Source organism: Pseudorasbora parva, chromosome 25 (genome assembly GCF_024679245.1).
Source record: "Pseudorasbora parva isolate DD20220531a chromosome 25, ASM2467924v1, whole genome shotgun sequence".
In the NCBI taxonomy this organism is placed as follows: domain Eukaryota; kingdom Metazoa; phylum Chordata; class Actinopteri; order Cypriniformes; family Gobionidae; genus Pseudorasbora; species Pseudorasbora parva.
In genome coordinates, this window is record NC_090196.1 from 28,188,778 (window position 1) to 28,332,956 (window position 144,179).

Genomic DNA, 144,179 nt, shown 5'->3' on the forward strand with positions numbered 1-144,179 from the left:
GCACTGCAGAGGGGAGGGTTTGGGGGTTTGAACCCTTGCCCTTTTTGAAAATTAATCAAAAGTGCCCCTCTCAACATTCATCATTACTATATTGTGGCCAATAAAACAGAATTTGAATTATAATTAATATAACAACGTGTACAAAACAGTAACAAATGGCGGAAAAGCCGTTTATCTTGTCTCTGTCAGTCTGAAATATCGTTGTCAATGGGTAGCGTGTGTTTTGCTCGACCGCAGCGTGTGGTGGGAGCGGTGGCACTGGTTGTAACTTGAAAATTAATGCTTTATGTATGGTTCTGTCGATGGATACACGTGCTGGCTCCATCAGAGACAGGCTACACTACAACAGCGATAATAAAAGAAAAACGTGGGCAAAACGGTCTTTGGGCAAAACGGTTCTATCTTTGTAAACTGTGTTCAATGCATGCGAGTGCTGCCGTATGACCAGTCATTTCGCCGTCATCACCCAGTATATTCGCCAGAAGACGCGAATGAGAACTCTGTAGTGTGAGAACGAAGCTGTCTCTCTGCGCTGGTACAAAAGCGTGCGCATGTCTCACAGCGCGCAAATATTGAGTTCTTCAAGTCTTGTGCTTCAACGGACAAACTCACACAAAAAGTATGTCAACATGTCGATCTTGATGAGAATCCAAGCAGACAGTCTGATGCCTTAACTGTATACAGTCGAGAAAGACGAGCATATCCCTGTATTAGGTCTTAAAGGGGCAGTAGCCTTTACTGCTGTCTGTCAAACAAAAGATAAGGACATCACTCACAACTCTTGATTGAATAGCTTTTGTAATTTTAAAAAGGATTGATCTTTGACTGAAAAAAGGTTGGGAAACACTGATTTAGTGAATGGCTGTGGCTCGACGGCAGGAAAAACAATCCAAACAATCACGATTTTTAAACCTTTTTCATCATTATTGTTAATCAAAGCTATTATTCTAAATGTAGGCTGTCAAGAAGGAGGAAAGAGGGGCAGTGTCTCTTCAAAAAAACAGAGACAATACATAATATTACAAAAATAAAATAACGTCTGAAAAAAATGCTCTGCCATTTTCTGTGATGTTTGTTTACTGTAATATTTACCAGTAAAGAGTAGGTTATAGCTGCTTAATTAATTGAATTCATAAAAATAAAAAAACTTTTTAATATTCAAATACACTAGTCTATATCACCATATGCGTTGGTTTAGCAACAAGTGCAAGCCACTTCAGAGACACAGATAGTAGCGTATTCTGAGTTAACACAATCGAGCGTAAAAATACGAATACATATACATATCATATACAATACATATCACTGGAAAATACTAAAACGGGAAAAGAGCTAAAATACGTGAGAAACCCGGAAAAAAGGGAGGGTTGACAGCTATGAGTCAATGACAGCTAGCGGTGGCTGGAACCTTTTCTTAATGAATGCACCTGAAATTTATGCAATAAACATGTTTTTGACAAATATTTCAATTTGTTTGTGGTCTATATAGCCTGCAATTAGCCTACACGCCCGAAGGCACGGCTTGAAGACCCAGTCAGTTTAAATTCATACCTACGTAATCACCATCACCAAAAATGTACTTTTTTTTACATTAAAATTTGAAGAAAAAAAAAAATTGACCTACCTACCGACCCTTTTTTTTAAAATTTGTACTGTTACTGCAAACCATAATATTTTTAAGGATGGCCTAATATATAATTATTTTGGTCTTTTAAGTTTAAAAGGGATAATGGACTTTATGTGGAGGGACAGAAATCCCTCAGGTTTCATAAAGAATATTATTTGTGATTGGAAGTTTTAAAAACATAAAAATTATATGATATAATAATGAAATGATATGAGTTGAGGAAGGCCATTCCATGCTGAGTTACTTTATCTACAGTATTTGTGCATTTCTTGATCATTTCCTTACCATTGTTTAAAGGGGTGATTCAGTGTTTTTTTTTTCTAGGCTTGGTTGTGTTTATGGGGCGCAATATAACGTCTTAATACTTCTTTTTCTTTTTTTACGCTGTATTTTTCTTCTATTTTCCCTTTATTCCACACCGCTGTCTCCACTGTCCTTTGAACGGCTCGTTTGCTTCCTGCTTCTCTGAAGCCCATCCCTCCGAATAACGCAGTGGTCTTAGATTGGTTAGATGGCCAAATGTAGTTTCCTGTATTTTTATTGGCTGAAGTGCCAAGCACAGGTTGTCCTGAAACGCCACGCCCCTTACCATTACAGGCGGAAGTCACATCTGCGGAGACTAGCGAGGGTTTATGATGTCACCAACCCGGAAGAAGCTCGTTGTAGTCCAAACCGGCCGTTTTTGTAGGCAATAAACTGCCAAAAAAGACAATATCTCTGTTTGCATTGAACTCTCAGCGCTGTAACTTTGCAGATACTGTTTATGCTCGAGCAGCAACATTACACACTAACTAAAGTTAAAAAGTGAAATTGCATGCAACCACTCCTTTAAAAGACCAGTTGAGGATTTGTCATTCTTGGCTTGGCCCATTTTTTTTTATGCTAAGGAGTGAATGTTTTCTCTTATTTAAATAAACTAATAATAACGCATAAGTTACAATATTTATTATAATACAAATAAATACGCAAGTAATCATTTTGATAATGCTGTCTGGAAGCTGATTTGTAAGTATTTTATAAAAGTTATATGCCAATATTATAAAAAATTATATAATGCAAAGTGATTAATTAATATGACATTGCTGTCTGGTAGTGTAATTAAACAGTTTTTTAATAGGAACGTTGTGTTTTATATTTGTGTGATATCTCCAGCTGATGTTGTCAGAGTGGTTGGTGGACATCCCTGCAGATCTGAGCTCTGATTGGCTGATGGTGGTTTGTCCAGTTGGGAAGCGTTCCCTCGTTGTTGCCTCCAAGGTTTGGACCAATCTTTTTTTCATCCAGAAAGCATGTACATCATGTGATCAGAAATGCACAGCTGTTCCAACGTTTGGGTTTAGTGAGACTTTGTTTTTAAAGAAATTAACAGACTACTTTTATTCAGCAGGGATGAAATAAATTGATGTTCCAAAACACAGTTTTTACAATAATATTAAGCAACACAAAATTGATAATAATCATAAATGTTTCTCGCAAATCATATTATTATGATTCATCATGTGACACTGAAGACTGGAGGAATGATGCTGAAAATACAGATTTGATCACAGAAATAAATTACAGTTTAAAATATATTCAAATATAAAACAGTTCTAATAATTTGTAATATTATTTCACAATATTGCTGTTTTTACTGTATTTTTGATCAAATAAATGCAGCCTTGGTGAGCAGACTCTTGAATCCTCTTGAATAAAAGTGTATTGATGCAGCCTTTTCTGTTTAATATTCATGATTATTGTTTTATCCTTAGGGATCTACCTCATCTTTCACCAAAAGCGGCTACTGTGTCAATCGTTTCCCTTCTCTTATCCCTGGCGGCAACAGACACAACTCTGCCCTGGGAAAGGGTCTGTATCTCTGCACCTGTCCTACAGATTTATCACACTAGAGTGTGCTAGAGGACTGCATTTCTGAACCAACCCAGAAAATGAAACTGATAAATATGTTTTATATAGATTACACCATCCTGGACTGCATCTATAGCGATGTGGACAGAACATACTACATCCTGGACGTCATGTGCTGGAGGGGACATCCTGTATATGACTGCTCAGTGAGTGGTGACTTAATCTAATGACATTTGCATAAACCTTAGGGTCTTAAGTCGTATTCGAACGGTAATTGTTTCTCATGTGGACGTCTGTAAAAATAAATGTGCATGCCACCTCAGTGATAAAACTGTTGCATTCGAATGGTGATTTATTTGAGTTTTGTGATCCTGCGCTCTTGGGAACACTGCTCACGTGATCAGGTGAATGACTGACTGCTGTAAAAATGTCATATGCTTGGAGTAATATGATTAAAATCATATTTAATTTAATAATAGGAAATTATTCATTATTTAATTATTTAAATCTCCCGTTTAAAAATAGGAAGATGTCATTTTAATAATGTGGAAATAAGCGTAAATAAGTTAATAAAATGCTGCAAATTTAACCTATATAACGTCAATTACTGCCGTAATAATGGCTTATTTCAAATGTTTGTGTTTTTCTTTTGAGTGGTGATGAAAGATTATTCTTGTAAATACTTTCCAGCATTTTAGTAAGAAAAGTGTGAGCTATAGATCTTTCAAATGCATCCAAATGACAGTGAAGCACAACGATACGGTGATCTGCAGGGGTCAAAAAGGATATAAACAGTTAATTTTGAAGCAATCTCTTCTTGAAAACTCAGAGATGTGGATTAAATTAAATCCCGACACGACCTTGGTGTTTGTCTAAAAACAGTCGATAATTCGGTCTGGGATTATTATTTTTTGCGCGGGTGGTGGGAGAAAAACACTGACATTCTGGATTCAGACGGCAATAAAATCCCAGACTCGCTCCCGTTAATGATGAACGTTGACCTTATGACCCTGTGAGAAACAATTACCATCTGGATAGGGCTATATTCTACACTTTCAGAGCATTTTATATAATTAATTTCAGAAAAGTGCACTTATGTTTCTTGCATTAAAACTGCATTAAATGTAGTTTTAGATTTTGATATGCTACCATTAAAAAGTTTGGGGTCGGTATTAGGAAATTAATACTTTTATTCAGAAAGGTTGTATAAATTGAACAAAAGTGACTAATGTTACAAAACTGTTCTATTTCATATTAATGCGTTCTTTTAAACATTCTACTCATCGAATCCTGAAAAAAAAAAGATGTTTCTTGTTTCCACACAAATTTTAAGCAGCGCAATCGTTTTCAACATTGATAATACGTCATATTAGAATGATTTCTGAAGGATCATGAAACACTTAAATTTTGTATGCACACTAACATTTATTTTAATAGTTATTTTTAAGTTAAGTATTACTTTTTTGATGCAATAAATGCAGCTTGTTGTCTTGTTTCAAAAATATCTTTCAGTGCCCTAACTTTTAAACGGTAGTGTATATAAATGATGAAAATCGCACACAATTCCTATCTTACAACTGTAAGCACAAGCTGTTATATCTTTACAGACAGAGTTCCGGTTCTACTGGCTGCAGTCTAAAGTGGAAGAGGCTGAAGATCTTTCTGAAATTTCCAAGATTAATCCTGTGAGTGAACCTATAACTGCATCTGTAAGCAAGAATTAACTTTTATTTGAAGTACTTTATTCATTCATGGTCTGTTCTCTCTCTGCAGTTCCGATTCGTGAGTCTGAACAACATCAGCTGTTCAACAGAGTCCATCCAAAAAGCTCTTGCACATGAGTACAACTTTACAGTAAGAACATCCATAATTTACAGTGTAAATTCACTGATTTTCAACCCGTTTTGTATTTTACAGTGTTGGTAATATATGTAAATAAATAATGTTTACTCTTTCTCTTTAATACCTGGAAATTCAAATTTATTTGACTGCAAAAATGTTTTTGACAGCTCCAGATCTTCCAAAAAAAAGAAACTACAGATTATACTGCTGCATTTTTGTACAGACAGTAGGATCTTAAGAGGGTTATTAACAGAACAGTTGTTGTAAGGGTAGGTTTATCGCTGAACTGTAACGCAATGTCATTTTCGTCATCACGAGGGTTTGCTGATATTCGCACCCATTGTCCGTGTGTAGGTAATTTTTTGGGGCGCTTACTACAGCATGCGCAAGTGAGACAGAAGAGATAAGAGATTCGTTCGGATGCGGAAATTGAAGTATACCCTTTACCTGTATGTGATAGAGTTTTGCTCTGGGTGGAACTGGCCGTTTTCCCCCTCTTTTTGGCCTATAACACAGTGTCTGTGGTCATTCAGTTGGAAGTGTTGACTACAAACACTTTTGTAGGTTTTTCCGTTGTGCTGTTCTCTGCATATTTTATTTATTTGCAGTGTTTAGCCGTTACCTACAACGTGCTCGAACCTTCACTAACCGAAAGAAACTCACTCCTGTTAAATGTTTACTCTTTGAATTCTTGATCCTGGGAACAATACAAGTCGACACCATTATAACAGACAATTTGTTACAAGGCATTTCCTACTTAAAGGGATAGTTCACCCCAAAATGAAAATGTGATGTTTATCTGCTTACCCCCAGGGCATCCCAGAAGTAGGTGTGTTTGTTTCTTCAGGAGAACACAAATGAAGATTTTTAACTCCAACCATTGCTCGTAAAATGCATGTCAATGAGGTGCATATCTATGAGAGTAAAAAACACAGACATACAAATCCATATTAAACCCTGTGGCTCGTGGCGACACACTGATGCGCCATTACTTCCGCTGAGGAAAGTCAAAATACCGGCACGATTGTAGATATTTTACATAGATGCCTCATTCAATCGAGCCGCGCAGGCACGAATGAGGAATCTATAAATATATATATGATAGCGCCAGGATTTTGACCTTATTCAGCGAATATTAGATTAGATTTGTCTGATATGAGGTAAAAAATTACATAAATACTGTTGGGTTTCTCGTAGAAACCGGTTGTTTTGTGTCTTAAGATATTAATGTGTCACAACGAGCCACAGGGTTTAATATGGATTCGGATGTGTTTTTCACTCTCATAGAAATGCACCCCATTGACATGCATTTATACGAGCAACGGCTGAAGTAAAAAAATCTTCATTTGTGTTCTACTGAAGAAACAAACACACCTACATACTGGATGCCCTGGGGGTAAGCAGATAAACATCACATTTTCATTTTTGGGTGAGCTAACCCTTAAACATGCCAAATAGGATCGAGTTTTACTTGATTATCTGTGTTGTTTTATTTCAATACGCAATGAACTCAAAATGTGTTCCATTTATTCTAGGTGGACGGGCTTCTTTTCTACCACAAGGAGACGCACTACACCCCTGGCAGCACACCGCTGGTTGGCTGGCTCAGGCCCTATATGGTGGCAGATATCTTGGGCATTGAGGTGCCACAATGTCCCCTCACCAGCAAGCCTGATTATGCCAGTCATCAGCTTCAGCAGATCCTGGAGCACAAGAAAACTTCCACAGAAGTTCGGCCAGCCGACCAAAACGGCCGATATGAACTGGAACACCTCTCCACGCCAGAGACACAGCTGGAGAAGAAAGAGAGCATGGAGGTCTGAGAGCCACGAAAAGACTGCAAAACTGTTTTTGAGAGCACTTGAGGTCAGGCCTGCCCATGACCGTAGAGAAGAACAGTGATGTGAATGAGGTTTTAACTGTTATATTTAAAATTGCAGTTCAGTTCTAAGTAACCCAAATGGGCCTATTTCTGTAACCATAATCTCTAGTATTAAACTCCTCTGCTTTTTTTGCAGATGTTATTTTAGGACACATATGTAGTAAACATCACACACTGTTCATTTCACCTGCTCTGTTTAGCTATGCATCTTTATTGGATTTTATATATAGCTTTTTTTAATTCAATCTTTTCTGTAGAAGATCAGCTCATTGATTCACCTGGTGAAGAAGCCTATGAATTATATTTTTAAATTTGTGTTGACTTCAATAAAGTTTTATTGTCTGTTTTGTTTAACCCTTTGTCTAAAATTAATTAATGAATCTATTCATTTTCAATTGTCCAAGAGTGTTTTAAGTTTTGCTTCCGTGTTAATAAGGTTTATTTATAGCAAGGATACATAACATTTATAAAAAGTGACAGTAAAGACAAAGATTTCTATATTAAAAGCTGTTCTTTTGAACTTTTTATTAATACAAAAAATCCTGAAAAAACAACAAATATGCAGCAGCAAATGTATTCAGTATTGATGATTATGATAAATGTTTCCTGAGCATAAAATCATATAATGATTTCTGAAGGACCATGCAACACTGAAGAGTGGAGTAATGATGCTGAAAATTCAGCTTTGATTTTGAGGAATAAATTACATTTTAAAATATTTGCAAATAGAAAACCTTTTAAATAGTACACTGATGTAGTACAGAAGAGGATTAGGGCCAAGCAAAAAAAAAAAAAAAGCATCTCAAGATTAAAGTCATTATAATGCGAGATTAAACTCGTTAAATTTCGAGAGAAAAAAAGTCGAGATACAATCTCGAGAATAAACTCATTAAATATTGAGAATAAAGTCGTTATATTTCGAGAAAAAAAGTCGAAATAAAATCTTGAGAATAACGCATTCGATCAGTGTTCATTGCATAGCATACTGATAGAGGACATGGCAGAGTTGGATCTAGTCAAGCTATATTTCAGACTTTCTTTCAGTAACAAAGAAATGCTATCAACTTTAGCTAATTATGACAAAATTATATTAATGTCCTCTATCAGTATGCTATGCAATGAACACTGATTGAATGCGTTATTCTCAAGATTTTATTTAGACTTTTTTTCTCGAAATATAACAAGATTTTTCTCGAAACACAACGATTTTATTCTCGATAATTAATGAGTTTATTCTCAAGTTTTTATTTCGCCTTTTTTTCTCGAAACACGATTTTATTCTCGATAATTAATGAGTTTATTCTCAAGATTTTATTTCGACTTTTTTTCTCAAAATATAACGAGTTTTTCTCGAAACACAACGATTTTATTCTCGATAATTAATGAGATTATTCTCAAGTTTTTATTTCAACTTTTTTTTCTCAAAATATAACGAGTTTTTTCTTGAAACACAACGACTTTATTCTCAATGTTTAATGAGTTTATTCTCAAGATTTTATTTTGACTTTTTTCTCGAAACAGAACGACTTTATTCTTGATATTTAATGAGTTTATTCTCGAGATTGTATCTCGACTTTTTTTCTCGAAATTTAACGAGTTTAATCTCGCATTATAATGACTTTAATCTCGAGATGCTTTTTTTTTTTTTTTTTGCTTGGCCCTAATCCTCTTCCGTAGATGTGGCATTACATTATAACTTCTTATTACCAATATTGTGTTGGTCCCCCTTTTTCTGCTAAAAAACATTCATGACCCGTGGAGCCATAGACTCCATGTGCTGTGGTATCTGTGGGAAGGATATGTAAAGTCCTCAGGTCTCCAGAACAGCCTGGAACATGAAGTGTGTCCATGCGAGCAACTTGTACCTGATGATTCGCTCCATTTCCGCCTGACAATTAACATATTTGGACAGATGCAAATGTTGGGGGCGTGCATATAAATGATCCCCAATGCTTGCGTCACGGTTGGCGTTATGTTGAGAAGCACTTTTTTTTCCCTGGAGTTTTGGATTCACAAGATTTACATTAGAAGTAGGAGACAATGATGTTTGAGACTCACAGTATGTGATGTCCATGTACTGAACTCATATTATTTCACCATGGAAAGGTTAATTCAGTTTTTCATTCTAGGGCATTCGACACGTATCAACGCGTCATCCTCAATAAACCCGTCTCTTGCATGATACCTCAACCTTTCGAGTATTCTGATCTAATATGATTTCTGAACTGTAAGGTTGCCAGAATAATAATCATACACTGTTTGTTAATTGGACAGAGGAGAACTGAGTCTGGTTTCTCCCAAGGTTTTGGAGTTTTGGTCCCTTGCCACTGTCACCTTTGGCTTGGCTTGCTCAGTTGGGGACACTAAAAAACGAAATATCCAAATAAAAACAGCTTTGTGAGGACAATAAAAAAAATCTTGATGGTGAATAACAATAGGGAAGAAAAGACGATCACATCTTCCATTTCATGCCTTAAACACATACCTCGGGTCTTTAGTGACCCAGAACATCATTTACTACTCTCCTCATTCATTTTTTTTTTTTTTAAGTTTGAAATCAGCCTTCTTAGTCTTATAAATCTATTAATTGATGATGGCATAAAACACCCGCTCAAAATGAACCCTTCCAAGCTCCAAAAGATAACCAAATGATTTATTTTATTATTGTGTACCCTAATATCAGGAGTATTATATTTCCAGGCATGTAGAGAGCAATCTGTGTTAGATGATCTTAAGGGTTAAATGTTGTTTTTGTGTATATAAAAGGGTTTTTAACTACTAAACAATATCTTATTTTTTTCTAACGCTATCACTGTAGTTTAACTCTTCCAATGAAATGCTGGCATCATCAAAATATCTTGGTTGAATGTCAAACACCTCTGCAAGCGGTTATGGTGAAGGTGCATTCGTGGCTCTTAAACCACTAGCTCACTTCCCACAGAACAACCAGAGCGTAATCGGAGAGTTGTGTTATTAGTCAGTAGCTGCTTTCCAGGAACTCACAGCACCTGTCAGCCTAAATCACACTTCCTGGATCAGTCATGACTGAGAAAAAAACCTGTCAAGCAATAAAATACATCTGCATTCTACTCTAGACCTTCTCATAACATGGACTTCACCCCCATGATGTGTGCCAAACATACTGTCTATTTTTTTTAGATGTATTTCTTCATTGAAGCTTTTCCTGGTTTGCCTTATTGTGTGTGCACCTTAGTTTGGGGCTATAATATGAGACTATGAGTGTGATTTTCCTCTCTGAAAGTGAAAGCACATTTTTTTCCAGCATGAAGTCGTCATGCTGTCCCGTCAATCGTTCTAGCCCATGGAAACCCGCCCACAGGAAGCTCTTTGTTGTTTTATCGGCTCAGTTTCTTGGAAGTCGTTCTTGCGTCAGCATTAAACTGAGATTTTCGTCCCCGTGTGCCTTTTAAGTAACCCACATTGACATCTGTATAATGGAAACATACGTATACCAAATTTGTATCTATTTATAATCTGTTTAGCTGTACATCTAGTTAGTTCGTTATAAAAAAAAAACATTGGGAACATATGTCCTCATTTACATAACTAAGTAAATGTGCATGTTTCTGTGAATGACGTCCGATTCGCGAACGAATCATTCTTATAATTTGGGAAACTGATTCACAAATCACTCGGCTCATTTGGAAAACGCAACAATTGATTCGACTCAATACAGCTAAAACTACACCATGTTGATAATTGTATTAAATTATTTATTTCACTACAAAAATAACACGTAATATACAGCACATGAACCCCTGGGAAAACATGAGAATCAATCCGTTTTTGAACAAGCGCACTGGAAAGAGCCGTCCAGACGAACCGATTCGCTACAATGAATCGGACATTCCAAGATTTTTATGAATGGAGAGGAGGAGCGTCGTTCAGCCCGCAGTTCTCCATTATGGCCAGCAGGGGAGTGTCATCTTTTATCTTTCACTGCTGCTGCTTTTCAGGAGCGAATGATCTTCATTCGCCTTTTCACATTTAGCGTCTTAATGCGCCCGGATGCCGCGGAGCTGATCGTTTAATATCCGTATCTCCAACGGCCTTCAACGAGTTTCGACGGAGCACCGTAATGAATTTCTCCCTTCGTCACAAAGGCGGGCGGAACGAGGCTCCGCTGGAACACATTTAGTGTGTATGTGCAAATATATATAGCCTATATATGTGGATCCAGCCGGACTCGGACCGGATCATGAGCCGGTTGTGTCGCGTGCCGAGCTGAAGTGGTGGGCCGCGCGCGCTGTCTCTCGAGCTGAAAACGGCGCGAGTCTCGCGCTGCTGCTGTTGTTAGCCAGAGCAGTGCTAACGGGCCTAAAAAAGCCCAATCTGATCCCCACGGTCCGATCTAAACAGCTGTGCAAGCTTTAATAAGATCCTCCAGCGGAGAGGGAAGGATGGCCAGCCGTCTGAGCGCCGAGGAGGAGCAGGTACGAAATACCATCACAATCCAGTTAACGCCGATTCTCTGTTCCAGCGGTTCTGTTGCTAAGCAACCCGGAGACACTGTCCATTGGGGGGTTTCAAACTGGGGTCCGGGGGCCGCGAGGGAGTTCAAGGGGTACGTGGAAAAGTCTAAAGATAAGCAGTGTAAAAACAATTAAACCTAAATAAATAGTAATAAAATAACGTTTTTAGATCAAATACATTGAATAAATAAACACATCGATTTTTAAAAATTAAATAAACAATACATGGGAAATATAGCTACCTTAAGTTTTAGGAGGGACACCTCGCACTAGGATGGTCATATTTGGGGGCAAGGCATGTAAAAGATTAAAAGTAACCTGGACTAAAACACTCTTATGGTTTACCATAATCACAGTTCAGAGTACCATAACGTTATTATAGTAATTATAATTGTCAATGGGATTCAGTTCTGGGTACAATCTTTATCAAGCAGGTCAAATTAACCCTAAAGGGATTAACTACAGTTCACAAAAAAACAAAAACAACTTTCATATTTCTTACATTAAAAGAAAATAAACATGAGAACTGAGAACATAATTGTTTTTAAAAACTTTTTTTTCACAGATTATTAACTATTAAACAAAACAGAAACATTTTAAATAGAAAAATTGTGGAAAAGCTTTTTCTGTGTGCTTTTCTGAAACTAGTTGAACATGGATTGAGTTTGCTTCCCATCTGAAGTAACATACATATATAATGTATAAAATAAATTCCATACTGCATAAATGTCAATACCCTCAGAGGGTGTACATCAAAATACATCAATTAAGTTTTTACTTAGGCTCTGTGGATCTGCCGTTAACCATTAAATAATTGTCACTTTGCAGGTATGTTAGTTACCCTAAATGGGAACACATTTTGCAATCAAAAAGCATGTTAATTGAAATCATGAAACATCAAATTTAACAACAATTTATTACAATTTGAACAAAAATGATGTTTAGGGCCCTATAAAATGTTCTCTCAAATTCTGTTTTAAGTTTTCTGGATTCATTTGAATGGTTTAATAACATTTTTATGTATAATTTGAATTCATAAAACCAACAATTTTTCTAATTTGTTTAGTGATTTTTTTTTTTTAACCAAAATTTGGTTGTTTATTTTCTGGTAAGCAAATTAAGACATAAAACATACATTGTATTCATCTTTTAATTAAATGAAATATGATTTGAAAAACCAAGACTTTTATTTTGTTGGGCTGCCGAAAACCTGTGAGTTTCTGGGCCCTATTTTAACGATCTGAGTGCATGGTCTGACACAAAAAAGTGTCCAAATCCACTTTTGCTAGTGTAATAACAGAAAAACACTAGCATGTACAAATGTAGGCATTTTTATCTTTACACAATAATAATGTTTTACAGTGTAATCCTTTTATTTGTCAAATTTGACATGACATGCTGCTGCGCATCCCTGTGTGTGTAATAAGCAGAATGTACATGTGTTATGTACACTCCTAGAGGTGCACACTACTTACACGCCCTTTAAATAACACAAAAGATACTGCTCTATTAACTTTAGACCAGGGGCCTGTACCATGCAGCCAGTTTAGCTGGCTAGCCAGATATGTTAAAGCTTAGTTTGTGCCAATCCTGGGTTTGTGTTGAAAGGCATATGATTGGCTGCTCACTGCTGATGTCACACTTTCACGTGCATGCGCTTCACAAACTCGGGATGCTGATGATCAACATCATGGGACCAAGAAAGCCTGAATTGATTGGTTTGGTTTTGTCAACTCTAAACAAACTCAACTCAAACTAATCCTATTACCCTGAGTTTGTTAAACTACCATCATGGTACAGGCCCCAGGTTTCAGTTGGTCAATGGCGCAGTCTGCCCACGATTCTGTCTGCATTTTCTGCATTGTGTAAATCATCGGGCCCTACATAATGAAATGACCCTTCACAATAAAAATGCTTTACAATAAACTGCTACATAGGGCAATTTATATCTTCCTAATTAAATACCTTATTTACCTGTTGAGTAATGAAGACGCCATCATCTGTGGTGCTTTTAAAGGTCCCGTTCTTCGCGATTCCATCTTTCAAACTTTAGTTAGTGTGTAATGTTGTGTTTGGAGCATAAATAATACCTGTAAAATTATAATGCTCAAAGTTCAATGCCAAGCGAGATATTTTTTTTAACAGAAGTTCCCTTTCAAAGCCTACAGCGAACGGCCGGTTTGGACTACAGCAGGAAGTGCAGGGATGTAATGACGTCACTAGAACCGTTTGTTGACTAACCCTCCGCCCACAAGAACACGCAAAATAGGGGCGTGGTCTTGTTGGTCTCTCACGTGGAGAAGAGCGCGCATTCAGCGCTTGCATCTCCCCGTTATGGTAAGAGGCGGGACCTTTCCGGGCAAAGTGCGCTAAGCTGCTGTCCAATCACAACACGGGAAGCGCTGGCCCAATCAGAACTCGTTACGTGTTTCTGAAGGAGGGACTTCATAGAACAAGGAAATCATCAGGCCGTTTTTAGGACAGAGGAAACAGCGCAGTACAGATAAGTAAATTGTGTGAAAAATACTGTGTTTTTTTACACGCGAAACATGAACTCATGTTATATTGCACACTGTAAACACAATCAAAGCTTCGAAAACACGCGAAGAACGGGACCTTTAAAACATTTCAAATTAGGGGTGTAACGATACACTCATGTCACGATTCGATATATCACGATACTCACTATACGATATGTATCCCGATATTTTAAGCCAACACAAAGAAGAGTTTTTTTTCTTTTTTTACCTTTATTATTATTAAAATAATATTATTATTTGTGTAATATTATTATTACTATTATTAATACCCACAGATATTCACCCATTGCACCATTATACATTATATTCAACATTATATAGCCGTTTAATATAATAATGTCACTGAAATTCCCAAAACTTTGATTTTTTTCCCTTACGCATTACTCAGGTAGCATCTCTCCTGGTGCTCACAGTATCCTGCCTCTCTCGCTATTAATGCACTATACGTATGGCTGTGCAATATATCGAAATTATCGAAATATCGCAAAAGTACACATCGCAATATCTTAATGATTTTAATAGGTTACTTCAACATTGTAAAAAAGTGTACGTTTTAGGTCAAGGCATATAGCAGAGAATAGACTGGACATGACTGTTACTTATGGGAGACTTGTTTGATGTTAAAGCAGCACTAGGTAACTTTTCATAATATATTTTCAAGACTCTTGTGATGATACATCGACTTACAATAGGTTGAATGACACGTCTGCCATAGCTTGACGTGGTCTGTATCGTTTTTAATCGTACTTTTAAACTTCGGGTTTCGGGTGGTAACCCGAGAACAAAAAGAACTACAAAATGACTATGAAGTTATTTGGCCCGCCCTGCACCACTGTATATATTTTTACAACCCGCCCCGCACCCACGGCCATTAAATAGACATACGGGGTCCGCGGGTTATGAGACGACCCGCGCATCACTAGTTCAGGGCTATCAGGGTTGTCATGTCAACAAATGCACACGCGATGGCATCCCCTGATGTAGGATGACAGAGCTTACGACAGTAGTTGAGGACATTATTTTTTCCCAACTGTAGGGGGACCCCGAGAGCAAAAGTTGCCAAGTGCTGCTTTAAAAAGTTATTAAACGCAATAATTTGCCAAAAACAATAACTTGCGGTCTTGCGCAGGCTGACACACACACACACGCCGAAACGTAAACGACACTGTTGGTCACTTTTAGAACTTGTAGATTTCTTTGCCCAGAAAGAATGTGAAACACAAATGGTTTCAGACTCAGTTTTTAAATAATTTTTAAAATATAATTTAAATAGATTTCACACACTAATTGCAATATCGTATCGAATATCGCATTATTTATCAATATATTGCTATCGCATTTTTCTTCAATATCGCACAGCCCTACATATAAGAATAAGCCATCTAAAATGCTTTGAATAATCATACTTCTAAAACTAATAGCTAAGCTCTAATCACAAGAAAGCTCGTCAACATGACCGCTCTCAAACTGTAAATGTTTAGCTCGTCCAAGAATTTTGATTCCGCCTTTACTCACTCTCGTGTTGTTTCCACACGTCACGCAATCATCTGAACGTCCATGTTACTACAGTATAGGCCTGCACGATATTGGAAAAAAATTACATTGGGATATTTTTTTCCCCAACGATATATATTGCAATATTGAGAGCCATCAATCCAGGCTAAAGTCAATAATTACCATTCCGTGATATTAATAATTTCACTAATAAGCAAGCCTCATTACAAGTGACAAAAAGAAATGTTGGAAAATATGTGTAAACATGAAACTAAACCTCCAGTAGGTGGCAGCAGGTGACCGTCTTAACAAGTGAGTCACTGAGTCGTTCATTCAAACGATTCATTCGAACACTGAATCGTTCACACTTGTTGCTATGAGTGAGACGTGTTACGGTTCTGCTGTGAACGATTTTCACTGCTGAAATAGAACAACAACACTAAATATTGCATCTAAAAATGTAAGTGACTAAGTGAATGTTAATTAGTTGTTTATGGAGCTGTCATATCAGTGTCATTTTCAGTCGTGATGGTCTTCAGGAAAACGCTCTAGTGTTGTGATTTCTCCTCGAGAGGCTGCACGAGCGTCAACAGCGCGACCTTATTATCTATATTTTTTTGTTTTAATCAGGCTCTTGTCCGTCAGTCAAGTAAAATTCTCTTTCACTTGTCCCTTCAAAACACCCACATGTCCCGGACAAGCGTTAATGTCTAGCCCTGCTTTGTATTCATCGTAAAGAGATTTGTTTGTTGTGCCGTTTTAAGTGATCAGACAAATTGGTTGTGTTTTCTTGTTTTGTGGCCACAAGACACTCTATGCAAAGTACCTCTTTTTGTTCAACATCCTCCTTTATGTAGCCAAAATAGTCCCAAAAAGATCATTTCTGGTACGAACCTCCCCCCCCCCCCTATTCGGATCCTCATTTGTTGCGCATTTTAGCCGGGAATGTTTGGCGGTGAGCAGCGGCACAGCGAACCAATCACTGTGCAGGCATGAGGAACGTGCATGTCACTCCAGCAACACACTCGTGTTTACTGTGTGCTTCCTTAATACACCATGGGCTACTACCATAGACCGTAAAAAAAATACTACTACCCTTCACATCGCATGTTCCGGCGATGTGACTATCGCACACGCGCACATCGCGATGTCGATGTTAAAACAGAATATCGTTCAGCCCTACTACAGTATGCACGTTGTTGTAAATCTGTTCATGTCTCTTCAGAAGACTTGCATTAGACACTCGATTAGTTATTTTCATGATGCCTTTGACATTTGTTTTGGTCTTATAAGTTTGACAGAAATAATTAACTTTAAATGGAGGGACAGAAATCCCTCAGGTTTCATTGGGAATATCTTCATTTGTGTTTGGAAGTTAAATAAAAAAATGACATGATGGTGAGTTTGTGATGACATGGTGAATTATACCTTATAAATAGGCCTACTAGAGCAAGTTGAGCCTTGGATAAAACAACTCTGTATCGCGAATCATATCGTTTAACAATATATATCGTTACACCCCTATTTCTAATCCCTCAGTTCTCGCCATCTCCGAAAAGCCAAGCCAATGTTGATTCTTGTTTTATTACGAGCTCGGTCGCATTCTCTTCTTTTCGCTGTTTGTTTAAAACTGGTGATTCTCCAGAGGTTTGGAGATTTAGCGCGGTCTATTCTCCATAGTTGTGGCAACTAACCTCTGCTACTCCCACAGCATACACTTTTTAAAGTACAGCAACTTTTTTCTATTTACAGATATAATGAGATGCACAGATGAGTGACGTATATACTCAGTTTCCCGCAGTAACAGGTCTGAAAATATGAACACTTATGTATGTTAGGCTTGCCATAGTGAATCGGGGATGACAAAACATTTTGGAAGAAGGATTTATAATGTATTGGCTTATTATTTTAAAAGTTACCATTACTAATTTTAATAACTTATTTATATTCACATGCATTATATGGGGACCGGTGCTTTCAAGCTTCAAAAAGGATGCAATATAAAAATGCTATCATATAATAAGAACGGATCATTGAGTGAGTTAAACTGATTTGTGAAGTTTCGTTCATGAATCAAACATCTTCTCTTATGATGGAAGCTACACTGACTTCTAACATATAAAATCAGGCCATTTTTACAAATATTTTCCAAGGCTTTAAGGTTAACTAAACGTGCTTTCTTGGGAATATTATTTAAATTCATAATCATAGGTTTATGATTTGCCCTCAATATCACTTATATTCCTTTCACTAACAAAGGCTTTAATGATGTTATCCTTCCAGGAAGTGACATAATTTTAATAAAACAACGGCAGCAAAAACCTCAGTATATATTATTAGCCAGGAATTTGATGAATACTGTGATGCTTAGTAGCATTACATGCTTTTCTAGCATTAATAATACTGAAAATTGATTAACGTCAGATTTTCAAGAGATAAAAGCTGAGAGCTAATGCTCAACCCCTCATTGGAAATTGCTAAGTTTAGCTCTTTATTTCCATTTATCTTGTATTTACTTTTTCTTAGCTCTTTATTTGCATTTTTAATAAGTCAGATATTTAGTGTTACATCTTTTTTCCTTCTTTTTTTGGTTAAAATATATTAAAAAAAATACTTGAATCGAAATATTGAAAAGATATTCTTCAAAAATGCACTTTTTGTGTTTCATAAAGTCAAGCGTTTGGGCCAGTGGGGTTGAGTAATTGATGGCAGTATTTCTTTTTTTTTAAATGAAATATTAAATCTGAACATGAAACTCTCAAAAACGCCTTTAATCTGAAAGCTTTGGGCAATTCAATCCATGGAATATGTAATCACATGCATGCACACGTTTCTAATGTGTGTGTGCATATTAAGCAGTTTGATGAGAGAAGTTTTGTACTAGACTAAAACAGGAAATGACCATTACCGGTATATAAATTAGCTTGTTATTTATAGGTCACTTTCAGCAGCAACGAGAGTAGTTTTAAGTCACAGAGGAGGCACAAAATGTTTTGCAAATCTTTGAATAGTTTTGTTTGTATTAAAATGCCACATAAAGCCTCAGTAACCTGTTTGAATAAATGGGGAAAGTGTGTCGGTTGATTTCTTTAACAAGGCCCCTCTGTCTCATGCATCCTGCTGTGGAATCTCATTTAAATAAGCCCCCGGTTGTCCGTCCGTCTGTCCATCCATCCGTCCATTCATTAATCCGTCCGCCGGTCAGCAGTCAGTGTCTTATTGGCCGTCTCTGCCTGTGCAAATGCAAAGGAATCACGGCTGAGTGAGTGAATGACACTCTGGGGTCTCGTTTCGGGGGGAGCGCTGGGACGTGGGCTTATCAGGGCTGCTGGACGAATGTGAGAGAATAATTAGATGTCAGACTGGCTGTGTCCGGCGCTCCTCGGCCCTGGGGGACATGAGCTGCTAAAAGCATTTCCACGAGAGAAATGCTGGGAGAAGCAGAGAGAAAGAAGAGAGTTCATGACGTGTTTTTCTTCCTGTTCAGAGCTGATTGATGCCAAGATGAGTGAGTGATGATGATGCTGACGTGTTGGGCCTGAAAATAACCCTTAGAGAATCTGTAAAAAGTTTCACTTAAAAATCTATACATTTTTCTAATAAGACATTTAAAAAGTATAAAATATGTAATGTCAATGATAATTATTATCCTAATATAAAATAGTATTTATTAAATTAAATCATTTTGTAGGATTTTTTTATTTAATTAAAAAATATTTTATATCGCTGAGACTATATTTTTTTAGATTGTTAAAGATTGTAATATATATATATATATATATATATATATATATATATATATATATATAATATAATTTTATTTTTTTAAATAAAATTACAAAAAGTTATTTATTTATTTTTATTTTTTAATCCAGGGCAATGCTAGAGAATTTTTATTTATTTATATATTATATATATATTATAATTATAAAAAATATTTTAAGAAATGTATACATTAAAAAAATATTATTTATTTAATGTTTTATTTTTTTTAATTTTTTTTAAATATTAGATTTATTTGTAAAGTTCTTTGATTTATTTAAAGAAATATTTTAATTAAAATCTGAAAATGTCATAAGATATAAAAAACCTTTAATATATAATTATTATTATTAGTAGTAGTTTATAGGACAATACTAGATTATACTAGATAAAAAATTTATTAATGTACTATGTATTTTTCAATTTCTTAATTCTTTCTTTTTTTTCTAATGCTGCCGATTAAACCATAAAAATATGTTTTGTAATATATACAGGTGCATGTTATAATAATAATAATAATAATAAAACAATAATACATTATATATATATATATATATATATATATATATATATATATATATATATATATATATATATATATATATACATTTAAATATATACTTTTATATTCCAAAATGAATGTCAAAATATGCAGAAATTCTCCTATTCAAAAGTTTACACACCACTATCAAGCATCAGTGACTTTTTGCAGCCACTTGTGATGGTTGGATGAGTCCCCAGTCCGCACCGTTTAATGTGTGTGTGATTGTTCAGGATTCATTTATGGACCACAAGCTAAAACTTTCTGGAGATTAAACTGTGGCCTGTGAGACTGGACAGTTCGTCTCGGGGTGAATTCTGCAAAATTCAGGGCTGTCCGCCTGGATATGCTGCTTATCTGTCCTTTTAAGGAGACAATGTTGTGCAAGTGGGTGGACTGGAACCTCTGGAGAGAGACAGAGCTTACTTTTTTGTGGCATTTCAGGTCAAATGAACGGGTAAGCTGTATTTGCACAGATTTCTGAAGAATAGTTTCAGATATTTATAGCTGATGGCAATCCAATCAGTCGTGTTATGTTGAGCTGGACGTATGTAGTGCACTAGTACCAGCCAAAAGTTGAATTCTTCTTTCTTGTCCGTTATGCAACCGTTAAAACTTTTCAACCAATTGGAGTGAAGACACTACAGCCCATGTGATGTGTCTCCTGTGAGATACTATAGTCAAGTAGATATAATCTCCCAGAATGCACTGAGAACCTGAAGTTGCTGTAATGCATAGTTTTTCTTTTGCAGTGAGTCTCTGCAGTTGAGCTTGATTTAATCTCTGTGTTTGATATCAGATGACCAAACTTAAACCTGGTGGTTCTCTCATCTGGATCATCTGTGCTTTCCAGTTCCAAACATCGTTTTATTTTCTCTCTATTTATGGTCTTGTTTGTATGGGAGTGCTTATAGTTGTCAGGAAATTATTGAGAACATAGTGTTTTGGCTGTAAATCTCAAACGTGATCTTACTCAAAGGTCCCTGACGTGCACGTCTCTGCATCGCAGGCTATGTGCCCACATTCGTTTGGTGGGGCATTGTGGGAAATAGCTTTCCAAAAAATGTACCATAGTAATAACTTAAACTTAATAAGGTCTAAAATGAGACATTCTCTTTCTTTCTCAGGCCACTAAGCAGTTTTTGGAAGAGATCAACAAATGGACGTCCCAACATGGTGTGTCACCGCTGTCCTGGGACGTAGCTGTGAAGTTTCTAATGGCCCGCAAGTTTGATGTCCTCCGAGCAATCGAGCTTTTCCACAGCTACAGGGTGAGTGAATGCTTATACTGATCACAATAATATACATTTCAGTTATGACAACTCTCTGATTAGCATTTTATTAAAGATGACGATGTTAATGTACTTGGTCTTGGCGGACTCCATCTGTTACGCTGCTGCTGCTGAGCAAGTATGGAGTAACTACTGCTGTTAAATGCACATACTAACTACTGTGAGCCTGTAAGATCGGCTGCTGCAGAAATAGTAGGGGTGTGAACTTACACTGGTCTCATGGTTCGGTTCGATTACAATTATCATGCCATCGATTCGGTTTAGTTCGATTTCACGATGCATTGACGCATTGCATTGACAAAACTAAAGTAAAGTAAAATTGTACTCATCCCACCTATGCTAAAAGGTAAACGTATGAAAGCGTGTTATAGGCTGTATGTCATGTTATAGCCAGATATGACGGCGTTACTGAAGCAAGCATCGCCAGAGACGAGTTATCTCTTCGTTAAGCCAACGCACAGACTACCGCAAATTATACCTAAAGTAAAGTCGGTGGTGCTCAACATATAATCATCTTCATTAAAAGTAAAGAAACTGAACGATCTTACCAGTGCTGTGTCCGCTCTCGGTGAAGAGGTACTTCAGCGCTGAGAAGATGAATCTGTATTTAAACTGGGTCATTAATGTAGTAGAAATGTAAAATTATTTTTGAATTCTGTGCTTTCTAGACTGAGAAAAGACAGAAAATAGGGCTGGGCGATAAAACGATAACGATAATTATCACGATATAATTTTCCTCGATAAAACGATAACAACAGTTCGATAAATTCTTGGTATAATGCTTACGCGCTTTGCTTAATGCTGCGCATGCGTATTGCAGACCGGCTTCTGGGCGCAGCACGCGCTGCTGTTTACAGTCAGTGGCTGACAGGCTTGGAGGATCGGAGTGAAGTGGAGCGATAAAAATGAGCAATAGTGAAGAAAACTCAGAGCCCACGACCAACTTCAGTGGTTTGGAGATATTTTGGCGATCCGATCCGACATAAAACAGCGACGTACGTGGACTGCATGCTTATCATAGGTTCACGTTCACCACACGGAATTGAATTATTAAATGATCGTGCTTCTTCGAAGTTCTTCCATATAACATTGAGTCCAACACAGCGGTAAATCTACATTAACTTCATTCACACACAGGCTTATTACCTTGTTAGTTGTGGTGGGTGACTTAAAACAAGCTAACGCTAACTATGCCAAACTATAATCACTTTCTCTTTGGTGATGTATTAATGACTCCGCATCGCCTGTATCAAAAGAGAAATAATTTCATCCGATGTTTAAAATGAATAAAATAGACTAGACAGCCCTTACTGGAGATCCAGAAATACTGAACTTTGCTCTCTCCCTCCTCTCGCGACCAGCCCACTGTCGGTGAGGTGTGTGTGTGTGTGTGTGTGTGGTGAGATGCGCACGCGTGTGTGTGTGTGTGTGTGTGTGTCGGTGAGATGCGCACGCGTGTGTGTCGGAGAGAGAGAGAGAGAGATGCACAGTGGACCAATTTTTTTTTTGCCCGTTTGCGTTTTTAGTGTTTTACTTACACAATAATTAATTATATTATTGATATACAGTGTAGAGTAAAAAAAATGCTGACCACAATTAAGATTTTAATAAATAAATCTACCTCAGTTTTAATAAATTGTTCACCTGTTTGGGAAGTGTTTGTCATGTTTTGACAATAAAGGATAGTTTAAAACCACAGTTAGCTGTCTGTTTTCTACATATTTCACTCAGGAGCAAAAATATGCCTTTAAACTTTAAAGAAATAAAGATTTTACATTTATCGTGATATTTATCGATATGGACTGATATGGAAAATTATATCGTGATAATTTTTTTGGGCCATATCGCCCAGCCCTAACAGAAAATGTATTTTTGTCTCATGGGGTTGAAAGACAACAATTCCCAGAATGCTTCGCTGCCCTACGAGGCCACTCCCAAAGCCACCACTACTAAATCACTGATCACTTTCCCACCGCTTTTATCTTTATAAAATCAGTTCAGTTAGAGAACAGACACTACAATTAAAAACTGAACGTGTGTGTTCAATATAATGAGCGAGTCGCTGCGCGAGTGTCACAGCACAAACGCTGCAGGAGTCAGATTACATTCATCGTGATGAATGAGCTGAATGAGCTCTCGTGATGAGAGCTGAGGTAAACGTGACCGCCCTCGCGGCAGTCGTTCACAGCGGGTGTTCAGTCTGGCGCGTTTTCAGTTCATGCCTTTGGAAGCTTAAATTTCATAGGAATTAATTTGAAAAGTTGAAACACTTATATTGCTCCGCCGCTCCGTTTACATGAATGCCTGCAGCTGCGAGCTGAGCTGTGAGTGTGATCTCCATCCCCCATGCGCGGGTTGAAAACTTACGGAAATAGCTCCCTCTGCTGGCTGTAGTCTTTAGCCTCTGGACAAAAATTCCTCCAATGACGCAAATATGGTCAATTTGGAGGATTTTTTTCCAGAAATAAAATACATAAATCCCTTCTGATACAAATTTCTACTGATACAAAGCCATATGCTAATCGCTGAAGTAACCCTTTAATATTGCGGCCTTTGATTCTGAAATTAGCGGATGATCAATAAATTGCAGCTCATATCTGTTGTTTTCAGTGACGTGAACTCCATTAAATCTGCATATAGTGCGGGAACTGAAGATCGGATATATATCTGTTTTGCAGAGACACATTTATGTGCCCAAGTGTAAATAAAATCGTTTTGATAAATCAGACAGCTTTGATTTACACACAGCGTGTGTATTTTCCAGTAGTTACAATGTTGTTCATTAAAGCTGAAATGTGCCAAGGTTTCAGCTTTTTAAAGTAGTTAGAGCATTTTTAATTACTCTCACTCGTGTCTCGCCACCCTCTGCCATTGTATGCTACCGCAACAACTCGCGTATACGTCAGTAACGTTAGAACCAGTTATAGTCTATTACTGAACCGATACCGAATCATCTCCATCTGCATCGCGATGCATCGAAGAAACAATTAACAGCAATTAATTTCGACACCCCTAGTAAATAGACTTACTGAAATCCTGTAGCAGATCTGGGCAGGTGGAGCTGGGGAGGTGGAGGGTTTCAGAGGAACTCTGATAGCATTGCACAACTAGCTTACAGCAAACACTAAATCAGACTATTTAAATGTTGAGCAAGCAATCTCAATGGGGATCAGCAGAGACCAATCAGCTTGTGCCATGCGGTAATGATGCAATTGCTTGCAGATTACAAGTAAAGGACCGATAAGCCTGAACCCTCTCGAGCTTTATGACTGAACTTCCCCAGCAAACACAGAATTTTTTATTATTTGTGAGAAAACACATCCAGGCCAAAAACGAAATGTTCTGTGTTTCCGTGTTTTCACTGTCAGACACTAGGGGGCGCTATTACGCATCTTCTGAATGAGTACAGAATCTCCTGATCAAAACCATAGACCGTAAAAAAATATGGACGACTCGACATCATCCGTTTCCGCTTGCCATATTTGAAGCTTTCAGGCGGCCTTGCACGGCGCGGACATCTTGGGACGAGTCTGCGCAGTAGCGATTTCGGGACCGGAGTTGCGCAGTAGAGCGCAGGAAGTAGAGCAGGAAGTACAGTCGCGATATCAAAAGCCCGCCCACACTCTCGCAGATGCAGAACAATTAATTATGTTGGTGTGAAATAAACAGTTATGGAAATGTAGAAATTAAAGCTAAAGCTCTAATCTGCTCCCAAAAATTTCGAAAAAAGTCCGTTAGTGCCTCAGTGACAACTTCACTCAGAGAAGCCGTCAGTCTCAGCTGTCAATCATGACGTCACACCCCCCGTTTTTATAGCATCAAATAACTAACTCAAACTAAACTTATTTTTAAAATGAACACCTGAAATGAAATCATCGTGATGATAACTGCCTTCAGTGACATAAACTAACTTTGGGGAAACATTTTTGAAGTGTAATTTTATTATATTTAGTTTGCCTCGCGTCCATTAGAAAACACAGAGGGGCGGCTATACTGGGACCGGTCACCGGGGGGCGATCGAGGCGCGAAAGCTTCAGTAAATGAGAGGGAGACTGCAGGCTTGATCAAAACACACGCAAGTAAGACGCAGTGAAACGAGCGATCGTATATGTAATCATATGCATATGTAAAATAACGTGATTATCATCATCATTAAACATCATATGAATCAAAACTGCCTAATGTTAGTGAATGAAATGTGGAGCCAGGACGAGCTACAGGACTGTGAAGCATTATGGGTGTTGATGGACTCGATCTCCTCCATCTGTGTTTGATCATCGCTCTGAATCTGATCTGAATACAGTCTTTCACAAAAACAGGATTTTTCTCAGCTTTTTGTTCAAAATGTTGCTTTTTTATGAAACTTACCCATATTCAAGTGTTGATTAAAAAAAATGTGTGGTTTTTTTTTAAAGAAGAGGGTCAGCTCTTTCTTTTGATATATTGCATGCTCAGATATTCATAAAACAAAATTTTATATGGTGAAAATGTTCAAAAACCCTGCTGGCGGCTGGCAACTTATTTTTAAACGCTGGCAGGGGAAGAGTTAAAGTTATGTAAATTCATTAGTCAATTGTGGGAAGTCTGGGAACCCAAAATTAAAAATAAAATAATCAAAGTGCAGATGAACAACACATGACCAACAGCACAACCTTATTACCGTCAGTATATATTAGCCAATATATTATTATCCATTATCAATGGCCACTTACACTATAATAATGCTGAATCATTTTCACGTTTTTGTGATTCTCTTTTTTTTTTTGACCTTTTAATCAGGCTACGTGTCTGGTTGTGTAAGTAAACTTCTCTTGCCCCTTAAAAAATCCTCTTGTCCCCCGTTAATGTCAAGCCCTGTATTGCATGTTCAGATATTCATACAACAAAATATTCTGGGGGTCATATAAAGTTTTGTGAAAATGATCAAAAAGACACTGGCAGGGAAAGAGTTAATAACAGGTAATGTATATTCAGTTAAGCATTATCACAAAATAAACGTGCAAGTTAAAAATGTCTGTTTTTCTCTCACAGGAGACACGGCTGAGGGAGGGCATCGTCAAGCTGCAGCCGCACGAGGAGCCGCTGCGCTCGGAGCTGCTGAGCGGGAAGTTCACCGTGCTGGTAAGTTCACGTCACATGAGGGCCGTTTCCTCAAAAGGGCTGTTTATGCTCTTTAAATCTGGGAAATGAGGTTACTGGTTCACAAATGAAAAAATACAATGCCAGGTTTCGTTTCCACTCCAATGATTACAGAGTCACTGATGTGGTTTCACTTCACTTTCAGCCGGGTTATTATAACCAGGTCAGCATCGAATCAGTGGAAATATGCTAAATTCATTCAGTAAGCACATTTTGCCTAGTGCTGCTCTGCTATTGGTCAGAAGAATCTGCGTTCCGACACCTGATTGGACGCTGCAGATCCCTTTGGTTCATCCGATACCTTCATTGATTGGTTCTCTCGTCTCCTCTCCTCACATCCGGCCATCTGTATTTATAACCCGAAGAGATGCACACAAGTCCCGCAGATCTCATGAGTCATCGGATTATTGAAAATGTTATTGACATAAATATTTAATAAATGGTAACACTGTGTGCTGGCACATACGGAAATGGGTTGGCTGAAAGCAATCCAGATTTAGTGTCTTACTGAATGGCAGAGATGAATATAATATGTATTTGCTGTTCGGCGTGAGTCCTTGTTCACAGCTCAGTGAGACGCACTCTGCTCTGCCCCCATGTGTACACATTTAAAACTACTCCTCACTTAAACTGAAGGATGTGTGTTTTCTGTTGTAAAAGCCCCTATGGACAGGTGTTGAAAATTAACACATATAACACTTTAAACAATGCATCTGGTTTGTCCAATGTCATTTCTATGTCCATATGAAATAAATAAATAATAATAATAATGTTTGGAAGAGCATACTACTCGCAGCTAGGTTTCTCAAAAGCATCGTGAGCTTTAATGTCAATGGTTCTGCAACAGGTGCCGTGCATTTGTTTCGTTCAGTGGGACAATAGGGGCTGTCTTGGCCCTTTTATATATTTTTATTATATTATTTATTGATTTATTTTCACATTTTAGTATAATTTTATCATATTATATTTTTATTTTTCATTCAGAAAAAGTTGGACAAACTTAAATCAACCATATTGATTTGAAAGCATACTACCCATTTTTATTTTATTACATCTATTATTTTTATTAATATTGTATTGTTTTTATATTTTAAGTCAGAATTTGCAGGAAGAAGTTGCAGAAGTTGGATTTAAAATGTACAACTACCATATTGAAAGGATTCTATCATTATTTTTATAGACCCTTTTACTGTTTGTACACAATGATGACGTAGCAACGTATGCGCGCGCATTTTGGCAACAAACTATGGCGAGAATCGGCGGCATCTCAAGCTACGCGAGCGGATTAAGCCACACAGACAGAGAAAATTATTTTAAAAAGTTGATTTAATCAAATGGTATTCGGCTACCAGATCCGTGTACTATAGTGGAGTGGATAGAAGACGTTAGCAGATGGCCAGATATAACTTAAGCCCCTTTCACACTGCACGTTGGACCCGCAATATTCCCGGAACATTGCCGGGTCGCCTTCTGTGTGAAAGCAACCACTTCCCGGGATTGATTACCGAATTCGACCCGGGTCGAGGACCTAGTAATATTGCGGTATTCGACCCGGGACGAGCGCTGTGTGAACAAAAGCCGAAACTAATGCCGCAACGTGTACGTAGTTATCGTGCGACTCCAAGAGCTTGTTTTTTCAATAATACAGCCCTGCAGTGCCAGAAGAGCTAGTCTGTGTTTTAAACGCAGAGAGTGTTCGTATACAAAATAAACTAAAATTAAACAAGCAGAAATGTGTGCAAACTGGACACAAGTCGAGACCACGGAGCTCCTTACTATCCGCGCTGAAGCTGAGATCGCTCGCCGTTATACGTCACATCCGGATGTCACGTGTCAACTCGACCCGGGACCGTTACGGGTTGTGTGTGAAAAGTGCACATATTACGGTATTTCGCTGGCAGTGTGAATGGACCAAATCTAGCGACCCGGGAACAAATGCCGGGTCGCATTATCCGTGTATTTGCTGGAATCGCAGTGTGAAAGGGGCTTTAGTGGTCGGATATATACGTATTTAGTTGAGAAACCGAGCGTGTACACCCGAGAAAAATTACGAGCATATCACTGGATGCTTATGAATACGTTGTCTGTGGGCATGTACAGAACGTCAAATACCATGACATAAACTCAGAGTTTTGTGTGTTAAAATCAGAAATTCTCCTAGCCAAAGACAAGGACACAAGTCAACGATGTATGAGGCTTGGGTTATAATCAACCAACGAGAGAATGCAGCAACTACGGACCTGTGCACACATAAAAAGGAAGCCAGCAGCATGGTTATGTAGGGAATGTCTGAGAGTTGATGTTTGAATGATTACATTTAGGACTGGGAAATCTATTTTATTGTGTTGAATCTGTTCAGTATTACCCAGACCTACCTTTATTGTTTGTTTTCCTTCACGCACTTCTGTTTAAAGTTGAATTTTGTAATGCTATAGTACTACAACTATGTTGCTTTGATACATTTCTCAAATGGTTATTTTGCAATTAAACTATTAATAAAATCATTACAAATGAAATTGATAAGTTCTCTGAATTGTTTGTTTGTTTGTTGGTTGGGTGGGTGGGTACATTATACACACCAGTGACAGCCAATGTTGGGAGGTTTATTATAAAGCATTACGTTTCAAGTACAGTAAATGTTTTACAAATGTAATCTTTTTAAAACTAATACATTAAGTAATGTGTTACTCATTTGGAAACCGTTTTGATAAACTTTCAGAGTTGCTAACACGTTAGAACCACTAGGGAACATCACCACTTCCGTTGGCAAAATGCGCGCGCAACTCTTTGATCACGTGGGCTGTAAAGGGGTCTATTGTACATTTTTATTATTATTTAATCATTATTGGATTTATTTTAATTCAGAATGTTGGAAAGTTGGACTGAACATTTAAAAGTACAATATTTATTTAAAAGTGCATACAACGTTATTTATTTGTTTATTCTATAATTCATTATATTAAGTATTTATATATTATTCATATATAATGTTTTTATTATTATTATTTATTCTATCATTATCATTTTTTCTCTTTAATTCAGAATTTTCACAAAGTTTGATTAACAAATATAAATACCATATTTATTTGAAAGAATAATACCATTTTTATTTAATTTTTTATTTTCCATTTAATAACTATTTTTATCATTATTGTTTTTGCTATATTTCAAGGCAGAATTTGCACAAAGTTGGATTAAAAATGTAAAACTACCATATTGAAAGCATACTATCATTATTGTACTTTTCTTTTTTTTAATAATTACTATATTTATTTTAATTCAGAATTTTGGAAAGTTGGACTGAACATTTAAAAGCACAGTATTTATTTAAAAGAGCATACACAACTTTGTTATATATACATTGCGTGTGTGTGAATATATATATATATATAATATTTATTATTATATCAATATTATATTTTATTTTAATTAATAATTTGCACAAATTTGGATTTAAACATTTAAATCTGTAGCATTTATTATTGATGAATTTTAAATGAATAATTTCAAATGCAATTAAGTGAGGTTGTGCAACAACAGTTTTGTTCATTTTTCATGGCATATTGAAACCTGTTTCATCATTTTTGTACACCACAGAGTAAATTGTATGTTGAAGTTGAGTCGACTCTAAACATGTGAACAGTGAAACCGTTCCTTTTTTAAATTGAGATGTTTTTCTTCTGGGATCAGGGTGTCCGGGACCCAACTGGAGCATCCATCGCCCTGTACACGGCTAAACTGCACCATCCCAGCAAAACAGGAAACCATGTGGTTCTTCAGGCGCTGTTCTACCTACTGGACCGAGCTGTGGAGAGGTAGAGAAAACTATTACTATTAGAAAACTTTTCAGATGATCTAAACTGGCATTTATAACGCTACTAATGATTTCTATTTTAAATAAATACTGTTCTTTTATTGATCAAAAACATTTTATTGATCAAAGAATCATGAAAAATGTGAAATGGTTTCCACAAAAATTTGAAGTGGCACAACTTTTCAAGATTGGTTATAATAATCATAAATGTTTGTTGAGCAAATCCTCATATTGTAATGATTTCTGAAGGATCATGTGACACTGAGGACTGGAGTAATGATGCTGAAAAAACGCAGGAAGAAATTACACTTTAAAGTATATTAAAATAGAAAACCGTTTTAAATGTTAATAATATTTCACAATATTGCTTGTGAAATGTAGTGGTGGTAGTTAGATATACACTTTATTCATCTTTGAGTTGGAATGGAACCACAGATTTCAACATCAGAAAATGTATTGTTATTGTCATGAGTTATAATTCTCTCTTTCTTACCTGTAGTTTTGAGACTCAGAGAAATGGACTGGTCTTCATTTATGACATGGCTGGATCCAACTACACTAACTTTGAACTCGACCTGAGCAAGAAGATCCTCAATTTGCTCAAGGTGTGTTTCTGTGTTTTGTCTGTCTGTGTGCATTTCCTGTTTCTGATGGCTGCCGTCCATTCATGTTCAAAGCTATGAGTCCAGTCATTGGAGTGTGTGTTTTTGGGGGTTTAGATTGTTCTTCTGCTCTTGTTTTCAGGGTGCGTTCCCAGCACGGCTGAAGAAAGTGCTCATCGTTGGAGCTCCTGTGTGGTTCAGGGTCCCGTATAACTTATTGAGTCTGTTACTGAAGGAGAAGCTCAGAGAACGAGTTAGTACACACACACACACACACACACACACACACACACACACACACACTGGTGCGCTATCTTTCTGGGGATTCGCCATAGACGTAATGGTTTTTATACTGTTCAAACTGTATATTCTATTCCCTTACACTAACCCTACCCTAAACCAACCCATCACACCAAACTTTCTTCATTTTTACATTTTTAAAAGAACACATTCTGTGTGATTTTATAAGCTCTTGTGCCCCCAGTTGAAGTCCCCACCAGGCTAGACACACACACACACACACACACACACACACAGACAGACAGACAGAGACACACACACACACAGACAGACAGAGACACACACACACACACACATTTACTAACCATTTATCTTACTGTGTTGGTTTATATCCCTGTTACTCCTGTGAAAGCTTGTTTCCACCAAGTATAGAAATAAAGATAATTGTGACTTTTAATCTCACAATTCAGAATTTTTTTCTCCTTGCAATTGCAAGTTTATATCTCATAATCTTGAGAAAAAAAGGTAAAATTAGCGGGATATAAACTCGCGATTGTGAGGACGAAAAGTCCGGACATTATAAGTTGCAATTCTGAGTTTATTTCTCACAATTCTGAGGGGAAAAAAGTCTGAATTTTGATCTGAGAAATTGTCACAATTCTGGAAATAAAGTCCAAATTGCAAGAATTTTTGATTAAAAAGTTATCTCATAATTCTAAGGGGCTTATATACTATTAATAATATTAAATAATAATTGTTTAATATTACTATAATAATGTGTTGATATTATAAATAATCTAAAAATAATTTTAGTGTTTCAGTATAATGGGTTTAGTTCTGCCATGCTATACAAAATATTGAGATTCAACTATAGCTGGTTTAAATCAAAACCAGCAGAGGTTGGCCTGTCACGTTATCTTGGTCATACTGGTTAACCTGGTAAACCACCCTGGCTAAGCTGATGGGGACTCATTAACTTAATGAGCTTAAACAGTTTTTCCACTGGTTGGCTTGCCCCACTTTTCTTGTCTTTTCTTGTGGTAGTGTAATTCTGTGGGCTCCTTGAGTAACTCTTTGTATGTTTTTCACCTGTTCTCAGGTTCAGATGGTGAAGATGGCCGACCTGCGACAGCATCTGCCCAGAGACTGTTTACCTGAGCACCTGGGCGGCTGTTTGCCTCTGGACGTGCACAGCTGGAACCTGCAGCTGCTGTCCGAGCAGAACGGCCGTGTGGACCCTGTAGATGAGCTGGTGGGGATTCCACTGGAAAACACGTCCATACACACACCTGGACCTGAGGCCATGAGTCTGGCCGAGCTCATGGCGCACCTGAACCGGGCCCAGCGTTGCGGGATCTACCTGGAGTACGAGGAGCTTCGCAGAGAGCAGCCGCCCGGGACCTTCACCTGTGCGCTGTAAGTGTGGATGGGGATTTAATCAAGTAAAACATTTCAAGCTGAATAGGTCTGAGTTTTGAAAGGAGTGTATTTGTCTAGCCTGGTTAAAACCAGACCATTCTCGGTAGTAACCGAGTTATGGTCTGGCAAAGCTTTATAGACAAATAATTTCCAAAGGGGCGTCACCATCAGACGATGACGTAGCAGAGCGACGGAGAATCAGCCGAGACAGCAATTCTCTGTTTGTGATTTCAAGGGAGATGTTGCAATGGCTTCTGACGACTTATGCCATTGTTGTAAAATAAATATGATAATAGCTGATAGCTGGTGTCCACCGCCACTCCATCAACATTGTTGCAAAATTTATAAAACCTAACAGCCTCTTAGACTGACTGCAACATCTTGGATTGACGATCGAACAGAAAACATGATCTCTGATCGCATTCCCCCCGTTGTAAGGCATTTGTATTGCGATTAGAACGCGATTTGCAATATTTTGAAAATAAAATCATATTGAGGAGTCTTTGGAAATTGTGTGTCTTACTAACTTTATTCAAATTCAGTCATTTTCAGATGTGTTAGAACATTTTCAGACTTGAGCAGTCACGCTAGTTCTTTATTTACAATTATTTACTACCAGATCTAGTGTGGGTAAATAAGCACAGAAAGGCCAGATCCAGAGCTGTGTGTGTTAACACGTGATCACACTCCCCATCCTCCTCATCACAGTAGCCGGTGTAATCCACATCTGGTAGCCAAGTGTTGTTCTTTGCTCGGGTTTTAACAAAACGGAAAAGTTGAAATGGCTTAAAACAGACGCGATAGCTGATTTGAACGAGTGATGTTTCACAGCGGATTCCTGCGTCACCGTCACTGCACCGTCGTCACTGCGTAAAGCTCACCCCAACGTGTCTGATTGGTGCCGTGATTTCGACAGAACGGATTAGAAATGGGTTTGAATGAGCTCTGTGCCAGACTACTTGAAGAGCATATCTAAATTTGCCGGAAGATGTCTGGGTTTTTCCAGGCTAGTATTTGTCCATTTGTGTTTTTTTAATGCTCTTACAACTGTTTTAATTATCCTTGCTATTCTTATTTCTCATGCATGTCATCACTATTTTAATTCATTTTTTATGTAAAGCACTTTGAATTGCCATTGTGTATAAAATGTGCTATATAAATAAACTTGTCTTGCCAATCAACCAATCAGATTTTTATATTTTCAGTTTTCACATTTATATATTTCATTTGCAATGTTATATGCTCTTGTCGTTGTTACTAGTTTTTGTTCTTTTTAAATATTACTAATTAAGTTTAGTTTATTTTTCTGTAATCTTTTTGTCCGGTTAGTAATTTTTAGTAAATTAAGACATTTTTCCATTATTTCCTAAGGCAACATTTCTAATCTTTTAGTTTTTCATCTAACATTTCTATTTTATCGCTGCTTTACTTCAGTTAACAAAAAATGTGTTTAATAGTTTTAGTTACCGATAGCAATCCCATGATTTTATTCACCGGGATGGGATTGGATTGTCAAGCCATATGATTATGTCAGCAGAAAAGAAAGTTATATTATTTCATAACATTTTCAGAATAACATGCACTGATTAATTATGCACAATAAGATTTTAAAAAAATGATGATTTCACATCTTTGTTGAACTTCTGCAGGGCTCCTCACAACCAGGAGCGGAATCGCTATGGCGACGTGCTGTGTCTCGATCAGACTCGTGTGCGACTCAAAACGAGGAGAAATGAGGTCTGTGCCGTCTGATGTCATAAGACCGATCCGCACTAATGTTCAAAAGCGTTTATGTTTCAGAGAGATTCTCTTCTGCTCACCAGGGCTGCATTTATTTAATCAAAATTACAATAAAAACAAATAATATTGTGAAAGATTATTAAAATTTGAAATAGCTATTTTCTATTTGAGAATAGTGTAATATGTAATTTATTCCTGTGATCAAATCTGTATTTTCAGCATCATTACGCCAGTCTTCAGTGTCACATGATCCTTCAGAAATCATTATCATATGATAATTTGCTGCTCAAGAAACATTTATGACTATCAGTCTTGAAAACAGTTTATATTTTTGTGGAAACCATGAGACTTTTTTTCAATCTTCTTTGATGAATGGAAAGTTTAAGAGCAGAAAGTTTAATTTTGTAACATATGTCGTTGCTGCCACATTTGATCAATTTAATCTCTCTTCGCTGAATTATTATTATTTATTATTTTATATAAAGTTAGTGACCCTATTTTGAATGGTGGTATAACATTGATCTTTTAGTTTTTCCCCCCACAGAGATCAGACTACATAAATGCCAGCTTCATGGATGGATACAAACAGAAAAATGCGTATATTGGGACACAGGGTAAAAAGAATCACACAATTTATAAACTTAAATAGATTTAGTGTTTCGATTTTTAACCCGCGCTGGCATTGATGCATCTGTTGTTTCTGAATAGGTCCACTGGAGAAAACTTATGGAGATTTCTGGAGAATGGTTTGGGAACAAAGTGTGCTTGTCATCGTCATGACAACAAGGTAAGACTTCACCCATAGGCTTTGTCCGAAATCACACACTCTCTTGAGTAGGTACTTATTTTGAATAAGTACTTGCTTTGTAACCACTAAGAAAAGAAGTTTCTATACCTGGGGTCTCCAACCTTTTTTCATTTGAGAGCTACTTTAAAAAAAATGAAAGTCGCAGAGAGCTACTCATGTTATACAATACTTAAAACTCGTAAATAACGCATCATAATTCTCATATTAACAACTATCCAAACTGTTTTACACTTGAAAGAGTGTAGTAGTAGTTCCAGTAGTCGGTACCAATACCATAAAAATTTTGCCAACACCAAAATGTTTTTTTATTTTTATTTTATTTACCCATATAAAAAAATTCCAATTAAATTCAATAAGTTTATTATTTATGATGATAATAATTATAAGTAAACAACACATAAACATTTAAAGGCTGTTTGCTGTTTAAAAGTAAATATTGTTTATAAATAAAAGATCAAGGGAAAAATAACCATCTAGGCATTATCTTTATTATTAGTAGTAGTAGTAGTAGTAGTAGTAGAGACGTATTATTACATAGAAACGTATAGCCAATGCCGCATGTAGCTGATGTGTTTTTCCATCCTTCTACCCATGAAAGTGCTCTGGAGCGGCCGTTAAACCCGTGACTTCCCACCTATGAACTTGTTTTAGATCGATGTACTCCCAGTTACAAGTTCTGACATCACATAGCCCGCAAAACAACAATGTCAGCCCCTACAGATGCGGTGTTTAGGGAAGTTGTACATCAAAATCCAAATTGTTTATTAAAATATGCTATTGACGTTATTTATCTGTTATGTTATACATTATTTGCAGCTTTTCTAGTGTTAGCTAGTTTTCAGTCCATTGAGTGCAAGAATAATAATACCAAATACATTTCTAAATATACAAATAATGTAAAATAAAATGTATAACAGCTTCTCTTGCCTTCCTCCGTTTCCCTCGAATAAACAAGGAGTACGCAATTTTACCGATAGAAAGGATGGTAAATGAGCATAAGCCCCATACCGTCCACCATGCTTTATTTACACAGGGTGTCCTTGGGTCCTTACAAAGTCTTAAATAAGGTTTTCCTTAAAAAAGTCTTAAAATGTCTTGAATTCAGTTTCGATGGGTCTTAAATATTTTTGGTCACATTACCGGGAAAATGTATCCAGTCTGATGGACACAGGGACTGTTATCATTGGACAAACCGCAGATTTCCCCCCGATGTAGCGTTAAGCCGGGTGCACACTGTGCGATTTTGGCCACAATTTGGCCATCTGAGACAAATTTAGCAAATCCTAAAAGATTCCTCTGATCCTAGGCTAAAATCTGACGTCTTAGGTCGTTAGTTTGACGTGTTCACCGGCAGCCGATTAATGAGCGCTGCGATCAAATTTTACCTCTGACGAAATTCTGGCAGTGTCAGAAGATTTGGCACACAATCCTGCAGTGTGACTTCTCCTACGATGACAGTCAAATATCTCCGTTTTTCAAGACAAACTATGACCAAAACGAGTGCTAGAGATTTCTTTGTAGCCAGCATTTCAGTCCCGCGTGTAATGCAGCTCACTGTCACCGAACGCGTCATTCATTGATGATATAAAACTCCGGGTGAGTTTTCTTGCGCGCGTCAGTTTTTAGCGCGCCTTCACTATCGTGCAGTCTGACATTAATGTCAACTGAGATCTTACAGTGTGACATGGCGATCATGTTCGTACAGTCTGACAAGGGACATTCGCAAAGGATTTTGAAAAATCGCACAGTGTGCAGGACCCATAAGTTATGCATCGTCTTCAGAGAGAAGTGCGGTGGCAGAATCAAGTCAAACTATTGTTTCTGATTGAATTCGTTTCCATCCCAAACAGAAATACGATTATTTTTTTTCCCCCATTGGCAGATTATTTTGCTTGGAGACCCCTGATCTATACAGCACAAGTGTGTGTCGTATGAATGCAATCTGGACGAACTACATTCTTCATGATAATTCTGTCATCATTTACGAAATCTTTATGACTGACTTTCTTCTGAAGTGAAATAAAATGTTTTGATAAATATTGGTAACCGAACAGGTTCCCATTGACTTTTTGTCTATTTAGTGGAAATCAATGGGAACCAGAAACTGTTTGGGTTCAAATATTCCTCAAAATACAGGTTTATTAAATGAGAGATTTTTCCTTTTTGGGTGAACTATATTTGTCACATGCTGTTTTTCGCCTACTGTATAATAGGGAGCCAGAGAGTTTTCCATAGCCAGACTTTTTACTATCACCAGAAGTCTAGTCCAAATTGCCACTTATTCAGGCCAAAAAACGCCCACTTAGACAGGAAGAGATTTTCTGACCAGCATATATGAAGTGGCAAACGTTGTTTTATGTGATTTTTGTTTGAGCCATCAGATTTTACTAGAGAGCAAAATATACAGGCTCGGATTAACACAGTGTAGTGTCTTAGGGTGACCACATTTAAACTGCCTACAAAATAAATTTGAAATTAAATAAAGTAATGAAATATAAAATAACACTGAATTGTTTTTAACTGTATAAATGGATAAATTACTGCCTTTAAAGCTAAAGTCATCCATTCAAGAGCTGTGAGTATTTTCTCTTTGCCTTTTGTTTGGTTCAAATTAAAGGGTTAGTTCACCCAAAAATGAAATGTATGTCATTAACTCCTCACCCTAATGTCGTTCCACACCCGTAAGACCTCCGTTCATCTTCAGACACAGTTTAAGATATTTTATATTTAGTCAGAGAGCGTATCTAAGTGTATGCACACTATACTGTCCATGTCCAGAAAGGGAATAAAAACATCATCAGTAGTCCATATGAGACATCAGTGGGTTAGTTAGAATCTCTTGAAGCATCGAAAATACATTTTGGTCCAAAAATAACAAAAACTACGACTTTATTCAGCATTGTCTTCTCTTCCGCGTTTGTGTTCAAACCTCAAATAAAGATTCAAACGGTTATGAATCAGTGAATCGATCAATGATTCGGATAGCGTGCCAAACTGCTGAAATAATGTGACATTGGCGATCCGAATCATTGGTCGATTTAGTGATTCATGACCTTTTGAATCCTAAAAATATAAAATATCTTAAACTGTGTTCTGAAGATTAACAGAGGTCTTTCGGGAGTGGAACGACATTAGGGGGAGTCATTAATGACATCAATTTCATTTTTGCGTGAACTAACCCTTTAATTTCTCAATCGTCAGCAGATTTATTAGACGCTGTCCCTTTAAGACAGAAGGCAGATCTAATGATAGTTTATCGTCTTTAAATTATTTACACCCATTTAAGATATAAACTGTGTTTAAGTAAATACTCTCCAAGCCGGTCATTATGACATTTGCTTTTTGTTGTGTATTTGATGGTTTAGACGTGCACACGAAACTTAAAATATAATATGCAAGTGCGTTTCGCAGCAGGCTCATAAGCCAGCTGCCTTGAACTTGGAAACCGTTTCTATTGCACAGATTATTGTGCTTTTAATATCTCTTTTTTACAAATGCAGTAAAGACTGCATTTGACAAAAATCCCAGATCTGACATTTAATTTAATTTTAGGCAGTTTTGTATACCCAAGGCTTGGTTTACATTAAAAAGACTCAACCCTCTCCGGACTCGGTCTCTGACCCTTTCCGGACTCGGACTCTGACCCTCTCCGGACTCGGTCTCTGACCCTCTCCGGACTCGGACTCTGACCTTCTCCGGACTCGGACTCTGACCCTCTCCGGACTCGGACTCTGACCCTCTCCGGACTCGGACTCTGACCCTCTCCGGACTCGGTCTCTGACCCTCTCGGGACTCGGACTCTGACCCTCTCCGGACTCGGACTCGACCCAGACTCGAATGAGCCGGTCTCGACTACAACACTGGGAGAAATTACAGCGCACAGCTGTGAAGGGATGGAAGTTGCGCTCAACGGAACACAGTTTATTATAGTTTTACCTCACATCATATTTTTCTAATTATTGGAAGCCAAAATCGAAAATAAAATAAAATGAATATCACATCCCTAAAGTGTAAACAGACTAAATGGGGCACCTCCTAATGGCCGGTGCCCCAGGGCACTCGCCCAATCCCGTCTATGTATAATCCGGCCCTGAAAAAATTAGTTCACATCTACTTGCTAATAAATGTCGCAAAACTCCTAAATATTCTTACAATCTATAGAAAAATAGAGATTCAGAGCAGACATTGGAAAATCCAATGACTAATTTGTACCCATTGTAGCAATCTAGGAACATAAATATAACTTTGTAGCCTGGTGAGCTGATAAAATGAACACTGAATTGTTTTTAATATGTAGAAGTCAGCCAGTCAGATTTCAGACGACTCTTGCAACGTTTGTGTACAAAATGCATCCGAATTTAATGATGCTCTCCCTCTTGGACGCTGTGACGCTTTCAAAAGTGATTCGGTAGAACTGATCTGTACGGATATCAGATTATAGCTGTGCCATATGGACTTCTGGAGATCTGTGTGTGAATGTGTGTTTGCAGGACGGATGAGGGTGGCCGGAGGAAGTGTGGACAGTACTGGCCCCAGGAGGAGGGCGGTCAGGAGGTGTATGGGCACATCGCCGTGGTCAATCACAGAGTGGACAACCATGCACATTACAACCAAACCACACTCGAGCTGCACAACACAGAGGTAACAAATACACTGCACTGTCCGTGTTTTATATCACATGACGTCCATGTTTTTCAATGAACCACCAGTCAGTGATTATGATTTCATATATGGGTAACACTTTAATTTAGGGTCTGTTTCTCACTATTAACTAGTTGCTTATTAGCATGCATATTACTTGGGTATTGGCTTTTTTATTAGTACTTATAAAGCACATATTAATGCCTTATTCTGCATGACCATATTCTACATCCCTAATCCTACCAATACCTAAACTTAAAGGGTTAGTTCACCCAAAATTGTAAATGCTGTCATTAATATTTGCCCTTATGTCACTCTAAACCTGTGAACTATCCCTTTAACCACTACCTTACTAACTATTATATAGTATAGAATGTAGGAGTTTAAGACAAAAGTCAAAGTCAAGTTATTTGATACTGAGAATTGGACCCTAAACTAAAGTGCGACTCATATATAATTTATATAATGATTTCAGTCTCACAAAACCACCTTTCATACTGTAGACAGTGGGTACGGAAAGTATTCAGACCCCCTTAAATTTTTCACTCTTTGTTATATTGCAGCCATTTGCTAAAATTATTTAAGTTTTTTCTCATTAATGTACACACAGCACCCCATACTGACAGAAAAACACAGAATTGTTGACATTTCTGCAGATTTAAAAATTGTATTAAAAAAGAAAAACTGAAATATATTACATGGTCCTAAGTATTCAGACCTTTAGCTGTGACACTCATATTTAACTCTGTCCATTTCTTCTTATCGTTCTTGAGATGGTTCTACACCTTCATATGAGTCCAGCTGTGTTTGATTATACTGATTGGACTTAATTAGGAAAGCCACACACCTGTCTATATAAGACCTTACAGCTCACAGTGCATGTCAGAGCAAATGAGAATCATGAGGTTAAAGGAACTGCCTGAAGAGCTCAGAGACAGAATTGTGGCAAGGCACAGATCTGGCCACGGTTACAAAACCATTTCTGCTGCACTTAAGGTTCCTAAGAGCACAGTGGCAGCCATAATCCTTAAATGGAAGACGTTTAGGACAACCAGAACCCTTCCTAGAGCTGGCCGTCCAGCCAAACTGAGCTATCGCGGGAGAAGAGCCTTGGTGAGAGAGGTTTTCTACCAAAAGAGAAAACACAAACTTAAGCGCATTTAACGATGGAAACATAATCAGCTTTAAGATCTTTTGTAAATTATTCCAAGCAGAGGAAGCTTTATATTTAAAGCCTCTCTTTCCCAGCTCTGTTCGAACTTTAGGGTGTAACAAATCATTTGAATGAAGATTGTAACAATTTATATTAGAAAAGCTGAGAGACAAGATGGAATTAAACCACAAATAGATATATAAATGAAAAAATACCAATTAAAACTTTGGCAACTCAGCTTTATCATTTAAAGTGCAATGATGTATTGATAGCTATAACCAGTAATAAAATGTAAAGCGCTATGAAAAACGGTATCAAGTTGTTGTTGTTTTAAGTAATGTACTGAGGCATTTATATGAAGCAAATCTCTATAATCTAATAGTGGTAAAAAAAAAATGTTGCAGATACCAAATATTTACTTGCACTTAAAGAAAATATGGATCAGTTTCTAAAATAAAAACCCAATTTAAAGCTGCACTATGTAACTTTTCCATCCGCTAGAGGGCGCCTATCTTAGGACATGTGGTCTTCACCTCACAGACGGTGGAAAAGAATCGGGATTGGACTCAGGCAGAAATCATGTTGATGGATTTGGTTATTAACGTAACTGTAGTGTGAAGCAGAGCAGGACCGAGTGTTGTGGAGCTGAGCAAGGCTGCTGGAGCGATTGTTACGCACAAACACGCCTCGCGAGCAGTGGGACTTTTATTATGAAGGGTCACAGTCGCCGGGCGCTATTTCAGCTTTTAAATTCCACTTTTATGTTCCGGCTGTACTTTTATATCATCAGCAAAATTATTGCAAATATATAATAAATGTTTAGTTTATCTGACTGTGAAGAAAAGTCAAGAACTTATTTTGTTGTTGTTTTTTCCCCTAGACATTTGAACAGAGACAGGTGACTCATTTTCAGTTCCTCAGCTGGCCTGATTACGGGGTCCCGTCCTCCGCACTGTCTCTGATTGGCTTCCTGGGTGCTGTGAAGCACCAGCAGCAGTGGGCGGTCCAGGCTTTCGGTTCACAGTGGAGAGGTCATCCGCTCGGCCCGCCGATGGTGGTCCACTGCAGCGCTGGCATCGGCAGGACCGGTCAGTTTTGAAACGCATCACAAAAACAAATTTACATATTAATGAGGAACTTAAAGGGACAGGCTGCATCTGAAACCACATATTTCCCTACCATATAGCAGGCAAAAAACAGTATGTGACAAATTAAATTAAATATACAGAAGAGTAGACAAAAAGTACTTGGATGACCTATTACGTCCGACGAGATCCTGAAGTGCGCATTTGACGGACACTTTCCTATCCCATGAGGCCACATGAGAGGATTTGAGCTCCGTTAGGTCACATGATAGACAACATGGCACATGTAGTTCATCCAGATTACATTTATACTATATAGAACTTTTTTAGCGGCCGTGGAGTAATTACTTATTCAAAATAAGTACCTACTCAAGAGATTGTGCAATTTGGGATGCAGCAATTTGCAATTTGGGATGTCATCATTTACTAAACCTGACTGACTTTCTTTTGTGGAACATTATATAAGATTTTTTTAAAGAGATTTCCTTTGGAATGCAATGGAAGTCAATGGGAACCAGTTTGGTTACCAATATTTCTGTAAAACATCTTATTTCATCTTCCACCGAAGAAACTCAGTCATATATGTTTAGTAAATGATGACACAATTTTCATTTTTGGGTGAACTATCTCTTTAATGGCTTACCAGACTGACCTCTTCTCCCCGCAGGTACATTTTGTGCGCTGGATATCTGCCTGTCCCAGCTGCAGGATGTCGGGACCCTTCACATTTGCCAGACGGTCCGACGAATGAGATCGCAGCGTGCCTTCAGCATCCAAACACCCGAGCAGTACTATTTCTGCCACACCGCGATCCTAGAGAACGCCCAGAGACAGGGCCTGCTTTCAGCCAATCAGTGAGCAGAAGGTCCCACTTATAGCCGGAAAGGCCTGCTCTTTCCCAAACATGAGACGGGGCTCGTTTTTGGTCGATCAGCGACTTTGAGACAGGATAACTCCCAGTCAAAATCACTGGGTTTTTGATTAATCTGTCACTATTAAAAGAATGGCAGCATAAAACGTAAACCATAAATGTCTCTGTTTGAGGGGGGTGTCTAAATGTTCAGTGATCCAGCTGTAGCGTAGTCTAATGTAATGTTGTGCTGCATTTTGTGCAGTTTACTCTCTGAATATCACATGAAGCTTTAAATCAACCGTGCTCAAATGTGATTCAGGACAAACTTTGGAACCCAACGTACGATGTCTGGTATTCGATGTCATTTTGTCACACTGTAGGTGTTTCTACTCAATGACGCCTCAGACCAACAGTCCGTCATCATGTTTTGAAGGGTTAATTCACCCAGAAGTGTAAATTATGTCTATATATAAACACACACCCTCATGTCGTTTCAAATCTATTTTTTCTTGCTTTTTCACAAAAGTACAACTTTAGTAGAATGTTCCAGGTGCTCTTCGAGGGATAGGTCACCCTAAAATGAAAATGTAGTCATCATTTATTCACCCTGGTGTTGTTGTAATGCCATATGCCCTTTTTTCTATTGCGCACCACTAACGGAAACAATGTCCCACTCGCACTTGTTCATATAATGGCAGTGAATGGCAACCAGCATCAAGCTTTTTAATAAAGATATGTCCCATGTGACACGTGCCATATATTTTAAGTGTTCTGTGGGTAAATTATATGAAATGTATTCTATAATGAAGAGTCCTCTGTGCACGTTCATGAGACTATATTAGTGCCGCTGTTCACTCCAATTTGCGCAGAAAAGGCAAGTTGTGAGAAATCACGATTAATGAATATGCGACATACTAAGAAATCCCCCAAAAAAGTATTCACATACTTTCCCCACTGAGTAAAATCTCTCCGGTCCGGATCTGTCTGATGACCGTCAGAATGGCAGTTGACCGATGGGAAGAACGCGATAACTTCTTGTTACTACGAACAGAACGGATATATTCACCTCAGAGACGTTGTTACATGGATTGTACTTCATGTCGTGTATTTATTAATCTTGATTTTGTTTTTTGTTTTTATACAACTTGCGTGCTTTTTCTGGAAGAGTGTGAGTGAACTAAACCCTAACAGTTGTGCACAGAAGATCGACAGCCAAAATTAGGATTTTTGTTGTACAATTATTGCCGTCAAATTGATTAACCGCGATTAATCACATCCAAAATATAAGTTTGTGTTTACATAATGTGTTGTGTACTGTATATAATTAATATGCATATATAAATACACATGCAAGCATGAATCTGTTATATATAATGTGTTATATATACAGGCAAATATTTATTAAATATATGGTATACATGAATGAGTGTGTATTATAATATACAGTACACACACCTATATTATGTAAACACAAACTTTTATTTTTTAATGCGATAAATCATGATTAATCATTTTGACAGCACTATACATTAAATTGCATATAATACATCCCTAAAACACTTGGAAATATGAAAGGTTGCATGGGATCATTCTGTGATGCTTTTGTGTCTTTAAAAAAAAAAAAAAACCTTGCTCCTGGTTGCTTTTCACTGCCGTTGTATGTACGAGTGCAACCAGGACATTTTTGAATCACAAAAGGAGATTTTCTTTTTTTTTAATGAATGAAGAGCAAACGGCATTACAACAACACCAGGGTGAGTGGCTTGACTTTAATTTTAGGGTGAGCTATCACTTTAACGAAATGCAATGGTGGTGGATGTTGTCAAGCTCAAAAATGTACAAAAATAACACCATTAAAGCAGTCGTATGGAATCATGTTCCCCTGTCTCCGTTAATGGAGTCGTTTTATGAAAAAGAGCAGCGTAAATATTCTTCTGCTCCTCAAGAAAGAAAGTCATCCAGGTTTGAAAAGACATGACGGCGAGTAAATAAATGAATTAAAATTGAAAAGTTCGTTTAGTTCTCATTTTATACTCGTGTTCGACCCACGGTCATTGCACACTTTAGATTTTTTTATCTGTTCGCTGGATTTGAAGGCAGATTTATTGCCCGTCTGTATTTTGTGCGTCAACTTTTCGGAAATGTCTCATGTAGTTTGCAGGACTTTTTTTGCAGTAGCATCTGAAGGAGGCAATCGTAGATGATGGTTTAGATGGCCAGGGTGACGAGAAGTCTTCTCAAAACCGGTTGGATCCGGAAACCTCTATAATGCAACAATTACTCAATTGATATAGTCTTTCATTAGTGCGGTGTAAATGTGAGCTGGCTAGATCAAGTCATTTACACTTTGTAACGGTTCTGTCTGTTAATATTGTACTAATAACCTGTTTAAAATATCTACAAGCTCCTGTAAAGTGCATTTAGAATCGCTTTTTTTTATTTTGTTGTGGGTTGAAAGTGTCTTTGCTACTGAATTCATATTGAATTTTCTTGTAGTGAAGCATCTCTACACACCCCGATGATTTCAGGATCTGCAGTCCTGCCTCGACGGGCACAAAATGTGACCAAGTGTATTTTTCTATTATACCCACGCTTTGTGTCCTTACTTATTACTCCCAAATATATATGTAAATTATATTTTCTTTTATATCCGATTTTATCTTTTTTTGTTTCTTATGTAAATGGAAAAACTAACCTGTAATGTCAAGCTTATGATTATCGATAAGTTTGCAGCGGTTCTGTTAGAAATAAAGTGCTTTGATATGCAATTAAAGAGCCTTATTCCACATGTACGTTTGGATTGAGTGAAATGTGCAAAGACTGTACAGCTGTCTCTCATTCTCAGAATAGCACTGTCCAAACTGCAATGTCATTTAAGCAAAACCAAATCAAAACCATGTGTTTTAAAATCTATTAAATTGAAAAAAACTATTTACTGACTGAGTGTTTTAATTGAACCTTTCATGACTGGATTAAAGGTCTTGTTGTAATTCCTAACCAGGTGTATGTTAATTATTTTTTTTATCTTATTAAAGGGATAGTTCACCCAAAAATTAAAATTTTCATTTATTTACTTACCCTCAAGCCTGTATGAATTTCTTTCTTCTGCTGAACACGAGATATTTTGAAGAGTATCTTTCCAAACAGTTGGTGGACCACATTGACTTCGTAGTATTTTTTTATTTAATTTTTTTCAGTGAGTAAAATTTTTGGTGAACTGTCCCTTTAATTTGCTCTGTTATTCTTTGAGGAAAGAACACAAAAGTTGTTTTTAAATTTGGGTGTATAAAATATACTAGCTACCTAATGTTTGTTTGTTCTTTTACCCGTAGTGTCCGTTTTAAGAGACTTGATCAAATTTTGCATTATCATAAATATTAAAAAAGTATAATATAATTTTGGTGTTGAAATACAACAGAAAAAGTTAGGAAACACTGCTGCGAGAGATTAAAATTTTTAATAGCACACATGAAATGTCCCTACAAATGTTGAGTGGGAAAACTAACAATCGTAGGCTCTTTAAACTAAGTAACGGCCCGCTCTTTAATTAACGGCCTTCGCTTATTTAGCCAATCAGAAACGGTCTTTATCTGTCAATCATTTTTGCAAGGGCGGGGTTTTGTTGAGGGACGTTTTCTAACGCTGCTGGAATTTAAAGGGATAGTTCACCCAATTTTAATTCCGTCATTAATTACTCATGTTGCCCCAAACCCATAAGACCTTCGTTCATCTTCGGAACACAAATTAAAATATTTCTGATGAAAACCTCTCTTTAACAGAGGTTTTTAACACTTTCAAGGTCCAGAAAGATAGGAAAGACATGGTTAAATATAGACCATGTTATGAAGCGATGAGAATACTTTTTGCACAAAAACAAACAAAATAACTACTTTATTCAACAATTTCTGCTTGTCTGTGTCCTACGCAGTTTATTGGTTAGTACCTGCGTCAGCATCACACGCATGCGCCGTGGTCATAGAAAATATATGAACGACACGACTTCATTCTCTTCCGCTGGAGTTTTTAAAGGCTCCGGAAGTCTGAATATGGCGCTGACTTTGCGCAGATTTGGGACAGAGTCTGCGCAGTAGTGATCTCGGGACCGGAATCTGCGCAGTAGAGAGCAGGAAGTAGAGGCGCGATATCAAAAGCCCGCCCACACTCTCAGATGCAGAGCAATTCATTATGTTGGTGTAAAATAAACATGTAGAAATGAAAGCTAAAGCTCCAATCTCCTTCCGAAAATCCAGAAAAAAGTCTGTTAGTGCTTCATCTTCAACATCACTCAGAGAAGACGTCGATCTCAGCTGTCAATCATGACTTTACTCAAATTATATAGCATCAAATAACTAAAGGTATTTAAAAAACGAACACTTGAAATGAAATCGTGACGAAAACTGCCTACAATGTCAGTCATTATTTGAAGTGTAATTTGATTGTTTAGTTTGTCTCGCGTCCGTTAGACAACACGAAGGGGCGGGGCTTATGACCTATACTGTTACCAGCCACTGGGGGGCGATCAAGGCGCGGAGGCTTCAGTTTCTGAGAGTTGCTGCAGGCTGTGCTCACGTGAACAGTATCGGCCAATTATAAGCCGGCGTTCTGGCGTAGCTCTGATGTAACTCAGAAGTGCTGCACTGTATTTACTATTATGTCAGAAGTGTAGGACACAGACGAGTAGGAATTACTGAATAAAGTCGCTATTATTGTTTTTTGCACACAAAAAGTCTTCTCATTGCTGAACCACTGGAGTGACATGGGCTGTTTTAACGATGCCGTTACTACCTTTCTTAAAGAGCTCTTGGATTTCATCAAAAGTATCTTAATTTTGCTCAAGGGTCTCACGGGTTTAGAGCGACATAAGAGTGAGGAATTACTGACATCATTTACATTTTTTGGTGAAGTAACCCTTTAAACAAAGCTTTAAAATCCCATACAGTAGCCTACCTTCAGTGAGTGACATATAAAACAATTATTACTATTTTAATATTTACAATTACTTTAGGTTATTTGATATCGGATAACATCCCGTGTGTGTCCAGCCTCCTTCAGAGTAAATATCAATTACAAAAGAAAAACATTATTCCAAAATACTAAAGCAAAGTACATCTCTGATCCTATGGATTTCGCGGGTCGTATTCAAATCCAGATGACGCATACTGTCACGTCGACCAATGGGCGGAGAGGGGGGCGTTCCCAACTATTTGTTCCAAACACGAATCCGGAGTGCGAGGCTCTTTTTCGCAGGTATGTAGCAGCTGGGCAAAAGAAAACAAATTTATGTTGTCCTCTTTTGATCGAATATGTGTTTCTGTCGGTGTTTGAGTGCTTTCTGCAAGGGGCTGGTCGTTCAAGAGATTTGAGTGTATCAATCGGGGCTGTTTGTTCGATCATGGCACATTAAGGGGAGAAAAAGGGGCAAAGCTTTGGCCAACTGAAGCCCCAAAGAAACGTGTATCTGTATGTTATGACACGCAGACCCATCTGTTTGTGTGCGATCCTTTAACGAGGGCTTTTAGAACTTGTTTTTGATCTGAAAGCAGATCTGTGGCTCTGTTCAGAGGGGGAGGGAAGAGGTGCTCAAACACGGTTAGACATTTTCCCCTTCAGTCTCCCAGTAAACAAAGAATATTAGATCAACTGGCGTGTTTGTGCTGTAATGTGTGATCGGATCTCTCATTTCAGATGCTCGCATGATCACACAGAGAGTCCATGTTTTTGCGATCAGATTTTTAGTTCCCATTTTGACTTTGGGTCTGATTACTAAAGGACAACATGCCATGAAATAGGCGTGTGTGCTAGTGGTGTCATATTCGTGTGTGCTCTTTCAATCTAGAAATCATGAGATCATGATATCCGTCCCTTATAAACGTTTTGATGGTGTTTATATGCGGATCTTTTGTTCGGTGTCGTGTTAAAGTGCTCGCGAACATGCTGAATTTTTGAGCGCTTTGCAGCGAAATCAGTCCGAACTTGTTTATTCTGTAAGTTTGAGCTCTTTTGCTTCGGGTTGTGTTGTGTTTTGTCCGTATTTAACGCGATACGTTTTGCACGCATACACGCGCGCGCATCAGCTCTGACTGACTGCGGACGGACGGGGCGAGGAATCCCGGGCACTAGCTTAAGCCCCGCCTCTCGTGGGCGGAGCATGGCAATATGAGCCTCACGTCATGTTTAACGCCCTCTCGGAGCTCCCGACTAATCGGAATCGAGGATTTATCTGAGTAAACACCCCTCTTGAGTTACGTTATACTTTACGCGTTCTCAGGGCGCCTGGCCAATCGGAGTAAAGGAATTCTATTAGGGGCGTTTATTTCATGAAATCCCTCATTCTGATTGGCCATTTGTTCTGAGGGGCCGTAAAAATGACGTAATCCCAGGCAGGAAGTTCAGGAAGTTGCTGAAAAAGCGTTCAGATGTAATGCCATGAATGTACTAATATCACGAAGAGTAATCGCGCGTTATAATAAAGCTAAGCCTAGTTTACAACAGTCTAAAGAGAAAAATATGCGCTCCTTAAAACTAGTCGCCGTTTTAGATTCGCCGTGCGAACGTGTGTGTGTGTGTGTGAGTGTGTGAGTGAAGCAGTGGCGGGTTTTGGCTCAACCCCCCGTACAATGTTAATTTCTTGTTTGAGTGACAGCTGAGAACGTTCAATAAAAGTACAACCCAATGTCGTCTCCTAAACAATGAGCCAATCAGAGACTGAGTGGGCGCGGCCTGTGCGCAAATCCCAAATCAGCCCCTCCCCTCCCTACCGCTTGTTTTCAACAGGATTTAATGCGTTAGTTGGTTTTAAACTCAGTTTTTAATGTGTTTTATCGCTATTTTACCACAGAGTTTTAGTATTTCGGTGATGTTTTAACAGCCTTTTTGTACTGCAAGCGCAGCTAACAGAAGCGGGTGAGTTTCAGAGCTATAAAATGAAGACTTTATTCCGTATTTCTGAACGTTTCCCATAAATAAGCTGTGTTTCAGTCAGGCAGAAACTTCCGACCTTTAGTTTTCATATTTGCTTTGATAAAAGTGAAATTCCTGGCTAAACTTTGTCACTTTTAGTCGCGGGTTAGCAAGTTAGCATTATTGGTATGCGTGTGCAGGAGAGGCACGCTCACACACACTAAACACATGTATACACTCCCCATATATGCACATACTGTACTTATACACACCATATACATTATGTATGCACACACCATGCACATTTAAGCATACAGATATACACACACATTATTGCTCATTTTAAATACACACCATGCACATTTGTATATACATTTTGTGGACATTACTCATGTTCATCCAGACTAGTTGATCTCCTGTTGCTAATGGTTTGGACTACAGCCAAATCATGTTTTTTTCATACTGTAAGTTGGTTTCTTTGTCTTGTCTGATTCAGGTCTTAGTGCCCTCTGAGTATGAGTACAGCATGAGGAGGTGTTTAGAGGATCAGGAGCCAGTGTTCATCCCACAACAACGCCGGCTTCCTGGCAGCGTAGAGGGCTTCCAGCACAGGGTTCTTGCCCCAGCGCCTGCCGTATTCGAGGCTGTGGCTGACGGCATGCAGCCTACACCAGGAATACAGTACCCGGTTCCCCAGACATACCAGGTATGGATACCCGCCATTATGATGCATTATAGACCTTATGTAGCCCCGCCCCCTTTCAGCGATGCACTCGTTGTGTTTGGTCTTCCGGTTTGTATTTCCACAGCATGAAGGTTAAATCTTACGGATTTATGAATGAACCGCTTGTTTTAAAATCTTCCCAGTCAAACCAACATTTATGACATCCACCTCAAATGTTACAATGCTCATCGAAACTTTCAATAACTCTACAATAAGTAAATCCTCTTCTCCAGCTAATTACTGTTTCGACAGCAATGCCATAGAAATGCACAGAGCTACCACAAAATGGCGCATAAAGTCTATAGCTCCTAGGACTGTGTTCCTAGCCTGACAAGCCAGACCCACATCAAGATGTTTGGTCTGGAAACTCACCATTGACAGCTCAATCCGAGGGGCGGGATAAACGGTTGTCTTTCAAACTCCCTCTGCACGCCTTGCACGTAATTGGAAAGCGCTACCACCAACCAGAGCAACGAAGGTGAAGCAGAGCTCGTTGACAGATTAAACATTCGCCGTATCCGGTCGGCAAACCTCCAAACACATCTTCCCATTTTTAAGAATGACTTCTGTGCCGCTCTTTGTTCTTTTCTCAGAGAAAAGCTTAACTCCAAGTCTTCCAGAGTCGCGGTCAAAGCTGAATCGAAAGACCACCGTTCGCCAGTTTCTGTGTTTACTTGAAGCACACAAACGCAACTCTACCGTCATTATGTTAAGCCCCGCCCACCGACTCTATACACGATGTGATTGGCTCGACCAGAGTTTGGCACTTACAGCTCAGAAGTGTATTGAGTGTTGCTAGACGACACTCGCTGCAAATAAGATTTGCTGCCGCTAGGGTGCGTCTAGATTTCTAGGCTACTGTGTTCCCACTGCATCCAGTTAATCCAGAGTGACTCCAGAATCTGGAGTGTGGCAGAAGAAACAGACCTTAGTTTTATTTTTTTTATTTTTTCAATATATCTGTAGTTGTTATTCATTTTAATTCAGATTTAAATTGCTGAAATAAAAAACATTAAAAAAAAGTTTTTTATTTCAAGTAACAAAAATATTTTGGGAATTACACTAAAATAATATTGTGTTTCATAGTGTAAGACCATATAGACAGACATTTTGAGCCATCAGCTGGAATAATAAATAGGGTCTAATATATCTGTAAAATATATTTACAGTACTGGTCAAAAATTTGGAAACACCAGTTTTTGAAAGAAGTCTCTTCTGCTCATCAAGCCAAAAATGCAGATAAAAACAATAATATTGTGAAATATTATTACAATTTAAAAGAACAGATTTTTTTTATTTGAATATATTTTAAATTGTAATTTATTTCTGTGATCAAAGCTGTGTTTAGCATCATAACTCCAGTCGTCAGTGTCACATGATCCTTCAGAAATCATAATAATATGATGATTTATTATCAATGTAACTGGAAACGGTTGCCATTTTTTGGACCCTTTGATACTTTTTACAGGATTTATTTATCAATAAAAAGTTAAAAAGAACTGCATATATATATATATATATATATATATATATATATATATATATATATATATATAGATAGATATATAAATATATTAGGGCCGGGACTCGATTAAAAAAATTAATCTAATTAATTAGAGGCTTTGTAATTAATTAATCGCATTTTAATCGCATATAAATATTTGACCTGAGAACAATGAGAAGTAATTTTTCACATGTATTTTTAGTATACCATTGAATAATGACTGAATACATAAGCTTAATCAACAAAATATTGTTTATTTATTTCAGTCCAGCAGACCAGCACAATGTTTGCCATTAAGTTTAGCAAAAGCATATTTGTGATATTTGAGGCTCGATGTGCGGCGGTGATACGCTAACTCCTTGTTGTATAGCTTGCACACAACCGTGCTCTTGTCGACGCTTCCATTCTTTCGTTTTTTAAAACAAAATTTCCCATCCACGGGGCCAAGCAAAGCAGTCTCATCAGCTTCTTCGTTCATGTTCACTCATGCCCTGCGTCTCAATCAGCTCCCTAGTTCCCTAGTCGGGGCACTGATCAAGACATAAGTCAATGGGCTGACTCCCTGATCAGTGCCCTGACTACTGAACTAGGGAGCTGATTGAGACGCACCCATGTTGTTGTCGTGACTCCGGAGCGTGCTCTAGTTGGTGTTCCAGTATAATCGGTCCGTCGAAACTGATTTTTTGAAAAACGTTCCGCGGTGCAAAAATAAATGCGGTTAAATTTTTTATTTTTTTTGCATAATTAATTAACGCGTTAAAGTCACGTAATTAATTAATCTTAATTAACGCGTTAAAGTCCCGGCCCTAATATATATATATATATATATATATATATATATATATATATATATATATATATAATATTTAAAATATACACAAGTTTTTTTACTATCACTTTGTATCAATTTATCACATCTCTGCTGTATAAAAATATTTTATATATTTTAAAAAAATTCTGCTCTTTTTATTCATCAAAGAATCCTGAAAAAAGTCAGTTTATAAAAAATATTAAGCACAATAGTTTTTACATTGATAATATATCATCATATTATTATGATTTCTGAAGGATGAGACATTGAAGACTAGAGTAATGATGCTGAAAATACAGATTTGATCACAGGAATAAATTACATTTTAAAATATATTCAAATAGAAAATAATTATTTTAAATTGTACTAATATTTCATAATATTACAGTTTTCTGTATTTTTAATCAAATGAATGCAGGCAGTATCAGTGTCTCGCGCCACATTGCTGTATATTAATTGTTGCGTATAATCTGAAGCATTTGTGAGGACAAAATAATTATTCTTGCTTTATTAGGAGGGTTATTGGATGGTTATAAAACATCTTAATTCATATTTAATGAGATCTTTGCAACGTTGCTTTTTTCAGGTGTCTACAGTGTCCCAAAGCTCAAGTGGCCACGGTCACACTCCCAGTCCGGCGGTCCACAGCGTGGCTCACCATCATGGTCCGGCAGTGGTCCAGGCCCAAGGTCCTGTGCCCGTGCAGGGTCACGCCCACCCGCCCACACCCTCTGCATCCGCACAGGGGCAGCAGCAGTTCCAGAGACTCAAGGTGGGACCGGATTCTGTGTTTGGCTCGTTTTGGAGTATAACAAATTAAAACCTGCAGCTGTGTGCGCGAGATAAACTGGATTGATGTTTTCACTATTGCAGGTGGAGGATGCCCTGTCTTACCTGGACCAGGTGAAGCTCCAGTTTGGCAGTCAGCCACAGGTCTACAATGATTTCTTGGATATCATGAAAGAGTTTAAATCTCAGAGGTGAGTTTATTCACATGTAGGGTTGTCATGATAAAATTGTATTTGTTGATACTAAAGAGCTAGTGTACGGATACCACATCAAAAACTGTGTGCTATTATACCTAAAAAAATTGAACCTTTATTTCTAATACAAATACAACAAAATTACACAGTGGTTTAATTAAAAAAAATATTTTTAACTCTTTCCCCGCCAGTGTTTTAAAAAAAAAAGTTGCCAGCCACCACCAGGGTTTTTGACCATTTTCACAAAAATGTTATAGCTCATAGAATATTTAGTTTTATGAATATCTGAGCATTTAATATATCACAAGAAAGAGCATTTATAATTTCTTTTGACGTAAGCAATGCCATATGGGCGAAGAAAAACATAAGCCATTATGCATGCATGCATGCAATGTCCTTGCCCTCTTCTCACAAGTCCTGCCCTACATTTCCCACAATGTTTTCTGTTTCATTGAGAAATATTTCATCATAATTAATAATTGCAAATGCTTTTTCTCTCTCGCTCTGTTATTCTGCACAGTATTGACACCCCGGGTGTAATCAGCAGGGTGTCGCAGCTCTTTAAGGGTCACCCTGATCTCATTATGGGGTTTAACACATTTCTTCCGCCGGGATACAAGATTGAAGTCACGAGATACAAGGACAGTGACCTGGTTAACGTGACTGTGCCCGGTGAGAACCCACACATCATACCCCACGGCATCTCCGTGCAGCCGCACCAGAACCAGATCCAGATCCAGATCCACACAAACCCTCCCAGCCTGGCATCCACAACTCCTACACAACCCACGCCGAAAAGCAAGGTATTCACAAGTTTGGAAACAAATTTTTTAATCTATAATAATTAATTAATAATCTTATAGTCTGTGCTAATTCCAGATGATGATTTAAAAATTTCACTAAACATTATTAGCCCTCATCCTTCCCTCGCATTTTGTAACTAATCCTTCCCTTGTGGATCAAAATGACCCGAAGCCCTAAAATTATACTTATTTTTAATTTGTCCAGAAAGCTTGTTTAATTTTTTTCTGTTTTCTATTTTTTAATGCTTTTTTAGTATTTACTTTTAAATGACTATATTTTATCAATAAATAAATAGTAATTTAAGCACATTCTTCCAACTTCAATTCAACATAACATAATTTAATGCATAACCCTTTTAATTCAGCTCAAAATATCTTGCATTGGGTGTCTTTGCTGACCTTTTGTGGGAAAATGGTATAACATGGCCCTATTTATCCCAACATTATGAAGCTGCAGACTCGGAGCCTGCATCCACAGTCCCGCACTCAGAGTCCCGCATTCTCAGACCCCTCGTTTGTAAGAAACAGCGCCTCCTGCTGTTCTGAAGACTGCACAACACCCTTATCCAAATAAGATGCAATATTACGTTATCGTTTCATTTAAAGTTTTCATTTAAAAATAAATTTACACAAAATAACGCTTTTGCAGACATCTTTGCATTCCCAAAAAATGTCATTGTTTTCTCTGACTAAGTACGCAGTAGATTTTTTTATTTATTTAATAAAAAGTGTGGGCAATTCTTTTTTTTTTTGTTCAATATTTCTTTCAGGTTCACATGCTAATGGTCTAATTAACATATTATACGCAATGCTAACATTACAAAACCATATTTTTTTATATCTGGAACGCTAAGCATAACTCACACAAGAATAGACAAAACGCCAATAATGAACGAGTCTGTACTTTAACTATCACCTAAACATCATATTGTGGTAAACAGGACAAAGCAAAGAAAAAAGGAAGAAAGAATTGTGTTAATGACTTTGCTTTGTATCTTCAATTGCATAAGGTAAAATAATAACTACTGTAAATAATACAGTTTACAATTAGTAATACCATTTTTGAATTGTACAGATTTGTTTATTATTCGTGTTTTGTCTATTCTTGTTTGAGTTTTGCTTTGGATTCCAGATATCAACAGGTTTTTAATGCTAGCAATGTATAATATGTTAATTAGACCATTAGCATAGGTTGACCTAAAAGAAACATTGGAATTGGAATTAAAAAAACATTGTAGCAATATAATATCACATAACATTTTTCAAAGGATAGTTCAATCTGTAATTGTATATCTTCCATCAGTAATTTTCTTTTATTTAAATAAACAAAAACAAAAAACTACTGGGTACTTTGTTAGTCAGAGAAAACAATGACATTTTTAGGGAATGCAAAGATGTTTGCAAAATCGTTAGGCTAATTTGCTTAGATTTATTTGGAAAACTTTAATTGAAACGGCACCGTAATAATATATCTTATTTGGATAAGGGTGTTGTGCGGTCTTCAGAACAGCAGGAGGCGCTGTTTCTTACAAACGAGGGGTCTTAAAAATGCGGGACTCTGAGTGCGGGACTGTGGATGCAGGCTCCGAGTCTGCAGCTTCATACTACTCATTTATCCAATATTTTCATAATATTTAATGACTCTTGCCACTAGATGTCCTTATAGCTCTATATGAAGCAAATGAGCTGTTCCGCTGGGTCCTAAAGTAATTTCTCTTCATTATGCATTCAGATACACATGTAGACATTATAAAATATTTTTTTTGGTAAAGTTTTAGCATTTTTAGTTTGAAAATTTAGCATTTTTAGGGTTTTCCATTCATTTCTTTAGGGGTCAAATTGACCCAGGTTTATTACGTTTTTTAAATTTCAACCACAAACTCCTTGAATCCAGTAAAAAAAAAATGTTGTTGCATTTATGATTCAAGTGTGGCAAAATATCTTAGATAAACTCTCAATTTGCTCATTGAAAAAAGTAACATTTTTTGCAATAAGCTTTGTTACTTTTGAAATTAAACAATGTCTCAGCTAGGGGTGGGTGATCTTCCTAAAATGTCATATCATAATCTTATTACATGTCCACCATCTGAATCGTGAACGTCCTAATTTTGAGATGTACTTTCGAAAGTATCCAGACGAGAACAAGCGTGTGGACTTATCTATTAAACACTCAGTTAGCAAAATAGTCATTAGACCCTGAGTTAAACTTTAAAACACTGCATTGTCTTCACTGTATGAATTAAATATAGACTGATTCTTATTAAAACTACTAAAGTTATTCAGTCAAGAGTAGCGAGTCATTTTGTCTTTTGTTTAGCATTAATGGCACAGACAGCACATGTTTTGCATTAGGCTTTAAGACACAAATGCACAGATCTAATATAATGAGACACAGATTTAATTTTCTTTTTTTTTAAATTGAGATCAGAATATAATGAAATAGCAAGCTTGCGATTCGAAATCGAAGCATGAAATTTGTGTCAATAACCAACCCTAGAAGCCACACTGCAAATGTCTTTTCCCAAGGTTAGTGTTAGTCCTGATCAAGATCTATATTCACATCTCTCTGTACAGCCGCTGCAATCTCCAGCTCCGACTCCGAGTAGTCATCCCAGTCCGTCCGTCCATCCGTACGCATCCCCGCGTTCACCCCCGCTGCAGCCCCACACTCCCATCACCGCCGTGCCCACCGCCCCACCACTGCAGAACCAGCCCGTGGAGTTCAACCACGCCATTAACTACGTCAACAAGATTAAGAATCGCTTCCAGGGCCAACCCAACATCTACAAATCCTTCCTCGAGATCCTGCACAAATACCAGGTCAGGCCGGAGAAACACCAAACACACTCCATAAATAAATTATAACTTGCAATCAATTAACAGATATATGTTATACTTGTTTTGTTAATCAGAAGGAGCAGCGTAATGCTAAAGAAGCAGGGGGGAGCTACACCCCGGTCCTGACCGAGCAGGAAGTTTACGCTGAGGTGGCCCAACTCTTCAAAAACCAGGAAGATTTGCTCTCAGAGTTCGGGCAGTTTCTGCCGGATGCCAACAGCTCTGTGGTGAGTTTGATTGCGTCTCCACCGAATATACTATATACCGAATATAGTATATTCGAATATATCATTCGAATATACTCCAGGGTTTCTACAGATACAAAGCCATATGCTAATCGCTGAAGTTACACTTTAATTATTTACACATTATAAATACCTTAATTTACAGCAATGTGCTGTCAATGGGCATCCAGGTACTGTTCATGCTGCTGAGAGCGACGTTCAGGCAATATTAGGGGTGGAACGTAGCCTGACGTGGTCATACTCAATTCTAGTCAGAATATGAGTCTGAAACTGCTCCATTGGGCTGTGATTATGGGGCGTGTTTCAACCGAACCAGGAAAGACATCAATTGGACAGACCTACAACCAATCAGAGCAACGAAGCGACGCATTGTTAAATGTCAACAGAGCTCAACTACTATGTTGCCAAGTCTGCGTTTTTTTTAATATGTTTTTTTATATGTCCAAGGGTTTAAGCCACTATTATGTGATATATAGACCCATGAGTGCGAATTTTAGAAGGCAATCTTGCCAAAATAACACAATTTACCCCCCAAACACATTTTTCCCCCGAAGAACCCCCCCCAAGAAGCTATTGTTTAGGGCTAATAGTTTGTGGATTTTGTTTTAAAAACTTGGCAACCCTGTCTGCACACGCGCTGGAATAAACGATTTTAGCCGGTGTTGTAAAAAACTAAAAGAATTTATTGATACACGGAGTACTTACCCAACAGGAGCATCATCTTTGAGAGAAATTGTGAAGGTGAATGCAGATACAAACAAGCTCTCCGTCTAGGATTCGAGTAAATATAATCCAAGCCCCTTTGATGACGTGATGATTACATTCCTGTTTATCATCTGTCCGTCATCGTCTAAAGCCCGCCCTGATGATTTCATTGGTCCGAACAGTTTCTGTTCGGGGATAATTACTCCTCTATGGAGCGATGCCAGACCGAATTGCCCGACCTAAAAATGTTGTGGGCGGGGCTAAATTCGGCTGTCATACAGGCTAGGTGTAACGTTATATGTACAGGTTATTTGTTTTTTAAATGGCTTTTATAGTTTTTACGTTTTTGTTATTTTAGCACAAGTAAAAACTAAATTACAATGGGGAATGTTTCCCTGGCTGAAATGAAATGTTTTTTAACGGTTTTAGGTTTAGTTAACTATATTAGCTCTGCTGTGAACTTCATCTAGATGTTGGGGAAGACGGCAGCGGAGAAGGCCGAATCTATGCGTAATGATCCCGGTGCAACGGTCAAGAAACCGCAGCTCAATAACAAGCAGAGGCCCAATCAGAACGGCTGCCAAAAATGCAAACACCCGACTACAGCCGTCACCCCACCTGTGAAGGTACCACTCTATGGAAATACATTGAATGAATTTCATCGTTTTTGGCATGTCGCCCTTTTGCTTACTGATTTGAAACATAATCTTTGTTTAGTTTTATTTGATTTCCTTGGGATACCTTTCTTAATTTTTGTCTGTTTTCCCCCTTTTTTAAGAAAAAGCTCAAGTTAATGAATATGAAAGATTCATTGGTTACTGAGGCTGGCAAACACAGCGGAGGAACAGAGTCTCTTTTCTTTGACAAAGTGAGTTGCTCTAGTTTAATGTAGTCATGTTGATTTTATAAGCAGGTTGTTTTATCTCAACATTTTTCATTTCAAACATTGACTGACATTACTTATCTGTTTATAGGTCCGGAAAGCTTTGCGAAGTGCCGAAGCCTATGACAACTTCCTCCGCTGCCTAATCATTTTTAATGAGGAAATCATTTCTCGTGCTGAGTTGGTTCAACTTGTGGTTCCATTCCTGGGGTAAGTTTAGTGGAGTTTAATTTTATGCATGTAGTTTTGTTTATTTTAATTTATACTATATCTAACTTTTGGCTCTCTAGTGGTTTAAGAACAAAACTCCATGCATTTTGAGGAAGAACCTTGTTTTGGTTGTACTTCTGATGACTGTGGATGAACGTATTTTTATTTATTACAAAGCTGCACCCCAGCAATCATTTTTCAGTATGGTGTTTGTGATTTGTGATTGTGATTGTCATTTTACCCCAGCAAATTTCCTGAGCTGTTCACTTGGTTTAAGAACTTCCTTGGATACAAGGAAATGTCACACTTGGAAACGTACCCAAAAGAAAGAGCCACTGAAGGAATTGCCATGGAAATTGACTATGCTTCATGCAAGCGTCTGGGCTCTAGTTACAGAGCTTTACCCAAGAGCTACCAGCTACCCAAATGTACCGGGAGAACATCACTCTGTAAAGAGGTAAGAGAGTCAAAGAGAGTCAAAGAGTCACTTGCAAGTCATCAGATGGCATTTTTATACCCCACATTATTTCCTACTGAATATTGTTTGACTCAGAACTGCATCATATTATGCATGTTTTTATGATAACTCTTTATTTACGCTGGTTTGTTGGTTGTGGATACATCAGGTGTTGAATGATACCTGGGTTTCCTTCCCCTCCTGGTCCGAGGACTCTACCTTTGTGAGCTCAAAGAAGACTCAATATGAAGAACACATGTACAGGTGTGAGGATGAGCGGTTTGAGGTGAGACTTTCACACACATGAATATTTTAACCGGTTCTGCTTGCTTTTTTTGCTGTAATTCTTACTGATGATGATGTTGACTCCGCCCTCCAGTTGGATGTGGTTTTGGAAACCAACCTGGCCACCATTCGTGTTCTGGAGTCGGTTCAGAAGAAGCTTTCTCGGATGTCTGCAGAAGAGCAGGCGAAATTCCGACTAGACAACACTCTGGGAGGCTGCTCTGAGATCATCCACAGGAAAGCCATCCAGAGGATATATGGAGACAAAGCTCTGGACATCATCGATGGGCTGAAAAAGAATCCGGCAGTGTCTGTTCCCATTGTACTCAAGAGGTTAGAGAGAATAAATGCTATAAATGAACATCTGTCTAAAAGGCTACATTACCCATGTTTCAGAGTGAGGTTTGTGCAGAAATTAGTTTAGAAAAAATATTTATATTATATTAAACCAGTGTGCATTTGTTTAATTTTTTTTCAGATTTAATGGTAGACCAATATGCTTTATATATGCAAACTTTATTGCCAAAAGTATTGGGACTCCTCTCCAAATCATTGAATTCAGGTGTTCAATCCCTTCATGGCCACAGGTGTATAAATTAGGCACTAGACATGCAGACGCTTCTGCAAACATTTTTGAAAGAATGGGTCGCTCTCAGGAGCTCAGTGAACTCAAGCGTGGTACTGTGACACCTGTGCAATAAGTCCATTCCTTTAATTTCCTCACTACTAAATATTCCACACTTAACTGTTAGTGGGATTTTAACCAAGTGGAAGCAGTTGGGAACAATAGCAACTCAGCCATGAAGTGATAGGCCACGTAAAATCACAGAGTGGGGTCAGCGCATGCTGAGGGTCACAGTGCACAGAAGTCACCAACTTTCTGCAGAGTCAATAGCTACAGACCTCCAAACTTCATGTGGCCTTCAGATGAGCTCAAGATCAGTGTGTAGAGAGCTTCATTGAAAGGGTTTCCATGGCCGAGCAGCTCATCCAAGCCTTACAACACCAAGTGTAATGCACGGCGTGGGATGCAGTGGTGTAAAGCACGCCGCTACTGACTCTAGAGCAGAGACTTGTTCTCTGGAGTGACCAATCACGCTTTTCTGTCTGGCAATCTGAAGGACGAGTTTGTGTTTGGTATTGCCAGGAGAACAGTACATGTCTGATTGCATTGTGTAAAGTTTGGTGGAGGGGGGATTATGTTGTGGGCTTGTTTTTTTTAGGGGTTGGGCTTGCCCCCTTTGTTCCAGTGAAAGGAACTTCTAATGCTTCAGCATATCAAGACATTTTAGACAATTTCATGCTCCCAACTTTGTGGGAATCGTTTGGGGACGGCCTCTTCCTCTTCCAACATGACTGCACACCAGCGCGCAAAGAGTTGGCCCATAAAGACATGGATGAGCGAGTTTGGTGTGGAGGAACTTGAATGACCTGCACAATAGAAAACCTTTGTGATGAATAAGAGCGGAGACTGTGAGCCAGGCCTTCACGCCAACATCAGTGCCTGACCTCACAAATGCGCTGCTAGACGAATGTTGTGTGTATGTGTATATGTATGTATGTGTATATGTGTATATATATATATATATTATTTTTTATTTGCTGTTCCAATATCTAGAGACAGCACATTTTAGCTACTAAGTTTTTTATATTTTTGTTACAAGTTGTTAATGTGTTATCAAGTTATTTTAACAAGTATTACATGTCCATCTTTTTATTCTGCGTCTCAGGCTAAAGCTGAAGGAGGAAGAGTGGCGTGAAGCTCAAAGGGGTTTTAACAAGATTTGGAGAGAACAGAATGAGAAATATTACCTGAAATCTCTGGACCATCAAGGCATTAACTTTAAGCAGAATGACACTAAGGTGCTACGCTCTAAAACGCTTCTCAACGAGATCGAGAGTATCTTTGATGAGGTGAGATGCTCTTTATCCTCTAGAGGAAGTTAAAGAGGTTTGTTTCTCTTTAGAGAGACGAGTTTCCAGCACATGATTGATGATTGTGTGTTTGTTTAGCGGCAGGAACAGGCTTCAGAAGACAACAGCACGTCTGCTAGTGGGCCTCAACTGACACTGACCTACGAGGACCGTCAGATTCTAGAGGACGCGGCTGCGCTCATCATCCACCACGTCAAACGTCAGAGCAGTATCAACAAAGAGGACAAATACAAGATTAAGCAGATCATCTACCACTTCATTCCCGACATGCTGTTCTCTCAGCGAGGGGTGTTGTCGGATGCTGAGGAAGAGGACGACGAGGAAGACATGGACCTCGACGAGGGGGCATCGAAGAAGCACAACGGGCTGGCAGGAGGAGTTAGTGGCAGCCCGACAAAGACCAAACTGCTGTTTAGCACATCCACGGCTCAGCGACTTCGCTCCTGCGAGGATGCGTATAATCTGTTCTATGTGAATAACAACTGGTACATCTTTCTCCGGTTGCACCAAACCCTGTGCTCGCGTCTGCTGCGGCTCTACGTGCAGGCCGAACGACAGATCGAAGAGGACCTGAGGGAGCGCGAGTGGGAGAGGGAAGTGCTCGGACTCAAACGAGAGAAAAATGAAAACACTGCCATCCAGCTGCGTCTGAAGGAGCCAAGTGAGTAACAAAACGTTTCTACATTTTACTTAAACATTTGTTTTCTTCAGGATAACTGATGAATCATGCGCAATAAGACAAGGAACATTTATTGAGAAAGTAAGCAGGGTTTTTATTTCATGTTGACTTTGTAACTAGTGAATATAGCTGGGTGTGGACCGATTTCGACTCTTTCTCTTGTCTTTCAGTGGACATAGAAGTGGAGGATTATTACTCCGCATTTCTGGAGATGGTGCGTAATCTGCTGGATGGAAACATGGAGGCATCTCATTATGAGGATTCCCTCCGAGAGATGTTCACCATTCATGCCTACATCGCCTTCACCTTGGACAAACTCATCCAGAACATAGTCAGACAGGTCAGTCTGCCCAAATCCACTTCCACTTAATTTTGTTGTAATAGCTTACGCATTGCACAGTAAGTCTTTATTTGAATTGTTGAACATTTACAACAACAAACAAGACAAGTAAACAGTCGCTAATAAAATAAGAGCGAATAAACTAATTACAAACTAAAGCACAAATAAATACAAAACAACAAAGAGACGAATGAAATAAAACATGCTAAGTTTTTCAGGTAGGTCTAACAGGTAAGAAATACAACAGAAATTAAAGTAATCAGAATGATTGCTTGCAGTTAAAATTGCAAAAACTACTGTCAAGAGCAGCGAGTGATTTTTCTCTTTGTCTTTTGTTCTTTGATTAACATGACAGACAGCAGCGGGTATATTAGGCTGCTGTCACTTTAAGAGTGAATGCATGGATCCAATATACTGATATATGTTTGCTTTCTCATCTGTTTACATGTTGGACAATTGACTGGGTTTAAGTGCAATAAGACATAAAATAAAGTCATTTTGGTATTCTCAAGCTGTTTGAGAGGCAGCTTTATGAGATCCGTTATATAGATCAGTAATGCAGACTCTTTTGGTGTGAGTGTGGAACTGCAGGAGTAAAATTATGCGCCGTCTGAGAGAAAAGAGCTGTGAAGTATGGACTCATTTTGGCTTCAACTGAAGCCACTAAGGAAATCGACAAGTCATTTTGTTTGCAAAACAGGCCTAGTTAAAATCCAATTCTCTGGAAACGCATTAAATCTAAGGCCCTGTCCACACGAACACGGGTATTTTCAAAACCGCAGCTTTTTCTACACGGTTTGGCTGTTCGTCCACACGCAAACGCTGTATCCGGTTACTAAAACCGTACTTTTCTGAAAACGCCGGCCAGGGTGAAGATTTTTAGAAACTCCCGTTACAGCGTTGTCGTGTAGATGGTGAAACCGGAGATTTCGGCTTTTTAAATAGAAGTGCGCGCCGTTCTCTCCTTTGTTTGATATCAGATTTTCCACATCTCCTTTTGTTTACGTAAGTCGATTCTATGCGGTGGACTCCACTAACAGCGCTTATCACATGTATATACTACAGATACATGTTCAGTTATTTCATTGTATTGCAGAACAAAGGCGCCAGAATGCAATAATACAAAATAGTCAACCAAGTGTGTGAAGCTATTACAGTCCACTTCGGCCCTGCACCTGTGTATACAGTTACCTGTCACTGAGTCCAAAGCAAAGGAACTTGTAGGAAGTGTTTCACTTAAGCCCATGGCATCCCTCAGTCAGTGCAATGTGCATCGGTGCAGTGAATGGGACCCATGTGGAAATCAGGCAGCCAATCATAGCGTAGTTTTGCGTTCTCATGTGGACAGAATTTTTTTTTTAAACCGTGCTTGTGTGGACGTGATTGTTTTTTTAAAACGGAGAAGGAAAAACTCCGGTAATAAAAATACCCGTGTACGTGTGGACTAGGCCTAAGAGTTCGCTTAACATCCCTGCTGAGAAGCGTTTCGATAGAATATGTTCAGCACGTTTTCCTCTCAGTAACCGAATAAACACACAACAAAACAGACTGCTGCTGTAGCTCCAGAACGAAAGCATCTGATCATAGCAATGTGGATATGATGCACCAGCCACCAGCTCTGCAGTTAAGTTGCTTGAAATAGCACTTTATACAATAAACTGCTTTAAAGAAAACAGCTTTACGGTATTAAATATAAAACAAACAGTCATTCAGTCATGGAATGGACTGCACTTTCTGTTGTTAAATCATTTAGAAATGAAAAAGTGCTATACTATGGACCTTTAAAATGTGCACAAAATAGTGATATGAATGATACTGTATTAATTAAATCAAATAGTTTCTTATCATGTTTTATGCATATGGTTGTTCTTTATTCTTTAAATTAGATCTTTGCTTTAAAAAAAAGAAAAAAAAGAAATATGGCACTATTATAACAATTTATCAAATCGTAATACATATTATATTGCGAGATTCTTGGCAATACACAGCCCTCCTAACATAAGTGTTATCTATATATATGTATATGTATATGTGTATGTGTATGTGTGTGTGTATATAAAACGCATAAACAGTATCAATATATTGGATCCGTGCAGCTCTTAAAGTGACAGCAGCCTAATATGCCTGCTGCTGCTGTGTCATTTGATGTTGTTTTAACTTTAAACATTCATCTGTGTTTAATGTATACAGTGAAGACTATAAAGTGATTAATTTACATTTGATTAATTGAAATTTCTGTACCTGGAAACTCCTGTTAGACCTACTTGAAAAACACCTGTTGTATATTTTGTTCTGTTTGTGCTATTACTGTCTGTTTATTTGTCTTAATTAGGGTTTTTAATTGATATTGTTATGTGAAGTTGTTTTTTATAAATTAACTTTTTGAACTTAAAGAAGTTTTGATTTCTAAGTTAGAGATAATTTTTATTAGTGTAATGCCTGAATAGATCACAGAAAATGTATTCCTCGATTATATTAAAATCCTATTTTTCTCTGTGTCTCTTGCTGTAGCTACAGCACATAGTGAGTGAGGAGATCTGTATTCAGGTTACAGAACTGTACCTGAGTGAAAGCAGTCACTCAGCCACAGGTGGATCTCTGCTCACGCAGAGCAGCAGGACACCGGCGGAAACGTCTTACCAGCGTAAAGCCGAGCAGCTCATGTCCGACGAGAACTGCTTTAAGGTAGTTGTAGTTGCAGCAAAAGCAAAGCCTTACAGTGTTAAGAGTCTTTAATCTTTCTCTCTCTCTCACTCTCTTTCGCCCTCTAGTTAATGTTTATGAAGAACCAAGGGAATGTTCAGCTCACTGTGGAGCTGCTGGACACGGAGGAGGAGAGCTCAGACGGGCCAATGGAAAACGAGGTGACATTCACAGATCATGCATAGAATGGCAATAATTGGAAGAATAATGAAAAACATTTTAAGTAATAATGATAACAATAAAAATGCGGGAACAAATAATAAATAAATAGCTAAAAGCAGGAAAAGAAATTACCTAAAACATTTTCATTACTTGAAATAAAGTAAGTTGCTCAAACAATGTCTCATTTTTATTGATACACTAAAAAACTTGATACACTAAAATAACAAAAAATTAAATAAATTATATAGACAACTAAAATTAAAAAATGGAAACTGCATAAGAAAATTCCTAAAATTTTCAAACAAAATTATAATTAAAAAAATAACTAATTTAAAGTATTAAAAGCGTGTTTGTGTGTTTCTGTGTCGTCTCTGTGTGTCTCTGTGTGTGTGCGCTTGTTATTCTAAAAAAAAAAAAAAAACATGTAACATTTTCCCTGTTTTTCTGCTCCCGTGTGCAGCGCTGGTGTGATTACGTTATGCGGTATCTGTCGGCTGAGTTCACGCCTCCAGACCTGAGGGATCATATGTCTCAGAAGCCTGTGTTTCTGACAAGGTGTGTTTGTGATGTGTGACCACTGAACCTCTCAACCAGTGATTGAATCTTAGCGTTCAGACTGTTATCATGCAGCAGAGAAGTTCATAGAGGTAAATAATCATTCATTATTATTGGTCCATCGTCACCTCCCTCCTCCGTTTCTGCAGAAACCTGCGGCGGATCCGTAAGTGCCAGCATACCCAGTCTCAAGAGAAGGAGGTGAAGGATGGAGGCAGAAAAGAGAGCACGGACAGCATGAAGATGGAGTGCATGTTCAAACTCAACTCCTATAAAATGGTGTATGTCTTCAAATCAGAAGATTACATGTACAGACGCACGGCGCTGCAGAGAGCTCACCAGGTAAAGTCGCACACCAAGAGCAACACAACAAAATCATAGAGCTAATTAATGACCGGTCATGTTATACTTTTTTTGATTCGGTGTGTACATGACCTGTGTATATTCAGCTCTGTAAAAAAATTAAGAGACCACTTAACATTTTTATATATATATATATATATATATATATATATATATATATATATATATATATATATATATATATTATATATATATATATATATATATATATATACAGTCTTGTTCAAAATAATAGCAGTACAATGTGACTAACCAGAATAATCAAGGTTTTTAGTATATTTTTTATTGCTACGTGGCAAACAAGTTACCAGTAGGTTCAGTAGATTCTCAGAAAACAAATGAGACCCAGCATTCATGATATGCACGCTCTTAAGGCTGTGCAATTGGGCAATTAGTTGAATTAGTTGAAAGGGGTGTGTTCAAAAAAATAGCAGTGTGGCATTCAATCACTGAGGTCATCAATTTTGTGAAGAAACAGGTGTGAATCAGGTGGCCCCTATTTAAGGATGAAGCCAACACTTGTTGAACATGCATTTGAAAGCTGAGGAAAATGGGTCGTTCAAGACATTGTTCAGAAGAACAGCGTACTTTGATTAAAAAGTTGATTAGAGAGGGGAAAACCTATAAAGAGGTGCAAAAAATGATAGGCTGTTCAGCTAAAATGATCTCCAATGCCTTAAAATGGAGAGCAAAACCAGAGAGACGTGGAAGAAAACGGAAGACAACCATCAAAATGGATAGAAGAATAACCAGAATGGCAAAGGCTCAGCCAATGATCACCTCCAGGATGATCAAAGACAGTCTGGAGTTACCTGTAAGTACTGTGACAGTTAGAAGACGTCTGTGTGAAGCTAATCTATTTTCAAGAATCCCCCGCAAAGTCCCTCTGTTAAAAAAAAGGCATGTGCAGAAGAGGTTACAATTTGCCAAAGAACACATCAACTGGCCTAAAGAGAAATGGAGGAACATTTTGTGGACTGATGAGAGTAAAATTTTTCTTTTTGGGTCCAAGGGCCACAGGCAGTTTGTGAGACGACCCCCAAACTCTGAATTCAAGCCACAGTACACAGTGAAGACAGTGAAGCATGGAGGTGCAAGCATCATGATATGGGCATGTTTCTCCTACTATGGTGTTGGGCCTATTTATCGCATACCAGGGATCATGGATCAGTTTGCATATGTAAAAATACTTAAGAGGTCATGTTGCCCTGTGCTGAAGAGGACATGCCCTTGAAACGGTTGTTTCAACAAGACAATGACCCAAAACACATTAGTAAACGGGCAAAGTCTTGGTTCCAAACCAACAAAATTAATGTTATGGAGTGGCCAGCCCAATCTCCAGACCTTAATCCAATTGAGAACTTGTGGGGTGATATCAAAAATGCTGTTTCTGAAGCAAAACCAAGAAATGTGAATGAATTGTGGAATGTTGTTAAAGAATCATGGAGTGGAATAACAGCTGAGAGGTGCCACAAGTTCTGAGAATCTACTGAACCTACTGGTAACTTGTTTGCCACGTAGCAATAAAAAATATACTAAAAACCTTGATTATTCTGGTTAGTCACATTGTACTGCTATTATTTTGAACAAGACTGTATATATATATATATATATATATATATATATATATATATATATATATATATATGTAGGGATGCCCACGGTTATATATGTGTGTGTGTGTGTGTGTGTGTATATATGTATGTATGTATATATGTTGGTATCTAATTTTTTTACTGTATAATTATTATATTCATTTTGCAATTGCATGTGATATAAATGTTGTCAATATTGATTTTGATATTTATATTTTTAATAGTATTGAGTTTTTGTCAAGCAATGTCCCAGAAGTTAAATTGTTGCATTTGAAAAAATATTGTGGCTGTGAAAAGTCATTACCTTTCTCTTTTTCAGTCTCACGAGCGCGTAAGCACGCGTCTGCACCAGCGTTTTTACGCCTGGACTCAGCGCTGGGTGAAGGAGCATGTGACCAGAGACATGGCTGCTGAAACCAGCAAGTGGCTCATGGGAGAAGGGCGGGAGGGACTGTTGCCCTGCTCCACCACCTGTGACCCTGAGATCCTTCACTTCCAGCGCATTAATAAGTACAGAGTCAAGTACGGCACTGCCCACAAGACCCAGTGACATCAGCGGGCAGGGGGCGGAGCTCAGCTGTGACCGAAGTGAGATTTTTAACAGTGTTTTTGTGTGTGTGTGTGTGTGTGTGTGTGTGTGTGTGTCCTTTTTTTATAAGCTGTTCCTGCAGAAACGCAGGTCTCCCAGTGCCAAAAAACATGGGGTTGAAGACCTGTCAGTCAAACCCAGCCCGGACCAATCAGCACAGCTCTTACATTACAGTAGACTCACCCTCCAATTTAATACACAGTATATATCGGATTTCGTGCATCTCTTGAACGCCAGTCGAGTGTGTTCCCTGGTTTTTGATAGTTAAAACTTCACAGGCAGCAGATCCGAGTAAATCTGTGGCGGAAAAGACATCAGACTTTTTACGAAAACACAACTAAAGCGTTTCGGCATAAGTGCACTTAACTTTAGCGTAACTTCCAGAGATTTATTCTGCCACATAATTTAAGAGAACAAAGATTAGAGGGGCGACTCTTGCATTGTAATATTAGAATAAACGAATTTAGTTTTTACTTTAAAAAATAAATAAAAAAGGTATAAAAAAATGAATAAATGTGACAGCAATAAAAATCTAAGGCCTGCATGAAGGTATGTTATGAATCAGAAAACACACTTATTTCTGCACCGTACACCAGCTGACAGCAAACATGACCTGTGAACCACACACAAACACACACAGTTCAACAGATTTGTAAATACAGTGTAAATATCGCCAGACCTTTTTATGCCAGAAGTGTGTTGTGTTTAGTGCTTTAGTGTGGCGCTTGGGGAGAAAGAAGTGGGAACCACATGGAAAACGATGACAAATGCAAGACAGTTCATTGCAGTTTTTACCAAAGGGAGTTGATTATTAAGGTCGGGGTTTGTTTTCTTTCTCCTTTTGTGCATTTACTTTTCTATTTTGTCTTTCTTTTTCTTTTCTTTTTTTATTAGTAAAATTGTTAATTTGCAAAGTAGAAATGAATCCAGGTTCTTGTTTTTGAAATGGATGTTTTTATATAAGAAAAAAAGCATTTTAATTTTTGAAGTTTGAATATGGATCTTGTTTCTGTACACTTTTATCACTGACCGTTTTTGGATAAACCTTCAGCTGTGTCCTCTGGCAAACAAACGCAGACACAACTCTTATGAATGTAAAGGTCTTCTTTATCGTTGTCAGAGATTTCAGTCTTCACTCTGGATAGATTTCTGCTGGACAAATCTAAATATAAATATATATACACATTTTAAAAATGAGTCACAAAGCATGTCTTTTCTGTGGATCATTATAGACCCTTTATTTGCATAATATTTAAATTAATAAAAATTACATTTGTAGCATAAACGTCTGGCTTGTTCATTTTCTTCTAACATGCGTCATGTATTTGCTGATATGCTTCATATTTTGTTGGTAATCAGACTGTAGTTATCTTCTGTGGCCTCCAGGGGGCGATAGGCCCTTTAGATATACTGGGCTGGGGTTTAAAAGTTTTTATATACATGATGATTGTTTATACATTTTATACACACATTCATATATATATATGTGTGTGTGTGTGTGTGTGTGTAATTTATCATATAATTTGTTTTAATTATTAGCTTTTCATTAAACTCACACACCCCAATAATGTTTAATGCACTTCATGTTGTTGACTTTTTTAAAAAGTAATGTTTTCTCTCCATGTGTATTTTATTTATGTATCAATGTTGTACAAGATTATCCTATTCAGTTTAATCTAATAAGCGAGTAAAGTCAAAAGTGTTCAGATAATATTTCTTCAAATGTGCAATGTAATGGATTACGTTACTATAGTACTACAGTTTTTGTCAATTTGTTAGTGATCTACCTAGCACTATAATACAAAATATTTTAGTGAGATAATGAAATAAACATGAAACACAAAATTGTTATTTTCCTTCTAGTTTTGTCTAAAAAATTAAAAACCGTGTCGTACTGTACATGTGAATGATACTGATCGAGCTTCATCCATTCGATGAAAAGTCGAAATTATGAAAAGTCGAAATTCCTCATAATTGACATACAGAGAAATTATTTTTTTCATGTAATTTAATTACAGTTACTTCTGATGTAATTGAACTAAATACTAAATATAATTATACATAATTCAATAGTGGACTTAACATCAACATTTAAAGTCTAACTTTAAAATGCATGTTTTTATGTATCCTTCTCACATTTACATTTATGCATTTAGCAGACGCTTTTATCCAAAGCGACTTACAACTCAGGAGTACAGGAAGTGATCCGTCAAGAAGAGGCAAAGAAAACGCAAAACGTGCCCAAAATACCAAGATTTGTGTACTACTCAGACACAGAGTAGCAAAAACCAGAAAAGGGAAGAAGAAAAGAGAAATAGAGGAGGAAGAGTGTTGTTTTTTTGTTTTTTTTACATTTGTAATACTTTGGTCAGTTAATAAGACTAATTTATGTTGTTTTATTTGATGTATTTGAATGAATTAAAAGAGCCTTTTTATGTCTAACCTTGAATCGCTTAACTTGAGGTTGATATAGGATTTAGCAAGTAATTAAAAAGTAATAAGTAATTAAATACTTTTTGGTGAGAGTAGTTTGTACAGTAATCTAATTACACTATTGAAGATGTAATTAGTAACTAGTGATTAATTACTTTTTTAAGAGTAACTTACCCAACACTGATTATGACATACTCAAATTCGATTAAAAGTCAAAATTGAGATTAAGCCACGATATGTAATTTTTCGCTTTTTCAAAACAAAGATGAGCTTTATGCCTGTTTATTATAACCACAATATAACATTTGTTTACTGATGAGTGTATCCACACAGTTGCTCACCTAATAAAACATGTTATTTTAAAGCATCTTTGGTGTTTCTATGGTTTCTACGGTTTCTACAGAATAAAACCGGAAATCAAATGTGAGGATCGTTTATGTCATTATAGGCGATACACAGACTGTTTAAAATTGCGTATTTCTCTGGATTTAACATTCTTGAAAACTTGTGATAATGTAAGTACACAAGTCAACAAAATACATAACATTGTTTTAGTGGTTTTTGGATATTTTAATATATATTGTGCATAATTGGTTGTTGTTTTTTTGTGTGGCGGAAATGGTTTAGTTTCAGGATAAGGTTAGTTGTCCATTAGCGTTTACATTCATCTATCAGTTTTCATATCAATACGAGTAACTTAGTTTAACATCGCAGTATATGTTTATATTAAGTTTTTATGCTTAGTAGATTAGGCTACTGGACAGCTAAATGCTCGTCTTTTGAAAAGAAATGTCAAATAATTCATCAAATCCAACTGCTTTCTCAGCGGACCCCGTCTGACTGGAATGATTCGTGAATGTTAGTGACTAGACACAATTGTTTTGGACAGGTGAAGGATGATTCTTTTTCTTCGGCCCAGTCAGAGTGACCCAGATTGTTTTGTGTGTCCCTGACGAGCGCTCGGACTGACAGGTGCGGCGAGTTTCCTGCAGAGAGGTAACGAGAAATACTCACAGTCTGTTCTGTCAGAGGGAGAAAGACAGACTGACATGGAGAGAACCTTCATTAGTGTGATATGCTGTCTAATAAGCTCGAGTCATGCAGAGCCAAACGTATAGTCATAAAGTCTGGTCTGCTTGCTGCAGATTATTATGGCGGGAAGGGAAGTCGGCAAATCGCTTTCTGACTGGACTGTTAAAGGCACGGTTCACCCAAAAAATATAAGTTCTGTCATCATTTTCTCACCCACATGTCGTTCATGGTCGTTTCAAAGCTGTATGACTTTTTTCGGTGTAGTATAAAATAAGATGATTGTTTATTGTCCAAAACAATGTTCGCTTTCATTGTATGGAGAATTTCCCTTTTTTTAAATCTTGATATTGAGTTTGAATGCATCCCGAGTTATAAAGTGATGCAGGTCTGTGACATCACTTTGTAGGCCAAAACCTTTTACTGTCTATGGCCAAAACACTGACATTTTTTAGCACTTCCGGTTCCAACATCACAAAGTCAATGGGGTTTAATTCGGTTAATTGGCTGAAATAAGGTCTGTGGTGAACACAAGCTCAAGAAAACTTCACTGTTTATTCTACGACATAAAATGCATCAGTATTACCCCGCTCATTATTTTTTTGAAGCTGTCTTGAAAACAGCTGTTGCTGACAAGTGGCTAAATTGGATTTCAGAGGCAGTCGAGATTAAATGGCATCACGCTGAATCGGTAAAGTCAGTCCACTTTTACAGCCTCAGGCTCATAATCATGCTCTTATACTCTAACTCAAACGTTCTGGGAAAATGTGGAAACTGAAAGACTTGCCGTAAGCTTAGTGATGGTGACGTTGAAGTCGAGCGACCGTGTTGTAGTTTGTTTATAGCCTACCTTTAGCAGTTTAACTGTTTGTTTGACTGCATTTAGGCTTCAAATCAATAAAAGTTGGTGATAATTATCTTTAACAATTTCACATATGGACTACTTTGATGTTTTTATTCCCTTTCTGGACATAGACAGTATAGTGTGTATACACTTAGATACACTCTCGGACTAAATATCAAATATCTTAAACTGTTCTGAAGATGAACGGAGGTCTTACGGGTGTGGAACTACATTAGGGCGAGTCATTAATGACATACATTTCATTTTTGATTAAACTAACACTCATCCTTAATAATATATAAAATAATAAAAATAATAAAAGCTAATTAAAAATATTTATAAAACTACAAAAGAATATAAATAATAAAAAAATTACAAAGCATTTAAATTTAATCACCTTAAAATTCATTTTCCGTTTATGCATTTATAACACCATCTATTGCAACGTGGGCATTGCATTTTATTCATTTTTTTATTTTTATTTTTTATTTAAAGATTTAAAGCCTTCATGAACTCTTTATCTTCCATACCATGCAAAGAATTTTGGGTTATTTTAGGCCAAAAAATTTTTTAGATGGCATGCTGGCACATCTTCCAGTGGGGACTAACAGAGCCACGCTAACCAGCTGAAGCATGAGCCCATAATCCCAATCATCCGTGCAATTTAGTATGGATACTATGCAAATCTGGATGCGGAAAATCCATCCTGCATAGCCAGAGCATCAAACGCTGAATGGACGTGTAAAATCTTCTCATTATCTTCCTTAGATTCACTTCAAACAACAGCTGAGCTCTAATTGTTTCTGTTCACAGCGGCACTGGCCTGGTTTTGGCCCCTGCGGGCCCCTCGGAAGATCTGGAGGGCTGCAGAGAACCCCTATCCGAGCTCATAGAGCACTCCGTCTGCTGACCGATCCCAACAATGAGCTCTTTCAGCGCAGAGAGAAGCGTCGGAACCAAACCCCTCATCAAATTAGCATAACAGCGCACACTCGCGCGGTGGCCCGGGGCTTTCTGAGAGTGTTTATTGTAGGGCGAACCTATTCTTCTGCGGTGTAGCGGGTCAGAAATCAGGGCGCTGTGGGGAGGACCTGGCAACTGCCGGTTTTGGAGGTTGTGTTGTTCGGTTCTGTGAAAGCGTGTTGAAAAGAGCAGCTTTGAGCTCCTGGCAGCCCAGTGGCAGGAAGACTAATCGCTGCGCGGCGTTTGATGTTTTGTTGTTTGTGCTTTAGGGTTTGTTTGTCGCTGACAGTGATTCAGAACTTCGAGCTAAGCCTGACAATAGAGTCACGACTTCCTGAGATGTTTATATTAAAAGCGGGAGTTGAGCTGAACGTTGAGGCTGAGCAGGTGTGTTGACAGAATAAAAGTCTCACGACACCGTAAATGAAACAGATGTTCGTTTTTGACACATCTAAAACTCTTTTCAGTTGTTTGGCTTTCACTTCCACATGAGCAGCGTCACAGACGGGCCACACACTCTATCAGCAGCGCAGTCTGAAACCCTGAGGCGCTCTGAGTCTGGTTTTGCATTGTCGTCCCAGCTTGTGTTGAGCGAGGCATTATCCCTGTGATGCAGAGAGGAAGACGTGAAGAGTGTGTATCCTGTGTTTCTCATCGCAGTGATGCATTGCCTCATCCATCAGCTTTGATCTGAATGCTGCCACGGGCCACAACAACTCCATCTCTCCCACACACTCGTCCTCAACAGCCGTGATCCTAAATGATGCTGAACGGGCTTGAAGTCAGAAGATCTTTCTGTCCATCTGTCTGTCTATCTCAGTCCGTTCATCCATCCATCCATCTGTCTGTCTGTCTGTCTGTCTATCTATTTATCTCACTCCGTTCATCCATCCGTCTGTCTGTCTCCCTCTATCCATCCGCCTGTCTCCCTCCATTCATCCATCATCCATTTATCTGTCTGACTGTCTCCGTCCATCCATCCGTTTGTCTCCATCCATTTTTCTATCCATCCATCTGTCTGTCTGTCTGTCTGTCTGTCTGTCTGTCTGTCTGTCTATCTATCTATCTATCTATCTATCTATCTATCTATCTATCTATCTATCTATCTCAGTCCGTTCATCCATCCGTCTGTCTGTCTCCCTCTATCCATCTGTTTTTCTCCCTCCATTCATCCATCTATCATCCATCTATCTGTCTGACTGTCTCCGTCCATCCATCCGTTTGTCTCCATCCATTTTTCTATCCATCCATCTGTCTGTTTCTGTCCATCAATCCATCCAACTGTCTGTCTGACTCCATCCATCCGTCTGTCTTCGTTCATCCATCCATCTATCTATCTTATCTGTCTGTCTCCATCCATCTGTCTGTTTGTCTGTCTCTCTCCATCCAGCCATCTGTCTCCATCCATCCATCATTCCATCCGTCTGTTTCTGTCCATTCATCCATCCAACTCTGTCGGACTCCATCCATCCGTCTGTCTTCGTTCGTCCATCCATCTATCTATCTTATCTGTCTGTCTCCATCCATCTGTCTGTCTGTCTGTCTGTCTCTCTCCGTCCAGCCATCTGTCTCCATCCATCCATCATTCCATCTGTCTGTTTCTGTCCATTCATCCGTCTGTCTTTGTTCGTTCGTTCGTCCATCCATCTATCTTATCTGTCTGTCTCCGTCCATCTATCCGTCTGTCTGTCTGTCTGACTCCATCCATCCAGCCATCTGTCTGTCTCCATCCATCCATTCATCATTCCATCCGTCTGTTTCTGTCCATTCATCCATCCAACTGTCTGTCGGACTCCATCCATCCGTCTGTCTTCGTTCGTCCATCTATCTATCTATCTTATCTGTCTGTCTCCATCCATCTGTCTGTCTGTCTGTCTGTCTGTCTCTCTCCATCCAGCCATCTGTCTCCATCCATCTGTTTCTGTCCATCCGTCTGTCTTTGTTCGTTCGTTCGTTCGTCCATCCATCTATCTTATCTGTCTGTCTCCGTCCATCTATCCGTCTGTCTGTCTGTCTGACTCCATCCATCCAGCCATCTGTCTGTCTCCGTCCAACAATCTATCCATCTGTCTGTCTGACTCCATCCATCCGTCTGTCTCTGTCCATCCATCTGTCTGTCTGTCTCCATCCATCCATCTATCGGTCTGCCTGTCTCCGTCCATCCATCCATCTGCCCGTCACTGTCCAATTATCCAACCATCCGTATGTCTGTCTCCATCCATCCATCCATCCATCCACCCACCCACCCATCCATCCATCCATCCATCCATCCATCCATCCATCTATCTATCTATCTATCTATCTATCTATCTATCTATCTATCTATCTATCTATCTATCTATCTATCTATCTATCTATCTATCTATCTATCTATCTATCCATCTATCTGTCTGTCTCCATCTGTTTATCTATCTATCTGTCAGTCCGTCCATCTAATTTCCCCTTTACAGTGTAGAAAGCTTCATAGATCATCACGTCCTCTAGTGCAGGGGTTTTCAAACTGTATGATGCCAAGGACCCCAAATTTGATGAACCTTCATGATGGACCCCCCTCCCTAAAATCCATCTACTTTTATGTAAGACAAAAACATTTAAACTGTTAGATTAATAATGTGACGTTATAAATACAGCATGTTGTTTCTCAACTTAAATTAGCTATACTTAATGTTGGATGTATAATCCTGAAGAACAACATTTTGAATTAAAAATGATTCGTATAAGCAACTTTCACAATACATATATGTAAGCAGCTTACGTCCTGCGTTAATAATACTGCATTACAACCCCGGTGAGCGAGATAAAGGGGCCGCTATAGTGAGGAAAACTCACTACAAAGATACAAAGCAAACACTTCTAGAACGTATGTAATGGCAAGAAAGGAGAGGAAACATTAAGAAATGTATCCATGTTTACTTTGTCTTTTTATTCTCTGAATTTCTGGGGGTCCGACTCCCGGACCCCCAGAAACCCCCTGCTCTAGTGCTCTAGCTTTAAACTTTATTAACTAAAATGGGATCCTTCACATTTTGTTGAATCGTCTGCTTACAGGGTAGACAGATTTGTTGATCGTAACGTGTCACCTTCTAATTTTGTTGTGCTGCATTGCCCGCTCTCAGTGTAGACGGGGTGTCTGGCATCTCGTTGTCTGGATTTAGGGTTTAAAACCGCCTCTTTGTGCATTTGGATTTCCGTTCTGTTTTGGGAAATTCATACAACAGTTCAGCATCATGTCCCTAAAAGGGTGGAACCGTCTGCTGCTTATCTGTGTCTGCCACCCGCCGGAGTCTGACTGCGGGCCAGAATCTGTGTCTAATGAGCCGAGGAACTGTCTCTCTGCTGAAAACTCTTGAAAATAAAGGTTCAGAAAAGAATTAGCTTCTCATTAAAGGTTTAGTTCACCCAAAAATGAAAATGCTGTCATTAATTCCTCACCCTCATGTGGTTCGACACCCGTAAGACCTCCGTTCATCTTCAGACACAAATGAAGATATTTGTGTTGAAATCCGATGGCTCAGAAAGGCCTTCATTGAAGGCCATCATTTCATCTCTCATGACCCATAAAGGCACTAAAGACGTCATTACAAAGCCCATCTCACTACAGTGACTCTACAATCATTTTATGAAGCGACGGGAATAGTTTTTGTGCGCAAAAAAAAACTAAATAATGACTTATATAATGATGGGCCGATTTCAAAACAGTGCTTCGGAGCGTTACGAATCGTGTTTCGAATCAGCGGATTGGATCACCAAAGTCACGTGGTTTCAGCAGTTTGGCAGTTGAAGCTTTGTTTTGAAATCGGCCCCTTGCTATATAAGTAGTTTTGTTTTATAAAATATATAGATAAATATATTTTATATATATAAAATATATATAAAATATTTAATATATACCCCTTGCTATATAAAACAACTTTTTTTTTTTAATTCGACTGCTTTACGGCATATACGTCACTTCCATCAACACCCACACTTCCTTAAATTCGGACGTGCGAGCCCAACTTTGTTCATCGGATAATATAGTCATGTCCGAAGCAGCAGAGACAAATAAGAAAGAAAAGGTTTTGTTGGAGGAAAGCAATAAGAGGAAACGAAAAAGTGATCGGATTAAAGGCAGGACGAGGATCAGCATTGGACCAGCGTTTGGTCGTCGGCGTGAGCTGAAGGAGGCGTGCCCGACCGATGCTGTCCTGCTTATGGTGATTACCTACCACTCAAACATTGAACTGAAGTATCATATAGATTCTGTAAAACGCTAACCAATAGACTACTATAATGACGCTGGCTTGTAAACGTAAGCATCGCGATTATTTGGCGTTTGAAAAAATAAAACCCATGAAATTATATTCATATGACACGCTGAAACATACGCCACTGACTGTACCTGGGATGAAGACATTTCACACGCGACGCCAGAAGATCACCTGCATGTGAACTCCTCTTGCAGTGTTCAGGTTAACTGTTATTGCTGCACCAACCCGCGGCGCCACTTTTATGAAGTTATTTGGCCCGGCCCGCACCACTGTATATATTATTACAACCCGCCCCGCACCCGCGACCATTAAATAGACATACGGGGTCCGCGGGTTATGACACGACCCGCGAATCACTAGTTCAGGGCTATCAGGGTTGTCATGTCAACAAATACACGCGCGATGGCATCCCCTGTTGTAGGATGACAGCTCTTACGACAGTAGTTGAGGACATTATTTTTTCCCAACTGTAGGGGGACCCCGAGAGCAAAAGTTGCCAAGTGCGGCTTTAAAGCACATGGTTTTCAAAAGAACTAAAAACGAAAAGGTTAACACAGAAAGATGTTTGGTTCCATTTTTATTACTGTTTTTGTTTGCAATACACATATCTGTGCGAGAAATGGACAGAGAGAGAGAGAAACAAACAGATTGACGATTAAAGTAATGGATTGAGAAATAAATCCCACAATGCACTGCACAGATGTTCACTGCCTGACATGCGATGAAAGGTTCTGGTTTTCTAGACAGAAGGTTTCTTGGGATGCAGGACTGCTTGGTTGCTTTTTTCACAGTCGCTGTCGCCACCTCATTCTCGTACGTAAATCCGCGTGCAAACCACATCGTCGGCCCCGAAGATCTGAAAATGAGAGACAGGAAGAAAGAAACGTGTTTGTTTATCTTGCGGAGATGCTCATCCGAGCACTCTGCAGTTAACCTCCACGTGAACTAAAGACAATCGGAGCCGTCCATAATCCCTAAATGAAGCCGTTTATCTTATGGAAATGTGTCCTAGATTCACAGCGAAACGCCAAAGACAATGAGCGCTGCATTCTGGGATTGTTGTTCTGCAGCTCTGAATTCACTTAGCAAGGCGTGAGAAATGTCAAGCAGCCTGACTGTCAGATTTAAAGCAAGCGGTTCTGATTTGGGTCAGACCTTGCATTTGTTTTGGACAGTCCTTCACATTCCTGTGTTCAGCCTGAATAAGCGTCTGACGCTCGCTCTCGGGGGTCAGCCGTCAGGAGCGCCTGTCCTGGAATGGATTCACGACGCTCTTATTTTATTGTTGAATTTGGATCAGTGCCCACAGATTGGGTGTTTCTTCTACTGTCAGCACTCTCGGCCCTGTGGACTTTTAGAAAATAAACTTTTTTCACACTCTCACAAGTTTATTGAACCCGTCTTCCAATATTGTCCAAGAGTGGACATGCATCACAGGAGAGATGTATCTTTTCTGATTGTCATTTTCACTCTGTCACACATAATGTATCATGTTTGAAAGCACTGTGTGGTGGAAAATACATTTTAAACATTTTTGGAATAAAACGGCCAAGGCCCTTTTGTCTAGCTAAGGCTTATTTCATAGAAAGCATTTTAAGTGCTAAAACACTATGATAAATACACACAATTTTTCTTTTTAAAAACACTTTCTCATTGGTCGTAGGTTTGAACATACACTTTGAAAACATTTGAGGTTAGTAAAATATTATTTTTGTATGGTAAGTCTCTTATGCAAGGCTGCATTTATTTGATCAAACATACAGTGAAAAAAGTAATATTATTACAATTTAAAATAATTAATATTTTAAGATGTAATTTATTCCTGTGATCATTTCTCCAGGCTTCAGTGTCACATGATCCTTCGGAAATCGTTCTACTATTATAATTTGCAGTTCAAGAAACATTTATGATTATTATCAGTGTTAAGTTGTACTAAATCATATTTTTGTGGAAACCATGATAAAACTTTTTTTTTTTTTGTAACATCATACATGTCACTTTTGATCAACTGAATGCATCCTTTTTAATTAAAATGAATTCCTTTTTTTTTTTTAAATCACAAACTTCAAACCTTTGAATTGTTGTTTACATTAATTAATATTATGTATGTATACATTTTTTAAATAATTTAAAATACTTTAATTTGAATTTTCATTAAAAATTAAAAGTCTGGGAAACAATAAAATACTTTTAAAAATATTTTTACATGAATTGTTTTGTGGTACGCATTTATTGAGCTTAACCATTCAACCCTCCTATAAAAAAAAAGTTTCAGAACGGTGAGATTTTTTAATGTCTCTTCTGCTCACCAAGGCTGCATTTATGCTATTATATATTTAAAATGCTGTAATATTGTGAAATATTATGAAATATAAACTGTTTTCTATTTGAATATATTTTAAAATAATACACAGCTGAATTTTGAGCATCATTACTCCAGTCTTCAGTGTCACATGATCCTTTAGAAATCATTATAATATGATTTACTGCTCAAGAAACATTTAGGATTATTATCAATGTTGAAACAATTGTGTAAAAACATTTGTAGGATTCTTTGATGAATAGAAAGTTCAAAAGAATAGTATTTATCTGAAATATTAAGCCCTATTTTGAACCCTTTTGTGGCCAAAGCATTCTGTACACGACACTAGAGTGTGTGTCTCATGAGACAGAAGTAAAAAAAGCAGCTTGATCGATTTGCTCCATTAAACATCTCACACTCAAACGTCTCTCTCTCTCTCTCTCTCTCTCTCTCTCTCTCTCTCTCTCTCTCTCTCTCTCTCTCTCTCTCTCTCTCTCTCTCTCTCTCTCTCTCTCTCTCAATGTTAAGCTACATGGAAAACAAATCCATAGGCTGTTTCCTGTCTGAAGTAATAAGATATGATCTCAGTGAGCTCTCATAAGAACACTGTTCAACCATATTAGAGTGCACATCCTCCAAGCTCCTTCTGTCTGGAGAAGTGGACACCATAAACAATGTCTTCCTTTATACTCTTTTTCTTTATATCCAAAATAGTAGACAAAGCCGTGAGAAATGTTTTTAACAAAGAGTTTCATTTAGTCCCTCTCTGTAACAAAGCTGATGCCTAAAGGAGTGAGCAATACAATGTTTAGTGATGATATGTTGTGTGTTTGTGTGTCTCTCACCAGGATCAGTTCGTCTCCGCGCAGCTCTCTACTCCAGTATGTGACGGGTCCGTCTCGATCCACCAGCGTCTGTTTGCAGTACATTTTATTCTCTGTCTCCCATGTGGCCAAACTCTGCAGACCGAAATTCTGTTGTTATTATCTGTAAATATGATATTAATTTATAATCCATCTAGTGGTCTGTTAACCACTGCAATTAATTCATCAAGTCAACGAGTTTGAAAACAGATCGATTCCTGATTGAAACATTCTCACTGATTTTGTGAACCGGATCAACCGATTCATTGATTTGACACAGAAGAATGATTTTTGAACTCATGAATTGGATATATTTTTGTCAATTTGGAGCTTTTTTTTTTTTGAGTAAATTATTAATTTTTGTCTTAAAGTCTTTTAAATTATTCTATAGGTAAATTCAAATTAAATTAAAGTTAGTATAGGGACACTTGGTGACATCCTCGAATAGAAAAACAATTTCTAAGTAAACAGATATACATATCTCATATATATATATATATATATATATATATATATATATATATATATATATATATATATATATATATATATATATATATATATATATATATATATATATATATATACACACCAATCTGCATAGCATAATGACAGGTGAAGTGAATAATGCTGATTATCTCTCCATCACGGCTCCGGTTAGTGGGTGGGATATATTAGGCAGCAAGTCAACATTTTGTCCTGAAAGTTGATGTGTTAGAAGCAGGAAAAATGGCTAAGCGTAAGGATTTGAGTGAGTTTGACAAGGGCCAATTTGTGATGGCTAGACGACAGTCTGCAGTGGTCAGTCTCTATCAAAAGTGCTCCATTGAAGGAACAGTGGAGAACCAGCGGCAGGGTAATGGGCGGCCAAGGCTCATTGATGCACGTGGGGAGTGAAGGCTGGGCCGTGTGGTCCGATCAAACAGATGAGCTACTGTAGCTCAAATTGCTCCAGAAGTTAATGCTGGTTCTGATAGAAAGGTGTCTGAATACACAGAGCATCAGTTTGTTGTGTATGGGGCTGCAGAGCCGCTGACCAGTCAGGGTGCCCATGCTGACCCCTGACCCCGCCGAAAGCACCAAAAATGGCACGTGAGCATCAGAACTGGACCACAGAGCAATGGAAGAAGGTGGCCTGGTCTGATGAATCACGTTTTCTTTAACATCACGTGGATGGCCGGGTGCGTCGTATTTGTATATAAAACTTTAGCTATCAACTGGCTCAATAAAACTGTTTTATGTTATATTAGCTAATTATTGTTCCTCAATTAGAAAAACAATGCATAGATAAAACTACTCTTTTAATAATAAAAAAAGGATTTAATTTTAAATTAATAATATAAAAAAAGTATATTGTTCGAAATGGATAATTTTATCAATAATTGTACAAATATGTAGCCTAATATGAATAGAATTAAATCAATTCAATATAAAACAATAGCGGTCAATGGTTTGGGTTTGTATGGAGGGCCGCAGATAAATGAATAGTGTCAGAGAACTACAGCAAAACGGCATCATATCGCCTCTCTCTCTCTCTCTCTCTATCTCTCTCTATCTCTCTCTCTCTCTCTCTCTCTCTCTCTCTCTCTCTCTCTCCCTCTCTCTCTCCCTCTCTCTCTCTCACTCTGGCCTCAGGCACTATCTTTAAACTAATTTATGCAGCTTGATATAAAATCCCTTTCAAATGAGACAAATGAGAGTACAGTACAGCATCGTACATTAACGAAAACTCTGAAAGCAGACACATACACACACACATCTTGGGTTACAATCTATGATACGCTCTATGTTTTAACCAGTACACAGAGTAAATGAGGAAATCCACTCCTTTAACCAAAGTAAAAGTTTAATAATGTGGCACTGGAAAACCCATAGCAATTGACCGCTAATCTGAATATTTGGGGCAGTATTCATCGGCAACATTTCACCGTCTTTATGGCGGCTGTGGTGACTTTGGGATGTGGTGAGGGTGAAATTTCAGTGTGGAAAAAGAGACACATTTTTTCAGCCTCTTGCAATTTTATTTCTATTCAGCTTGACTTAATAATAATAATAATATATTTTATTTGTAAAGCCCTTTTCATAGTTAAAAACAATCCCAAAGTACTAAAACTTGAACAGCATTGCATGGAAGTTTGTTTCCGCCAAAGATCATTTTAAATCTTTTTATCTCACATATCAGATTTATTTTCTCGCAATTGCATTTTGTGCAAACAATTTCTCCCAATTGCCAGTTTATATTTCTTTTTTTCATCTCACAATTCAGATTTTTTCCCCTCACAATTGCGTGTTTTTTGCAAAAAAAAATGTTTTTTACCCTTTTCTTGCAATTGCGAGTTTCTCACAGCTGCATGTATCTCACAGTTCTGACAATTACATAACACTGACATAATTCTCGCAGTTACAAGTTTATAATTCTCAATTCTGATTTAATGACTCGCAATTCTGACTTTATTTCTCGTAATTGCGAGTTTATATCTCGCAATTCTGACTTAATTTCTCTGAAAATTTTGAGATATAAAGTCACAGTTACCTTTTTTATTCAGTGGCAGTAAAACAAGCTTTCATAGCATTGCATTTACACCAAAATAATGTTTTTTTAATTGGTTGGAAATACACATGCTGATCAAATGTAGCCGTATGTATGTGGCTTTAGTTAAGCATCATAACATTTTATCATAAAATTCCTCCACTGAAATTAATCAGAGCACAACACAAACTAAACATCCCTTCATCCCTAAGTTTAATGTGCTTTATGGCAGGACAAATAACCTTTGCATAGCCAACGCATCTGCATCATAGACAGGATCTAAACAATAAAGTAACAAAGTTAAAAAAAAAGAAGAAAATAACAGTCTCTCTCCACTAAAAACCCAAAAGCTCCAGGAGACAATTAGCTTGGCCACCCATCTTTTCTCTCCGTCTCTCTCACTGACTGTCTCAGCCTTCTGCCCTGTGGCAGGTGAGCGGTCTGTCTCTATAGCAACCGGCCTGGCGAACGGCTGGGTTATTTGAGTCCCCCGCCTGCTAACGGCTCGCCCCTTCACCTCAACGACAACTATCCTACTGAGGTAATGCTTAAATGCTTTATTTCATAAAATACCGTCAATAGCGATGTAATAAAAGACCCCAGAGTTCAATCATCTGAATTCATTATGACAACAAATGTGGCCATTTTTTCCCCGCGAGTTTTACTATGAGTGTGTGTACGCACATAAATGTTTACTTACCCTCGTTATTATGTATGGTTTTATTTGGTTTTTAATTGTATATATAATGTACTTACTCCAGTAAGAACTGAGTAAAATTAATTAACTACTTACTATAGGGTTTCAGGTTTGGGTTAGTTACCTGTAATTATGCATCATCATAGGCTGGGTCTGTCAGAAGGAAAAAAACTGTGTGTGATATTTTTGACTAAAGTGTTTTGGGCCAGCACCTCAGTGTCAATTGAAAAAACATTGGGCCACCGATCTAACTGTTCGTGGGCCAAAAAAAAAAAAACTTTTGCGGTCGGCCCATAAAGCATGTCGGCCCACCGGGAAAGTCCCCGGTATGCCAGTCCACCCGTGATTTACAGTTATTATTATTGTAGGTACTTGTAGTCTAGTAATGTGTAAGTACGTCACAAAATAAAGTGTTACCTATATTTTTAAAGGAGTGATGATTTGGGAAATCAACTTTCCCTTGAGCTTTTGATTTATAAAAGGTCATCGTGATATAAAATGATATCCTGTATGTTTCGGAGCTAAAAACTCCTGTACGAATATCCTGTATGTTTCGGAGCTAAAAACATCCTTGTTAGTCGAAGAAAAGCTTTTCTTGACACCAGGCCCAGAAAACGCTCAATCTCAGAATATGCCACACCTTGACGTCATCGTGGTGCGAAACACCGCCTCAACATAAGATAAACCCCACCTGAATCTGTAGCCCCGACCACCAACTTGTGTCTGAAGTGACATAGGCCTAAATAGAGCTAAACCGGATCCAACTTCTAAGCAAGAAACATGCCGCATAAGCTGCATTCGGATTTCAATATTATAAATGCATGGATGAACTTTATTTTTAATATCCAGCTCACGTGGGGAAGACATTGTGTGTTTGTTCCTTCATTTCACCGCAGATTCGTTTGACAAGAGACTGAATTTGCAGGCAGAAAGAGCTTACATGAATGGAGTAACACACTAATGTGAGTAAAAAAAAAAAGTTTTTTATGTGATAGTGTATCTGTTGATTATGTGTACGTGTCTAACTAAACATACCTCGGCATGCTGTCAATGGCTGAAGAATCCTTTATTTGAGGTATTGTTAGTTCGTTGCTATTTGGGAACAGACTCGGGTGTGTGTGTGTGTGTGTGTGTGTGTGTGTGTGTGTGTGTGTGTGTGTGTGTGTGGTTTGCGGTTATATCCACCGATCAGGCGGGCCAAGAAATAAATAACATTCTAATCAATCGTGGGTGGATGAGAGATAAATCATTGCGTTTGTTTGAATTTTGCGAGCCCTGTGAGAGAATCATTCCGGTTGCTGCTTTCAAAACAATCCCTCCCTCATGTGAACTGACAGGGGAACAGAAGCTCATTAAATATGCAAATCTTATCCAATCCTAGCCGTGGGCGTTTACTTCTAAGTCTCCAGTGCAGCACGGTCATCAAAACCCAATGTTCCTCCGAAAAAAAATTACGTTTGGGGGGTAAAATGTGTGTTATTTTGTCAAGGTTGCCTGCTAAAATTCGCACTCATGGGTCTATATATCACATAATTGTCGCTTCAACCCGCGGACATAGAAAACAACCGGCGGAAAAAAAAAACGCGGACTTGGCAACACAGTGCAGTTGAGCTCTGTTGACATTTGACAATGCGTCGCTTCGTTGCTCTGATTGGTTGTTGGTCTGTCCAATTGATGTCTTTCCTGGTTCGGTTGAAACACGCCCCATAATCACAGCCCAATGGAGCAGTTTCAGACTCGTTATGACCACGTCAGGCTATGTGATACCCACACTAGGCGTAAAACAGTACACCTGACAGTATCGCATTCGGCCACGGGAGAGTATTTATTAATGGAAGTGAAATAAGGTATAAACTATTTTTATACTGGGCCTCATCCACGTTGGTCCCAATTTTTGGGGACATTTTCTGCTATTTTGCCGCCATAAGTATAGGTAGATCAGAAAGATGCGCATGTATATTACAGAACACACACTTGTAAGATGTCTCCGCTCACAAAATGCTCGAGACAGACAGTTACGTGGCTGCAAGACTCCCAAATAATCCCCCTCCCACTGCTGTCTGTTCCAGAACAAAATGAGGTCAAATCCTTGACTATTCGCTTGCTTTTAACTACATCTCTCTTACAACAGAGCAATTTCCATGACAGAGGATTATCAAAGTTAAGACTTGCTTGGGAATGAATCATTCTGATTATTTTGATTCAATATTGTTCTTTATAAGACAAACTTAAAATTGGAGCTGTGTTTCAAAAGCTTGTGATTTGCCTACATCGACATAATTTCTGGGAAGTACATATGACATTTTTACACCCGATTTGCCCTTGTCTAGAATGATTTTTGGGTTTTACTCTATACTGTCATGTAAAAAAACAGCCCTTAGTTGTTGAAACTCACTATCTGCTGAGCTTTGCAGTCGGAAAACATCAGGTTTAGATTTCTCACAGTTTGATGACGCCATCATTTTGCTCGGCGAGGCGACATTGTTAAGGTCAGTAAAATAAAATATAAAGGTTTCGCTTCTCGTTTTTATGGACGAGCTTCTAGATTTTATTGTGTAGAATGGCTTTTGTTGATCTGTTCGGGTTACACGGTGGAATTAAAACGGCACCTCTGCAAAACATCTGAAGACACGATTAAGACGATATAGAGGCATTAAGATTCATCTGAGAGGAAATTAGAGTAGATGGACAAACTCATGCTGAGGGAATTGATGCTCACATTAATGGCTAATTTGTCCTGATGGATGCGAGGTGAACTAATGTAAATCTACATAAACGTGTCTGTGCGTGTATCATCTGAAATCAGAGTCCGAGATGCCCAGAGGAGTTATCCGAATAACAGCGGTATCCCTTACCAGCTTGCTGAGCTCAAAAGTGGTCGATTTATTTTCTCAGAAGTGTTTTTTACCCATTCAGTTTCTCTATAGCCATTTCAGAAAATTCTTCATTGAAGAATTTAAAGCCTTGAACTAAACTCTGAGGTGAATTATCACAATGTTGCAACATTGGATTTTAAGCTAGCGAGAAAAAACTAGAAGGTTACAAGTTTACTTAATTATGGGGTTTTTTTACCTTTATTTTTTACATATTATGTTTTATTAAATTTTTTATACACTATAAAACTATAGACTAAAAAAATATGGACGTATTGTCCGTGGCGTCACCCGTAGGTTTCTGAAGAGCTTTTTTAAAGCCGTTGCCATCTTGGCAGCTCGTCCCACCCGGATAACAGAAAATGGGCAAATAGGCGGGATGTGGGCGGAGCTTAGGTGACGCGATGACTAACAGACAGCAGACAATCGCCTATCCACCTGTCACTCAAAGTGGCCACGCCTTTAATTATGCAGAACTTTAAGGCTTTATATAATGTAAACGAATGGGTTATAAAAATCTTCACCCCCCTCACAGTTGTCATGAAGGGCAAAATTAGCCGTATAGGCTAAAACCACAATTTGTACCAGGCTGTAAACATGTTTTACAATTGGGCATTTTAACATGGGGCTCAATGAGATTCTGCTCCAGACAGTTGGACAGAAACGGGATAGATAGTAGTGATGCACGATATATCAGCCACCATATCGGTATCGGCTGATATATGTAAATTTTTTGATGTTATCGTTCAAATAAAAAAATGAATATTAAGTCGATAAATAATGGATTATTTCCTTGTGCTGAGACACCTTCGCCATAATGGTTTTGAATTGCTTGAAATATTTAAATCATTATAATTGTGTACTTGGAATTTTTAAAGGGCCACTGATATCAAAATTAAAGTTTTTTAGCTTTTAGTATGACAATGTCAGCCTTGAAGTTATCTGTAAGCTGATGTGTTCCAAAACAATGACAAAATTCACATTAAGAGATATGAGCATTCAAAACTTACAGTCTTTCACTTCCGTTAAACCGAATCGCAGATTTTGATGACATCATTGCAGACTTCACCTTCTCATCAAATCTTCTGTCCAATCAAATGCTCTCTAGAATCTAAAGCCCGCCCCCTAGACTGCTGAAGCTGCCGCTGAAATCGGTCAGTTTTTAACACACATTTACTAATTTCTAGATGGTGAAAGGCACATAACACACTATATATGTGATAGGAAACGATTCAGTGTAAATATGCTTTCAGTTGAGGCGAATGAAATCTGATTTCACGTTAGTTTCACGCACCGCAGCAGCACACACACATAGTCTAGACTAGACCCGTTGATTAGAGACAAGAGAGCGCAGCGCGGATCATATGCGCGAGTCCGTGCAGACAACAAAACATATCGGACCCATTTGAATTCTGCACAGAATGCTACATTTCAGAGCGATATGGAGGAGATTATGATGATAAACGGTTAGAGGGACTAGAAGGCTCCAGTCAAATTCACACGGTGTATTAGCGAAACGCCATTGGCTGTTTCAAAAAAGGGGAGGAGCTGCTAACAGCTGGAGCCATTTTAAGGGAAATCACGTCAACACATTGAATAATGCGGCGCGTTTCAAGGCACTTCAGCTGGCCTTTAAATTTGGATTTAGATTTTTTGCCCAATATATCGGTTATCGGCTTTCAAATATAAAGAATTATCGGTTATTGTATCGGCCAGAATTTTAATATTGGTACATCCCTAATAGACAAACAGACAGACAGACAAACGGACAGACAGACACGGACGGACAGATAGACAGATGGATAGATAGATAGATAGATAGATAGATAGATAGATAGATAGATAGATAGATAGATAGATAGATAGATAGATAGATAGATAGATAGATAGATAGATAGATAGATAGATAGTTAGATAGATAGATAGATAGATAGATAGATAGATAGATAGATAGATAGATAGATAGATGGATGGATGGATGGATGGATGGATGGATGGATGGATGGATGGATGGATGGACGGACGGACGGACACTAATATTCCTATGGAGATTTTGAGTGGGATTTTATTTTGACTTCTGTCTAGTGTTGATCTTCATCCAGCTGTAATTCTGTCCTCTAGTTATCCGATGCCGGTTGTTTAAGTGTTCCCGGGGCTCTGGGTGGCTTTAGGGGCTTAACTGGCAGTTGAGAAGCTCAGCAGGTCAGTGTCTCGTTTCTCAGTCGGCACACGCCGGTGATGTCAGCCATTGTGTGGTGTGTGACTCACCTTGCATTTCCTGCCGTCCACCGTCTCCTCGTCGAACTCCTCTCCGATGCGGAAGTTGATCTCAGTGGTGCGCACAGAGGTGGAGGTCTTGATGTAAAACTGCTCTCCGTCCTGTCGGATCTCCACGTGCGGTTTGGCTGCAGCCGCGCCGGCCACTTTCCGGAGCATAGCGTTCACACCTGGGGTGCATAGAGTATAATAATATTGCATTTTAAGGTGATTAGATGATGTAAATGAAATGGCCAACATGCACACAACAAAGTTACATATTGTATAAAAAGTATTTTCCCATCACTGGTTAAGTGCATACTTTCAGTGCAATGCATAAAATATGCAGATTGTAAAGTTGGAAGGAACGAGAAAGCTTTCATTTGTGTTTCGAAGCAGAAAACCTTCTGTTGTTTTAGCCTTGATTCTAATTTAACATAATTCCAGGCTTGCTGTTCTCTTAAATTATAATGTCCTCAGAAGAGTTTGTTTCAGTTCTCTGCCATGCAAAACTCCACAAAATCCCTCTGAAGGATCCCTCAGGATGAATCTGAGGAATTCTGGGAGTGTTTGAATAGTTTTTTGCTCTGGTTTGGACCGTAGCACAGTTGTTACAGAAAGACGTGAGCGGGTGAGCGAGTTCAACTTTTCTAACTTCTTGTCATTCTGGGTGTTCCTCAGCTCGTCCTGGTACACACCTCAGAGAGATTCAGCCTTGGTGGCTTCAAACCAGCAATATCTGTGTGAAGTTACCACATTAACAGCTTTTTGCAATGAAAAAAATGCAGCTTTATGCCAAATCAAATCCATACACGTGCTCATAAAATCGTGTAAAAATAGCCAATTTTAAACCTGCAAATTGGTAAGAAGACATTAAAATTAGATCTTTTTAATATGATGTCATAGACTGTATTTGGAGGAAAATTTGCTTAATAAAATCATGCATTTTTTGGACGCAGATTAATAACACCTGTCTCTTGTTCTAGTAATGAGCGCGGAGAGGGTATAAAACCTCGGCGGAACCAGAGACCAGTGAGAGAGAGAGATCGGACGGTTGTTGCGAAACCCCAGAGACTGAGTTGCCGGAAGCCGGAAGTGCCGACCCGGAAGTGATCGAATGTCTATGAGAATTCACACAGCAGTGTGTTGTTGAAGTTATACTAAGTTTTGACTATAATTAAAGAAGCATCAACCGTCCAGCCGACCCCCGTGTCCTCTTCCTTCCTTCTATTATCGAACTTTGTTACACTGGTGCCGAAACCCGGGAAGGAAGTAGGACCGCGCCGCCGCCATGACAACACCGACGCCCTCCGCCTCGCCGTTTGCGGACATCATCACCGCTCTCGCGGCCCTCCATCAGGAACAACATCAGTCCATGCTGGACATGCGGGCAGACCAGGAGCGCCGCTTCGAGGCCATTGTCCGCGGCCAGCAAGAGGACCGCGAGAGGTTCCGGAGCTGGTTCGACCGGGAGGTTCGCACCGAAGCCGCCGGGCTCGCCAGCACACCGGTCCACGTGCCCCTACACAAGATGGGGCCACAGGACGATCCCGAGGCTTTCATAGACCTCTTTCAGAAGGCCGCGGAGGCCTGCGGGTGGCCCCGGGCACAGTGGCCGGTGCATCTCATACCTCTGCTGACCGGAGAAGCCCAGGCGGCCGCCCAACAACTGCCGGTGGCGAACCTCCTGGAGTATGAAGACCTGAAGAGGGCCATCATCCAGCGGGTCGGCCGGACCCCCGAGCAGCATCGTCAGCGGTTCCGCTCGCTGGAGTGGGGTGAGGCCGACCGACCCTTCGCGGTGGCCCAACAGCTCCGGGACGCGTGCCGCAAATGGCTATTGGCCGGTGGAAGCGACGTGGACCATATCGTCGATCTGGTGGTGCTGGAGCAGCTCATCGCTCGGCTCCCCAGGAAAACTGCCGATTGGGTCCAGTGCCACCGGCCCACGTCGCTGGAGACGGCCATCCACTTGGCGGAGGACCACCTGGTGGCGTGCCCGGGGGTCGGCGAACCCCTTCTAACCTCTCGCTCTCTCTCTCCCCCCTCTGTATCTCCCTCTCGCCCTATCCCTCTCCCTAGGTCCCGTCCTCCAGGCCCTGGACCATCCGGGAATTCGCGGGCTCCGCCCAGGGGGGCGGAGCTCCTGGGGGTGGGGGGTGACAATGGCTCTGGTTCCACACCCTCCCCGCGCTCATTCTCCAACCCACTCCCCGCCGCAGGGGCACCGGGTAGGCCTGGGCTGGCCTGCTGGAGGTGCGGTGATCCGGATCATTTTGTGGACCGATGTCCGAGGATGGACGTCGGGACAATGATCCGGATCCCGGACGTCCAGCGGACCACCCCCGATCAAGCAGGAGAGTACCAAATTCCTGTAAGTATCAAGGGGGGTACATATCAGGCCTTGGTGGATTCAGGATGCAACCAAACCTCGATCCATCAAAGCCTGATGCAGCCTGGGGCATTGGATACAAGCCGCATGGTTAAGGTGAGGTGTGTGCACGGGGATGTGGTGGAATATCCGGTTGTCCCAGTCACGATACAGTTTCGGGGTCAAAAGCATAGTGTAGAGGTGGCGGTTAGTCCACACCTCCGGCATCCGCTAATTCTGGGGACGGATTGGCCCGCCTTTACGGCTTTATTGGGATCGTTGTGTGCGGATGCCGCTTGGGAGAAAAAGGCAAGGAAGGGGGCGGTGCGAGTACAGCTTGGGGAGACTGAACCGGGACCCTCGGCGACAACTCCAGAGGAACCGAGCGGGATTGAGAGACTAATTCTCTCGGACCGCGATGACTTTCCTCTGGAGCAGTCCCAGGATGAAACCCTTAAGAACGCTTTTCAGCAGGTCCGATCGATCGACGGACAGTCTCTCCAACCTGCCTTGCCGGTCTCCTATCCTTATTTTGCCATAATAAAGGATCGGTTGTATCGAGTGACCCAAGACACTCAAACAAAAGTAGATACAACCCAATTGTTAGTGCCAAAGAGCCGCCGGGAAATGCTTTTCCAGGCGGCTCACTCTAACCCGATGGCGGGCCACCTGGGACAGGCGGCCACGCTGAATCGTTTAATGACCCGATTTTTTTGGCCAGGCATTCATGACAACGTGCGCAGGTGGTGCGCGTCTTGTCCTGAATGTCAGTTGGTGAACCCACTGGCCGCCCCAAAAGCGCCATTGCGCCCCCTTCCATTAATGCAGGTCCCCTTCGAGAGAATTGCGATGGACCTCATCGGGCCATTAGAGCGATCCGCACGCGGACATCGTTTTGCGCTAGTTATCGTGGACTACGCCACACGATATCCGGAAGCAGTGGCTCTCCGCAACATCTCTGCGAAGAGTGTTGCGGACGCACTGTTTCGTTTAATCTCCCGAGTGGGGATTCCGAAAGAAATCCTCACTGATCAAGGCACGGCGTTTATGTCACGCACGTTAAGCGAATTGTACGGATTATTGGGCATTAAATCCATTCGAACAAGCGTCTATCACCCACAAACAGACGGCTTGGTCGAACGATTTAATCGCACTCTTAAATCCATGATCCGTAAATTCGTACAGGAAGACGCCAAAAATTGGGATCGGTGGTTAGAACCCCTCTTATTTGCTGTGCGGGAGGTCCCGCAAGCCTCCACGGGGTTTTCCCCCTTCGAGCTTCTCTACGGACGACAGCCACGGGGGGTGCTGGACGTCCTACGAGAAACTTGGGAGGAGGGGCCTTCTTTGGCCAAGAACGAAATTCAGTATGTGCTGGACTTGCGAACAAAACTCCACACTTTGGGGCGGCTATCGAGGGAGAATTTGTTGCAAGCCCAGGACCGCCAGAGCCGGTCATATAACAGGGGTACAAAACTACGCAAATTTACACCGGGAGAGAAAGTGCTCGTTCTACTCCCTACGTCGAGCTCAAAATTAATGTCAAAGTGGCAGGGGCCGTTTGAGGTCGCACGACAGGTAGGAGAGCTCGATTATGAAGTGATACGATCCGATAGGAACGGGGCACGTCAAATATACCACCTCAACCTGCTAAAAAAATGGAATGAGGTGGAATCAGTGTTGTTGGCAACGGTGATCGGGGGAGAGGATGATCTCGGGCCAGAGGCGAGCATTAAAGCGCAATCAGTCGCGCTGGCCCCTGGGGGAGATCACCTCTCACCGTTACAACTCACTGATTTATCAAAATTACAGGCGGAGTTCGCGGACGTGTTCTCGCCCCTACCGGGACGTACCGACTTGATTCAGCACCATATCGAGACCGAGCCGGGCGTGGTAGTTCGCAGCCGGCCGTATCGCTTGCCTGAACACAAGAAAAAGGTAGTTCAGGAAGAATTAGGCGCAATGCTCGACATGGGAGTAATCGAGGAGTCCAACAGTGACTGGGCGAGCCCGATAGTTTTGGTTCCCAAGACAGACGGCTCGGTCAGGTTCTGTGTGGACTACCGCAAGGTGAACGCTGTGTCGAAATTCGACGCGTATCCAATGCCGCGGGTTGACGAGTTGCTTGATCGGTTGGGCACGGCTCGATTTTATTCGACGCTGGACTTAACAAAGGGCTATTGGCAGATCCCCTTGTCTCCATTGTCCAAAGAAAAGACAGCTTTCACCACGCCGTTTGGATTGCACCAATTTGTCACGCTTCCTTTCGGGTTGTTCGGGGCACCCGCTACCTTTCAGCGCCTCATGGACAGGATTTTGCGTCCCCATGCCGCATATGCTGCTGCCTATCTAGATGATATCGTGATTTACAGTCACGATTGGCAGCGGCATATGCAGCATGTCAGGGCGGTCTTGAGGTCGCTGAGGGGAGCGGGGCTCACGGCTAACCCAAAGAAGTGTGCGATTGGGCGGGTGGAAGTAAGGTATCTGGGCTTCCACTTGGGTCATGGACAGGTGCGTCCCCAAATTGATAAGACCGCAGCAATTGCAACCTGTCCGAGACCCAAGACCAAAAAGGAGGTTAGGCAGTTCTTGGGGCTGGCGGGATATTATAGACGGTTCATACCAAATTATTCGGACCTCACCAGCCCTTTGACTGACCTTACTAAAAAGGGGCTACCAGATACGGTCCAGTGGACGGAGCCGTGTCAACAGGCTTTTACCCGCGTAAAGGCGGCTCTATGTGGCGGGCCGCTCTTACACTCCCCTGACTTTTCTCTCCCTTTCTTGTTGCAGACTGACGCGTCGGACAGGGGGCTGGGCGCAGTCCTGGCCCAGGAGGTGGAGGGGGGAGAGCGGCCGGTGCTGTACATTAGCCGTAAGCTCTCCAAGAGGGAAGCTAAGTACAGCACCATAGAGAAGGAGTGTCTGGCCATCAGGTGGGCCGTTCTCACCCTCCGCTACTACCTCCTGGGGCGGGAGTTCACCCTCTGTTCGGACCACGCTCCTCTCCAGTGGCTCCACCGCATGAAGGATACCAACGCGCGGATCACCCGTTGGTATCTAGCTCTTCAGCCGTTTAAGTTCAAGGTGGTCCACAGGCCGGGTGCTCAGATGGCTGTGGCCGATTTCCTCTCCAGAAATGGGGGGGGGGGGGGCTGCAGGCCGGACGGCTCCCCGGCCTGAGTCGGGCGGTGGGGGTATGTGGCAAGGGGGGCGTGGTTCAGCGAGGTCTGCAGCGGGAGAGAGAGCCGCGGGACGAGCGGTAAGTGAGTGGGTTGGACGCAGATTAATAACACCTGTCTCTTGTTCTAGTAATGAGCGCGGAGAGGGTATAAAACCTCGGCGGAACCAGAGACCAGTGAGAGAGAGAGATCGGACGGTTGTTGCGAAACCCCAGAGACTGAGTTGCCGGAAGCCGGAAGTGCCGACCCGGAAGTGATCGAATGTCTATGAGAATTCACACAGCAGTGTGTTGTTGAAGTTATACTAAGTTTTGACTATAATTAAAGAAGCATCAACCGTCCAGCCGACCCCCGTGTCCTCTTCCTTCCTTCTATTATCGAACTTTGTTACAATCTCATTTGACCAAAGTCTGCAATCAAAAGTCAGAGATCTCAATAAGACCAAATTATCCTAGCTACATTTTCCATTTTTCTCTATACTTTTACTTTTCGTGAATAGTTTTTTTTTAACAGTGTTGTATTGCTAACTAAAACTAAAACCATTAAAATCCTTTTTGTTTAATGAAATAAAACTGAAATAAAATACAATATTAATATTTTATTATATATGATTATTATATAAATATTAATTATTACCTTTCAACAATCAGTTGAATAACAATACAAGCATAAAATATTCAAATAAAAGCTCATTGTAAATATTATAATAATATATTACATTTTTTACTTTTTGCGCATTTGTCTCTCAACAGTGTCTCCTGTCTGCAATCAAAAGTCAAAAATCTCAATAAGACTAAATTATCTAAGCTACGCTTTTCATTTTTCTTTTATATGAATCAGGTTTTTTTTTTGCGACTCTTTTTTGAGACAGTGTTGTATTGCTAACTAAAACTAAAACCATTAAGTCCATTTTGTTGAACAAAATAAAGCTGAAATAAAATACAATATAAATATGTGGTCATATATTATTATATAAATATTAATGCAAATTAGAAAAATTGCCTTTAGTTGAAATGCTAAAATCAATAAAAACATGAAATATACAATAAAGCTAATTCAAAAATAGTAATAAATATTATAATAATATTAAAATTGTTACACTGTTTTGAGACTAAGTTGATACTTCAATGACCACCATTAAATGGCTTTGAAAAAAGCAATGAAATTGTTCCTGTAGCTCAACTTGTAGCAAAATATTTGCATCGCCACCACAACGGGAACACACATATAAAACATTCCTTAAAGCATCTGCCAAATGCATAAATGTCAAGTCTGTCACTGTCACGCCCAGAGTTTTGCTGAAGACTGCCTGATTCCTCTCTGATGTTTCTTCCCAAACCGTTCTGAGACCTTCCTCTCTTACAGTGAAACAAATCCCTGAAGTGAATATCTCAAACACAAAGCCCTCAGTTAACTTTAACAACCATGTGACCCACTTTAACCACGTCGCCCATCGTGATAAATGTGAATAATCAGCCCTTTCGCATTCTAGCGTATGATAACATCTCCTCGAGAGCCCAATCTAGTCTGAAACGTGTCTCCATCCTCTGCTCAGATGTCCTAACGGGAACGCTTGGAGGTGAGATGACAAGCTGATATGATGCTCAGCTAAACGGATGAAATGTAATATTACCGAGAGCTTTCAGAAGTTCATCGAAATTCTCACTGCTCTTCATTTTCCAGGTGCCGGCGAAGTTGGGAGGCATTTTGAGCTTCAGATTGTCCTGCTCCGTCTTCTCCTCTGGTCCCTCACTACACTTGTTCTCCTTTTCTACTCTCTTTGTGATCGTCCGTTGCCTTTCTGTCTTATGTTCTCACTCACCCTGTCCCTCCCCTCTCGCCTCTACTGTCTCTCTCTCTCTCTCTCTCTCTCTCTCTCTCTCTCTCTCTCTCTCTCTCTCTCTCTCTCTCTCTCTCTCCCGCCCACTGGCAGAGCTGCTGTCTCCCCGTTCAGACTGCAGCATCAAGCAACCTGTTCCAGCACCAGCCACTAAACCATCCACTAATGTTTCCCTCCATCCCTCAGCAGTAAATCACTCCGTATTGTGGGTGCATGGCTCTGTAGTCCGAATGTGTCTAGTGATCTGTGACACACACTCAAGCTGTGACTTTTAACGCTTGTATGTGTTTGTGTAGATGCGCAGGTGACAGGTTTCCAGGCTGGAAGCACTTGGGAACATCACAAGGTTGTCCGACTTCAGATTTGTATCAGTCCGTCTGGAGTTTTATTGAGCCAGTTGATATTATGCCAAAGTTTGACTTCACTGCAAAAATCATATGCTTTGTGAGTATGTTTGTCTTATTCATCAAAGATTTAAATACCTTTTTAAACAAGTATAAAATTCCTTAATATTCCTTGTATCTTTAATATTAAGAGGTATTAATGTTATTTACAAAATAAGTGGTATTTTGACTTAATGCACTGGTGCATTTATTCACCTGATTTATAGAAAAAACTGGAACATCCAATTTAAAGTTAGCATGAAGTGGAATATATATATCACTTTTTTTCTAAATGCATCTTATTTATTGTATTGTGAATGATTCATCAATTTATTTTATTTATTTATTTGAGATCATAATTTTTTTTCTATATATATATATATATATATATATATATATATATATATATATATATATATATATATACACTGTAAAGAATTATTTTGAAAAAAAGTTACCTGGTTGCCTTAAAACTTTGAGTTCATTGAAATTTTATAAGAGTTAATTCAATGAACATTTTTTTGTGATTCGACAACCTTTATTAAAATAATATTAAAACATTTTGTAAGCATATTGGGTAATTGTGGGTTTTATTTCTGATGACGCAGTGAAAAATGCCAAATCGTGCTATTTTCATGATTTATCAATTTTTTATGTTGTTCAGATACAATAATATTTTGAGTTTCTATGTTCTATATAGTTCAAATTTCCTTCATTGTATCAACAAAAATGTTTTATTTCAATAAACTCAAAATTTTAAGGCAACCAGGTTACTTACTTTTTTAAGTTAAACCAACAAAAAAACGACATTTTTTTTTACAGTGTGTATATATATATATATAATTTAATTTATTCACATTTTTTTCTCGGGTGATGAATGTTGGACTTTATGAAAGCTCCGCTTAAACTCCGACCTTTCTTACAATCAACTCTTGCTCGCATTCAAATCAATCAACAACCGATGGACTGAAGAATCAAGTCCCCACCTGACATTAGCTTCTGTTTTAATAGTCCTTTACGCTCAAATTTTGTTGCTGTTTTTTTGTTTTTTTTGTATTTTACTGGAAAAGAGTAATTTTTTATACAGGTGTACAATCTTTGCTTTGTTTGACATATTTAGTAGGAAGTATATATATATATATATATATATATATATATTAGAAATTATAGTAGCCTATTTATCAATTTTATACATAATATATATATATATATAAAACATGATACATATTTTAAAATTTATTGCACACACACACACACACAAGTATATTAACATATATACATTGTGTTTCCATGTTTTATTGGGACTTTCCATAGGCATTTTTTTTTTTTTTTACTGTATAAACTCTACATTCTCGCCCCTACACTACCCCTACCCCTAAACCTACCCGTCACAGGAAACATTTTGCATTTTTACATTTTCAAAAAACATCATCCTGTATGATTTATAAGATGTTTTCCTCATGGGAGTCAAACATGTCCGATTTCAGATATTGCCATCTTTGTGGGGACCTTTTTGTCAGGGTTTACCAGGCCACACACACACATATATGTATATTAGGTTTGTATTTCGTCTTGGTGCATTTAATCACTTGATTTATAGAAAAAGGTGGAACAATCTGTCAGTGCAATTGCGCAAATGCATCTCATTGATCGTATTGAGAACAAATCATTCATGCATTTTTCTTTTTACCTCTTTCTTTTTTTGAGCTCGTAAAAAAACAAAACATTTAGTTTATATATATTAGAATGACAAAAAATCTGATCACACAGCCTGCACACAATTGCCTTCAATTTCACTATTAAAAATGAACTAAAAAGTCATTCAGGCGGTGTTAAAATCTTTGTTTTGTTCGAGACAAATATATACAAATATATCATTTTTTTGTTTTTAATTTGCTTAGTACTGTCGTATCATCTACATCGGATAAACCTTCCCACACACTCAAATGTGCTAAAATTGTATAAATGTAAAATTGTAATTGTTTGGGGGGGGGGGGGGGGGGGAGAAATTAAGTGTTTTGTGTTTGAGGTCATCCCTAACATTTGAAAAATTCTGGGTTTTTGGCGTTTTAAGAATTCAAATGTCAGTCAATATTAATTATGTAACTGACTAATGACAGGCTAACTTTACATTATCTCAGCTAAAAAAAAAAATGTTTGCTTTTAAATAATTTAATATTTTAATTGCATTTTAACTCTCCCTCTGTAATGTACCTCAGCTTAGACAAATATATATTACAATAAAAACTATTCCAATATACAAAACAATAACATTTGCTATAGGAGAAACAAGAAACGACAGTATTTGATCGTGGAATGCTGCGATTGACCAATCAGAATCAAGTATTTCAGAAAGCATCTTACAGGACAGCACAATTAAACCAGTTCCCGGACGCCATGCATCTCATTATGTTTGCCATACAGAGCTACAGTCCTTCATGATGACAAAATACTTTCTCTACAAGGTCTTAATTAGGTTGGGTCACAAGCTTTGTGCTTTGTCCAGCATGAAGGTCTTTGTTTTTTCAATTCTACCGTTTCCTGCCCTCAAAAGTACTTGAATGAAATCACAGTTCCCACATATAAACACTCCAGTGGCCGTGAAAAGACTGCCTTACTCATTCCTCCCTCTGGTGAAGTTTATTTCAGTGTATTAAGCCATGAGAAACCAGGAGTCATTTTTCAGAAGCAGTCTGAGAGGCTTCGAGAGCTCGTACTGACGCCGCACGCTGGGCTTTTCTTCTTGAAGATGGACACAAATGAACTCCGCAACCTCTTTAAACGCTAACTGGTTTCCAGAAGGCACATTAAATGCTTTCTTAGTACAATGCATCTCGAGACAAATAGCTTCTTCATCACGTTTCATTCGGAGAAGCGGAACAAGCTGTTTTACTGAGAAAGTGCACTGGTTTGACCAAAGACAAAAACATGATAAAATCACGCACTAATTACAGCTGATGGTAATTTTAGTTGACTGGATTTACTGAGTTGGAGCAACAAAAAAACGAGCTAAAAGCAATTAAAAATGGAGAGAAATGAAGGAAGACCCACATTAACCACCATACAAATGGAAAACAGATTGAATTTGAGGATTTAATGGAGCTCTAAAGTAAAATAATGAATTTGATCTTTGACTAAAATGTTTTGTGGTTGAGGTCAAGTATGCCTAATATGCTAAAAAAAATTATGCTGGGTTTTGATGGCCTCCAATTATCTCATCTACACGGCAACTCAACAAATTGAAACCAACATTTATTTAAATGACTTGCATATTATATTAAAGCCTCCACTATGACAAATAGTCCCCTGCAAAAAGACAAACACTACAACAATATTACAGTAATATATTGCTGAGTAATATTAATAGTCCTCTGAGGTCAATTTTACTAGGCCTACAAGCAACTGAAACAGTAGATGGCGCCAGTCGCGTTTATGAAATAACAGTGTTATATGCGAGACATGAAAGTATGCCAGCTTCATTCAAGACCAGCAAACTGATATGCCGATCGTATGAGAAAACAAAACTAAAATACCTCGCTTCTATTAAAATGAGAGATTGCACGTGATACGAGGGTTACTTCTAAAATTACAGTGACAAATGACTTCATAAAAAAGTATTCAGTACCGTAATCCAAGCCCGACAATATAATGTAATCAGATTACTTTTGGATTCCTTAAAGGTTACATGTGAAAATAAAGTCAGGTAAAAACAATATCAAAGTACTTTTATTTAACTATTAATTTAAAATAAAAACTATTAAATCTAAGATGGCTATATGGACATACTGGCTGCAGTATAGTATTATAAATGGTTTTATTTATTTTTTATTTCTTTAACATGTACAAGGAAAAAATACTTACGTTTACTATTTAAAAAGTCTACACCCTCAACGCATTAGTCTATTTTAAAACACATGTTGATCAAGGCTGTGATCTTTCTTAATTTCTTACCCTGCAATATAGTTCATTTCTAAATTTTCTGCTAGAAAAGTACATATAGCTGCGATCATACAAAACTATGGAATTTTAAATCACAAACAGAGATTTAAAATTTTAGCTAACATGTCTTCTGTGCTTTTCTTACCCGCGAATGTTTAAGTTGGACGTTGTTTGCGTTTTCATAGCTGGTTTGCGCTATGTTGTTTCCTTTTTCCTCTTTGAGAACAAAATAACTGAAATTTCCAGGCATGAAAACGTTTTTCGCAATGAATAAAATCTTAGTTAATAACTTAGCTGCGTCTCAAAAATAGGTCCCAACCTACGTCTGGTGATTAGAATAATTGTTATTTGCGCATGCGCCAGCAGATGGTTCACGGTATATATATATATGGTAATAACGGTAATAACTGGCAACTTAACCAGGACATATAATCAAGCAGTGCTTACTATAGCGTTATCTGGTTTTAAATTATACTGAAAATATTTCAATTTTTTTAACAAATAACTGTATTCTGATTGCTTTTTTTACATAACTGTAACAAATTACAGTTACTATTTTTTTTGTATCCTGATTATGTAACGCCGTTACATGTAGGCCTATTCCGTTACTTCCCAACATGGAAGTCAGGACGATCTTATGCAAAAATAACAATTTAGTGGCAACAAATTTGTACAATGTGATGTACGGTTGTTATTATATGCAAGCATGCTGAGCTAACGCTAATAGTGGGGTGTAAGCAGATCATACAAAATTGCATGAATGAGATCATGAACAAATTGCCATAAGAGTTTACCGCAGGCGTACAACATTCCCATGGTCCTCAGATTATTTGATCGCTGAATACCTCAATTGACAAATCAGAATCAAGTATTTTTGGACATTCAATCTCAGAAAAATAAGGTACAGTGCTCTCACTGGGGTGATACCCATAGGTACAACAGTGAAAAGGTACATATCAGTATTTTAAGAGTGCGTATTAGCACCTTAAAGGTCCTTTTCAGTTTTGGGGTACTGCCCCAGTGACAGCACTGTACCTTTTTTTTTATGACTGTGGGTCACTATGATTAAAGAGGTAAGTCCCCAGGACTACTATACACCATGGCATATGAATAATCAAACAGTAATATGATATAGTAGCATCTGATGCTATCACTGTAACTGTGGTCCAGTTCTCTTTTGTAAGGGGGGCCAGGGTCTGTAGCTCTTAACATTCTGGAATTTGACCATATACAATTAGGCTCTCTTTGCTATAGCCATTCAAATCAGTAATAACTCTAAACATCATGGATCGTGGAAAGTCATTTTTCATTCAAGAGCTGCTGTCTTGTATAAGCAGTTAAGAGCCATAAAACAGACCATATTTCATTCATCTAAAGCATAAAGCAGCACATTCTTCCCCCCTCTCTCTTGCGCATGCAGTCAGATCTAGGTCAGTCGATGCTGAAATCCCTCTGTGAGGCACATTGCACCTCAAAGGGCATCAGCTGAGAAACTCTCACTGCTCCAGACATAAAAGGGCTAAAATCCCACACAGCATATGGACTTCCTTCTGTCTAACTCTCAGACACAGAGGAGAGGGCTTTGATTTGACGTTTCTGTGTTCAAATATTGCAGTACCGAGGGAGAAGTCTGTTTAAATGTTCTTCTGGAAAGACAGTATACCAGCAGAAGGAATGCGGCTTTTGAGTCGACATAAAAATATGCATTTTAAAATATCCTGTTGTCGGAAATGAATACAAAGCAATAAAAGACGGCAATCTGATAGAGAGATTGCCAGTTTTATACAGCTATGAGCTGTGCAAATAAAATAATTTGTATACATATTTTTTATCATATTTAAATGTGTTTTTAAAAAAAATAAAAAAATTGACATTTTATTAATATCCTTTTATTAATATATTTGTACTGATGCTTTGATATTATTGTTTATATTTATTATTTAAATATTTAGTCATTTATTATTTTAGCATTTATTTATTTATTTATTATAATTTTAAATAAATAAATCAATTATTTATTATTACATTATAAATGTAATTTTAAAAATGTAAATGAACATCTCACATTTTTTGTATTTTAAATATTGGTACTATTATTTTATTATTGGCATTTGTTATTTGTACTGATGCTTTGATATTATTTTTTTATATTTATTATTTAAATATTTAGTAATTTATTATTTTAGCATTTATTTATTTATGTATTTGTTTGTTTATTATAAATAAATAATTTATTATGTTATCATTTATATAGGTTTTATTTTAAATATTGGTACTATTATTTTATTACTGGCATTTGTTATTTGTATTGATGCTTTGATATTATTGTATATATTTATTATTTATGATATTTATTATTTTGTTTATTTCTTATAAATTAATAATTAATTAATTAAAATGATAATAAATATAAAATAATTTTAATTACCACTATTTTATTTCTGGCATTTGTTTTTACTTATATAATAGGCTATTGTACCTATATATTTATTATAGTTAGCATTTATTGATTTATTTGTTTATAAATAACAGATTAATTAATAATGATATTATTTAATTTTATTTTTATTTTAAATATTGATACAAATATTTTATTACTGTCATCTATTATTTGTAGTGCCTAGATAATATTCATAGTAGGTTTAGCGAACATTAGCTTCGGTACAGTACAGAGAGGGCGTGGTCAGACTTGTGGTCCCATGGTGCTTTGCGCGCAGGTGTCATGGCGGCTCTCTAGTCAGTATCAGTGCGGGTGTTTATTATTGTTAACAAAGCGCTTTAATTCTTCTTCTGGCGTATGAAACAAATCTTAAGGATTATCTGACTTTATCGCAGACGCATTAAAACCTCTTCGGAACGCGTCGAAGACTTACAGAAGCAGTTTACTCATTCATAAGCTAAGACAGACGCTAGCATCTGTGCATTAAGTGTGTCTGTAAAGTCAGAATAACTAATAAAACAGATCACACACGCGCGAATTAACTCACGGGAGCTCTTTTCAATCACAAACAGGCTTTGAAACGAAGATTATGAGCACACAGGTGAGTTAAGCTCGGATATTTACACACATCTGCATGTTTTATCCGTAGTATTTATCGTTTGATAATCAGAATGATGTTTCTGTGTGATATAAATATGTGATTTGTTCTGTCTTTAGTACAGCATACTATTTAAGCAGGAGCATGGTGAGTCCAGACACACACTTTTATTTGTTACAACCTAAAAATCTCAGTGAGCAGTCTAAACTATTCAGCATATAGTTTAGTGAGCTGTCTACCTAGGCAGCATATTTGGGCATCATACACACAGCCAATGAGTTTGTGTTTTTGCCCTGCAGCTCATGAAGATGCCATCTGGACGGCAGCATGGGGTCGCAGTGAGAAGGACGGGTCAGAAACCATTGTAACCGGGTCTTTGGACGACCTGGTAAAAGTGTGGAAATGGTAAATCAATTAATGATGTGCAACTGAAGTATCAACTGGTGTTAGTTTCTGAAAATACACAATTTTTTCTAATGGTTTGCAGGTCGGACGAAAAACTGGAGCTGCAGTGGACGCTGGAGGGCCACCAGCTGGGCGTGGTGTCGGTGGACATCAGTCAGAACGGAGCGATCGCCGCCTCAAGCTCTCTTGACGCTCACATTAGACTCTGGGACCTGGAGACTGGTAAACAGATCAAGTCCATGGACGCAGGCCCAGGTGAGCTTCTCGACATGTCCACAACACGAACCAAACTCTTCCGCTCTCAGCTACAACTACGGTGTTTGAGGGTTAAAGTAGATGTTGTTTGGCATGTTGCAAATTGTTAGACTAAAATGACTAGAATTGCTGACAACTCATTTCAGCATTTCCGAATCAATTTGTTCCTTTAGGAGACAATCTTTTTTTTTTGTCACACACATTGGTCTTTGAAACTTAACAGAGATTTTACATCTATGTTACACACTACCTGAATATGCATAATACAAATTAAGCATAATAGGGGTAATCAGAGGAACACTCCACCGTATTTAGAAATAGGGCTTATTCAAATTCTTTCCTACATTTAGATATGTGGGCAAATGCATTTTTTGCCTCCGTGCATTCATTGTTTTATTTTGGCAGGGTCGTCGCTAGCTTAGCTTAGCATAATGAATGGAATCCTATGTTGCCAGCTAGCATGTTCCAAGTAAAAGTGATCCGAAAAAAACCAACCACGTAATTACTTCTTGTGGCCTGCATATTAACAAGTACAAATAGCGATGCAGATTAAGACTAGGCGAAGAGATATCATGTAACACATTGCGATCGCTCAACAGCTAGAGGACGTGAGTATGAGAGCCAACCTAAAAGGGCAGTGCAGTGTGCCTCGCGTTTTCAAACTTGAAAAACGTGTTCTGTGTGATCGGGGTCTTAATCTGCATCGCTATTTGTACTCGTTGTGAATACGCAGGCTACAAGAAGAGACCTTTTTTTGTATCACGTTTACGCGGGACATGCTAGCTGGCAACATAGGATTCCATTTATTATGCTATGCTAAGCTAGCGGCGAGCCTGCCAAACTAAAACAATACATGCAAAAATGACAAATGCATTTGCCCACATATCTAAATGAAGAAAAGAAGTTGAATAAGCCCTATTTCTAAAAACGGTGGAGTGTTCCTTAAAGAAAACAATGAATAAAAAGGAATACAACCAAATGTATTAACATTTTAAAGGTGCACTATGTAGTATTTTTGCAGTAAAATATCCAAAAACCACTAGGCCAGTGTTATATATTTTGTTCAGTTGAGTTCTAAAAATATCCCAGATGTTTCCAACTATTTGTAAATTGTGAGAAAATTGCGATTTTAACTAAGGACAGGGACGTTTCAGCATTGCATTTGAGGGAGTCGCCTATCAATTGCGTCATATCTGCGTTACCCTCGGTTTCGGCTTTTATTTCGCAGGAGCGCTTTACTCTTAGCAGTGTGAACAAGTGAACGCACGGAGTAACGTCATAACATCGTTTTAAACCCACTTAAATGTATCTAATATGATAAACAGAGCTACATTACCTCAAAATCATAACCGGAAGAGCTGATCAGTGCAGGCGACCGGCGACTGTCTCCCGTCCCGTCATAATAAAAGTCCCGGTATTCGCGGGGCGGGTGTTTGTTTAACAATCGCTCCAGCAGCCGTGCTCAGGTCTACAACACTCGGTCCTGCTCTGCTTTAGACTACAGTAACATTAATAACCGCATCCATCAATGTGTTTTCTGCCTGAGTCCTATTTTCCACCGGCTGTGATGAGAAGACCACATCTCCCAAGATGCTGCGCTCACACGTTGCGTCATCAAACTACTTTTGTTTTGAATAGGCGCCCTCCAGTGGACGGAAAGCTCCATAGTGCACCTTTAACTAAAATTTTAAATGAAAACATGAATTATACAAATAAAATCTGATTTAAAATATTAAAGTCCCCCTGTAGTGAGGTATTTTATCCCTCAAAATTTCTTCATGCCTTAAAATAGCTTGAATATACACCCCTGCTTCATTTAGTGCACTCGCTCAACTTTTACTCAAGTTACTGTAGTAAACGCTGCACAATGGTATCGCTCTTTATAGTGTCGGACACATAACGGTAATTAATATGATTAGCCTTTTGCTTGACTACATTATCAAACAGCTAATAATGTGTTGCTAATGTCACACAAACCATGTTCCTGTTCGCCACCTCAGAGTCAAGCAGCTGCCTTTTGAAAATCAGCATATAGTTTATCATAACCTTGTAATATTCATTAATTCACCTGCTATATTTCTAAAAGTACCCGATTTTTCATAGCAACAGAAAAATATAGCCAAATAACCTGCTTCTCTTGAGACTCCCCTGCTTCAGAGAACAGATAATGATATGATAAAGCCACACGTTGATGTGATTGGTTACAAGGTAGTTTGTGCCGTCAGAAACCCCAGCGATTTCAAACCGCATTATGAGACGGTCTTTGTTTACTGGAGTTGTTTCAAATTGTGGCATAAAGCTTTTCAAAATGTCATCAATCAATGTACAATGTGATAATCAAGAATAAATATTCACAATTACAATTTCAAGGGGAATAATCGACATTTATGATTTTTGTCATAATGGTGCAGCCCTAATCTCAATGATGAACAAACACTGATGTGACGAACTCTTTCTTTACTGTCGGCAGTTGACGCCTGGGCGGTCGCGTTTTCTCCTGACTCCAAATACATCGCCACTGGGAGCCATCTTGGGAAGGTCAACATCTTTGGCGTGGAAAGCGGGAAAAAGGAGCACTCACTGGACACCAGAGGGAAATTCATTCTGAGCATCGCCTATGTAAGAATCTTTGAGTGTCTGGAATAATTCTGCATTGGTAACAGTAATCTGGTAATAATCAATGACACTGATGTTTTATTTCTGTGAAGTGTGAAACAAAAAAGCTAAAACTGAATATTCAGTGGATAGTGGTGTTGGGCCAGAATTATTTGATTAAAAATGCAAAAATATTGTGAAATATTATTACAATTTAAAATAACTACTTTCTATATGAAATATATTTTAAAATGTAGTTTACTTCTGTGATCAAATTTCTGAATTTTCAAAATCATTACTCCAGACTTCAGTGTCAAACGATCCTTCAGAAATCATTATAATATGATGATTTGCTGCTCAAGAAAATGTATTATTATTAACATTGTTAAACAGTGGTGTAAAACAATTTTCAGGATTCTTTGATGAATAGAAAGTTCAAAAGAACAGCACTCATGTAGACTGATACCTGGAAACCTGTACATTAATTTCTACTGCTTCTGTCACACTTTTGTGGGAACCAATCACAGACTGGCTTATCAACCTGGCACGCTGTTGGCGGGTTTAACACAATGACGGATAGAGAAGCGATGGGTCGTTGCCCGTTGATCACACCTCTAGTTCAGTAGAAAATACAGAGCAGACTCCCCACACCAATGTTCAATCTTAAACTGAGCTTGGTCTGGTGATAGCAAGACAAGCATTTGTGTGAAATTGAAAGCTTTTTGCATTTTTGAAAGTTTTGAATGCATCCTTGCCAAATAAAAGTATTAAAAGTCTTACTGCCTTCAAACTTGAGAATTGTAGTGTATGCATCACATTTTCATTTTAAAGTGCTTCAGTACAGCTGAAGAAAAGTTTCTTTAGAATAATAACCATTGATCTATTAAATGTACAGACCATTTATTTAGAAAGTTTAATTTCCTGTCTTGTTAAAATGTTATATAACACAGCTTCCACAGTCCTTGCAAATCTGGGAATACTTTAAAGTAATATTTTTTTGGACTGGAAAATGAATTTCAAATCCATGTTGAATATATTGAACAACATGCATGTTTTTGTTAAAAATTAGCTTTATCCAGTAATCACAAACCATGAGAGAAATGATGAAAAATCCTGGAAATATTAGTCAAAAATTATCCAAACAATATACAGATTTTCCAGGCCATAATCTCTAATCTCTCTCTCTCTCTCTCTCTCTCTGTCTCTCTAGAGTCCGGATGGAAAGCACTTAGCCAGCGGTGCAATAGACGGAATCATTAATATCTTCGATATTGCAACTGGGAAACTCCTGCACACGCTGGAAGGTGAAAACCGTCTCCCACATGATTCGAGCTGTCTTTGGTTTCCTCTATTAAAGCGGATTGTCTGTTCTGTAGACGTTCTGTCTGTTAGTCTGCTAGATGGATTTAGGGTGATTATGGGTTACGTGAATGCGGTGGAAAAACCTGTTTGCGTCTCTGGCTGTCCCTCAAGTGCCGTAAAAACTTCGGCTCCTGTCACTGCGCGACTCCATTTTTCCTCTTTGTCTTCCTGCATCGCTCACTCGTCCCTTTCATTTGCTCCAACAAGTACAGCTGGAAATAGTGTTGAATGGTAGAAGTGCTTCAGTTTTTATACTATTACAGTTACTGGTCAGTAGTTTTAGTTTAAGTCTCTTCTGCTCATCCCGGCTGCATTTCTTTATAAAAAATATGAAAATATTAATATAATTCAATGTTTTTTTGTCATTTTCTTTAAATGTAACGCATTTCTGAGCATCATTACTTCAGTGTCACATACTCCTTCAGAAATCATTATAATCATCTTTAAACCTATAGTGTGTATTATACTGCTACACAGTTTACACACAGGAGTCTTAAAGGTACAGTAGCCAAAAAGTAGGATGAAAATAAGAAGTGCTCTCTTTTTCCAGGTCACGCCATGCCCATCAGGTCTCTGACCTTTTCTCCAGACTCTCAGCTCCTGGTAACCGCGTCAGACGATGGCTACATCAAGATTTATGACGTGTAGGTTTGAATTCATATAGATTTATACGTGTCTTTCACCTCCAAGCACATTTGAATCTCACATTGTTGTTGTCTTGCAGGCAGCACGCTAACCTGGCCGGGACACTCAGCGGTCACGGGTCCTGGGTGCTGAACGTGGCCTTTTCAAACGACGACACACACTTTGTGTCCAGGCAAGAGCTGATGTACCTCAAATGAATAGAAACCAGGAATCAAACTGTAGTTTTTGTGTTTCTTAACTCTTATTTTTTGCTTTTTTTTTTTAGTTCGTCCGATAAAAGTGTGAAGGTGTGGGACACAGGCAGCAGATCGTGTGTGAACACGTTCTTTGATCATCAGGACCAGGTGGGTGACGTTACGTTCATTTACACTACCGTTCAAACGCTTGGGTTCAGTACGATTTTTTTAATAAGAAATTAGTACTTTTATTCAGCAAGGATTCATTAAATGGATCACTTTAAGATTACTTTTTCAAATAAATGCTGTTCTTTTGAACCTTCTATTCATTAAAGAATCCTGAAAAAAAAATATGGTTTCCTCCAAAATATTAATCAGAAAACTTTTTCAGCACTAATAAGGTTTCTTGAGCAGCAAATCAACATGTTATGATTTCTGAAGGATCATGTGATACTAAAGATGATGCTAAGAATTATAATAAAAAAATCTTGCCAATCCCAAATGCTTGGTAGTGTAACTGTCTATGACTTGGGTTGTTAAAAGGATATAAAGATAAAGAAACCATCTCAAAGTGGAGTCAACTGGCTATTTATGAGGGGTTTGTCTGCAGATGTTTTTGTTTCTCAAGAGCATGAAGGATGTGCATTTATGTCCAAATGTGTGTGTGTGTGTGTGTGCGTAGGTTTGGAGTGTGAAATACAACCCCTCGGGCTCAAAAATCGTCTCTGCGGGTGATGACAGAGCCATTCACATTTACGACTGTCCGAAGTGAAGCTCCGATAGCCACGCCCGCTCAAGCCCACATGTATGCATGCAAATGATTTATTTCATGGTTTCATTGCAACATCGACATCTATATCTGATCATACAAATAAATGTTTTTTTTTTTAAACTTGTCTGTTCAAGATTCACACATTGATTATTAGATGACATTTTTGTAGGAAATAGGAGATTTGCATTCATTATAGTTGCTTAATTTATTACTTGAAAGTCAAAAGGTTAATTCCCTGATATTTCCAGCTTGAGAGCGCAAACATGGTTGTTCTGATCATTTAACGCCCTCTACAGGCCACCAAATGTTACTTCACGACCATTGTAACTATTCAGAGACCTTAGTTTGGACTCTTTCTTTACTGTATTGAAGCAGACATTTACAAATAAGTTATAATGCATAACAATCCAGAGCAGAACTTGACTAGTGAATGCTTTAGTGTGTTTGTGAGCTTCACAAGCTAAACAAAAAAATCCCAAACAGATCATTTAATTCACATCCGATTGTGACAGATTCAGTTAGAAACAATCTTACAGACAAAAACGACGTCTAGAAGTTATTTTATACACATGAAGCACATTTATAAAACATTTCAACTGTAAATGTTTTGGCCCCAAAACACTGTTGTTGTTTTTTTCAGGTTAAAAACATGGCATGATAAAAACATTAAATATGCAAAGGTGGCTGAATTTTCACTCAGTAGAATTTTTCACACACAGTTTAACCCTGGGTTCACATAATCCACATGATTTCTCAGTTGTTGTTTTTATTAATCAATGTATGTTTACCAATTATTTTAGTGACTGCACACAAAAATCAGTTTCAAGCCAATAGGATATTTAATATATAATTATTAGTAAATTTGTATTTGTTATAAACAACCTTTCCAGGCAAGCTTTTCACAATTGCCCTATTCATTTTACATTCACTGATATTTTCATATCCAGGAACATGTTACAGCAACACTTAATTAGTCGATTCCTGCCTAATTAAATATTCATGAGATTTGTACCGTCACAGAAACTCGCGTCATTCAAACGTCTGATGGAAACTGTTAAAAAATATTAAACGTGTGCAAAATGAGCCATAAAATAGAGATTATCCGTTTAGTATATTTCAAAACACAGTGAGAGTTAATGTACTTATCCAAACAATGTTAATAAGCATGTAAATAAGAACATTTTGGGGCCGTTAACACACAACACGTTTTTCCCTTTGGTTTTCAATGTAAAGACGCGATAGATTATTAACGTCTTTAACCGTCTCGCGCATGACGGCATTCTAAGCTCCACTGACCTGCTTCTCCTGTTTTTAACAGCAAAAACGAGTTGTGTTAACCGGCCCAAACTCGTGGTTTAAAAATGTACAGTGTGAAATCTCAAAACCTTAATAGTTCTTAAAGGTCCCGTTCTTCGCGTGTTTTTGAAGCTTTGATTATATTTACAGTGTGCAATATAACATGAGTTCATGTTTCGCGTGTAAAAACACAGTATTTTTCATACAATTTACTTATCTGTACAGCGCTGTTTCCTCTGTCCTAAAAACGGCCTGATGATTTCCTTGTTCTATGAAGTCCCTCCTTCAGTAAAACGTAACGAGTTCTGATTGGGCCAGCGCTTCCGGTGTTGTGATTGGACAGCAGCTTAGCACACTTTGCCCGGAAAGGTCCCGCCTCTTACCATAACGGGGAGATGCAAGCGCTGAATGCGCGCTCCTCCACGTGAGAGAGCAACGAGACCACGCCCCCTATTTTGCGTGTTCTTGTGGGCGGAGGGTTAGTCAACAAACGGTTCTAGTGACGTCATTACATCCCTGCACTTCCTGCTGTAGTCCAAACCCGCCGCTCGCTGTAGGCTTTGAAAGGGAACTTCTGTTAAATAAAATATCTCGCTTGGCATTGAACTTTGAGCTTTATAATTTTACAGGTATTATTTATGCTCTAACAGCAACATTACACACTGACTAAAGTTTGAAAGATGGAATCGCGAAGAACAAGACCTTTAAGAGTAATCTCAAAACCTTAAAAATAACCTAGGGTTTCAACTGTGAAAAGCCGGTACGAGGGCTGCGTCCCAAAACTCAGCGAAGGATACATCTATGCTGCCTTCAAAAATCGATCAGATGAAGGTCTCTCAGGGAGTGAAACTAACAATAGACTCGGACGTGCCTTGAAACGCATCCTCCAAAGGCAGCATTTTAAGCTTTCGGACGCAGCCATGTCCTCATTCTTCCTAGCATGTAACAATGTGATTATCTTACTTCCTGTCATATATGTCAGTGAATGGCACTGCGTCACAAGAAAGAGTCAAATTCACCATTTCAAAGTATTTTTCACTTCAAAACCTCTGATAAATGAACTCATACCAGGCGAAAAAGACAAATAAGAAGCTCCATGGCGTCTCGTTACAAAATACTAGTATGGGCCGGAGTTCACGAGAACGTCACAAAATATACAAAATGCACAAAAAAGGGAGAAAGGAAACATCTTCACATTTGAGCTTCAGTTATTGCCTGGTCCTCATAAAACGTGAAAATAATAAAAGGCATCTTTTTGGAAGGCTGAGGTATGGCGTCAGATTGAGTGTTTTCTTTCACCAGTGTCTGCTGTCCACCAGCTCTGGACGCAGACTGAGTCTCTTTAGTGTCTCGTAACCGATGACGATCATGACAGACGTGGGCAAGGAGGAAATGATGCGTGCAGACAGACCCTTCGTGAGACCCCACATACCCTCTTCAGCCATGAGCTGCTTAAACGTCTCGATCACAGACGAACGACCTTCAACCTGCGAACACGCACAGTGTATTATCTCACAAAGGTCAACTCTATATTTACAGTTTACAATAATTACATAAACTATATTTTGGAAGAGAGGAACAGTTCTTAGAAGTAGATGTACTACAGCAAAAAAAAACATGATCGCAATGATGGTGATCAACAGTGTGAACTTCAGAGAACAGGCTGCTTAGTTTATAATAGAGCTCATTTACATATACAAGTCTTAAAGATACAGTAACAAAATAGTCATTGTGAGAACTTGTAATAAAGTAAAAAAAAGTGTGACTGATTTGGAAGTGTTTGTACCATAGACTGTAAAAAAATATGGATGTACGTGAGCAGAGTAAAGTAGGGTTGAGCTAGCCGTTGCCATTTTTGCAGCACGTCCCGTCCAGATAACAGAAAAATGGGCAAAGAGGCGGAGCTGATGTGATGACTAACAGACAGCAGACAAATGGCTATCCACCTGTCACTCAAAGTGGCCACGCCCTTAATTATGCAGAAGTTTGATGCTTTATAATAATGTAAACAAATGAGTTATAAAATAAATTTAAAAAATCACCCCCCTCACAGTTGTTACGAAGGGCAAATTTAGCCGTATAGACCAAAACCATGATTTGTACCAGACTGTAAAAAATAAAATGTTGCTGTACAGTTGGGCATTTTATCATGAGGCTCAATGAGATTCTGAAGCCTGCCTCTAGTGGCCAGTCGAGGAATTGCAGTTTAAGTCACTTCCGTATTGGCTTCAACAGAAACTGGGGGAGGTTGCTACTTGGTTTGTACCTGTACTCTGGCTCGGACCACGTCCATGGGGTTGGTCAGGGTGGAGGCTGTAGCTGCAGCCATCGGTCCCGCCACGGCCTGCAGGATGAGGTGCGGGCAGTCAGCAGGGGCCAGTCTGGAGAGCTGCTCTGGAAACACAGTGTGTTTCAATTTTAAACAAGCTGGAGTAGAAACATTATAATATCATTACAAAGTTGATATAAAAACTGGCTTATTTGCAATTGAAATGTTTATATACAACTTTTTTTATTTGATTAAAGGCCCGTTCACACCAAGGAAGATAACTATAATGTTCTCAATATTAAAGAATAGCCGAGAATAAAAAAATTCTTCATTCCTTAAAATAGCCTGAATGTAACTCTACACCCTTCATTTAGTATAAGCAGATTCATGAATATGCAAATGATCCCCGCCTCCACTCACTCACGCCACCTGAGATCCACTCGCTCAACTTTTACTCAAGTTACCGTAGTAAATGTATTTAGGCCACGTCCACACCTGGGAGGAAAACGATCCAAAGCTCTCCATTGACTTTGTATTGCGTAAAGCAGTCTCCTTGTTATTTCTGACTTACAACAAAAAACAGAACAATGTCTAAAAGCTAATACATGTGACATGGTGTAAAGCAAATAAGCTAAAAAACACAGAACTAAGTTCTACTTAAAAAAAACACAAAAAAAACAAGCTTTTAAGTAGCCAAAATTGGATACAGGCAATAAGATGTGACACTTCAGCAGGGAGAATGGGTACATTTTGGTATCCTGATACTCAGTATGCCTGTGTGCAGTAAACATTTTATAAAATATGCAAATGTCAGTTTTATATATTATTTTTCATGTCGCTGATTACTTTCCCCTCCAGTGGGTGTAGTTCTCAGTGTAATCTCGCATGTCGTGCTCTGTCTCTATTGCCTGTATCCCCTTTTGTGCCCTAAAAACGCTCGTTTTTTGGGGGTTAACAGCTTATACAAACTTTTGCTTGTTTGCTATGCACCTTGTCCAACATCAGCTTTTAGACATTGTTTTGTTTTTTTGTTATAAGTCAGAAATGACTAGACACCCAGTGGGCGTGGCTTTCAGATTATAACGCATAATTATCTCTCCAATGGTATCGCTCTTTACAATGTCGGACACATAACGGTAAATAATATGATTAGCCTTTTGCTTGATTACTTTGTCAAACAGCTAATAATGTGTTACTAATGCCACACAAACCAAATGGATATCCTAAAGCCCTGCCCACATGTTGTCATGATTGGTTACAAGTTTGTGACGTTAGAAACACCAGCGATATTCTTAAGTCTTTAGTTAACTAGAGTTTTAAGGAGAAAAGACTCAGCCATGGTGTTGACATGACTGTTTTGTCTGAAAGTATATTAAAAACACTCAACAGACATGAAAAACAAACTTGATTTTCACCCCCAAGTCATTCAACCCCACCTTACGTGTTGGGGGTCAGAAAATTGTTTCCATGCATCACTAAATATTTATTTTCTTTACCTCCATAAAAGTGATAAAAGGGCCACCAGACGGCGCTGTTGGGTATGTAGGTGAGCAGTGACGCCACATATCCTCGATAAAACCCCCGAAATCCATCCGTGTGAAAAATCATAACCATAATGTCTCTGGTCTGACCGAATGTGACTTTGTGTTTGGACGTGGCCATCGCCATCTTGGGCTTGAGTTTGAAACGAGTGAGCTGACACCCCTGGCCCTGCACCATGAGCTGCTGGGACACCACGTCGATGGGCACCGTGATGCTTTGGGCCACCAGCGACGCCGCTCCGCCCGCCACCAGAGACTTGACCGTGTTATTAGAGGTGTAACAGGACACGTATTTCCTTACCAACTCGTAGGTAGTGATGTAAGCCTGACCTGAGATCAGAGTGAACGAGTTAACCATGAACCCTCGATAGAGGCCGCGCCCTCCCTCGGCCTTCACAATCTTACAGAAGGCGTCGAAGGTGCCGTTATAGAGCGACTTCCCCTTCTGCACCTGCAGTCTGGTGCGGATCAGGGTGAACGGGTAGACGGTGGCCCGCGTGGTCATGGTCATGAAGACGCCCAGCGAGTAGAACTTCCTCTTGTCCAGATCCTCCCATTCAATGATCTGAATGTTGCGTTTCTGCTGCATCATTACGGCTGATGACCTCTCACACAGAAATCACACACACTCGCTCCTCTGCCGCATAACCTGAAATGACAAAATCACAACATTACATACAAGCTGCATGTTTTGATGCATATCAATATGAAGGTACAGAGTTCAAAGGTCATGTGACGGCAGGGTTATGCCATAATCATACTCTGCAGAGATAATTTCTTGACACGTGTAAACAAAGTGTATGATAGAACATCGGGGGTCTGTGACCTATACATCCCAGCAGTTTAATTCATTTTTCTTGTTATAAGAAGTTTACAATAAAGTCGCCATTAGCAATTCTTGTTAATTTTATGGAATATTTCAGTATTTATTGTAAATATGGTTAAATCCCAGAGTTACAAGGATATCAGCGTGGCTCCAAATTGTTGAATTTTAACAATATTCAATGTTTGAAAACCAAATGTGAGTCACTCTACATTTGCATACAACTAAAGGTCAATGTCTGAAGAATAAATACTGTTGCTTGAAACTAGAAATGTATCCTCTATCAAACAATTGCATAGAACATAACATACATTTATAAGAATCTACCGGTATATATGAATCAATCACAAAATCTTTTAGTGGTCATGACAATGTATTTAGATCAGATTTAAGCATATTAATGATACATTTAACGTTACCTCATAAATCATGACTGACTGCTAGCCCAACAGGAAAGTCCATAGTGCATTTTTTAAAAGTAAAACGTATCGTATCAACACGATATTGGCCCTGTTTTACTTTGTATCGACATCTTGTAGTTTCGCTCAGATATACATAATAAAGGCTAGATGTATTCTCCTTTATTATGTATATCTATGGTTTCGCCGCCCCCCTACTCTTTTCTGCACATGCGCAGTACACAGGACAACCACCTGACAACCCCGGGGGAAAAAAACATCTCGCCTATCAGAAGTACATGACACTTCATTTGACCTCCCACACGGTAACTAAACTCACCGGGTTAGCTCGCCATATTTCCTGTTTCTCCATCCAGCCGCCTCAAGCGGAGTTGCGCGGTCCTGTAATGAGATTAACTCGCTATTATGCCTCTAAATACGGCATTTTCTCTGATCGATCCGCGGCCTACAGGAGGAAAGTCATGCCGATCGAGAAGGCTCCGCCGCCACACTTCCGGCGCATGCTCAAACGTCACCGACAGGACGAGCGACCGCCACTGCCTGCTGATTGGTCATCGACAGTACTCACACATAATATTATGTAAACAAACACTTTTATGGCTTTTTATTTTATTTCAATATATATGTTTATGTTGTTAATTGTAAAAAACAAACAAACAAACAAAAAATTCTAAAGAAAATGATTTCTCCTGTTTTGCATGTTAATATGCATAATAAATAAATAAATAAATAAATTTCGACTTGTCTAAAAAGAAAATCATAAATAATTTTAATAAATGTTCCAGTGTTCTGTATAATTCTAATGTATTTTATATATATATATATATATATATATATATATATATATATATATATATATATATATATATATATATATATATAATGAAAAAATGTGTGTGTGTGTGTGTGTGTGTTTTCATTTTAATACAAGCCTTTACAACTTTTTGTATTTGAATTTTAAACTCTAAATGTGAAACTGTAGAAAAAAAATATACAGTCTATATATGTGTGTGTGTGTGTGTGTGTGTGTGTGTGTATACAGGTCCTTCTCAAAAATTAGCATATTGTGATAAAGTTCATTATTTTCCATAATGTAATGATAAAAATTATACTTTCATATATTTTAGATTCATTGCACACCAACTGAAATATTTCAGGTCTTTTATTGTTTTAATACTGATGATTTTGGCATACAGCTCATGAAAACCCCAAATTCCTGTCTCAAAAAATTAGCATATAATGAAAAGGTTCTCTAAACGAGCTATTAACCTAATCATCTGAATCAACTTATGAACTCTAAACACCTGCAAAAGATTCCTGAGGCTTTTAAAAACTCCCAGCCTGGTTCATTACTCAAAACCGCAATCATGGGTAAGACTGCCGACCTGACTGCTGTCCAGAAGGCCATCATTGACACCCTTAAGCGAGAGGGTAAGACACAGAAAGAAATTTCTGAACAAATAGGCTGTTCCCAGAGTGCTGTATCAAGGCACCTCAGTGGGAAGTCTGTGGGAAGGAAAAAGTGTGGCAAAAAACGCTACACAACGAGAAGAGGTGACCGGACCCTGAGGAAGATTGAGGAGAAGGACCGATTGCAGACCTTGGGGGACCTGCGGAAGCAGTGGACTGAGTCTGGAGTAGAAACATCCAGAGCCACCGTGCACAGGCGTGTGCAGGAAATGGGCTACAGGTGCCGCTTTCCCCAGGTCAAGACACTTTTGGGCTACAGAGAAGCAGCTCTGGACTGTTGCTCAGTGGTCTAAAGTTCTTTTTTCAGATGAAAGCAAATTTTGCATGTCATTCGGAAATCAAGGTGCCAGAGTCTGGAGGAAGACTGGGGAGAAGGAAATGCCAAAATGCCTGAAGTCCAGTGTCAAGTACCCACAGTCAGTGATGGTCTGGGGTGCCATGTCAGCTGCTGGTGTTGGTCCACTGTGTTTTATCAAGGGCAGGGTCAATGCAGCTTGCTATCAGGAGATTTTGGAGCACTTCATGCTTCCATCTGCTGAAAAGCTTTATGGAGATGAGGATTTGGTTTTTCAGCACGACCTGGCACCTGCTCACAGTGCCCAAACCACTGGTAAATGGTTTACTGACCATGGTATTACTGTGCTCAATTGGCCTGCCAACTCTCCTGACCTGAACCCCATAGAGAATCTGTGGGATATTGTGAAGAGAAAGTTGAGAGACGCAAGACCCAACACTCTGGATGAGCTTAAGGCCGCTATCGAAGCATCCTGGGCCTCCATAACACCTCAGCAGTGCCACAGGCTGATCGCCTCCATGCCACGCCGCATTGAAGCAGTTATTTCTGCAAAAGGATTCCCGACCAAGTATTGAGTGCATAACTGAACATAACTATTTGAAGGTTGACTTTTTTTGTATTAAAAACACTTTTTTTTTTATTGGTCGGATGAATTATACTAATTTTTTGAGACAGCAATTTTGGGTTTTCACTAGCTGTATGCCAAAATCATCAGTATTAAAACAATAAAAGACCTGAAATATTTCAGTTGGTGTGCAATGAATCTAAAATATATGAAAGTTTAATTTTTATCATTACATTATGCAAAATAATGAACTATCACAATATGCTAATTTTTTTGAGAAGGACCTGTATATTATACATACATAATTTGAACAAAAATATTTGTTAAAAAATAAAGTGTCTTCAGACATTTACACTTATTAAATCAAAAAATTACAAATTAATAATTTAACAAACAAAGATTCTGTTGACAACTGTTAAATAACTAAAGTGATAAAGGAAAGTGTTTGATGATTGGATGGCGATGTGCGCGAAGCCTTCAGCTGATTGGACAGTACTCCAGGGAGGAACTGCTCGCCGGTTGGCTAGTCGTCGTGGCTCGAGCGAGTGGAGTCGTGTTCATGTTAGGACTCATCATGGCGCTTGGTGCACCCCAGTACGGTAAGTGCTGTTTAAAATGACAAAAAATGTCAGTATTCATCTCATTTACGCTCTGACAGAGAATTATGTAGGCGGTTATATGCGAAGTCACAACTGTGTGCCAAGAAAATGCTCAAATATTCACTTTTAAACGGAGGAAAGAGTCGGCTTTGTCGTTAGCAGTGCGGCTAGCGGCGAGAGAGCGACAGATCGCGTGCGATGATGCTGCTCACGCGATCTCAAACTGATGTGTGTCAAAAGCCAGTGAGATGCCCAGCTCGACGGCATCATTTTAACGTCTTTGCTCAAAATGTTGTCTTGCCAAGCAGCTCAATAAGAACAATGCACGGTCCTATTATGCACAATGCTCGATTATTATGTGTTGTTTACAAGAACACACATATACCATGGTAACGTTACTACCCAGTTTTTTAGTTGTTTCGTTTTTTGCACTTGTACTATGACAACTCCATAGTGTTCTGACTTTGCTGTGCAATGTAATTACCATAATATTCGGATATGGTAAGTATTCAGTACCATTATGTGTATTATAATATGATTTTAAGTAGTAAATCATCTAATACAATGAATACAATCACTCTACCATAGGCTACTAATAATAATGTCACCGTGAATAACTTGCAAAGCGCAAGCTTTCTCTGTATTTATATATTCACAATACAACTAGTTGATCTTCTAATGAGGTTGTTTTTTCAGGTGTAAAAAGGTTCATACACTTGAAAACTGTTGAAAAAATTATGGTTTTAATGGTTTAGTTCACCCAGAAATGAAAATTCTGTCATTCCTTACACATTATGAAATTGACGCGAGTGCTTTGTTTGCACAAAAAGCATGATTTATCACTTTATTTATAAAATATTAATCTCCAACATGCCTTCACAAGCAGCACGACACATTTATTGTGTTGACATGAGAGCAAATGTTGTAATGTTGAGAGTATGTTGGATATTAATATTTTAAAGTGCCTCTATTATGCTATTTTAAAGCAGCACTAGGTAACTTTTCAACCTTCATAATATATTTTTTAAGACTCTTGTGATGATAAATCGACTTACAATAGGTTGAATGACAATGACAAAAAGAACTACAAAATTCGACTGCTTTACGGCATATACACATATACGTCACTTCCACCAACACCCACACTTGCTTACATTCGGACGTGCGAGCCGAACTTTGTTCGTCGGATAATATAGCCATGTCCGAAGCAGCACAGACAAATAAGAAAGAAAAGGTTTTGTTGGAGGAAAGCAATAAGAGGAAACGAAAAAGTGATGTGATTAAAGGCAGGACGAGGATCAACATGTGACCAGCGTTTGCTCATCGGCGTGAGCTGAAGGAGGCGTGCCCGACCGATGCTGTCCTGCTGGTTATGGTGATTACCTACCACTCAAACATTGAACTGAAGTATCATATAGATTCTGTAAAACGCTAACCAATAGACTACTAAAATGACGCTGGCTTGTAAACGTGAGCATCGTGATTATTTGGCGTTTGAAAAAAATAAAACCCATGAAATTATATTCATATGACATGCTGAAACATGCCACTGACTGTAACGTTACCTGGGATGAAGACATTTCACACGCGACGTCAGAAGAACTCGAACTCCTCCTGCAGTGTTCAGGGGAACTGTTAGCGTTCGCCGCTTTCATGAAGTTATTTGGCCCGCACCGCACCACTGTATATATTTTTACAACCCGCCCCGCACCCGCGACCATTAAATAGACATACGGGGTCCGCGGGTTATGAGACGAGCCACGCATCACTAGTTCAGGGCTATCAGGGTTGTCATGTCAACAAATGCACGCGCGATGGCATCCCCTGTTGTAGGATGACCGATCTTACGACAGTAGTTGAGGACATTATTTTTTATTTTTAACTGTAGGGGGACCCCGAGAGCAAAAGTAGCCAAGTGCGGCTTTAAAGGTTCCTAATTTTTTTTTTGTGTGGAGATCTTCCACAACAGGTTTACATGCATCAATGGTATAAAAAAACACTTTCAGTTTGTAATAATAAACATTGCACATCACCACATTTTTCAATTATTCTCAAACAACTTGATGAATGAATGTGTCTCTAAATCCCTCCTTTATGTGAGCTACTCTGCTGTGATTGGCCAGATGGCCCACTCTGTTACGATTGGTCTACCGCGTGTGTGTCAGAAGCTAAATGGCCATTGGCAGAACTGAACTTCAGCTCCAGAGTGCGAGTCCGATGATGAAACATTGGTAGAGCTAGTTATTCAACCCCGAACCTCCATCACAAGCACGACTTGAGCGGGACGTTTCTCAGTGATACGCTACCCATTTTGAGGAACATTGAGATGTTTCAACTGTAATTCTTCACCATCAGCATTAACGTGTGTGTGTGTGTGTGTGTGTGTGTGTGTGTGTGTGTGTGTGTGTGTATTTTTAATGTATTGCGGTACACATGCGGGAACTGTAACAGCGCATACGTTAGCCGAGCACAAACGTGAATGACAGATGTAACAAACGTTTGTGAAACATATCTTGCTCCATCCTTTATCTTTACTCAAAGTGGTAAGAATGACAGACAATCTGCATTAATAGACATAGTTTTAAGGAAATAGTGGCCCACAGCTGATCTGCAGTATTTCAGTAAGAAAGTAATAATGTGAGTTAGCCAGAAACGTACACAATTTCAATAAAATGACGTGTGTGAAGGCGGGAAAAGTTGGTTGGAAAGGTACAGCATAGCATGCATGCATTATGCAAATGTCTTTTCGAGTGATGTAGAACCATCTCACAGTGGGGATTTGACACACAAGCGACTCGTTTAGGCTATTCAGAGTCGATTTTTTCTTTTGGGAGACTATTTATCATGCACTTTCGACTTCAAAACATTGCAGAACATATACATTCGCAAACAGCGATATTACACACTGCATGAAAGGGAATATTAAAAATAGTGGACACTTTTAAATTAGTTGATTTCTTAGAATAGCCAAATGTAGTTTCTTAAAAATAACTTGAAATGAAGTCACAGCACAGCTATGACCAAATGTCTCCCAAACTGTAAAACCCACATTTGTGTGGAAGTTTTTGGAAACTTATGACACATTGGGCCAAAATAAAAAAATATGATTTTAAATGAGCCGTTTTTGCAGACATTATGAACATAAGATCTAGCTCCAACAATTAAAAAAAAACGAAATAAAAAATAAAACATTTTTAATGGGACACTAAAACTGGGGGGAACCGTCTTCATAAATGTACTTCATATTGTCTTATTTAAGGTCTTCAGTGGTTTCATTCAGAGGTATAATTTGTGTAATTATAATGAACTGTGCATTTTCTTTCTTCATGTTAGTTTACTGATCCTGCTGTAATCTGCTTGTCTGTCAGCGAGAGTGTTATTTACTTTTCCCACCCAGTGTCTATATCTTCCGTGTCGTAAATAAAGAGCCATAGTTTTTTTGTGTTCATTCATCTGTAGCAGATGCAGGTTTGTGTTCCTTTACGTCAGTTTCTTTACATCTAACCTAATCTAACATGTGCAGCAGGCATCAGACGCAGGGTGTGTGTGTGTGATAAATGTGTCTCCACACACGCGTACTGGGACAGAGTAGGCTGAAATACATGTGTGTGTGTGTGTGTGTGTGTGTGTGTGTGTGTGTGAGAACAACTACATTTTATGTGCACAGTGCAACAATAAACGTTTTTCAATGTAATCGTGAATATAAAGAAAGCCTACCCCAAAAACACACAGTAAATGCCTCCTTTTGCAACACTATTATGATAAAACTACTAGCAGTGCTCTGGAAAGTTCTTTAGATTTGGATGATAAAAGCACTTCTGTGTCCTGAACTGCTTGGGAACACACAACAAAGAACTAAATGTATTACATTTTTTTGTAATTATGTGACCGGTTCTTTAGGCCAGTGGTTCTTAACCTTTTTTCACTGACTTACCCCCTGTGAAATAATTTTTTCAGCCAAGTACCCCCAACCAGCGCAAAGTATTTTTGGTTGGAAAAAAAGCCACTTAAAACAGAGCAGTGTCATCAGAGTCTGATTTATTAAACTTTGGAACAGATCAACATATACAAAATGCAAACATTTGAGAGAAAAAAAGAAAAACTATTTAGAACATTTTAAATGATAATAATCCATAACAAAATTTATTCCAAATATTTCTCATCAGTAAAATGTAGTGATTCAAACTAATGTAGTGAAAACAGTGACCATATAACCATTTAAAGGTGTCATGAACTGGCTTTTTAAAAATGTTTATACTGTTGTCTGAGGTCAACTAATGACGTTTGTGTGGTTTTTACATTCAAAAACATCATAACTAATAAGTAATAGGCTATTTTTTACACTGGCTTTTGAGGCTCTCTCCAAAACGCTGGGTTTTGATGGGCGTGCTGCACTGGAGATTTGGAAGTAAACGCCCACGGCTAGGATAGGATAAGATTTGCATATTTAATGAGCTTCAGCTCCCCTGTCAGTTCACATGAGGGAGGGATTGTTTTGAAAGCGGCAGCCGGAATGATTCTCTCACAGGGCTCGCAAAACGTCTTTATCAAACAAACACAATTATTTATTTCTCATCCACCGCGATTGATTGGAATATTTTTTTATTTATTACTTTGCCCACCAGATCGGTGGATATAAGCGGGAACCGCACGCATGCACGCCCCCTTAAAATATCAAGCCAAGAGAGTGACCAGCGCAGATCAAGAAAGGAATATTATTTCACTATTTGAGATTCACTAGCCTGCCGTCAGGCTTAGGTTTTGGTAGCCCGTGTGGAAAACACACAGCCCCGGGACGTTGGGCTTTGCAAGCCCTGCCCCATACATGTCTGAGTCTGATCCTGAATCGCGATGAACCAACAAATAAAGAATTGTCCAGCCTGTGACAGCGTGCTACGGTATGTTCTGTTAGACACATACACATAATCAAAACGTTGATTAAACATAATCTAAAAACATAATCATTCCTAATATTAGAATCCGAAGGAAGCAGATTATTCAGGGACTGTGTTCTTCTGCAACCAGGCAAAGCGCAATATCTTGCTATCTTTGGCGCGATCCGATTAGCTCTAGGAGTCGGTGGGCAGGGCTACAGAAGCAGGCGTACACGTTTATCTGTAGAGGCAGCGTTTCCCCATTTTATTACGTCATTGATCAATATATATTTGAGAGCTCTCATTTTTTGGGCCTGGTGTCAATAAAAGCCTTTCTTTTACTAACAAGGAAGTTTTCAGCTCTGAAACGTACAGGATATTCTATCACAATGAACTTTTATATATCAAAGGCTCAAGGAAAAATTCACCCTTTAAAAATATAAAAAATTAACAATTTAAAACTTCATAAATGTGCAAGAAACTGCTAATTTTTAGTGGTCTATTCTTGAACTATTTGGAAATAAAAAGATGTAACTAAAAAATAAATAAATAATTAGCTTAATTATAAAGAAAGATTTGTGCACATAAAAATAATTATCAACATAAAGTGTCCTCTTTTGGGATCAGAGTAAAGATCTGTTCTCAAAAAGAAATCAGTCACTTAATTTTAAATAAAAGAAGAAATTGCTAAACCTATCTTAAAATATTTTTTTTAAAGAATCAAATTTAAATTATTTTTTACTTTTTTTCCTGAAATATGAAATAATAATTTTTAAAGGATATTTGCATGGATGCTACTTTTTAAATATATGTATATTTTAAAATCTCCCTTACCCCCCTGGAGTAGGAGAACAGGTTTTTTAACCGACGTTGCTCTGCCTTCTGCTATGACCGGAAATGCAAAGACTGTTTATTAATGTCCTGAAAAACCAAAGAGGGCCTTAAAGCACAATGGGGAAATTAAAATTAATCAATTTGAGTGTTTGAATTTTGATCATAAAATGATTTTATAGGTGTCAGTATTCAGCTTTGAACCAGGTTCACATTTTACTTTAATCTTCTAAAAATGAAAGCTTTTTGTTGCTGAATGTTTGGTGCTTGCCTTAATTGGACATGAATTCATCTTGTAAGCTCTCAGTCTCAGTACACACCAGTGTCAACACTGGTAACACAGCTGCAGACTTGTTCCTTCTAATGGGAACTTTAGGTAGGGAAGAGGTGAAGGCCAATGAGCAGGGGTGGTTTAAAGGGGTGTGGTTCCATGTTTTTTTTTCTAGGCTTGGTTGTACTTATGGGACACTGCTATCTCCACTCTCCTGTGAACGGCTCGTTTGCTTCCTGCTTCTGTGAAGCCCATCCCTCCGAAAAACTCAGTGGTCTTAGGCCATGTACACACACAGCGCCGTTTCTAGGCATAGGCAAACTAGGCGGTCGCCTAGGGCGCCAACAGCTGGGGGGCGCCAGTGAGGCCCTGCCCCAACAAGATTTTTTTGTTATTTCATATATATTTTATTATTAATATTTCGTACTTGCTATTTCAAGGCATTATGATTAGTTGCTCACTTAATGTAACTGGAGTGGATGCAAACACGGAGGCGATTAACATCAAACAGATCGCACTTTATTCCCCGCTGAACTCTCATCACAAACTCCCTTTCCGTCCACAGCATTACTTAATAAAACAAAATAACTGACTGTTAGCAACAGAAAACAGAAAATAATCCCCACACATGGGAGCTCAAGACTCAGTGCGCACATACACAAAATGCAGACTTCGTTTGCAGGGAGCGCACGCAACTCTTAAAGGGGCCACACTATATTTCTACTCGTTGAAATATACATATGAATCTTACCTAGGATGCCAGAAAGGCTAGAAACGGCCCTGTGTCCACACTAGACATGTGCCGATTTTCGATAATGCGATTTATCACGATAATGAATATGCACGATATTGTTATCGTGGGCACTTTAAAATATCGTAAATAATAATTTATTAACAATTTATATTTTTTTTAAAATGCACTCAAGAATACTTTGCCTATCAACCGTATAAATGCTCAACACCGCTGTATTCTGCGTCAAAGGGACGCGCTCAGATATAAACAAGCCCAACGTGCGTTTGCACACGACTGAACCGGTGAAGGAGACGCGCTGATGAAGTGCCGCTCAGTGACAGCAGAGGGCGCTGATGAACTGCAGAATGAAGCCGGTTACCCCGGAAACCAGCAAACAAACAAAAAACACGTGTAGTTTTTAAAACAGCCATTCCTTTTTGTAATCTCAATGTTGTTGTTCATCACAGCACCAAATACTTAATACTTAAAGACTTAATATGCTATTTATTTTCAAACTTAACATTTTTATGTTTTAATCTGGACTACAACATGCCCTAATGATTATAACTGTTCTGATTATTTGTTATTGTTCAGTAAAACTTTGAGATACGACTTCATTAGTTAACATGTTAATTCATTATTACCAAACTGACAATGAAAAATACTTATAAAGAATTAATCATTCTAAGTAATGTTAATTTTTTTAGTTACTGTTTAATAACATTACAATCAAAATAACTTTTTTAATGGACCTAAGATTAAACTAACAATGATCAGTATTTCTTAACTAATATTACCAAAAACATTATACTTTCTGTACCAAATGTAGCTATTACTCAATCTTAGTTAATGCATTAAATAATGAGACCTTATTGTAATTTGTAAGCCTACCTGTTGTTCTTTATAGCCTAATTCTTTTGCACTTTAATCTGTTTGAAAATTGTACTTTTACAGCTCTGAAAAAAATCAAGAGACCACTTAACATTGATTTCTCAATGAGGGGTCTCTTAATTCTTTTTCCAGAGCTGTATATATTTTTGGTGCATTATTGTATTTAAACATTCAGTTATTTTTGTTCTTACAAAAATAGTTCTTAAAGCTGTTATGCTATGGCAACACTTTTTTTGCAACTTATTTCAATATCGTGATAATATCGTATATCGTAATAAAACTTCATCAATTAATCGCAGCATGAAAAATTGATATCGGCACATGCCTAGTCCACACTAATGCGTTTTCATTTGAAAACGTATATTTTTCTCTCCGTTTTGGCCTTTTGTCCACACTGAGACAGCGTTTTAAGTCAATGAAAACGTATCGTTTTGAAAACGCCCTCCAAAGCGGATTAATTTGAAAACGCCGTCTTCGCGCCGTAGTGTGGACTGTGAAAACAGAGGCTTTTTAATACAATGATGCGTTTTTAGCCATATGACCAATTCAGCCAAGATGGTGAACGACATTGTACAGCAGTTGTTTTGTATGCTTTCTGTTTTGACAGCCTTGTTAAATATTATGCCTTTTCTCGACATTGCTGCAAAATTTTAAAGAGTAAATAAACGAGTAATGGAAATGACGCAAGTCAAAACGTCTTGGATTTGCTCATGCGCAGTACGGGGATGTAAGCGTTTTCAGACGTTTCAGTGTAGATTAACATTTTTTGGAAAACGATTGAAAATGATAGTGTGGACGCGGAGCGTTTTTAGGCGAAAACGTTTTTTAATTTATCCGGATTAGTGTAGAGGTAGCCTTAGATTGGTTAGATGGCCAAATGTAGTTTCCTGTATTTTTATTATTTATATTTTTATTTTAATAAAAATTATTTTTATTAGTATTTTTAGCACAGGTTGTCCGGAAACGCCACGCCCCTTCCCATTACAGGCAGAAGTCACATCTGGGGAGACTAGCGAGGGTTTATGATGTCACCAACCCAGGAAGAAGCTCGTTGTAGTCCAAACCGGCCGTTTTTGTAGGCAATAAACTGCCGTAACTTTAAAAGACAATATCTCCGTTTGCATTGAACTTTCAGCGCTGTAACTTTGCAGATACTGTTTACGATCAAGCAGCGACATTACACACTAACTAAAGTTAAAAAAGTGAAATCGCATGCAACCACCCCTTTAAGAGAAAGATGCACTCTTTCGGAGTTACATGAGCTCTGCAGGTGCAGGTTTGGTTGTCAAAGGTGCCCTTTTTCACAGTTGAAGCCAAACTCGTATCCAGATCCGATTAATCAGTTTTAGACACACCTTCTCTGTTGCATAAATTACATTTATTCATCAGCTCGTTCGCTGTGTTTTTCACCAAAATGCTCAATAATGTCTTTTCTCTACAGAACATCCGTTCAGCCATGTGATCGACACTCTCCGGAGCAAACAGAATGAAGAGCTGAGATATTTCAACCCACAGAAGCTCAGCGATGATGCCAGATATGGTGAGAACTAAATTCATTCATGCACAGATACAAGTGACATCACCTGTAATCAAACTCAAGTTGTAAAAAATAAAGTCTTGCAAAAGCTCTAACTGGCTCTTTTACTTGTAGAGAAACTGCCGTTCTGCATGCGGGTTCTGCTGGAGTCCGCCGTTCGGAAGTGTGACGGGTTCTACGTGAAGACAGAGGATGTCTCCAATATTCTGGACTGGCAGACGCAGCAGAACCAGGCCGAAGTGGTGTTCTCACCCGCCAGGGTTCTGCTGCAGGATTTTACGTGAGTTATTGACTAGGGATGCATGATTTGGGGAAATCATATTGTGATTTTTCAGAAAAAATGTATATAAAAAAAAATCCGCTTTGTGCTTGTTTGTAGAGCTGCAAAATGTGGTCTGAATTTTATGATTATATATCAATATGGCTATAGTAGTTTAACAAACAAAAAAATCACAGTTGTTGCGGTTCTTGCATTGCTCTGCGGTTGGCTCCTCAATAACGCGATATTGCGGTTATCGCAACAGCCCTATCTGTGTGGAGCAGCATTTACTGCAAATCAAGCTGCTTCAGATAGCAGTGGATAAGCTGCTCTTGTGTAAGGGAAAGGACAGATCAAACCAATACCACTGAACTAGCGCTGATTAAAACCGACTGTGTCACCTCGCGTCTGGCCAAAAAAGCTGCACTTGACAACAGTCCATTTCTGCAGATATATTAATCTGCATTGGTCATTCAAAAAGGAAAACCGACGCTGCAGATACACTTTAAACAAAGCAGCACATGCTTACCGTTTTGATTTTCAATCTTTATACCACTCTGACCATATTAATATTAACATATTTAATAATATGTGTCCCACTGTTCCGCACTTTGCTCAGAAATGTGCAGCACATATATTTAGTTCAGCCATAGTCTTTGCAATTTGATAATAACACTAAGCCATATCACGATCGCGGCTTTATTTTGATTAATCGTGCAGCCCTATTAACAACATCTCTGCATTAACTGGGCCTGCTCATAAGATTGGATATGTCCTGATGCCTCCATTTTGTGTGTGTGTGTGTGTGTGTTTACAGGGGAATTCCTGCTATGGTGGATCTGGCAGCTATGAGAGATGCTTTAGCTAAACAGGGGGTTGATCCAAGCCTGGTGAACCCCAGATGCCCCACAGACCTCATCGTAGATCATTCGCTGCAGATTGACTACAGCAAATGGTGAGAGTGAATGCATAGGTTAGAGAAAAAGGATTAAAACTGTATTTATGTTTTAAAACCCAATAATTACAGCATTAACATAAACAATAATTATGCCCATACGTCCTAATGTACAGCATAATTAGGTGGGTGATGTATTATGCTTCAGTTTTTTGTCTCTTTTAAGGAACTTAACTTGGCAAGATGCAACAAGTTTTCACTATCAAGCAACAAAATCACTAACAAGTGTTTACCTCATTTCTCAGTGGCATTCAGAGCCCTTCAATCCCCGCAGATGAGAGTCCCGGCGCCGCTGTCAGATCTCCTGGCGGGCGACCATCTCCACGAGGGAGTCACTGTTCAGGTCAACGCCCGGGTCATCGGGGCGGCTGTAGTAAAGCCTCCTGCTCCGACGCCCCCAGTGGCAGAGCCGCAGCAGTACAGATAGAAAACACACCCCTCCTGTGCCCCTTCCACCTGCAGCCCGTGTCAGAGTACGTCTACACCTCAAACACACTAATACACACTCTCACATTCATTTGTTCATCTTCTCTGATGTGCTGATGTCTGTCTGATGCACACAGGCCTGAAACTATGATCAGAAATCAAGAGATGGAGCTAACCAGAAACAAAGAGAGACTGCAGTTCTTTAAGGTGAGTTTTCAAAGCTCTCTGTGATTTATAGGCCTTTATCACACTTCCATGTTCAAAAGCTTCAAGTAATAGCATAAAAAATCTTCCACTGCAGCCTTTATTATTGGCTGTGCCCATAGCACAAGTTTGTTCACGGACATGCTGCTCGTTAATCTCATGCTGTCAGTACACTATGCCTCACTTAGACAATGTTACACATTAAAATGAAAGATGACACTGTAGGGTATCATGTCTAAATAAACCATTTATAAAATTAATGCTTAAAGGCTTAGTTCACACAAAAATGAAAATTCTGTCATTAATTCCTCACCCTCATGCCGTTCGACACCCGTAAGACCTCGTTCATCTTCAGACCATAGACTGTAAAAAAATATGGACTTAGTGTCTGTAACTTCACCCACAGAATTTTGAAGAGCAGTTTTGAAGCATAAAGTAGAGACAAGCTGGCCGTTGCCATTTTGGCAGCGCATGGGCAAAGAGGCGGGACGTGGGTGGAGTTGAGGTGATGCAATGACTAACAGACAACAGATAAATGGCAATCCACCTGTCACTCAAAGTGGCCACACCCTTAATTATGCAGAGCTTTAAGGCTTTATATAATGTAAACGAATGAGTTATAAAAACATTCACCCCCCTCACAGTTGTCATGAAGGGCAACTTTAGCCGTATAGACCAAAACCACAATTTGTCCCAGGCTGTAAACATGTTTTATTCTGCTGTAAAGTTGGGAATTTTAACATGGGGCTCAATGAGATTCTGCTCCCTTCTGGAGCCTGTCCCTAGTGGCCAGTCGATTAATTGCAGTTTAAGTTACTTTCCGTATTGGCATCAACAGAAACTGGGGGAGCTTGCCGCTTGCTTCAGACACAGGACATTACTCGTTAAGTTTTTTTTATTAAAAGCAGCCTTGGTGTGCAGAAGAGACTTCTTTCAAAAACATAGTCCTACAGACCACAAACCTTTGAATGGTATTGTAAATCTTGAGTTTGTGGCTGTTCTCTTCCTCCAGTGGTGTTCAAAAGCCTTTAAAAACGTCAACGTGGTTCCACCAGACATCAACACAGTGCATCAGGTGAATCTAGAGTACCTGTGTCAAGTGGTACAGGAAGGGGAGGGCTTTATTTATCCGGACAGCGTGGTAGGAACGGACTCCCATACCACCATGATCAACGGCCTTGGGATCCTGGGCTGGGGTGAGCAGGATAACACTAGTTCCTGTTATTTCTTGTGAACTTTTCTGTTTTGTTTACCTTACAATGTCTCTCTCTCTCGTTCTCTTTTAGGAGTTGGAGGTATTGAATCAGAGGCAGTCATGTTAGGTCAGCCAGTGTCTTTGACTTTGCCACAGGTTGTCGGCTATAAACTCGTGGGGACCATCAATCCTCTTGCAACATCTATTGATATCGTACTGGGTATTACAAAGGTACAGCAAAGTCTTTGTCTCCTAAATAATAATAATAATAATAGATTTTATTTATAATGCACTTTTCATTCCGAAGAATCTCAAAGTGCAATATAAAATATGACATTATGAGTAGGGTTAGGTACCAAAACCCGCTGCAAATAACCGGTACATACCGGACCGAAGCAGAGCGCAGATTTCGGTTCCTCATTTTGGTGCCACTTAAATTCCAATGTGCTTTGGCTGGCGCTGAGCCAAAGACAGACGTGCTCAGCGTTCGTCACATATCACAACTATTCAGTGTTTTCAACCACATCATGTTTATTTTAGGTTCCAAACATTTAAATGCACATACAGACTAGCAAAAATACACACTGAAGTGGCAATAACAATCCTTTCAGACAGTTATAATTTGACTACGTGTCTTATTTATATCAAATATACATAATTCTATAGTTAATATAGTTTACTCTATTCTTCTCCCAGTTCACCGGTCACCGACTCTCATGTATTTCGTGAGATGTGATGGAAATCGGACAGAGCCGATTCTCTGAGGCGCAAACTAACATAGCGGCGCCCATCACGCATAATAGATCAACTAACACACTTTCACTTACACATATTTAAAAATCAGAAAATCAGATAGGTCCTGACATAGATAACAAGTTTGTGTATATTTAAAAATATTTAAAAAACGAATAAAACCGACAGCCTACATCTGTGATACAGCGACATTGTGGCTGCTGTGTGTCGAGAAGCACAACGCATTGCCATGGAAACAATAGGGTGATGCTTTCTAAAATATTTAGCCAGAGAATATGGTCATATTTCTGCAAAATTATGCTGAACCTTGAAGCTGGTTTGTAGCAGACCAAGAATACAGACTACTGCTGTTATATCTGTAACTGTTATTTAGTGTTAAATTAGGCCTATTTTAGTTGGATTAGGTGGCTCAGGTTTTCCTGTGAATGGTTGGAAAAGTAAATTTGTTGTGTTTTGTATTTATTTATATTATTAGTATTAAGTATAATTTAAAGTTTTAATAAATTGTTTATTTTAAAGATTTTTTTTTTCAGTTAAAAGGCATTCTTTAAAGGTCCCATTCTTTGCGATTCCATCTTTCAAACTTTAGTCAGTGTGTTATGTTGCTGTTAGAGCATAAATAATACCTGTAAAATTAAAAAGCTCAAAGTTCAATGCCAAGCGAGATATTTTATTTAACAGAAGTTCCCTTTCAAAGCCTACAGCGAACGGCCGGTTTGGACTACAGCAGGAAGTGCAGGGATGTAATGACGTCACTAGAACCGTTTGTTGACTAACCCTCCGCCCACAAGAACACGCAAAATAGGGGGCGTGGTCTTGTTGCTCTCCCACGTGGAGAAGAGCGCGCATTCAGCGCTTGTATCTCCCCGTTATGGTAAGAGGCGGGACCTTTCCGGGCAAAGTGCGCTAAGATGCTTTCCAATCTCAACACGGGAAGCGCTGCCCAATCAGAACTCGTTACGTGTTTCTGAAGGAGGGACTTCATAGAACAAGGAAATCATCAGGCCGTTTTTAGGACAGAGAAAACAGCGCTGTACAGATAAGTCAATTGTGTGAAAAATACTGTTTTTTTTTTACACTCGAAACATGAACTCATGTTATATTGCACACTGTAAACATAATCAAAGCTTCAAAAACACGCGAAGAACGGGACCTTTAATGTCGTCCACTGTCCACTGGCTCTTTTTTTTTTTTATTAAAAGTTTCGGTTTGCCACCGGTTTTTGTCCTGTGTCAGTCACCGTAGCTTCTCTATGCGTTTCGAAAGGGAGGGGTGGCCGCTTGCAATTCACAGCCTCACTGCTAGATGCTGCAATACAGTTTCGGTATTGTAAAAAAACTCCAAAGGATGCACAACCCTAATCATGAGTAAGTTTGCAATTTGCCATCTGAAGAAATAACATGTCTGATGTTTGTTTCTCAGCATCTGCGTCAGGCAGGAATCGGCGGGAAGTTTGTGGAGTTTTTTGGGCCTGGTGTACAGCAGCTCTCGGCTCCCGATCGGACCACTATCGCTAACATGTGCCCGGAGTACAGCGCCACCGTGAGCTTCTTTCCTGTAGATGACATCACCCTGCAGCACTTTAAACACACCAGTATGAACCGTTTTTGTACTTATAAAAGCTTTAATTGGTATTAAGGGTGTAATTTGACTCAAAAACAAATTGTGCTCAGTCTGCAGTGAAGAGAAGCTTGTGGTTTTAGAAGACTATCTGAAGGCTATCAAACTCTACAGAACCTACAGTGACCAATCAGAAGAGCCGCAGTATTCAGAGGTTGGTCCGTTTATCTTTTTCATTAACATTTTGAGGATTAAACAGGCTGTTTATGTTACTGTAGTTTTTGGACTATATACTAACTCTCATACGTTTGGTGTCAAAGGTTTTTTTAATGTTATGAAATAAATCTCTTCTGCTCACTAAGGTTGCAAATATTTGATTTTAAAAAAACAGTAAAAACAGAAATATTATTAAATATAATTACAATTTAAAATACCAGTTTTCTGTTTGAATATATTTTCAAATGTCATTTATTCCTGTGATCAAAGCTGAATTTTCCACTCTTCCAATTACCAATTACTTTCCAATTACTCCAGTCTTCAGGGTCACATGATCCTTCAGAAATCATTCTGATTTGATGAATTGCTTCTCAAGAAACAAATGTTGAAAACAGATACTGTGATTAATCTTTTCATGATTATTTGATTAATAGAAAGTTCAAAAGAGCAGCATTTTTAAAGAATCTTTTAAAATATGTCTTTTCTGTCACTTTTGATGAATTCAATGCATCCTTGCTGCATAAAAGTATCTTTAACCAAAATACAGAGTATATCCCCCATAAAACTTCCAAGGTCAGTCGTTAACACGTGATATGTTCGTGTCGTAGGTCATCGAGATGAACCTGAGCTCCATTGTGCCTCATGTCAGTGGACCCAAAAGGCCACAGGATCGAGTCGCTGTGACGTGCATGAAGGAAGACTTTATTAACTGTCTGAATGAGAAGGTGAATGCATTTACAGTACTAACACACAGAAAAGTATTTCTCAATTAAGTAATTGTACCTTGTTGCTAGCTGGGTTTGTTCTTTGTGCCATCCATGTATGTGTAGGTGGGTTTTAAGGGCTTCCACATATCCAAAGACAAGCAGGCAACTCTGGTCCCGTTCCTGCACGAGGGGGCAGAATACAACCTGGCACACGGATCTGTCGTCATCGCTGCTATCATCAGCTGCACCAATAACTGCAACCCGTCCGTCATGCTGGCCGCAGGTCAGATTTCAAGACATCTGTAGATCTGATATGTGCTGTTTGCACAGTGTTTAGTGCATCTCACATGTATGCTTTTGTTTTGTTCAGGTTTATTAGCAAAGAAAGCCGTTGAGGCCGGTCTGACAGTAAAACCGTATATAAGAACCAGTCTGGTGCCTGGCAGTGGAACCGTCACACATTACCTGAACACCAGTGGAGTCCTGCCCTTCCTCAGGAAACTCGGGTACACACACCTTACACACAATATTATATGCACATGCAGTACTTAAAGGTGCAGTGTGTAAATTTTAGCAGCATCTAGCAGTGAGGCTGTGAATTGCAAGCGGGCACCCCTCCCTTTCGAAACGCATAGAGAAGCTACGGTGACTGACACAGGACAAAAATGTCTGTTTAGGGCTACTGTAGAAAGATGGCGGCACGAAATGGTGTCTTCTCTGTAAGTGGATCTGCGGTCTATGAAGACTAAAATGGCTCATTCTAAGGCCATAAAAACATAACGGTTCATTATGTAAGGTCTTTATACTCCACTGAAAACATAGTTATGTATATTATATTGCATTTTTGTCAAAAGATCCTAATAAATTCAACACACTGCACCTTTAAGCATGCCACGGTTATTATTGGTAACAAAATATATTACTAAAACTAAAACTGTAAGAAAAAAACTATAAATACTAGATCATTTTTTTAAATATTTATAATATTTTGATTATACATTAGAAATTATATAAATTGAGATATAGATATATATATATAATTTTATATAATTTTTCCAAAAAAATATGAAAAGCAGATTAAATGTGTCTAATATTTATGCATAAAATACATTTAAAAAATAAATACTATAGAAAAGATCACAATTCATGCCATAGATGTGAAAACATGTAAGCTGTTATCATTAATGATTAGCTAAACTTAAACCAAAAATACTACTGACATTTAAAAATATGTTTATAATAAATGAAATGTGTAATAGAAACATTTTAATATCACGTTTATTACAATTCGAAATATAAGATAAAACAAATAAGATTCATTAAATGATAATAAAAAATAATAATAATAGTGAAATTATAATAACCTTTATGATAGTCTTGTTTCTCATAAACACACTAACAGTTGTCTAAATAAAGGCTTCTGCATGTTTTTCGATCATGGGTTTCAGGTTCGAGGTGGTGGGTTATGGATGTGCAACGTGTGTTGGCAACACAGCACCTTTACCTGAGAGTGTGGTAGATGCCATTAAACAGGTGAGGCCGATCTCTCATTTTGCCTCTTTCTGTCTGCACATCTGCACATTAATCTAAGATGTCTGCTTTTGTGTAGGGTGATTTGGTGGCGTGTGGCGTTCTGTCTGGGAACAGGCATTTAGAAGGACGTCTGTGTGACTGTGTCCGCGCAAATTATTTGGCCTCCCCCCCGCTGGTTGTGGCGTATGCGATCGCTGGCACAGTCAGCATCAACCTGGAGACAGAACCGCTAGGAGTGAACTCAGAGGGGAAGGATGTGTATCTGCGGGATATCTGGCCAACCAAAGAGGAAGTGAACCACACAGAGGAGAACATCATCATCGCCTCCATGTTCAAAGAGCTGAAGAGCCGGATGGAGGTGAGAGGAGTTTCATAGCATATTTTCTTCAGAAAATTGTACAATAGAATTCATTTGAATTGATTGATTAGCTGATTCTAGCTGATCATTTGATTAGATTGATTAGTATTGTATATGAGAGGTGCACTATGTAGGAATTTTGCTGTAAAATATCCCAAAACCAATAGGCCAGTGTTATATATTTTGTTCAGTTGAGTTCTTACAATATCCCAAATGTTTCCAACTATTTGTAAACCGTGAGAAAAATTATCTATAAACCAAGGACCCGGGACATCTTGCGTGAAAATAACTGCGTTACCCTCAGTTTCCGGTTTTATTTGGCAGAAGCGCTTTACTCTCACTCCAGTGTGAACAAATGTCACAGCAGCCGCTGAGCGAACGCACAGAGTAACGTCATAACATCATTTTAAACACACTTAAATGTATCTAATATGATAAACAGAGCTGTGTTACCTCATACTCATGACCAGAAAAGCATAAGTGACACCAGCAACTCAAAAGTCCCGCTCCTCGTGAGGCGTGTGTTTGTTTAACAATCGCTCCAGCGGCCGTGCTCAGCTCCCTCAACACTCGGTCCTGCTCTGCTTCACACTACAGTAACGTTAATAACCAAATCCATCAACATGATTTCTGCTCGATTCTTTCCCCCCGGCTGTGAGGTGAAGACCACATGTCCCAAGATACTGCGCTCAAACTTGGTGTCATCAAACTACACCTTTGTTTTGAATAGGCGCCCTCTAGCGGACGGAAATGTTACATAGTGCAGGTTTAATACCAGCTGATTTGTGTGATTGTCTGCAGAAAGGAAGAACGTTCTGGAACAGTTTAGACTCTGCCGACTCTGCCCTCTTCCCGTGGGATCCCAAATCCACCTACATCCGCTGTCCGTCCTTCTTCAGCAAACTGGTGAGTGCCATCAAGTGTTATTTTAGCATTATTTGTGTACTATTATAGTATTTCTTTTCTATTAAAAGTCCAATCTGAATGAAAATGCTCCATATAAACACCTCAATCGTAATAAAATTACCCAAACTGAATACAATTTTAATCGTTTTGAGATGGGTGGGATAAACCTTTTCATGAATCGATCAAACAAAACATTTTCACCATGTAAACGACCTGACCGGATTACTTTTGAGTGTGCGTCCTTACATGACGTACACAGCGCGTGCCTGCTTCACCACTAAGGAGCGCGTGCCGCGCTCACATGCACCAAGCTTGTTGACAAGAGATGAAATTACATTTTTCTGAGGGATAAACTTCTTTATTTCGTAAGAAGTTATGAAAATAATGTTGGCATAATGACTCTGTCCTAAACCTACCCATGTAAGCAAACAACTACTTCAACTGCGCCTGACATTAGAATAATTTTTTTCTGAGATGATTATTAAACTTTACAACAAATAAATAGCTTTTATAAAACCGTATAAGTCCTGGTGGCCATTGAGAGTTGCTATGGCATCCGTAAACAAATTCCAGCTGCTGGAGAGGACGGCGTTGACATCTGATGCGGTAGACAAACTGAAAGCTGTGATGATTGCATATAGTAAATAACCTGCAGTTTCAAACATTAAATTAACAATTTAGTTTTCCAAACAGGCTGTGGCCTGAGTCCTGTTTATGACTGTCAGACTGTTAATGCATTTGTGATTGAATCTCTGTTACGGCGGGGCGTGTGTGTGTGTGTGTGTGTGTGTGTGTAGATATTTGAATATATTCGAATACATTGCTTGATATTTGATATCCGCTCGAATTAGATTCTTTTAAAAAATGACAGCCCTAATTTGAATGTTAGTTAACAATAACAGTAGTGGTGTAATTAAGATGTGTATCTCCTCGAGCAACACATTTTTACTATATTCCAACATTGACTCGGCCGCTGTTTCTCTTCGTCTCAGACTAAAGAAGTGTGCACTCCTCGGTCCATTGACAGTGCGTACCCGCTCCTCTTTCTGGGTGATAAAGTAACAACCGATCACATTTCACCAGCGGGAAGCATCGCAAGAGTCAGCGCTGCCGCCAAATACCTGCAGAGCAAACGGTAAGAAGAGTTTTTTTTACTGTTACTTTTCAGTGTGATTCATATATTTGTCCTTAAAATTCTTCAAGACTTTTTAAATGAGTGTTACATCAGTGAGAAGTCATTATAGTGATTTGGTTCAGTTGAGCGATTCGTTTTATCAAGTTCAGTGTTTCCAAACTACTCCTTACTTTCCATTTTTGTAGTAAAACTGCTTTTTGTTATTATGATATAAAAATGATCAGTTCCTTTATATGTTTGACTCAGTTTGACTCCTCGTGAGTTCAATTCTTATGGTGCACGGAGAGGAAATGATGCCGTGATGACTCGAGGAACATTTGCCAGCATAAAGCTTCAAAACCGCCTAATCGTGAAAACCGGACCTAAAACACTGCACATTCCATCAGGACAAACGGTTAGTGTCCAGACCGAACCGGTTTGAACATGATTCCTTCCGACTCTGAAGTCATGGTCTGATTTGTGTTGTCCCATCACAGCTGGATGTGTTTGAAGCTGCTGAACGCTACCAGAGAGATGGAGTTCCCCTCATCATCCTGGCTGGAAAAGAGTACGGCTCCGGCAGCTCGCGTGACTGGGCCGCCAAAGGACCTTATTTACTGGTACTGGAGCCATAATCCTCTTCCCGATAAGTTGTTGCCTACTCATTTTCCTTTAATGAATTCACCATAAACACTGATCTTACTGACTGTTTATGTGTGTCTCAGGGTGTGCGTGCGGTGATAGCGGAGAGCTTTGAGAAGATTCATAAGAATCATTTGGTGGGGATGGGAATTGCGCCGCTGCAGTTCATGCCAGGACAAAATGCTGACTCGCTGGAACTGTGTGGAAAAGAGCGGTTCACCATCAACATCCCACAGGAGCTCACGCCCCGACAACAGCTCACAGTACAGGTAGAGAGGCCGATGATGCGCTCACACCAGAAGTGATAAGCGCGAGAGATTTATATGCTAAGTCAATGCAAAGACATGAATAGACATTCTGCGGCGCTATTCGTGCGAATGAGGCGCCACGAATTATGTGAATTGAGTGAATCGTGATTCACGCAAGTTGAAAAATCTGAACATTGCCGGATATTCGCACCGTGTTAAAGGGATACTTCACCGTTTTTTTCATAATAAACTGTTATTCCCTTAACTAAGACTAGTTGATGCATCCCTCTCTCGTCTGAGTGCGTGCACTTAATCTCTCTGACGCGTGGTGACGATCTGATAGCATTTAGCTTAGCCCACTAAGCCCAGTTCATTCACTATGGTACCAAACAGAGACCAAACACCTCCACGTATTCCCTATTTAAATACAGGTACACAAATAGCTGAACGATCAAGTATGGTGACATTAAACGTGGCGCTTTTCCTGAGAGTACTTCGACTCGGCGCGGTAAAAAGTCCCGGTTGAAAAATCCTCCCTCACATCTCCCCCTCCCTCTCTCATTTCTGTCAATAGAGAGATGTGAGGGAGGATTTTTCAGCCGGGACTTTTTACTGCGCCGAGTCGAAGTACTCTCAGAAGTGCTATTTCACCATACATTATAGTTCTCCTTTTTAATCCGCTCCGAAAAGCATCACGTTTTTTATTTTATCCCTTTAACCAATCAGGAGCTTGCTCTCTAGTATTGACAAGGAGGACAAAATCATATGTGGATACTCGGAGCTGTACCACACAGTTTGTTTAGTGAATCAAAAGCAGACCGTGCAACCAGTGTAGTCTTATTGACAAGCAAAACTCTTATGAACCAGTTCCTTTTGTGAATCGAAAAACAAGCAGCACAGCCAGTGTAGGACAAAAAATATATATATATATTTGGTCCTTTTAAATTAATCCTACATCAAGACTCACAAACGTCGTCTGTTAGATAAATGGTAATAGAATTACATCATTTGGAACCTGCTGTTAGTAATTCTGTCATTATTGAAATTAATTATTTTAGTTTATTTTCCCAAATAATTAATAGCAATTGTTAAAAGAGAACTGATTTTATACGCAAGCAAAATGTACATTATTTTGTCAAATACAAGCGAATTGAATCAAGAGCTTGTGAATCTACATTTTTTGTCCTTGTGCCATCTGATGTTTTCGTCTGCTTTTGTTTCCAGACGAGCACGGGGAAGACTTTCAGCGTCACGGCTCTTTTCGAGAACGACATGGATGTGGCGTTTTTCAAACACGGAGGCATCCTGAAGTACGTGGCTCGTTCTCTGCTGCTGTAGCACAATCCGACTGGACCTCTGATCAGAACAGCGCCACCCAGAGGCCTTCAGGAAGTCCTATGAACTCTGTGCCTCTTGTTTGCAGAATCCTCCCGTCCCGGAGGACATCATTATTTTGCACTTAAAACAACAAATGTCCAACATATCTCTCTGAGGCTTTATCTCCACACCCAGATGTGATTCAGCCTTGCGCTGCATTTTTAGTGCGGTCTGGTGGTGGAGCGTAAACTTCGGTAAGTTTGATTTGGGCATTTCCTATTGCAGTGCCTGCGTGTCAAGGAACTTCTAAACTGAGCTTTTCAGTGAATCTGTGGACGCAAAGACTGCACGATGACCCCACAGCCAATGGAGGCTTTGCTCTCGTTTCATGGTGCTGATTTTGACACGGGCACTTTGATGGAGTGAAAGCGTCCACACGCTCAAAGCTTTCCAGGCCACTGTTGTTTCTTCATTTCTCAGCTTTTGTTTCTGAATCAACGTCCACATATTCCCCACAACAACAACAAAAAAGCACTCTTTCTTTTGATCCGTTCCAGTAAAATATCAGTTTATTTATTATGATCGTCCATTTAGTGTCTTCTGGGATTGTGAGTGATAACGATGACTAAAACATTAAAAGAAGATGCTTTTTAATGACAGCTAGTGGAGCCTGAGACGTGTGTAAACCATGATGTATATTAATCTGAGCTCATATTAGAGAGTAAACGATGGCTGGTTTTGTTTCCGTCACTGTGCCGTTTGCCTTGCTGCGATGTTTGGCTTCAGTCCTTGTGTTCTGTATGTATAGACCGTATGCAACTCCTCAGCACAGGGGTGAATGATGCAGTAAAAAAAAAAATCTTTTCTTCGATTATGCTGTTATTGTAAATAATTTTTAATAAAAAATGACATCAGCATGCTGATATTGTCTTTTCTGAATTTATAATACCATTGGTTGTCATTTTTTGTACCATTTGTACATTGACAAAAGGCATGGTAATGTAGCCTCCCTTAAACTGGGGGGCGCTGTTGGATAAAACCAGAGATTTCTGTAGGATGTAGAGCATATTCAATCTAGCTTGGCCGCTCTCATCAGCACAAAGCACCTGGAAGCAGGCAATAATGTAATGATGTTTCAATGATGGTTTTCAGTGAACATAAATTAATAATAATATAAATCTTTCACACTCTGACTAGTTAACTAAGAATTTCAAATATTGAATGATGTACAATCACATAACATCAGAGAAAGTTTCAACATTGTAAGTTGTTATATTTTTACTTGTACATATTTAAATTGTTGTATTTACTATGCTTAAAATATAGTTTTATTCAAATAATACTTTATGAGGATTTTTTTACGTTAAGCAATCAATTATATACATGAACGGTATTTAAAATTAGGGCTAGTTACAAGTCTATTTTTTTTTTTAAATCAAACAACCGAGAACCGACTAACGGAAGGGAACCAATCAGAGAGCGTCGAATAACACACGTGACCCGCCATGGAAGTGAATCCAGAGTGGACGCGCTTCTCGCTGCAGTGAGATTCTTCAGCGGAGTCGGAGCCGCAACAGTGAACAGGGACCGCGAGCACAGGCAATAGGTATGAAATTAATAATATTTCTCAATATTTTACATCCTATAGATGATGCCCATTATAAACCAACGCCTTGTGTGCGTGTGTAAGGCGCTAAGGGGATGTGAGAATAACTGAGCGAAGGATACATTTAAATGAAATGAAAAGTTGCTGCTTCATGCTGTTATGTAGGTGCTAATGCTAAAGCTAAAACAGTCATACTAGAGAAACTAAAAACCGCTTAAAATGTCACATTTGTGCTTCATCATATCTTATTTATATTAATTTTTAAATATAAATTAAGTGAATAATGTGAGCTGGGTTTATGTTTGTGAGTGTTTCTGTTGTTTTATGCTACTTTCTGTTTCATTTTGTTGCTCTATGAGTGTTAAAGTGCTTTAGATTCTGACAGCAGCACACATCAACGAATTATTCAATTTAATTAATATTGTAATTAACAATAGTAATGCATTTTACTTCGACGTGCAATTTATCACTGACTAATCAATATACTTATTTCCCTTCTAGAGTTTATTTTATTTAAGGGCACTATGGTAAGTGTTGCATTAATAGTGGATCTATTTTTAATGCAGTTTATTGAGTCACAGTATGTTAAATTCAGAAATGCACTCCTTTTTTGTTTTATTTAACAGTCTCGAAGATATGACTCAAGAACGACCATCTTCTCTCCAGAGGGTGAGAG

At 38.7% G+C, this 144,179-nt stretch overlaps 8 protein-coding genes across 11 annotated transcripts in view; 6 read left to right on the forward strand and 2 right to left on the reverse strand.

Moving 5' to 3' along the window:
• snupn (snurportin 1) overlaps window positions 1-7,553 on the forward strand; it is a 10,998-nt gene extending 3,445 nt beyond the window's left edge. For both annotated transcript variants that reach the window (XM_067436683.1, XM_067436684.1), the window contains exons 4-9: window positions 2,780-2,884; window positions 3,379-3,475; window positions 3,584-3,681; window positions 5,083-5,160; window positions 5,249-5,329; window positions 6,853-7,553. In XM_067436683.1, the coding sequence (XP_067292784.1) occupies window positions 2,780-2,884; window positions 3,379-3,475; window positions 3,584-3,681; window positions 5,083-5,160; window positions 5,249-5,329; window positions 6,853-7,140 (747 nt within the window). In that variant the 3' untranslated portion in view covers window positions 7,141-7,553. The remainder of the gene's footprint in view (window positions 1-2,779; window positions 2,885-3,378; window positions 3,476-3,583; window positions 3,682-5,082; window positions 5,161-5,248; window positions 5,330-6,852) is intronic.
• A 3,409-nt stretch (window positions 7,554-10,962) lies between these two features.
• On the forward strand, window positions 10,963-45,324 carry ptpn9a (protein tyrosine phosphatase non-receptor type 9a). Its single transcript, XM_067436129.1, has 13 exons — window positions 10,963-11,653; window positions 21,157-21,300; window positions 26,353-26,442; window positions 30,151-30,275; window positions 30,774-30,879; window positions 31,019-31,129; window positions 32,216-32,532; window positions 34,185-34,272; window positions 34,820-34,889; window positions 34,984-35,062; window positions 39,574-39,724; window positions 41,758-41,965; window positions 42,630-45,324. Exons 1-13 carry the CDS (start codon window positions 11,621-11,623, stop codon window positions 42,818-42,820), a joined length of 1,713 nt encoding a protein of 570 aa, XP_067292230.1. The 5' UTR covers window positions 10,963-11,620; the 3' UTR covers window positions 42,821-45,324.
• Window positions 45,325-47,964: 2,640 nt separating this feature from the next.
• On the forward strand, window positions 47,965-70,278 carry sin3aa (SIN3 transcription regulator family member Aa). 2 transcript variants are annotated; one of them, XM_067436275.1, is made up of 21 exons: window positions 47,965-48,062; window positions 50,212-50,421; window positions 53,341-53,526; window positions 53,628-53,734; window positions 54,258-54,540; window positions 57,115-57,360; window positions 57,453-57,605; window positions 58,799-58,954; window positions 59,107-59,196; window positions 59,303-59,421; window positions 59,668-59,878; window positions 60,048-60,164; window positions 60,258-60,496; window positions 61,894-62,077; window positions 62,177-62,759; window positions 62,948-63,117; window positions 65,629-65,802; window positions 65,889-65,981; window positions 66,443-66,537; window positions 66,687-66,879; window positions 68,815-70,278. In XM_067436275.1, the coding sequence occupies exons 2-21, from the start codon at window positions 50,242-50,244 to the stop codon at window positions 69,043-69,045; spliced, it is 3,810 nt and encodes a 1,269-aa protein (XP_067292376.1). In that variant the 5' UTR covers window positions 47,965-48,062; window positions 50,212-50,241; the 3' UTR covers window positions 69,046-70,278. The 2 variants fall into 2 exon arrangements, with proteins under 2 accessions (XP_067292376.1, XP_067292377.1); XM_067436276.1 differs by lacking the exon at window positions 47,965-48,062 and adding an exon at window positions 49,570-49,718.
• An 8,885-nt stretch (window positions 70,279-79,163) lies between these two features.
• On the reverse strand, window positions 79,164-97,510 carry crabp1a (cellular retinoic acid binding protein 1a). Its single transcript, XM_067436849.1, has 4 exons — window positions 97,314-97,510; window positions 90,137-90,315; window positions 81,751-81,864; window positions 79,164-79,459 (listed from the first exon to the last, which is right to left on the reverse strand). Exons 1-4 carry the CDS (start codon window positions 97,384-97,386, stop codon window positions 79,409-79,411), a joined length of 417 nt encoding a protein of 138 aa, XP_067292950.1. The 5' UTR covers window positions 97,387-97,510; the 3' UTR covers window positions 79,164-79,408.
• A 6,995-nt stretch (window positions 97,511-104,505) lies between these two features.
• Window positions 104,506-111,210, forward strand: skic8 (SKI8 subunit of superkiller complex). Its single transcript, XM_067435993.1, has 10 exons — window positions 104,506-104,883; window positions 105,000-105,027; window positions 105,180-105,285; window positions 105,368-105,540; window positions 108,011-108,159; window positions 109,346-109,439; window positions 110,048-110,141; window positions 110,222-110,314; window positions 110,408-110,486; window positions 111,001-111,210. Exons 1-10 carry the CDS (start codon window positions 104,872-104,874, stop codon window positions 111,088-111,090), a joined length of 918 nt encoding a protein of 305 aa, XP_067292094.1. The 5' UTR covers window positions 104,506-104,871; the 3' UTR covers window positions 111,091-111,210.
• Window positions 111,211-111,853: 643 nt separating this feature from the next.
• Window positions 111,854-118,000, reverse strand: slc25a44a (solute carrier family 25 member 44a). Of its 2 annotated transcripts, none has more exons than XM_067435992.1 (4): window positions 117,758-117,995; window positions 116,152-116,845; window positions 114,653-114,780; window positions 111,854-113,873 (listed from the first exon to the last, which is right to left on the reverse strand). In XM_067435992.1, exons 2-4 carry the CDS (start codon window positions 116,786-116,788, stop codon window positions 113,682-113,684), a joined length of 957 nt encoding a protein of 318 aa, XP_067292093.1. In that variant the 5' UTR covers window positions 116,789-116,845; window positions 117,758-117,995; the 3' UTR covers window positions 111,854-113,681. The 2 variants fall into 2 exon arrangements, 1 of the variants encoding a protein (XP_067292093.1); XR_010901560.1 differs by having other exon boundaries at window positions 113,736-113,873; window positions 114,653-114,775; window positions 117,758-118,000.
• Window positions 118,001-120,241: 2,241 nt separating this feature from the next.
• On the forward strand, window positions 120,242-142,836 carry ireb2 (iron-responsive element binding protein 2). The gene is made up of 21 exons (XM_067436334.1): window positions 120,242-120,367; window positions 129,409-129,507; window positions 129,619-129,784; window positions 130,581-130,718; window positions 130,964-131,191; window positions 131,282-131,351; window positions 132,361-132,544; window positions 132,635-132,774; window positions 134,719-134,890; window positions 134,970-135,070; window positions 135,681-135,797; window positions 135,903-136,062; window positions 136,150-136,285; window positions 137,228-137,312; window positions 137,389-137,670; window positions 138,472-138,576; window positions 139,569-139,711; window positions 139,958-140,105; window positions 140,188-140,310; window positions 140,416-140,601; window positions 141,805-142,836. Exons 1-21 carry the CDS (start codon window positions 120,328-120,330, stop codon window positions 141,916-141,918), a joined length of 2,937 nt encoding a protein of 978 aa, XP_067292435.1. The 5' UTR covers window positions 120,242-120,327; the 3' UTR covers window positions 141,919-142,836.
• Window positions 142,837-143,418: 582 nt separating this feature from the next.
• psma4 (proteasome 20S subunit alpha 4) overlaps window positions 143,419-144,179 on the forward strand; it is a 9,326-nt gene continuing 8,565 nt past the window's right edge. The window contains exons 1-3 of the mRNA XM_067435987.1: window positions 143,419-143,503; window positions 144,005-144,030; window positions 144,130-144,172. Of these exons, the coding sequence (XP_067292088.1) occupies window positions 144,028-144,030; window positions 144,130-144,172 (46 nt within the window). The 5' untranslated portion in view covers window positions 143,419-143,503; window positions 144,005-144,027. The remainder of the gene's footprint in view (window positions 143,504-144,004; window positions 144,031-144,129; window positions 144,173-144,179) is intronic.

What these genes read in the sequence shown, in the direction of transcription:
- ptpn9a (XM_067436129.1), top strand. Translation starts at nt 11,621, where the DNA reads ATGGCCAGCCGTCTGAGCGCCGAGGAGGAGCAG. An exon ending in AGATCCTCAATTTGCTCAAG is followed by an intron (nt 30,880 to 31,018) that starts GTGTGTTTCTGT and finishes TCTTGTTTTCAG; the next exon opens with GGTGCGTTCCCAGCACGGCT. An exon ending in CGCTGGCATCGGCAGGACCG is followed by an intron (nt 41,966 to 42,629) that starts GTCAGTTTTGAA and finishes TTCTCCCCGCAG; the next exon opens with GTACATTTTGTGCGCTGGAT.
- sin3aa (XM_067436275.1), top strand. Translation starts at nt 50,242, where the DNA reads ATGAGGAGGTGTTTAGAGGATCAGGAGCCAGTGTTCATCCCACAACAA. An exon ending in AGTCTCTTTTCTTTGACAAA is followed by an intron (nt 59,197 to 59,302) that starts GTGAGTTGCTCT and finishes ATCTGTTTATAG; the next exon opens with GTCCGGAAAGCTTTGCGAAG. An exon ending in AAGCCTGTGTTTCTGACAAG is followed by an intron (nt 66,538 to 66,686) that starts GTGTGTTTGTGA and finishes CCGTTTCTGCAG; the next exon opens with AAACCTGCGGCGGATCCGTA.
- crabp1a (XM_067436849.1), bottom strand. Translation starts at nt 97,386, where the DNA reads ATGCCTCCCAACTTCGCCGGCACCTGGAAAATGAAGAGCAGTGAGAAT. An exon ending in TGGACGGCAGGAAATGCAAG is followed by an intron (nt 81,865 to 90,136) that starts GTGAGTCACACA and finishes TTCGGTCTGCAG; the next exon opens with AGTTTGGCCACATGGGAGAC. An exon ending in GCGGAGACGAACTGATCCTG is followed by an intron (nt 79,460 to 81,750) that starts GTGAGAGACACA and finishes TCTCATTTTCAG; the next exon opens with ATCTTCGGGGCCGACGATGT.
- skic8 (XM_067435993.1), top strand. An exon ending in TCATTCTGAGCATCGCCTAT is followed by an intron (nt 108,160 to 109,345) that starts GTAAGAATCTTT and finishes CTGTCTCTCTAG; the next exon opens with AGTCCGGATGGAAAGCACTT. An exon ending in TCTTTGATCATCAGGACCAG is followed by an intron (nt 110,487 to 111,000) that starts GTGGGTGACGTT and finishes GTGTGTGCGTAG; the next exon opens with GTTTGGAGTGTGAAATACAA.
- slc25a44a (XM_067435992.1), bottom strand. Translation starts at nt 116,788, where the DNA reads ATGATGCAGCAGAAACGCAACATTCAGATCATTGAATGGGAGGATCTG. An exon ending in CTTTTATCACTTTTATGGAG is followed by an intron (nt 114,781 to 116,151) that starts GTAAAGAAAATA and finishes CTGTGTTTCCAG; the next exon opens with AGCAGCTCTCCAGACTGGCC. An exon ending in TGGTCCGAGCCAGAGTACAG is followed by an intron (nt 113,874 to 114,652) that starts GTACAAACCAAG and finishes GCGTGTTCGCAG; the next exon opens with GTTGAAGGTCGTTCGTCTGT.
- ireb2 (XM_067436334.1), top strand. Translation starts at nt 120,328, where the DNA reads ATGTTAGGACTCATCATGGCGCTTGGTGCACCCCAGTACG. An exon ending in GCTTGGTGCACCCCAGTACG is followed by an intron (nt 120,368 to 129,408) that starts GTAAGTGCTGTT and finishes TTTTCTCTACAG; the next exon opens with AACATCCGTTCAGCCATGTG. An exon ending in CCTTGGGATCCTGGGCTGGG is followed by an intron (nt 132,545 to 132,634) that starts GTGAGCAGGATA and finishes GTTCTCTTTTAG; the next exon opens with GAGTTGGAGGTATTGAATCA.